The 144,179-nt window shown below is 38.1% G+C and overlaps 1 protein-coding gene and 2 long non-coding RNA genes across 3 annotated transcripts; 2 read left to right on the forward strand and 1 right to left on the reverse strand.

Moving 5' to 3' along the window:
* Positions 1–3,159: 3,159 nt before the first annotated feature.
* LOC136694501 (A disintegrin and metalloproteinase with thrombospondin motifs 20) lies at positions 3,160–82,269 on the forward strand. The gene is made up of 38 exons (XM_066668119.1): positions 3,160–3,256; positions 4,435–4,787; positions 12,089–12,251; positions 23,005–23,249; positions 23,864–23,947; positions 24,153–24,277; positions 24,951–24,991; positions 26,333–26,438; positions 28,774–28,920; positions 32,341–32,482; positions 33,901–34,005; positions 44,354–44,499; positions 45,165–45,346; positions 46,020–46,156; positions 46,387–46,504; positions 48,770–48,865; positions 50,076–50,242; positions 50,393–50,522; positions 50,663–50,789; positions 51,244–51,454; positions 51,770–51,934; positions 52,663–52,827; positions 54,055–54,174; positions 54,285–54,392; positions 56,398–56,562; positions 56,650–56,913; positions 57,656–57,817; positions 58,515–58,691; positions 71,267–71,434; positions 73,828–74,001; positions 75,529–75,696; positions 75,883–76,092; positions 76,324–76,453; positions 77,521–77,710; positions 77,892–78,025; positions 78,990–79,081; positions 79,230–79,334; positions 79,447–82,269. The coding sequence occupies exons 1-38, from the start codon at positions 3,166–3,168 to the stop codon at positions 79,534–79,536; spliced, it is 5,703 nt and encodes a 1,900-aa protein (XP_066524216.1). The 5' UTR covers positions 3,160–3,165; the 3' UTR covers positions 79,537–82,269.
* Positions 67,199–69,677, reverse strand: LOC136694502 (uncharacterized). The gene is made up of 3 exons (XR_010802212.1): positions 69,620–69,677; positions 67,630–67,680; positions 67,199–67,320 (listed from the first exon to the last, which is right to left on the reverse strand). It is a non-coding gene; the product is annotated as an uncharacterized lncRNA (long non-coding RNA).
* An 18,226-nt stretch (positions 82,270–100,495) lies between the features above and the next one.
* Positions 100,496–140,250, forward strand: LOC136693684 (uncharacterized). Its single transcript, XR_010802084.1, has 3 exons — positions 100,496–100,697; positions 119,810–119,911; positions 139,908–140,250. It is a non-coding gene; the product is annotated as an uncharacterized lncRNA (long non-coding RNA).
* The last annotated feature ends 3,929 nt before the right edge of the window (positions 140,251–144,179 follow it).

A 144,179-nucleotide genomic window follows, 5' to 3' on the forward strand; every position in this document is an offset into this window, starting at 1 on the left:
TTTAAAACTGGCATATGTTTTGTAGCACTCTGTGTCAGTCATGAATTTCACATGTGCTACAACATGACTATTATTTGCTAACATTCTCTTTTAAAGGCATGCAGAGCAACACATCAAGGGGTACATACGTGTGATTCAGATTCATTCCGAGCTGAAAAATTCAGGTCCAGAATGTAAAACTCCTTCCTGGACATTTGTTTCAGCAGCCTGCCATTTCTGATATTAGTCTGATGAGATGATTAAAGAAGTCAGAGACTTGGAATTATATCCTGGATTTTTAAAAATTATATCACCTCTGGATTTAATTCACTGTCATGACTACTGTCTCCAAGATGAAGAAAGCACAAGGGTGTAAGATATCTTCTCTCTGGGAAAAAAATGATGATGAAATGAGAACATTTAGTCTAGATGAATCTGTGAAATAGTTGCATGTGTGTAATGATGAGTAGATGAAGGTAGAGAGGAGCAGGAGCTTGTGTAAACAACTCACACATAGACCTGTCCAATGCTCTGTTTATCCGTTCACATAGAAGTCTCATCAAAGTCAATGTAAACTTAACAGCAGCACTCCATGCAAAAGTAGCATGATTAGAAACAGCAAATAAATGTTAATTCCACCATTTGGTCACGTGTATTTTTATATGCTGGAATGACATAGGACTTTCTTCCCATAATCACCCCCCCTCTCTCTCTCTGCTGGGACAAGTGCATCCTTCAGTTCACTCATGTGTTCAAACCCTCTCTCTTCATTAAGAGCGTCCTCCACATCTGCAGGTCTAACTTCAGATGGATGGACACTCCATAACAGAGTGTTAGTGGGGAGGGACTGCTGTGGGAAAGGCCACATACGCAGGTTCCCCAGAGAGAATGTTTGAATCATCCAAAAAAAAAAAAAAAAAAAACCATACCCACTAGTCATGTGTGCATAGTGGAGTGCTTGTCAGGTTCTACACGGAAACAGTGGCAGGCACTGACACTGCTTCATGTACCAGGATGAGGTAGATATGTATCTGAAAGAAAAATGGAAATGTTACACACTTAAATCAAATATATATTATATATATATATATACTAAAGAATATTAAATAACTATACCGTTGCCTTTATCTTTTTTGGACACTGATTCTAATATGGTGCTGTGAATTGATTAAATCAGTTATGATCATTTTACTATAATCACATTTGCTTCATGATGAACTTGATGGATATAATGGGAAAGGAATGATATTTCCATTTGGGGCTTGGTTCCTAGCTCTAATATATTCATTGAAAAACCTAGTTATACATATATGGAGTGAGTATCTTAGCTGTAACACTAACCACAATCCTTTCTCTTTGTTTCCTAGAGTCCTGTTGAGGTTCAACTCATAGCGGTCAAGAGTGGAGAAACTGTAGCGTGTTCCATCAGATAACAACAAGCAGCTTCACATGCGAAACTCCTCACACTCAAGTCTGAACAGCCACATGACGGTGACATGTAAAGCTGTAAAGACTGCAAAACTGACACTTTCCACAAAGAGTTTCTGACAGTTTGCTGTATAATGAAAATTAAGTATGACATTTGGTCTTTCAGTGACACAATGCAACAACACAGACTAAGAGTAACTGAAGTTTAGATAGAATAGTTTAGACTCTGCAGCCATTAAGCACCAGAACACAAGTTGTAGGTGTGTGGTTTTCTGGTTTGCCTCCAGTCCCATGTACGTACTCTCCAAGGTTTTTTTTTTTTTCATCACAAGGCCCAGCCATTGTATGTTGTCATAAACATTTCCAGACATATATACCAACTTTTAAAAGAAAACCACAACATTGTTCTTCTCATAAAAAAGCAACATCTGGCTGAAATAATGCCCCCAAGGGTATCTCTAAATATTTCCTTAATGAAGCCCCCCACATGGGTGGAATTAAATTGCATTTACAGCTTCTATAGGCACCTTGCTCATGTAAAAAGTTGAAAGAGGTCACTGAATGTGTTTTAGGTGCTGAATACCTCAATAGTGCCTTGAAGAATTTGATTGGTTGTACCCGGTTAACTTTGTTAATTAATTACATACATCGATCAGCCAAAGCATTAAAATGGTATTGTTTGTACACTCCCATTGCCCATTTTACCAGCTCCACTTACTATATATGTGAACTTTGTATTTCTACAATTACATTTTTAGTCCCCTTTAACATGTATTTCAATGTTCAGGACCCCCACGAGGGCTGCAGTGACACTGACGATGTGGTGCTGTGTTAGTATGTGTTGTAATGGTACAAGTGGGTCAGACACAGCAATACTTAAATGCTGTGTTCACTCACTTTCCATTCTGTTTGCCACACCTTTGCTGTTGGTCCACCCTGTAGCTGCAAAGTCAGGGACAGTAGTTTATTTTTCCAAAGTGAAAAATAAAAATAATAAGAGCAAAGTCATACCACATATAGTGTGCATCTCTGGAATTAGCATTAGCACATATGTTGAAACACTAAAGTGAGTATTAGGATGGCACTGAATGATGGATTACAAATCCACTTCAGTTCATCACATTAAATGCTGTATCATTGCAGTGATCTTGCCGACACTGGCACTGAGCAGGGTGACCTTTGACTAGCTTTGGTACAGCTGCTCCGGGGAGTATCATTCCTTATTTTCTATGAAGGTTATACAAACTGTGTGCACATTTGACCCTCTGCTGGTCGCCTGGTAGTGTGTGTGTGTGTTGGATTGTGTGGCTAAAGCAGCGCAGGTCTGAGTTGCACTGAGCAGCAGTGCTGCAATCTCGCTATTGGCTGTGGAGTTTTGAGGGGCGTTCTCTCAGCTCCACTCGGTGAGTGCTGTGAGTTTAAGGGGAAGGGGGCGGTTGGAGGGGGGGTCCTATGGATATCGAGAGGAAAAAAAGTTGAGCTGGCAGCACCGACCCCTCTGCCTAGACGCCGCTCTTGCGCAGGAACCGAGCAGCAATGTTTCGGCGGTGGTAGTAGACTAGCACGCGTTGTCGGGACTACGCCGGTGTGTGTGAGAGAGAGAGTAAGTGAGTGAATGCGATGACGGGAGCGCGCTTGGAGACTTCAGCCGATAACAGAGACTCCGCAAGCTGCTGCTGGAGCTCCTGAGCGGCCGGGCGACGGAGGAGGAGGAGGAGGGGGAGGAGAAGGAGGAGGTGGAGGTGGAGGGAGGACATCATGCGCTTCGCAGTGTGGCTGCTGGGCTTCGTGTGTCAGCTCCCCGCGCTCAGCCGAGGCGCCCTGCCCCACACACTGCACCCACAGCAAGGTACGGGGCGAGGGGTCTCTGAGGGAAACTGGACGAGCGTTAGGGAGCTTCTGGCTCCAGAACCCAACAACGTGTTAGGCTACTTGTGGTTGGGGTGTAGTAACAGTTTCCCAGGAGAGGAGAGAGCGTGCACACTCTGCATAAAAATAACGCTCTGAAAATATAGGCAGCAGAGTGGGCAGCAGCAAATGTAGTAGCTTTAATAGCCTTAAGTAGCCTGCACGGTTATTACGGTTAGTCTCTTACAGTGAAGCACAGTAAGTGACCGGCACGTCCATTTAACCTTTGCCCTCTGAGACTTAACTGTCAAAACAAAACATTCATCTTCACAAACCAACAGAAGAAAAATATACATTAGTAACTTTGAATGGACGTTAAATCAACACTATTTCATTCCTACACTTTGGACCGTTTGTGACGCATGCCCTTCTGATACTCATGGAACGTTATTTCCGAATGACGTCAACAAACAAACACCCATTGAAAAAACACAAATGGAGTAGTAAATGTTTGTTCTAACAGAGATGATATAAAATGCTGTGCTGTGTGCTCTTGATTTAAGAGCGAATACACTACTGCATCTACTGAGCTCCATCCACATAGCTCTTGTCCAAAGATGTGCACTGAAAGACAGCAACTGCGTTTCCAAGTGTTTGCGGGAGTAAGCAGACTACACTCAGACAAACTGTCGGTGTTGTGGTGCACTCAAGGGTACAGTCAGTACTTTTACGTAGGGAAGTTTTTTTTCTTTGTACAATATTTTAGATTAATTGTAGATTTTATATATGTGTTGTTTTCATACATCCCAATCCATCTCCAGGACTTTTATTATTATTATGTATATAATTAAAATATTTACTTTTTCAGACAGTGTACAGTATGGATTATAACCTTAAAAAGGCCCTGACGATGCTGAGTGAGGCAGCCAGACTGACTGTGGCGAGCAGTGAAGTGAACGGTGCTGTAAATACACTTGACTTGTGGCTAATTCTAGACGCACCTGAGTTCCTAACGTTATCTAAATTAAACCTAGACGTTTCTATATCCAATAGCCACAAAGCACAGTCATCTCAATACAGGTGTAAATCCTGGAGAGTGCTGGCTGAGCCCCTCTTACAGTCTGCTGTAGCCTCTCTATGTGCCCACAGCGCTCTGACTGCAGTGTGTCTTTCCCACAGAGCGCCTTGTCCAGCAGCTCTCCGCCTATGAGATCGTGACCCCGGTGCGGGTCAATGAATTCGGCGAGAGTTTCCCGCGGCGGCAGCACTTCAGGCGGCGGCGGAGCGCGGAGGGGGGCGTGGCTGCGACGCGCGCTCATTACCGCCTCGAGGCGTTCGGTCAGCGCTTCATGTTGAACCTGAGCGCGGACGCCAGTTTCATCGCGCCCTCCTACACCGTGACGCACCTGGGAGCGCGCGAGCGGCGGGGGGCGGTTGGCGGGCATGAGCACGAATTGCGTCACTGCTACTTCACGGGCCACGTGAATGGCAAGCGCGAGCACCGAGCCGTCTTCAGCCTCTGTACGGGATTGGTGAGTAGAGCAAGTGTGTGAGTGTGAGAGAGAGAGACAATCTCGTGTTGTGTAGTTGTTCTCAGAAGAACAACACTGCTCTCAAACTGCACATTTCTCAGAGTATGATTAACAGAAAGGGTGCCCAAATTTTTGGTCTTGGGGTGGGGGGCGTCTGAAGGGAGACATCCAATAGACCCAATTGAGTGGAAGACTGAACCATACACACATAAATAATGTAAGTTGCTGGAGCAGTTGAATTCACAGTTTGGGCAACCATGCCATGCTACAACAATGACCCTTTGGGCAAGAATCCTAGCACTGTGTGACCTTACATCTGTAACGGGACTGAAACTATAAGTTACTCTGCTTAAAAGTGTCTGCCTAGAGTTATAAAACTAAACAGAAAACCCCCATTAAAGTGGATGTTTACGATTTTAGGAAACACTTGGTTTGTTTATGTTCAGAAGCCCTGCATTGAATGGTAGGTTTGAGGGAAAAATACAACTCATGTTTTTATGTGGCTGAAAGTTTTTATTGACTTTACCACAGAAATCCATTTGGAACTCAAGTTGTTTAGTTTTGTAACACTTTTGATAATGCAGTTAGCTTGAATTTGGAGACATTTCCAACTTAAATGTTTAATCTGAAACAGCAAAAATAAGTCTATATTACCCACCTATGGAGCAGGAGTAGAGCAATATCCTCACCTCAGTTTGTGCCTTTCAATGTTTGAAGGTCTCTCTGTTGTCTATAACACTCCAGATGTAATTTCTCTGCCATGAGCAGAGAGAGAAAGCCTAGCATACTGGACTGAGACAAACTGGACTCACACATTCACCAACATTCAGTACCCTTGACTCTGTGATTATGCAATTACCACCTCTATCTCCACTTATCCACTTAGCTTTGTGATGTAACAAACTGTGGCTGCCTGAATCTGCACACTTTGCATGTTCAAATCAAAACTGCTTATGCATACAGTCATGTTAACAAGTTTAAAAACATACTTGTCACTGGATGGGAATTTAAGAAACTGATTTAATACGTTGTATAGGTAACCAATGCATATATTCTCACTGGATTAGTGGGACAAGTTAATGTATCTATTTTGTTGGGCAAATCAAATGTCCTCGGGGCCTAGAATTACGGATAGATTGAAGAGTGCTTTACAGTGCTGTGTGAGCGCTCTGAATAGCAGCAGTAGAAGTGGAGACGTCTGTTCCTCAGGGTCCTGCACAGTTTGGTGATGTTCCTGCACAAACACACCTGATTCAACTAACCACTTAATTGTCAAGTTTAGTGGGTGTTTTACAGCCGGAATATCAGCAACGTCTGCTGGACCCTGATCCTCAATCTTCTAGCCTTGAATGAACATGTTTAGAGTTTGGATGAGCGTCTACTGAATATTTATAATGCTGTATAAACATCTATAGTGAATAATGGATGTCAAGTGTGCAGAATGATGTTGTATTAACATTTGTAAAATGAGCATCAAGTTGAATGAAAATGACAGTGTTCATGTAAATCCAGCTGGACCTGAATGAACACAATAGAGGGTGAATTCAACATTAGGGATTTTACTGCTTAGGTTTTACACAGATGGTGTATATGTCAGCTGAGCTGAGCCACACTGAATTCGTCAAGCTGGTGTTGATGATTATTTGCCTGAAGTCTGAGGGTCTTTGCAAAAGCAAAAGATATAAGTGTTTATGATTAAATAGAGTAGAGAGAATCATGTAATTCCAAGTGTGCCTGTTGAAGATAACGTGAGCTCACATGAAGAATTAACTAATCTAACACCAAACTAACAGCTGCAAAAAATATATGCATGCTTACACTCTTGTTGTAGCAGTAAGGAGAGAACAGACTCTGGAAAGAGCATTCACTTTACTTCTTCTCAACCTTATACATACAAATCAGTTTTTAACTTTAAGAAGTATCATTCAGGGACAGCATCTAAATTAAATGGGTTTAGAGGACTAGCTGCATGGTCAGAGTAATTGTAGATAGTTGTACTGGGCCGTTCTATGTTTGTGCTGTTTCATAATGACTCATGACTCATTTGTATTGGCTCATTTTCTAATTAGTTATCTTAGCAAGGTGATCAGGCATGCTGAAATTACTGGTGAATGAGAGTCTGTGAAGTCCCATTGCTGCGGGCCATAAAGCTATAAATGTGTAGTTTCTCAGTTCTGTGGTAGAGCCCAACTGACCACAGACACTTAGCTATGATGAGCTCATAGGCAATCAGCAGGTCATACATCACTCTGCTTCCTTAGAGAGAACTGACTTGAGTATTACAAATTGTCTCTCAGTTAAGTGGTTGTGTTTGAGCATTGAGCATGTTAAATTGCTTCCTGAAGAAGTGTTGTATAATGAAATGTTTACCTTAATTTGTAACCAAGGTTTGTGTTGACATAATCTTATTTAACCTTAAGGTTTAAAGGTGACACTTACAATTGTCTTCAAAAATTCTTTTTTAAATCATTTGGAATGTATTCTCACCATTTGCTAGCACTCCAGTCTTCTTGTTTGCTGGAAATCTGTCTGATGTGTTTAATGTCTCTAAATCTGTAAAAAAAAAAAACAACAACAGTGTCTCTGTCCTCTCTGTCTGTTTCTGCTAATGGCCGAAAATGCTACAAAACTAAACAACTCAAGTTTACAAACAAGTTTCTGTAGTAATTCAAACAGTGAATAAACCTTACAGACAGGTTAAACTTCAGTGACTACAAACAACAGTCGCTTTTCTCCTCAAACCTACTGTTCTACCTTAAGTCACTGAGCTTTTGAACATAAACAAACAACAGAAAACTGTAGTTCCCCATAATTGTATCTTGCCCTTTTAATAGTTGTGTTATTGATCTTTTTGAAATGTATTACTCAAGTACTGTATTATTTTAAAGTCCCGCTCCGGGTGACTGTCTATGAGGAGTTTGATGTGTTCTCCCCGTGTCCACGTGGGTTTCCTCCCGGTGCTCCGGTTTCCTCCCACAGTCCAAAAACACACGTTGGTAGGGGGATTGGAGACTCAAAAAGTGTCTGTAGGTGTGAGTGAATGTGTGTGTGTGTGTGTGTGTGTGTGTTGCACTGTGAAGGACTGGCGCCCCCTCCAGGGTGTGTTTCTGCCTTGTGCCCTGTGATTCCGGGTGGGCTTCGGACCCACCACGACCCTGAACTGGACAAGCGCTGACAGACATATAAGAATAAATTAATGTATTATTTTTATTCAGCACCTTGAAGGGGACATATTATGAAAAGCTCAACTTTTCAGTGCATTTGTACATTAACTGGATCTGGAGCTTGTACCAACCCACAAAAAGGGCCGTGGCCCAATGGTTGGAGAAGTTGGTTTGGAACTGGAAAGTTGCTGGTTTAATTCCCAAAACCAACAGGGAAATTGGAGATGGAGGGAGTGATAGACCTTTCAGCTAGGCACCTAACCCCAACTGCTCCCCAGGCATGTGGGTTAGCTGCCCACCGCTCCAGGTGTGCGTTCACTGCCCCAAATGCATTAATGAGGGACACTTTAGAATTGTCCCAACTTTTTTTTTTTAAAGTCTCTCCAGTCACATAACATTTATGTGAGTACAGCGACAAGGTTAACTTGATAAATACAAATACAATGAGCATGAAGAAAGAGGAGTATTGAGCAAAATGGAGAAATGAGAATGGAGAAGAAAGAAAGCCATGCACAAATGGTTAAAAATGAGTGCATCTGTTTACACACTCATTGCTGTGTGCTCAGGTTTAAGTGAACAGTGTTTCATTCTCACATAAAGGAACAGGTGCTGAAACTTTGATGCTTGAGATATCTTGAACAAAGCATGTTACAGACATTTTATTAAGACCCTAAGAAACGGCTTGTTAACATATTGAAAAGGGGTAGGATAGGTTTTCTTTTAAGAGCAGTGCTGTAGATATTTTATTTTAATCCTATCCTTTCTTCAGGAAATGATACACCAACACAGAATTGTCATACAGTTCACTTACTTTTTGTAGTAGTTTTGTTGATTTATTTTTTCTTATTTGGATATTTTCTACAAATTTAAGTCAAGCAAATTAAATTGAGTTTACTTGTTTTTGGATGGGAATCAAATAAAACAGAGGCCATCACCTTGATTATAAAAAGTATTTTCAAGTAAGCCTTCTCGGGTCACATCAGAGATTACATGCCACTCCGCAGCCACATCTGTAGAGGCTAAAGGACAGCACTAGTGACTCTTTCTTAACTGAAATCTGAGAACAGCACTTACTCTAAAGAGCCTTAATCAGTAAATGTGTTTCCTCTGTTGTCTGTTTAGCATCCACCTCTGTTATATTAGTTTAGAGCGAAGTATGGAGTACTGGAGAGGCTGAATTGAAGCTTCAGCACTCATTCCTGAACAGCAGCTGGTTGTGTACTTGTGAATTTTGCTACTTTTATAAATATAAGGATTGTGGCTGCAAAACCAGCAGTTAATCTTTTAAATGTTTAGCTCAATTTTGGGTGTACTTGGTTTATTTGTTCAGGTTTGTTCAGGATGAGTTGGATGAGACAGTGTTGCACAAACAAACTTTTACTAAATTCTCCTTTTTTTTTTTTTTACACATTTTATTCACCTCCTTAGGTGCACTGAGTCTGCATGTCAGTTGAGAAATCATCCTCCCTTCTCTGGTAATGAAATCAGGTGATAGCAGCCATGTCTCTGCCTCATTCAAGCCCCAGCTGACAGTCCCTGTCTGCACCTTGACTTAATAACCCCAGAGTACAAGATGTTTTCTGATGGCCTTGAGTACAGATGCTCATAGTCTTTCAGCCAGAGGATACAATGTAACTAGAGCTTATCATTAACCCCAGCAACAATGCACTGCCAACTCTTCTTCTCCATTTACTCCTCCTGTCTTAACACCTTAACATCTGATGTCCACATTCTCCTGTTCTCCAACCAAAGACAAAAAATGCAAAATGCATTAACTTCCTTTAAGGATGCAGGGCACCTACACTATATGGCTAAATGCTTGTGTAAACCCCCATTGCAATTACTGTGAATGTAGACACATTTTTGTGTACACAGCTTGTAGAGTCTCAGATGAAAAGCATGAAATGAAATGCTCTGGAATAGTTAATCAGTTAATCATTCATCTTCAGTACCTGAATGCAATCAAACCCTCACAGAAACAACTAATATAAAACGTCCGTAGAATAGAAGCTGTTACTGCAGCAAAGGTGAGCACACTATGCCTTCATTATAGAAGAAAGGTTAGATAAACAGGTGTCCACAAAATGTTGGCAATATAGTGAGCTGACATGGTAGTGTGTTAGTGCAAGTTTTTAAACACTGTGTACACTTAGTGTCCACCCTATTAGATGCCCCTATCTTGTTTTCCCACCTTGTAGATGTAGAGTCAGAGACAATAGCTCATCTGTCACTGCACAGTTTGTATTGTTTGTACAATGGTCCTTCATAAGTGGACACAGCATGCTGTTGGTTGAATATTTTAGGTTGGTGGACTATTCCCAGTCTAGAGGTGACACAGATGTTTGTAAACAGCAGCACTGCTGTGTCTTATGCATTCATACCATCACAATAACAAAACAAAAAAGCCTGTGACTGAAAATTTTAAGAAGACACAGCATATAACATTTTGCTGTGTGCCAGTGCTGACCCCTTCACCCCTTCACACATCAATCAGCCTTGGGTGACTGTGAACCTTTACACACAATTTAAATTCTGTATTAACAGGTACAAGAACTTCTGCTTTGTTTCTCTATTAGACACTGACAGAAATATATCCAGGATGAATAAGGATCAATGTGCTTTCATTGCACTTTTGGGACAGAAATTATGTCATGTTTTGCTCGTTTACAGGTTTTGTGTTAATCTCACATTTTTCTTACATTTACCAGGCCAGAATTTGATTAAACTTGCCTGTTTACGTGCATGTCAGTCATTTTGGTGATGGTCAGAGTGTACGTGTCTTTACAGCATGTACATGCATTGAGTTATGTCATCTTTCCATCCCCAAGGCTGCATCAGAAAAGGTTCTCCTGTCAAAATTCCCCCACAGAATTCCACTGTGAGTGGAAATATCCTCAGAGTGATTGTGTTAAAGTGAGCATGTGAAATTGCCATGTAAACACCATTGCGCGAGGACTGAGTGAGATCATGTTGAACTGAAACATTCCATGGTTTCACATCTCATGCTTTCCAGGATTTCATTTTTCCAATACAAAAGACAAATGTCTATCAATCAAACCACTCAGAACCAGAACCAGAAGCAGGTCTGACCATTTGCAGATGTAAATTCAATTGATAGTTATGCTACATCATATGTTCTTTGTTCCAAAATGCTTGTAAGCAAAAGGCGAGTTATATATATGCGTCTGGCCATGTTTTTGGCAAGAAAAATAGTAAACATCTGTAAAGACAGAAAATTGCAAGAAATGCAATACATTGTTTAACTTTTTCTTCATGGAGAATAGTACCAGCATTTTAATGCGAGCCAGGTCTGCAAAGAGACTAATTTTTGGACAGCTTTAAAGTTTAATTTAATACAGACTGTTTATTTGCCAAGTTACAGATGTCAAATAGAAAGAAAACCAGTAATAACAGAATGTGTTGCGGAACTTAAGCAAATGTGAATGCAATGTAGGTATGTGTTCTACAATAAGTTAATGTACCTACATTTATATGTTTCAAGTGCTGTAACCAAAATATTGGTTAACCTAAAAGAGATTTTCACATAATAAATATATATAGGTCCACTTATCATAAAATGTTCAGCCAGTGTAAAAGGTAGCTGGTGTTTTCAGATGAAATAATCGAATATTCTCTTTATACTGTTAAACTGTACGACTAATACACTAACATAGATATATGTCCGCTAATTGACAATAATTTGCAGGTTGCACTGATTATACTGAAGGTGATAAGCACTGTTTAGAGTTACATTTGTATGATTTTTAATTATGTTTTCAATAATATTCCACTTAATCCCCCAAATAATTTGGAATATACTTACAGCATTGTGCATTGTGTTATTTAAAATTATGTAATATTAATGTAATATCATCAAATGTTTTAATTGTAGGCAATTATATGTCATGTTAGTTCTGTATTTCATGCCCTCGCTGTCATGTATGTACTGTATGTGTTTCCACTGCTTAGCAAATATGTAAAAATGCAAGAATGAAGCCCTTATATAAATTCTGTTAGATGTGTATATTGTATGCATACTATCTATATACTATCTATCATTTGTTATATATATATATTTGCACAGTTTGCTCATTTTAAATTCCTTTTTTGCTCTGTTTCATTTCTTTGACCTGGCAGACTGGTACATTTACAACTCACAGTGGAGAATATTTCTTAGAACCTCTTATGGGAGCTCATGGTCATGAGGATGAAGAGGAACACAACAAACCCCATTTAGTCTACAAACATGAGCGCAAGAACAGAACGGTCACAGACGAGTCTGAGCCATGTGCATCTACAGGTAACAAGCAGTTCTCTCTCAGTTTTCTTTTGGAGCTTAAATAGATTTAATGTATAATATAAGACAGTACAGCATGTGAAATTGTGAGCATTATTCATTGCGTTGTCATGGTTAGTTGTACAAACTGAATTGACTAGTCTTACTTCTGTGTGCTTGAAGTATTATTTTCATCTAAAATATTTTCAGCTTTGCCTGTTCAGAGATAGCATTTGAAAAATCTGCACTTTGCTTATTAGCACTCGTTTTGGCTCCAATGATAGTGAGAGGATTAATGGCTTCGTTGTGGTTTAAGTCATTGAAATTCTTTTTTTAATGAAAGAAAATCACATCCATAAAGCTGTGGACCATGCAAATTGTTTCTTAAGCATCAGCCTCCTGGGATGTAAATTAACAACATGCAACAGCCATGAAGAATTAGAGGCACTGCTATAATAACTAACCCACCCAAAGCCTCCCATTTAATTAGAATTTTTATGGCTTGGGTCTTTTGGTGGTAGAGAGGCCCCCTCCAGAAAAGTGACCCTGCAAAGTTCACTGCAAAAGAGTCTTAAAGGATCACTGCTGATGCTCCTCGTGGGCGGCCTTTATGTCCTCCGTTATAAATCTTGTATGTGGAGACTGCTTGATTTGCTTGTTGTCTGAAGTCACTCTTTATGCCCAGGCTGTGGTCATTGTCTCTGTTAGAGCGGAGAGTGGTTTGAATGACCCATCGGACCAGACAGATACCTTCTTAATATGCTTCCTATTCTTTGTAGCACTCTGTGTGTGGTGCAGACAATCTGGATCGTCTCCCCCGAAGTTTTCAAACATGCTGCCTGAAAAGGTTCATAGGGGTGGACTTGCTTTAAGTGTTTATACAGGTTTGTCTTTGATGACATGTGATGACATGTGAAGTCCAACAGGCGATGGGTGATTTTGGTATCAATCCAGATCAGTAATACTATATTTTCAAGGGTACATTTTTCTAACATTTCAATGTAGTGAAAGCTTAGAAGAAAGTCTACACTTTTGCACATTTGGATGAATGGAGGAAATGGCTGAGCAAAGTAATGAGAAGCTAAAGGACCTGCTGCCAACATCAAAAGCAGTAGATACACAATGCAGGAGGATTAAAAGAGATGAGCGCTAGCATTTGAAGATGTCCCATATGCTGCATCCAGACATTATCAGATAACAGTAGTCAATGGGCAGATGTTGAGATAAATCAATGCTTTGAAGAATATTTCATGTTTCTGCTGCTTGAGTGACAATGTCAGCAGCTTTTTGGTTTTCTGAAGAGTGTGGTTTTCTTAGAAAACACACGTGAAGGTTATCTTTCTTAGGCATTATTAATATGAAGAAGCTTGATTTGAATCACATTTTCTCTTAAAATAATGTAAGTGAGATGCCTCCTGCATCAGTCTCTGCAAGCAGTTTCACCATTCTTGTGCTGGCAGCAAGTCTGTGCCAGTGACCCGTGCCAGGCACTTAAAGTACTGACTCAGAGCATTTGCCACACACTCAGCCCAAGTGGTGTTGTATAAATATGGGACTACTTAGTGCTTTGATTTTAATTGTACTACAGGAGAATTTTTTTTGCAATACTTGGATACCAAAGAGTGTATCTGGCACAAAAAGAGAATATTTTTAGAGGAGGTTTGATTGGACTGTCGTTAATAAGTCCCAGAAGCCTAGATAAAAAGTGAGAAAGCAGTGAAACATCTTTCTTGCCCTGAGTAGAATAGGCAATCTATGGCTTTTCCTTTGAACAAGTCATTAAAAAAAGTAAAAAAACAAATATAACCCCAACACCTCCCCAAAAGCAAACAAAAAAACAAAAAAATAAACGCTACCTACAGTACTGTGCAGAAATCTTAGGCACCTAATATAATTATATATATTTAAACTAATGCTTTCTCAGCAAGCATGGTGCTGGTAAAAAAGGTATATATAATCACAGTAAATACAAAAGAATAATAATCTAAAATAATAATAAGAATATAAATAATTTTTGGTTTTTCAATAAAGTAGCACGTGAAGTGAGTTTGAAGAACAATGTTTTATTCAGATTCTCCTTGAATTTGTTAAATCAATAGCACACATTATTTAAAATCATTATTTATTAACTGGTAAAATTAGGTACTGGATGATCACCTCAAATAATACGGACTGCCACGAGGAGAGATTTGGAGAAAGTTAAACCAACACATTCACACACAGAATATCACACTCACTGGAATAATGCTATTTGGTTTTATTCTATTTGGTTGGGCATTATTTGTTGTTTGTTTTTTAGCAAATAAACACTTATTGCTCAGATAAATATCTTTTTAAATCTCATAATCTCTGGTGCCTGAAACTTTTGCACAGTACTGTACGTTGCTGCAAAACTCAACTTTTAAGCATTTAAAAAATTGGGAATAAATAGATATCACTACAGATTTAAACTATTCCAGTTCACATAAACTCTGACCCATATAACACTTCCATTAAAATGTTCTTCCACAGAATACCTTACCATAAGCAAGTTATACTCAGCTGTAGTCCTCTACATATATGTAGTTCATTATCTTCAGGGGTGTGTAGCCTAAGTGATGTGTGAATGTTACCGGCACCTGAGCTATAATCTGTATTTTTTTTCTAAGAACTCTCAGCAGGTTGCAGAGTGAAATAAAAGCGTTCTTTGTGAGGGTCAGTGATCTCATGGCCCATGCCCTCCATTCTTTATGTCCTTCCTGAAAGAAGAGTCTTGTCTTAAATCAGAGTTGTTCAATGTGTCTGAGAAAATGTGAGACAGAAGAGAAGAGAGCATGGGGAGATAGAGAAGGAAAGTGTAAGAGGTGAAAGGGGCAGTGCTGTAAGTGCCAAATGTCCTGATTTGTCAGAACTATAGTGAAAGCCACGCAAATTGCCTTTTATTTGCATTTATACTGTATGCTGGTATGAGACCAGTATTTGCTTTCTTCCATCAAGATTATGTTCAAGTGTTTGCAAGAAAGTACAAAGCCCATTTGCAAATAATTTGGTACAATGTAACTAAAAACAGAGAGCAAAGATGTTCAAATCTCATATTTAACTGAAAACATTACATTTCAACTGGTGAAACTGAGTTTGTTTTGTTTTGAAAAATGAACGCACATTTTGAATTTGATGCCAGCCATAGGTTTAAAGAAGTTTGAGATAGGGAACAAAAGACTTGTAAAGTTGTGTAATGATACTAAAATGCAAATAAAATTAACTAGCAACTGGTCAGTGACATAACTGTCACTGTATTTCAGAAGCATTGTTGGGGATGCTATTTTCATTCTGAAAAACTGCATGGGCAAATAATGCAACAAATCACATATTTTGCTAAACATAATCTATGAAAGAACCTGGGGACTTCTTCATCTACAGTACATAATATCATTAAAGGAACACTATGTAAGATTTGTTTTTTTTTGCTGTTGGGGCTCTCCATTGTGTAATTTATTTTTACAGCACTGGACTAAAATCAATGGAGATGGAGAGGGGAGTGGTTCCCTACCCTTCTTGAGAAGTTACATAATGCACTTTCTGCAGTGCTGTGCCCAAAGTAACAGTGACAGAGGCTCTATTCTCCCTATTACAAGTCAGAGAAGCTCAGCAGTGATTTTGAAGCTGTAATTTTAAGGTAAAATATTACACAGTGTTCCTTTTAAGAGTAATTGCACTCAGCTGGTTTCAGCTAACTACAACCCAAGTTCAGCTTTGAAATATGCTAAAAATGAGAGAGGCACTTTGGGTGTGGCACTACAGTGATGTAGAGGTTTAGAGGTAGGGCAGGCCAAAGAGTTAATGTTAGTGTAAGGAGGGGTCCTGTGTTGGTGCATTTATTTGTTTCTTTATTTGATTCTTAGCCATGTGCTTTTATACATGTTTCTGTCTTCCTTTGGCCATGCCTCATGCTTCCTGTGCTTCCCTCTGATTACAGACACAGGTGTTGCTCATGTCATGAGTGCTCTCAACTGTGCTCTCTGTTGTGTTCCCCCGCTGATCATTCAGTGTGTCAGATTTTGTCCCCAATTTCTACTCATTTTGGAGGAATCTAGCTTTGTTTTGTTTCTCTGTGTTAATAAATCCTAATAAATCCACTTCTGCATGTGTGTCCAGCCTTCGTGTTCCTTCACCAAAACCCAAACCATGACAGAATGACCGGCCTACAAAAAGATACATTGAGGTGGAGTGAGTGGTTTAGGGAGCTTCAGGAAAGTCTAGCCACAGTGATCAGTGAGTTGCAGTTATGGTGAACAGCAACAAACAAGGCCCTGTTCATGGGATTCAGCACAGTGAGTCATTGATTCCTCGTTCGACTTGCGAGTCACTTCCTTGTTCCACTCTTAAGAGCTCTAGGAGAAGATCCAAAGCAAAGAGACGTGTTGCTTCGTGTCCCATCTCTGTCTCATCTTCATTTGAAGTCCAGAGTTTCCATGCACCACCCAGGGCTCCAGAGAACACAGGAGACCCGCCTGTTTTTGCAGATGTCAGTGCAACTCCTCGTGTTCCTGCCCCCCGCACTTCTGTCCAGCCTGCACCCAGTGCCTCTGTCTGTCACGTGCCTGAACACTGCTTTCCAGTTTCATTCTCTGTTGCTCAAACGCCTTTGGCTTCTGCTCCAGTAGCACAGAGACAGTCCAATTTGACCAATACAACAAAGAGATTTGCCCAGAATAGGGCAGCCAGCACCCCTAATTCACCTGGCAGTATCCCTCTGGTGTCTGCCTGCCAGGTTTTGTCATAGTTCTTAGGAATGTATCTTATCATGTTTTTTGGACATTTGCTGAAGTGTTTTTTGAATATATTGTGTGCTCAGTTTTCTGTGTTGCGTATGTTGTAGATTCATTAAGTGTAGAATTTCTTGTGTTTTTTCTTAGTTCTTGTACACAGTATTTTTAATTAAGTGTTTTGTCTTTTGTGGAAGGTGACTTTTAGGTATTTTCCCTTCTTTTTTTGTGATCTGTTCATGTTATTTTGGGTCCTAGTGTTTTCTATTTGTTTAGATTTATTATTATTATTATTATTATTATTATTATTATTATTTATAGGGATAATGTAATAGGGGGGATATTTAAAGAGGGTTCCTGGTCCTGTGTTCATGCTTTTATTTATTGGTTTGTTTCTTTGTCTTTCTTTGGCCACACTTCCCTCTTGTGGTTCCTTCTGATTACAGACACAGGTGTCCTCTGCCCCCTTTTTTTAATAATGTCATCTTCATATAATATGCTTTTATTTGGGACTTAATGTCCATATAAATATGTACATGCTTATGTATTGTGCGTTAAATGCAAATTGACAACATACAGCACATGATACAGTAATACATGGAAAACTTCTGCAAGAAAGATACCCCAGTGAGCACACCTGCAAGGAAAATGTTATTTCAGCATATCATCCTCTTATGATTCCTTAATCATCAGTCTGTCAACAGAATCTCTAGCATTGCATTATGGCTATTGTCATCATTAGAGTGGTGTTGAGGGACTTGTACCAATAAGGGCTTTTAAAGTGTATGCTCCAGTTTGTCTCAGCCTCTTAAGATGGGAATTCCTATGACATATGAAAAACATCTTGTAACACTGTAAAAATGTCTTAATGTACTGTGAGTTGGATGTGCTGATAATTGTTTATTGACTGCATTAATAACTGTTTTTGTAACACTTGTAGTAATTGTTTAAAGTCATTCACTTTAAATAGGTTGTTTCCTAGAAATGTGTCCGCTATGAATTTCTGAGCTACTATGACTATAGTGTGCTAATGAAACATGCAGGTTGTTATCTTTCTCTTCTGGCTAGCATGTGACTCTCTTTGTTACAACGAAGGAGATGATTTCATGAGGGCTGCATGGGATAGGGGTGGTTTCTTTACATAGCGTGTCATGCCTGTAGAGGAAGATATATGTGTATATGAAGTTAAGCAAGAATGTATAGCCTCTAACAGACACATTCAAGTCTGTGCAATATGTGTCTAAAATGAAGTTGGAATTGATGTTTGATTTACTAGGACTGCATCTTATAATATAAACATCTTACAACACTGACCACCTGCTTTTGTGGCACAGGGTTTAAGAGATGATACTGAAATATTTGTCATGTCTAGGAACACAGGTAAATTTGTAGTAGTCTGTGCACAGTATGTTTTTTGTTGCTAAGAAATATAATAAGAGTATACGCTAGGGTTAATCAGAATAACATGGAAAAAATGATTAGCATAACAAAGTTTCCATGTCTGAAATGCTTATACTGTGTTACAAGCAGGAATAGCTTCTCAAAGCAAATAAAGTAAAGTAATAAATCAGCAGGCATGTAATTTCTCTGCTCATGTAGAGGTTTCCCACTTTTTCCTCAAGTTCCTATGGTGCTCAAAGTTCAGTCAAATTTGATTTGTTGGTTTAGTAGTTTGTTGTTAACTGTTCAAAATGGGCTGGGAAGGTTAACAAATTTTCATAGTGTGTTGTCTCTTTGTATTTGCTGAGGAGAAGGGCCACTGATTAACTTCTGTGGTAGAGAACTGACTATAAAAGCAGGGTAAATATATATCCCTGTTTTGTGTAGTATTGTGCTCACAAGAGTTGGGAAATGAGTATTCTGGCTGGTATTGTAACTTTGTTGGGAAATACAATCCATTAGACAGATGTCAAGTGCTAAACACTTACATGACAAGACCATTTTAGACCTTCTTAAACGGTAGTCCAGCTTTTAGATGTTGGGCTAATCACAGAAACATCTTAGCTCAGTCAGGAGTGACAGGTTCAGCAGACACTACAAGGCCTTGACCTCAGCTCACACTCCCTGTGGTTAACTTTCAGTCAACTTTCTGTGGGAAGTGCTTGGCTAAAAGTGCTTGGGGGGGTGTTGCTGCATTCAGTGGGTTAGTTTCCATGGAAGAAATGGCCTTTTGCATGTTCTAGCCACTGGACTGAGTCCGCCTGTTGCAAGTGTGTTCCCGAATCCTTTCAAGTGAGAGAAAGCAAGCGCTCATTTGATGGTGACCTCATCCTCTCCTTTTGTTTTGGGGTCACTTGCTGGTTTGCCTGAGAGTACGTGACTATTTGGGCCAAGGCTGTTTTTCTGAGGGGGCAGGGCTGTTAGTTCAATCAGTGGGTGGGTCCTTTGATGCTGTTCCTGCTTTGTCCTTAGCTGGAACCCTATACTTATAGCAGTATAATAGGACGTATATGAAATAAACGTGAAATTCCTTATGTGGTTCTGTGATTTTATTTTTTTAAATATTGAAAGTGTCTCAAATCCAAACCTCACTGCAGAAAACTTGGTGATTGGTAACTTTGAGGTCCATTTGTTTGCAGTGAGGCAGTCATGTCCAGATAGCTTTTCTATGACTAAATTAGCCAGGTCAGTATACAGACAGACCTTGTGATTTCACCCTGTTGTGATCATGGAAGACAGTGTTGCAAATTCCCATGACAAATTCCAGGTCTATTTCCTGCTGTCCACGCAGTGCTGTCCACTGTCTGGGTATTTTGGTCTTACGTAAATAATGTTGTTGTGACAGGCCTGGTTTGCATGATCACATCTTTCAGATGGTAACAGGTGAGCTGCCTATACCTGTAATATTGCTGATAGGGTCACACATGTGGCAGCAAGGCACCTAACCCCTAACTGCACCCTGGGTGCTGGGAGAGTGTGTGTATTTATTTGACCCTTTATCAGTAGTAATGCAGCTCAGAAACCTTGCTATATATCACTATATAATAGGATACACAAGTGGATTTAAAATGTTGTTTTTTAAACTGTATAATCCTAAACATCCATCAGCCTTGCTTGTAGTACCAAATTACTGATTATTGACTCATGTTCAGTAATTAATTTGAAGCACCATTTTAATTTATGTTTTCATGTTTTCAAGTGTGATAGTCATTAGGGCGTTCAGGATGGATAATGCCAAATATTTTTATGTGGGTGTTTGTTTGAGAATGGCTGTCTGTTGCCATAACTTAGCCTTAGTTAATGCCGTTTTATATGCCTTGGTATGCCTTAGGTACACGTGGATGACACACTGCAGCTCTGAAAATGATCCACCACCCAAATCATACCTGCTTTGTTGCTCTGTGGAGGTCCAGAGCATTGAAGAACAGGGAGAAAGGGGCTAACAAAGTGTGCAGAGCAACAGATTAATCATGTAATTGTAGAACTACAAATTGCGTATGTATGGCCTGTGGAGGTGAGAGGATGGACAGTGAATGTAGGAACAAGGAGCGGGTGGTATTGTTATAGCTCATCTGTGTATACACTTTTGATGAAACATTGGGTTTAACCAAAGTAAATGTCAGAGTAACTTAACAGTAGAATAATTCTGGAGTGTGTACTGGAGCTTAGATTTCATTGGACAGTGAAGTGGAAACTCTTATGAACAAAAGAAGAGGACATGACCAAGCTAACACTAGATCAACATGCGCAATGTACTTATCCTTCAGCTTGCCTTCAGGGTAGTTTCCCTTTGCACCCTTGCTGTCATTGCTGAAGAATCCACCATGTTCTGCTGTCCACGTGCTGCTCATTCCTCAGGCAGAGAGAGAAGACAAGAGAATGAGGGAACATGATTTAGCAACAGTATATGAGCTTGCCCAGTTTTCAAGTGGGGCAATCATTCTCACTGTTATGACTACAGAGCTGACATTCATTGTGTTATCCAGGCAGTACTACAACAAAATTTTAAATAAATGTTATTGTGCTAGACCTTTAAAAAGGTGTTTTACAAGTGTAAAATGCTGAAAAATGCATATCAGTCAGTGTGAGCTCACTGAAAATGAACAGTGAACGTTGAATATTTGTTTTAATTAGATCAGTCACTATGTTCATGTTAATGTCAGCATAGTAATACTATACATCCTAGAAACATGAAACAACAGATATATAAAGCAAATACTTCTGTAAACTTGCTGTCTTAAAATATATAACTTAAAAATCAAACAGTGCTGTCAAAATTAACGCATAATCTCACGTTATCACGTGCAGGAGTTTAACACGTGAGGTTGCCATGGGGGGTGAACTGTCATGCTGCGTGAGACTCATATCGGTAACTGTTGGTCACAACGCTGTTAGTTCGGCGCTGTGCAGTTCATCTCAGCACAACCTGACGGCATATACCAGCACATATGTTGACAATGAAAACACATTTCTGAGAGCAAATTTCAGCGACTTGTGCTGGAGAAACAGAAAATAAGTGAAGTAAGGCAGGCTCTACACTGTTTAGAAGCACAGCTGGCCAGCTAACAGGCACTTGTGGTGTAGCTTAACCCAGCAGATGATTTTATCCTAAACTGAAGCTCCAAACACACATATTTACAGATATAGCCCCATAACTGTGAGAACAAAATCGAGTGAAGTGTCTTCTGTTTGGTCTGTATTCAGCTTCATTCCAAACTCTCAACTGCGATGAGTTTACCGAAATGTTGCTGTTTCAATCCCTAGAGCTGGCAGATCATAACTGAAGTGCCCTTGAGCAAGGCACCTAACCCCAACTGCTCCCCAGGTGCCAGGGCTGCCCACCGCTCCGGGCATGTGTGCTCACTGCCTCCTAATTTTCACTAATATGTGTGTGTAAATGTGTGTTTCACTGCATGGATTGAGTTAAATTCAGAGAACAAATTTCTCTGTGTGCAAGCGCAGTGGCCAATGAACTAATTCTAATTCATTTTCAGAGTGTGGCATCAGCAGTCAGTGAGCTCCCACCGCACCCCTCCCCGAGGCTCTCTCATATGCACATGGTTAACTCTTTGACCTTGTGCTTTATTTTTTGTCAGTCTAACAACAGAAATTTGACACACCCCACACACACGTAATAAACACCACACTCATTTTGAGAACACATCCACATTTTTACACGTCAAGGTATACTGAAATACCATTATACGGCCTAATCCTAAATATTATAACTAATTCTCACTTCCTCCTCCTCCTCCTCCACCTCCCCTCTCCCTCACACACACACACACACACACACACACACACACACACACACACACACACACACACACACACATACACGAACAGTTTCTTTTTTAATGTCACTTTGAGCCATGAGCTGTGCTCTAGCCTTAATTATTTCTAAAACATATTTTGTGTCTTACATTAATTATTTTATTTTACATTCAAATATACTTTATTAAAAGCTTCAGTCTTAAGAAGGGACCATGTGTTTATTTGCAATTAATTTAAGAAAATTGTGGAATTAATTATCTTATTTTATTTTTCAAAACTCTTTTTTACAGATTTTACAGATTTTACAGTACATATAAGTTTAATTTTATTCAAATAAAAATGTATTATTTAAAAATACTGCAAATATTTATTCCCACCCAAAAGATTTTTTTTTTTTTTCATACATTAAAAATGTCAGTGTAAATCTTTAATGTCATCTATGAAAACTCAGCTTCACTCAACAGAATTAGCTGTTTTTAACATTAAATATCTTTTATGTGAATGTTATAAACTTCGAGGCGTTTTAGTTGTGTATGTGTTTATAAAGATATTCTGAACGAGAATCCCCACTCCTCTCATTCAAACACAAAAAAGCACCATCATTTTGCACATCAGATGGTCCAGTAGTTAAGTAATGTGAAACAAGTTTATTTTCTTTTTAGAACATGCAGTTCTACAGTTAGGTAGTTACACTGACACAGGGATAAAAAAATAGTATGGAAACAAATATTCTATAATTGAGAGTTCAAAAAGAACCAGTGCTCATATTCTCCTCATTTGCTCAAATATTTATAGCACATTTGTCTTTTTTTTCCCAGATCGTGTTAAACATCACCTTCCAGTCCATAATAATGGAAGCCTTTTAGAGGAGCTGAAGTCAGCATGGGAGACAATGGACAAACATGTTCCAAGAATGCCCAAGTCAAACTACACTCATAGCAGCCGCAAAAAGCGGTTCCTCTCATACCCACGCTTTGTGGAACTGATGGTTACAGCAGATGCTAAGATGGTGCGGCATCATGGACGCAACCTGGAGCACTACATTCTAACAATCATGTCAGTAGTAAGTAAACATATATTTCTTAAAATTTTATATTTATAATTTAATTTTCATATACATTTAGGACAGTTTTATAGAGATACGTCAGTACTAGCACTGTCATTGTCTGCATTATCTGATGTGATGGCAGATTCAGTCACCTATACTCTGAGTATTTGCCAACTCTTTTAGAGTAATGATGTTCACATTTGTAGAGGCACTATTAAAACTGATTAACAGTGACATCTTTCTACCCACTTCTTTCCTTTGGCTGTTCTATTAAATGGTTTGTATATTGATGGCGTCCCCTGTACTTTTGTGGCATTTTCCATAATTATAGTGGACTAATTATAGTGAACCAATTCAAGCATTCAACTAGGAATTGTATTCTAATTTGCCTTTCATTTTGAAAGGGCTTCTGTTTAAGATTAGGCTTAATTCTGAATCTCCTGAAAATTATAGATATTGCATTTTACATCTTTGAATCATTGTATTTACACTGTTGTTTAAAGTGACATGTAAAGAAATTTGCATGCTGTAGATCCAAACTATTTGAAAAATAACTGATGACATTTAACCTCTAGTTAAACATGGTTCAACATCGATTTGTCTTTATCTTTGTGTTTGTCTCATTTCAGGTGGCTGCAGTTTACAAAGACCCTAGTGTGGGAAACCTCATCAATGTCATGATTGTTAAATTGATCATTATTCACAATGAACAGGTTTGTGCCAACTGTATTACTTTTTAATTTAAATCAACTTCAATCAGCCTGATTTCATCAGATTCTTTGGTCTTCTCAGTGTCCTTTGGATTTCACAGTGATAACTGAATGTTTTAATAACTTTCTTAACATGTGCATTTAGTTTCATGTAACATTTACACTTTAGTGGTATTAAATTAAAAGCTGTTTCTTTATACCATGTTAGGAAGGGCCAAATGTGAATTTCTATGCTGCTACAACGCTTCACAACTTCTGTGTATGGCAACAGAGCCAGAATGTTTTAGATGACAGCCACCCCTCTCATCATGACACAGCACTGCTCATCACAAGGTGCCTATATCTGCTCTTAGTTTTTACATTTTATTTTTCACCTTTTTACTCAGTTACCTAGTGCTTTGCTTTTGTTCATGTGACTGACCATATGTATGCATAAAATAAAAAGTACTTCCTTAGTTTGATCAAGATAACATTTTTAATTATGCTGCATGTTATACAGTACAGTGCAAGTCTTTGGCACTTAAGATTGTTATTATTATTTTAAAAAATATCTCAGTAAGCATGATTCTTGTGCAAAATTATATAGAATTACAATAGATACAAAAACGTCAAAAAGGTCAAACTACCAGGTGTTTTTTAAAGTAGCAGCTAGTGTGAAGAAGAAAAGTTTGTTTCCAGTTATTCCCCTTGATCTTAAGGACTGCCAAGAGGAGAGATTTGGAACAGGTTAAACATATATATATATATATATATATATACATTTTTACTGCTAATATAAATAGCTTTATAATCTTAAATACATTTCTTAGGTGCCTAAAACAGATACGCACAGTATGATACTTTGCTGTAATACAACATGAACAGTATTCAAACAGCTCAGAAACATTACATTGCATTGAAGTCTGTTTGTTTTTATTACAAAAGTATGCATTGCTTCTTCTTTTTTTTTTTTTTTTTTTGAATAGTGTACATGATTGCTTCCATAAATTTCTGTATTTTCATACAGGGAGGATATCTGTCGAGCAAAAGACAAGTGTGACACATTAGGTAAAGGCTCTCTACTGCTGTCTTCTGCTATCGTCAGGGTCCATAGTAATGAAGATCTAAAAACTGATCAGAACTCCTAAAATGAGAGGTATGATAAATATAGGCCCCAGTGTAGGAGTGCTTTTATAGAGTCAGTTCCTCTTCAGTTCACACTTGCTCTGAGGTGCTTAAGACTCTGGTCATCAGTAGCATCTAAGCAGTTATCTCTGTCATCTCCATGGTTATCATGAGTCTAGGTAGAGGTTTGTGAGAAATCAAATTGCTGCAGAAATCAAACCCTCTTATGCTAAATCAAACCACTTGGAAAGATTTCTTTTGAAAAAAGAAAGACGTTTCAAGGATGCTGCCTTGGAAGATGATTAAATCAAGGCAAATTTGACCTGGTTTCTGAGTCTGGTATTAACATGAACCATGTACCAATACATTAGCAACAACAAGAAACACAATAGCAACTGTTTAGCAGCACCCTGGAACCCAACGGAGAACTGCTTGTCAGTGTGCAGTCAGACTGCATTTTCATCAGGGAATGCACCTTTGAAAATGTAGCATAATTACATTATTACATTACACTCAATTAATGAAGGTTCAAGTATTGTTCAGTGATAGGTTTTCATCAAATTAAAATCAAAAACATATTAATGAAATAAAAAAACTAATTTACAATTTGTCCTTTAGCATAATATTCCTGCTTATTTAGTAAACTAACAAAGGAATAAGGTGTAAACACCATGGGAGAAGGGTTAACAGGTACAGTAAAAGCTTTGCACAGCATGATAATAGATTCATTATACTGTGAGCTGAAATTGTGCAGCTGCCTGCGGTCACCTTTATTTAATAGCCTTGTCACTCATATGCCTGTAAGACTCCTGTGTGTTTGGTGACCTTGTCCAGCACTGCCTTGATCTCCTTCTGCTAGCAGTGTCTACCACTATATGAATGACAGGAAGCATCAGGTGGGCTGAAGGAGCATTACTATCAGAGCTCCCAGTATTTGATCTGCTTTTCTCATTTGATGTCTCACTGGTCTGTGGTCAGCTGTGTGTGTAGTGGGAGCAGCTGTGGGAGCAGGCTCATCTTGGAATAGTACCAGGCAGGAGATCCTGTGAATAAACATAATGGAACAGTGATTTACATAAAAATGCACCGTGGCCCGTAATGTGACCACATTTATATATTATATAATTTATTTATATTTTTTGATCATTTCAAATTCTTGTTGTAACCATATTCCTTGGGTTTTAAAATTGAAATGTAATTGAAATATGACTAAAAATAACATATGTTTATTCAGGTTTGCACCAACCTTAATCCTGCTGTATTGTGTTTGTGTTTCTGGTCTAGGCCTAGCAGAATTGGGCACGATGTGTGATCCATACCGGAGCTGCTCCATTAGTGAAGAGAATGGTCTCAGCTCTGCCTTTACCATTGCCCATGAACTTGGCCATGTGTAAGTTTCGACCCCCAAAGGGGTCCATCTGGATGAAAGTTTCCCTATTGCATTGCACAAAAGCCCTCTTATCCCCCTTGCAGGGGCGCTCACGCAGGTGCAAAGCACAATAAAGCATGTTTAATAACATGCCAGCCTTAATACCCTCTCTGTATTCTGCCTTCCTTTACTTCACTGTACTCAGCATGGCTTAACCCATATGGCTAAGCAAGTTTAAAATACTAAGATATAATTTCAAAAAGTTTTTTTTTACACTTGTTGTTGTATATTATTAATTCATTTTCTGAACATTGTGCTTTGCTTTTAAAGCAAATTAAGCTCCATTTTCATAAAAATATCTAAAAGGAAGCCTTCTGCATTGCTTTTTGGTATCTTTGCAATTTCATTTTTTTTAATAAAAAAATGCAACCAGTAATTTGTTTGCTTGTTAACTGTCAAATTAAGCAGAAGCACATTCTTACTTAGTGCAAGTACATACTAAACATACTTAAAAGTATGATTAGTGTGATATCAGCTTTATTTACATGCATTTTATGACTGCAAACATAGATGTATTTGTGAGATCTTTTTATATTTTCCAACTATGGCTTGTGATTATATACAATAAGCTTACACTTCTGTATAGAGCTGGAGAAATTCACTACAAAGTTTTCATTCTGTTCCACTTAATTACCATGTAAAATACTGTTATGATGACATTAGTTTAAACACACATACAAATGTTTGTGCCTATGAATAAAGCTATTGTAGATAGATGACCAGCTTATAACATATGACTCACCACTCAAAAGCTGCTATGCGTAATTCTCTGCAGTGCCCTCATTCTCATTTAGTGAATGACTCCAGTGTCAGAATGCATGTAAGAATTGCAGAAATTCTGCTCCCCCACAGAGCTGATAGATGGAACACATTCCAATAGTTCAAGTGGGTGCTGAGTTGAATCTATCACCAGTGACCCTTACACTGTCGACTGCTGCAAATATGAACAGATAAAATTTGTATTGTGTTAAAAAATATTTGTAAAGAAATAAGCATTTTATATAATCGCTGCCCAAGAAAAAATGCATTTGCAAAGCAGTAATAGGAGGAGGAAATGTATTCTTAACGTTCAACTGAAGTCAGTTTAAAACATTTCTTCATGAGATTTTCACACAATGTGAAGGACAGCTGCTGTGTTCAAGTGATGTGGTAAACTACATATTAACAATTAAGATACATCTCCAAAGATCAGCAGATTAGGTAAATTTCACACTACTTGAGGTATAAGCAATAGGCCATCTTAGGAAGACCATTGCAGCAGATAACAAGAAAATTGTAACAGATGTTAAGAGAAACCTAAAAATAACATCTGAAGAAATAAAAGGCACATAGGACTGCAATTTATACTTAGCACACCACTTTCTTTGTGAAGAACGGAAGAGGCAAGGGCTGGCTTACACATGAATGGGGAAAGTTTTTCCGTTCATTAAAAAAGCAGTGTGTTTGGTTATAGCTATATTAATGTAGAAAATAAGCTTTCATTTACAAGGTTTTTGTACTTAATAATGTTATTCTTATCACACGAGGGCAGGGATTTCATGAACTGTGTAAATCACATAAAAGAAAGTGGTTTCTAGTTTTTCATCACACTCAGTAAGCAAAGCTGTGGTTTCATGTTCCAGGCAATAATTATAAGTAACAAAATGCAGTTAATATTTCCAGATTACATAGCAGATGTAGCCTTGTCACTTTTGCACTCATTCAAAGTGTTGTTTTCCAAGTTGCTGTTGCTTTTGTTAGTTTGCTGCTCATTGGTTTACCCAAAAGTCTCACATTACCATATATCTTGTTGAATCAGCTGAAGGCATTTAGAAGCTTATTATGTACTTAAAGTCTGCAGGGTTACTGATTTAACATGTTACCAACACATTTATAAATCAGGCTGCATGCCATATCTTTTGTGTGGTTGAATGTGTATGTGATCTCACAGCTGCAGTCTCGTATATCTCAGTAAACCCATCACAGCTGGGTATAATCCATTCTGCTTCACCCTTGTCACGTGTGTGTGTGTGTGTGCGCGCATGTGCACATTTGAATATATTTGTGGGTTTTAATTTGGTAATACAAGTGGGCTATGCCTAAAATAATTTTCATGCAAAGGAAATCTGCTTTATGGATACAGTAGTTTCATCTCACTGTCTAAAAATGTCATGATATTATTATTGATAGGGACTTCTGGCTTGATGGGCTTTCTTTGTGTATTCGTGATGATTAAATATTTGGCCCTTCAAATTGTACTTTTTCACACATGCAAGTTTATTTTCTTCTAATGTCTTTGTGCTTGTGTCTCATTCAGTTTCAACATGCCTCATGATGACAACCCAAAATGCCGGGAAGCAGGAATGAAGCATCAGTATCATGTCATGGCACCAACCTTAAACTACGACACCAGTCCATGGTCCTGGTCAAAATGCAGTCGAAAGTACATCACAGAGTTTTTGGAGTAGGTGCTTGTCTTTCTCTCATTGACAGACAATAAGTTCGATAATGCTGTCACGTCACAGTTACTTCCAATCTTTCCTTTCCTTGCTCTTGTTTTAACATGCAAAGTTGTTTAAAAACCATACTGGTGGATATACATATGTAAATGACAAACATGAACATTCTATACCCTGTGTAGTGAGTTGCCTCACTCTCTTTATGAAATCCAAAACAGTTTGAGTGTTATTTGCTGCCCACATGGTTCGATTGTGGTTTTGCATTTTGTTAAAATATTTCCAGGCTGAAGACGGGGATTGATCATAATCCTCTTGTTTGGTCCACTCTACCCTACCCTGTTAGTGTCTTCCCTTCTCTTCTACTCTCTCTCTCTGTTTCCCTCTCTCTCTCTGTCCCTCACTTCTCTGCTGGACAGAATGACTCTGACATTGGACAAACAGTCATTTAGTCGCTGACGTGCTTTGTCCTCAGCAACGGTATCCCAGGGCAGCAGTTCATTCAAGGCTTCCAAAGTGGAGCAGCAAGCAACAGCCCCAGCTGAAGGGCTTCCCTTTAAGATGGGAAATGTCAGTTAAAATTAGATTCCTGCTGGATGCGACCCTTTGATCTACTCTCTGGCGCTCTCGCCTGTGGGACCTCCACAAAAGACAGCCTTGTTGATGAGGGCTTGTTCACTGTGTAGAAGGCATCGGGCGGGGGATGCAGGGTTAGTCTGACCAGGCAAGGGTGGACTTTGCACCATAGGATTTGGCTGAAAATTTTAAGCAAAGGAAGAGAGATGGTCAGTGGAGGAAAGGAGGTTTTTTTTTCCTCTAGGTTATTAACCGTGTTAGTGCTCACACAGATGCTGTTTTTGAGCTTTTAAACACTTTGAATGCACTATATAAATTGGTAAATGCGTATTTTTGGCATATTTCTAAAGGTTACCATACATTAACATAAATAAAAACAAGTGGACAGGTTTTTTAACTTTAACTGCAGTACTGCTGTTCAGTAATTAATTGTATGATATTGAATAATGTAATGATTCACTTATGGGTTAATTACTAAACACTACATAATATATCATGCATAACATGTTGTTATGAGAGTTAAGAGTGGTAGCCTGAACCCACTGATTGGTGTACAGGAATCTGTGGGAGAGTTGGCTGAAATCTCATTCATGAAACTGAAAGGAAAATGTCAGCAGTGGGGCGACTGACAAAGTTTTTCCATGTTGTATATTTTGCGGGAGGTGGAATGGCTTAACAATGGCAATATTTATAAACAAGGAATACGAAGGAGGCTTTGGAACTGGTATCAGGGTGTTTGTCAGCTGGTGGGAATGATGGAAAACGAAGCTTACTGCTTCGGAACTCACCCAGGGCAACAATGCACAGCATCGATGACCAAGGTACTTCCTAAAAGGCAAGGTGCTTAAGCACATCAGTGTTTTGACTGCCTGTTCATCTTCAAGAGCCCTTCACTTCCTAACACTCTACTGTCAGCAGATTAAGGAGTACACACACACACACACACACACACACACACACATACACACACACACACATACACTCAAGGGAACACAGCTACACTTGAAAAGAATAGTTCTTTCACAGCTTAGTTGTGTGTATGGAATGAATCATGACAGTTACTCTTAAAGAGTATAAATAACATTCAGAAACTTTTGAACATGTATTTTGTAAACTATTTCAGTGTCGGCTCTGTTAACTCTATTTGCTAGATATTTAAGCTCCTGTTTTACAGTCTAATACAGATTGCTGAATCAGTTCTACAAAAAAATTTTGGTGGTATTCAACTGTGAATCCCAGTGATTTATAAAGTTATTTATGTTCCAGTTTGCTTGGACTAGACCTACTTTAACATTGTTTAGGCGGTTTAATTTGAATTCTCTGTACTGCTTTATTTAAAAATCTAAACAATATTTCAAAATGAGAATGTCATTTAAAAACAATAACATGTCTGGTGCATCCAGTTTCCTTTCTGTGTCTAATAAAGTACCTGGCAAAATCCTGTGCATTTATATGCATTTAAGAGAGCCTCAGGGCAGTGGTGCTTTGGGAGCTCACAGACTGTCATGCTCTGAAAACTGGTGGGGGAAAGACACATCATTTCATTCCCAGTAGCCCACCGCAGTTGTTAGTTTATCTTAAAAGAGAGAGGAAATAAGCTGAAAATAAAAGACCCTACACTCTGTTTTGCGCTGTAATATATGTTGCTTTATCCTCCAAATGTCTGATTTGAGCCTCAGTTCTCTGGAACAAGGGCTGTGCTGTAGTCCTTAGTAAGGAGCAAGGAGGTACAGACTGAACCCAGAACACTGAGATCCTGGAGCTATGTGACTGTGACACTACCTGCAGCGCCACGGTGCAGCCCACTTGAAAGAACTTATTCAATGAATAACAGGTGTGCGCTTTTGAGTCTATGACTGAGAGCGTTGCTTTATTTCTCTAATACAGTTACACTGTTTTTAATAACAGACCAGTGGTTCATATACCTGATGTGCTGACAGCATACTGCTGAAAGGGCCTCACTATAGACCATTTTGATGAGTCTACAGCAGAGGCACACCTACAACATAGCTTTTGTGCTCTCCTCTCATTGCTGAATAGATTAATTCCCTAAAGAACACATACTGCAGTTAGTGCTTTTCACTCTGCCTGAAAACAAAGGTGCCTCTGAGCACTTCCAGACCTGAAAGAGTCCCAGTGCAGTGACAGGGGATAAGCTGAGGTAATGAGAAGGCTCGGGGGATCAGCTGGGGCTGGAAGAAACAGGTGTCTAGTCCCCCCTCACAGTGGACAAATTGCACGAGCAGTGTCAACATGTCTCATAATTACACATCAAGCTGCTATTGTGTGGCTCGGTTTCCTTTTTCTCTGTTGGCAAAAGTACACTAGCAGAACAGGAAACAGAGAGAAGGCTCCAGCTGTGGAAGTATACTGTTTTAATAATACATTGTTTTCTGGTAAGCTACTAAAATTTGCTTTTGAAAAGCATATTGGTTTAGAATGTTTTATATAGCTGTTTCTTTTCTAGGTTTTGGTCACCAGTGAGAGGGATCACAGAGACAATGAAACCTTATTTTTAATTATAATTATTAATCCTTCCATTTTCTGCAAGTACACTGAGGTCCATAGAAGGTGTGTCCTTTTTTCACATTCATATGTAACTACTTGTGTGAGAGATGGAAGAGCTTTGACTGAGCCAAATCATTTTAGTGTTCTTGGCAGGCAAAGAAACAGATCACCTGCCGTTAAAGTGTTGCACTGTCATATCTGTTGACCTGTGTGAGTTCACTGGAAGACATGTTAGGGACATGAACGTAAATATTATACTAATGAATAAGCTATTTACTAAAATCATAGTGTTTATTGCTCATGTTATATATGGCAGCTGCTTTCCTTTGTCTTTTACATGACAGTACTGGATATGGGGAGTGTTTGATGGATGAACCAGTTGGAAGGACCTATGACCTACCTGTTAAGCTCCCAGGGCAAATTTACAACGCTAATCGGCAGTGTGAACTGATGTTTGGACCTGGATCTCAAGTCTGTCCATTTATGGTAAGGCTAAGCTTCATGTGTGAACATCTGTAATAGAGAAATCCAACCATTTCAGCATATTAAAACTGCTGTGATGCCTTAGTGACATTTTAACAATTTCTAGAAGGAAGCAGAGGTTAGAGTTCAAAACCAACTTTTGTCTTGTTGGGTCAGAATACACATATGAGGAAAAACTGTTAAATTCTGATGCTGAATTATGGTGAAATTTGCCATAAACAAAGGTATATATTTCTGTAGTCTCTGCTAATATCTCTTAGATAAAGCTACATAGCTGTACCCTATAATTAACTACAGCACAAACACACAAAATGTTGGGACATAAAAAAAAATTATTAAACTAAAAACTGTAATTGGTTCAATTACTTGAACATTTATTTTACTGATTAGATTACAAAGACAATATTTTTAGTGTTTTTACAGACACAACTCATTGTATTTTGTAAATATAAAACAGTATGATGTGACACATGCAACACACTCCAAAAAAGTTTGTGACAAAGGCAAAATCAGATTGAAAAGTATATACAAGCGACACTGTTTTGGAAGGTTCCACAATTAGCAATTTAACACGCCAAAGGGGAGTTAAATAAGATTGAGTGTATACGCTCTCAGAGAAAAAGTTACGGTAGAGATACTGTTCCTAAAATATAAATGCCTTTAAAAGTACAAGAGTAGAATTAATGTCCATCTGTGTTCCCTAAACATACATTACATTCTTTTTTCCAGAAGCAGAGGGGAAGGTTTCATTATAGAAATAAAATAAAATAAAAGAACATAGATGAAATTGGGCATATGAAATCAACACAATTTAAAAATATATAAATATTCTAGAAAATGGTTCAATTATGTTACCTACTTAAAGGTAGTGATATGTACTATTGTATTATATTAGGATTATATTTTAATTTATTTAAATAATAGTTCAAGGAGTTTGACATACTGAATTTGTTTGCTGGATCAAATTTTTGTTTAATGCATCAAACCTTATTTGTAAACACCATGTTTTACTGAATAAGCAAGAAAAATGGTGTTGTCTGGATGGCAACATTTTGCTCCAGATCTTCAATTACTGACGCTACTGTGCACTAATGCACCCCAATACCATCATGGATGCTGGCTTTTGAACTGTGCACTTATAACAAGCCAGATGATCTGTCACCTCTTTAGTCTGGAGGACGTGGCATTTATGATTTATCCGTGATTAAATGAGTTTGGGCCTAGAAAAGGCATTGGTGTTTCTGGATCCACTTTGTACATTGTTTCTTCTTTGCATTTGTGGATACATACATTGTAAAATAATACCATGAATCAAATAACATTACCTGCACAACGGCACCAGGGTGAATCTCTTATGTGAGAGTATGTTTGAGTTGAGTATGTTGAGTGCAACTGCTTTATTCTGTTTTCTCATATTGCAGAAACAGTGCAAGAGACTCTGGTGCACCAGCCCTGAGGGAGATCACAAAGGGTGTCGCACACAGCATATGCCCTTGGCTGACGGAACTGAATGTGGTCATGGAATGGTGAGACTCTTTTCCTAATATTAATTTTCTTTATTTTTGTCTCACAGTTAGTGTTGTGTTGCCTGGAAATGTCCGCTCTGTTGACATGGGTAATGTGAGCATTCTTCTCTTTGCTTGTCCCTGAAACACATTTCATGCTAAGTGCATAAAGACCCATTTGAACAGTTTACTGCATTTGGCCACATGCATCATCTAGTTTGGATAGTGCTTGAAGAGATGTTTCATGGCACAAACATCACAAATCTGGGGTAAAGCCTAAGACCTGCCCACTACCTCAAGGAAACAGACTTTTATTTCAGGTCACAATGGAAAAGCTTGAGTAACACTATTGTATTCTTTGGTCAACTGATGATAAATGTAACAACAAGAGACCTTGACTAGCTGAATAGGCATATCTGTCTTCTACCACTTGTAACATTAGCAGTCTAAACTCACAGCGAGACTTGTTGTCCTCCACCTTTGGGATGCTATGCTAATTAGCAGCATTTAGTGCACTGTGACTGGCACTGTGGGAGTAATTGGAGGGTTTAGAAAGAGGAGGGGGCATTGGGCCTTTGAAATGGGATGCCTTGCAGCGCTCTCAGTCAAGTCACCTTGTTCTGAACCCACGACCCCCGAGTCTCGTTAAGATGCGGGTGAGTGGGTCATTGGTCAGGGAGCTCTGGGCTGAGACTAGTTTCACACAAAAGACCCACATAACTGGCTTCAGAGAGAGCTGTGGAAAGAAGGGGGTCCCTATTCCCTTTTCTTATCCATTTACCCACAGGATGCTTGCAGGGAAACTTCAAAAACACTATGTGGGTTTAGAGTCACAGTCTAGGTTCGCCTGGCATTACTACACTGCTTGAGTTCAGAATTGCTAACTGGGACAGTTAGTGTCGTAATCCAACCAAAACAACCATGACACAGTTGTGGGATTTCAGTGTGCCTGGAAAGCCTTCTCTTGTTCTCATTAAGTGCTGGACTGCTATGCACAAGGGAGTGTGCTGAGGAGAACCATTTGCAGTTTGTGCATAATTTGTTGCTATGAGGGCCAAATTCTGTCTGATTAAAACCATAGGAGCATGAAGGAGTTCAGTTGTGTCATCATTATTTTTTAGTGAAAGGGGACTCTGATTTTGTGCTTTGCTATAACTGAGTCTATTAAAGCTTTAACTTTCTGATTATTTGACAGGCTGTAATGGCACAAAGCAGTCTACAGTCTCTGTATAAATAAAAATAAGTGTGATGGAAGAGCCGTACTTCAAACATAGTTTCTTGATTGTTGGGGGAAAATATCTCTTCACAATTCTAAAACAACACAAGAACACAAAGGGCCTTCTTTTCTTCTTTTTTAAATTGCTCATGCATGGCACCTGCACCTTTGTTTGTGGTGCCGAGGGCTTGGTGTCATCTCCTTGCTGGGCACTTTGAAGTGGAGGGAGTTGAAAGAAAAAGGGCTCTCAGTCTCAGCTCACCTGTCTGTTTAGAGTTCTTTAATGTGGGCGAGTATTCAGAGAGGCTTGTTAACAATCTCTTTCTTTTCTCTTGCTCTAGTGTGGTGCTAATGGCACTTTTCCACTGCATGGAACCTAAATTATTCTACTCAACACTATACTGCTTTTGCTTTTACATTACACAAATATAGTACCAAGAACTGTGTACTTTTTTAGTACCTGCTCACTTACCGTGATGTGTAAACCGTGCAGAATGCTGATTGACCAGAGAAGGTTACCACTCTATCTGACGTAATGCAGACATCCAGCATAAATTACACATTAGTAGAAAGTCTTCAAGCTACAGTAGAGATTAATCACAAAAAGTGAGTAGAGTCATGCAGTGTAGGTACCATGCAATGAAAAAGTGCCAAAGTCATTAAATCTCAGTATAAATTATGTAAAGAATGTACATTTTTAACAATCAAAAAGCTAATAAAGTAAGAAATGCATTTGTAGACGTCTAATGTCTAGCCAGTGCCATTATTACATTTATAGATAATTAAATACATTCAGATTAAATATTTGAAGCTAATTTGGGGTTAATAAGTCCAAAAATGTGACCACAGTGGGGAGTAGCCACATTTTGGTCGTACTCCACCAATGCTAACGATAATTACTTGGCTCTTTTTAGTTCAAATTCACTCCCTCCTTTTTCTTTTTCCTTCACTGCCCTCCCTCTTTCCACTAACTGGGCGCAGGAGTGAGTAATGTAGTCACATGACACTGGTGGTTTGTCTGTCATCTGGTTCAATGAGCCTTACTCTAACGAGGGCATCCCATCACTTGTTGTCTATAAATACTGCCACCATTCTCCTCTTTCCCCCTGCAGCCCTTCAAAAAGCATGGCCCAGGACAGACTTTCAACACAGCCAGTCTGTCTGCTGCTGTCCATAGGTCCAGTAGACCCACCATGAGCAGCACCTCCTTCACAGGTGCTCCAAAATGATGTGTTGCAGAATAGCATACCATCTGGTTATTTGCAGAACACAGAAAATTCTTTAGAAAGCATTTTTATTCTTTTGAAAACCATTCTGTATCCAAAATAAAGTCCAGTATATCATTTTATTTAAAAAGTAGCATACATACATTGCCAAATTGGTATGTCAAATCAGAGAGGCTTGTTTTTACATTCTCCAGGTCATGGTCAACTAAGATATTGATATAATCTGCATAAAGTTCTTAACTGTATTTCCAGGGAGAGCAGAAAGCATGTGGAGTGCTTGATATTAGTAGCCACTTGTTTAATTATTAATGGAGATAATATTGTGTTCTAAGGTAGGTTGATAAATAGAAGGTTCTAGGCCTTAGTTTACATGTTAATTATGATGTATGCATCTTCCTTATCTTCCCAAGACATTTTACTAGTCATTGTATATCACTAGACCACAAAACAGGGCATTGTGCCTCACTCACAATTAAACTCGGGGGATCTTTCCTGCTCCATGCGACCTGCCCTCGTCTCACACAATTAGAGCGAGATAGTGCAGTCTTGCAAAAGTCTGGTGGAATAGAATTTGCTGGCGGCGGCTGTGCACCTTGGCTGCCGTTGCTGGCAGCTCATTCAGAGCATTGTGTCGGCTCTCTGCTCTTTACCTCAATGCTCCATTGCCTGGATCAATGTCACCTTACTTGCTAATCTGCCTGCCTTTCCACCGAGACGCCCAAAAACAGGTCCAAGGAGTTGATTTAACAAATGAATTGTTGTTTTGGTTGCCATGCCCCTGCGCATGCCAGAGTTATCAAGAAGGAGGACTTAAGCACTTTAGGACCTAGATTATGGGTTCATAGGCATTTGCTGCTAGTCTCAAGAAGGAAACATAAAAGAAGGAAGCATTGTGATAAATTGGAATTTAACAAGGCATAGTCAGGTTACAATAAACCAGAGCAGTTTTTATTGATCATAAGAGGAGTCAGCAGGTTTGTGAAACTGTGGATCAGTTAATCTGTCCTGGGGCTTATTTTGAGATAAATGGTCTTTTGTCAACATTATTAAATATTTCAAGGCTTTAAAAAACAACACAGGGCCTTGTTTCTAAGCATGAGTCTAGCTGACATCTGTGTTTATGTATATGCATGTGAGCCTTAGTTCTCCCAGGATGATGTAGCACCTCTGTACAGGTCCCTGTGTTGTGCTTGTTGTTGAGGGCTATAGACTGTCATTATGAGCTGAAATGACTGCTTTGGACAAATCAGATGTTGCATTCACCTACACACACACGTGCGTGTGTAGAGTATCTTTTGCTAGTGTTTTGCACGGTTACAGAATGCAACCATGTGTTTTTTGTTTTCTTTGAATAATTTTTCATTTATGTTTAGATGTATTTATGTCCTTAATTTACCAGCTTGGATTCATTTTGTAACTTTTTTTTCATTTTGAGATCAGCAACTTACAATATGACACATAGAAAGTCAACTTTCCCAAGAAACCATGGTCTCCATAATCTAGACTGTCTAAATTTTATTGTGTGTTATATATTAGATGCTCTTCCTGTCTCTGAATAGGTTTCCTCTGGGTGTTTGTTTGTGATTATCTACCCCTTATGACATACAGTGCCTTGAAAAAAGTTTATGAAAATTTCCCTGACTTCTATTTCTTCTTCTATTTTTGTTTTTATTTTCCTTCTTCATACTTGTTGGATATGTTTAAACAAAACATAATAAAAGACCAGAGTAAAACCCAAGAGCAACATAAATGTTCTTCTCATATTATTTTCCACAGTTAGAACATGCCAGTAGCCAAATGTGGTGGTGGTATTGGAATAGCAAATTCAGGCTGAGTTTGGTTTGAAATAAGAGAAAATTATTGCTAATCTTAGTTATTAATTATTATTGCCGGACCCTCTGCGGGGCCAGCCTAGAAAAGGCATTTGCGCTTATTGACTAACTGACTGACACCTAATGTTGAAAAGCGCATGAGCGAGTTTAAACTGTTTATTCAGCCGTATTTCACAGAGAGAACTTAACATGGTGTCAATACACCACTACACCGTCTGTTGTTAGTTCTAGTTTGTGAACTAAATTTGGACCTGTTTGGCGGTGACCAGAGGTCCTCTTTTCCCTAGACTAGTACTCTTTTAGGGACCTAAAAAATGCGTGTTCAAGGGGTCAGAGAGTTCAGAGCTGAACTGGGACACACTTGTGCTGCTTCACCGTTGTAGCTCCTCCATCCACCGCGGTGCAGCTCAGTGTTTTACTGGAGCCTCGAACAGAAATGTGTTGAACGTTTGGAGGTAATATTTGTCATAGTGTCTTCTTTATGTTTGGAGAATGTTTCTGTGACACAGCCTTTTATTTTCTACTATATTTTTAACAAAGAGAAAGTCATCTTGTCTGTCCCTATAACGACACAAATACACGGACACATTTCACCGTTACTGACTTTCTGATAAGTAAATTACATCTGCTCAGCTTTCTCCGGATAATTAAAGCTAAAACACCAGAGCGAGGTGTTACTCAAAATAAACGAGGCTGTGAATTAGTTACAGCACTGTTTTATCAGTCGGACCCTTATAGAAATGTACATCAGTAATATATATCTAGTTCCAGCGATGCCCTGTTCCTTTATCAAGTGTAGATTACTTGATTGATAAAATGTTACGGTGCTTGGTTTTAGAAATGTTCAAAAACTTGCATGTTAAAATGCTTAACGAGCTTTTACTTAAACAGTATATTTCATCACTAAATGCCTCCTTCAGTTCCTCCGTTCTCAAGAAAACCCAGGAAAATCTCCATTATCCCCTGGATATGACACAGTATTACTCTACATTTCAATTCATACAGGATTAATATAACTTGGGTTCATATTTTCTGCTCGTTTTACAGTAGGTAAAAGGCTCAGGAATCTTTCCTGAAATAGGAACGATTAAATTACTGATATACTTGGGTAATTACTTTACCTCCACGTCCACAGGTAAAACTAATCCCATCCTAATAGGTCTTTACTCTTTCTCTTTTTTTTAATTTCACATAATTTCAAATGGTCACTTATGTATGCAGGTTCTACGTTGGTCACAAATTGTTACATATTGTAATGTCCAGTCCTTCTGATGTCCAGTATTGTGTTTGTATGTGTGTGTGCGTGTGCGTGTGCGTGTGTGTGTGTGTGTGTGTGTGTGTGTGTGTGTATGTGTTCTCCTGACATTGTTCTGATTAATGAAGGGAGGAGGAGTGTGGTGATTGTGGAAGTTGGATGTTCTTACGATGGATATATGGAGTTGTGTTACACCACTAAAGTTTTAAAATATCAGCCACTGATGAAGATTCTTAATGCGAGTGGCTATTCCTATAAAGTAGTTGCCTTGGTGTTTGGAAGTTTAGGGCACGTTCACAGGCTGTGTGCGCGTGGCCTACGGATTGTAGGACTGGGAAAGAAGAAGGCCAAGCACATAGTGAAGTATTGTTCTGTTTCTGCAGTTATAGGGAGTCTGTTTATCTGGTGAAGATGCTGTCATCTGTCTCCATGAGAAATGCATACAGTGAATTTAATTATGAACTGTGCAATGACTCTGAACCATTATCTGGGCTTTATATGATATTGTATTTTATATGTTAAATCCAAATAAAGTATTATAAGTGTGTGTGTGTGTGTGTGTGTGTGTGTGTGTGTGTGTGTGTGTGTAAGTTTGTGTGTGTGTGTGTGTGTGTGTCTGAGAGTAGAGGACTGTGCAAATTGAACCCTGCTGTGGCTATGGTGAACTCCAACCCTGAGCTGTGAGAAAGCCAACATGAAAGCTGATGTCTTATGGAAATGGCCGTGTTAAAATGAAAGAGCGCAAGGTTTTTAAATCAGCTGGCGTGTCCTCTCATTCCAGCACTGATGTATGGCATTTTTGAGCAAAATAACGTGCTGGAAAGAAGCTTCATTGCAATTACAGGGCAGCGCTAACCATAGAGCACCCCGCTGGAGCAGGTGCTTGGAAATAGCTGTTTTTATAAATAACTTTTATTTGTAAAAATGTTTTTATTTGTTTTCATTCATTATGAGCAGAAAACACGTGCACACAAACCACAGTAAAATATCATGTGAACTGTCTTAAGCACATATTCATTGTTGATTTTAAATAGTTATAGGAAAGTAAGCATACAGAACGTTTGTAAAATTCTAATTTGGAACGTGGTTGTAACAGCTGAGCTACTTCAAATGTCTTTTGTTTTGTCATATATGTGAAAAATCTGAAACATTTAAAGTCTAAAGCTACAGAGAGAGGTGATGTATTGTCACTGTGTCACTATTTTAACACTTTTAGGAGGACATTTGTAAATTTGTAAATTTAGTGACAAATTAGTGATTCAGTCCAAGATGGCTGTATTGCCAACCCACCCATACACCTGGCCCCATTTTTTCTTTTTTTCTCTGGACTCATTTCAAAACCCCCTTCCTTTTCAGGCTAAATAAAAGCGTTGTAAACATGAAATACCAGCAGGGAAGAGAATGCCTTAAAGGCTTAGGCTAGCTTCAGACTGTGGGGCTATTTGACAGGCTGCTCTCCCCTTCAATCTGACAGCTCTCAGGGTCCTCACAAGGAGCTCTCTGGTGGTCCCCGGCTATCCACATATGCGCACGCACACACACACACACACACCATATACTGGGTTTAAAGTGCTAGCAATTAAGGTTTTTGGAAATAAAGGAAGGGGTGTTTACATGTGAAAAGAGCTTGGTGTAAATAAAAGCGTGTTTTTTTATCTTTTACTTCATATAAAATATATTTATAAAGGTTGAGGCCATATTTTTAATAAGGTAAAATCACTAAATGAAAAATGTAACCGATGTCTTGCTAGGGCCGCAAATCAGACATAAATATCTTACACCATGTACTTATAGATGTATCAGAGGCATTCCAGTAAGGAGTGGTTTGTCAGTTTGGACCTGTGTAGGATGTTTGTATAAAAGCCTGTATGGATATGTTTTCGTGGGTGAAGGTTCTGAAAGCTTGAAACTGCTTTACAGGATAATTTCATTCAAGGTGATAAAACAGACCTTTCATATTCCAAAAAATACATACTTATATTAGTCTATAATATTATATAATAGATCAGGAAGGAATCATTTTAGACATTGAACTAATTATGAAGGGCAGCAAAAAATGCAGCCTTGCTCACTCCTTTAATTGCATTACAAAAACATTAGCATTTGTTTCATGCCTCGAGCGAATAACACCTGCCTGTCGTTTAATATAAGACTTTTACTCTATCATTATTTCATCTGCCTGGTCTTACCTAAACCCTGTTTCACACATGGCATACTTTTGTTGAGCCTAAGGCTACAACCACATTGCATTAACAAACACCAGCCTGTTCCAATTTCTAATTGACCAGGTAGGCTAGTTTATATGGAAGAACAAACAACAGCTAGAAACATGTACAGGATTGTAGATCAGCATTTATATTTGTAAATGTGTGTATTGGGGATTTTTTTCATTGGATTTCTTGTCAAGTTTTAAATTAGCTGATTATAAGTGGAAGAAAGCTTCCAACTGTTATAAATATTATCAGACGCGCATTTATATTTGTGTGTTGTAGTATAACTTTGAATTTACTAAAATTAAAAATACTGTTTTAGATTCAGAGTGGCAAATTATTGAGTAATACAGTTAAATTTTTCTTTGTTAATATAGATAGATGAGACGTTTTCTTTGATGTATTATGGATGTCATTTATTGAAGGTTTGACTTTGCAGGTGTTACCACCAGAACGTGATCATGTAGCTCATTTATGCAGAGTCATGTACTAGACAGGCCCTCATCTCCTCGGGGAAAAGTGACTTTTATTGAGCTCTCCTGACCTGCTCAGGTCATTATGCACAGGAAGAAACTAAAATATGCTAGTATCAGGCAAATCGGGCTCATACCACTACTTTTCAAAGCATTTAAAATATATTTTTTGTGACAGTGTGAGGAGGTAACTGAGACTGTGCAAAACAATGGCTTGAGTTTTTTTGTCTGTCTTCTCCCTTAGCCTTTCTTCTTGTTTTTCCTTTTTCACTGCAAGGTGTGTTGCGTTCCACAGATTTCCACTTTAGGACAATCCTCCTCTTCAGTCAAATGCACAAAGGGGAAATATGCACTCTTGGCTCATCATTAGTAAATCACATTAACAATAAATGGAGCCTGTAGTGTAGAATGAGAATTTGTCTTATTCTTGTCAATACTGGGTCTTATGTTGTTTTCCAGTGTAATTATGTCATTCCAGAGGAGGAAAAGAGAGACAAAATGACTGAGGTATAGAGAAAATAACAAGACAGAGGGATATAGTAATGCAGGGAGACAGACAGAGAGGGACCTAAGCTGGATGTCAGGGAGGGTAATGAGCTCTGTCACTGTGTTATCTATGCTCTTGGGTTTCCTTATCGGTGTGTGTGTGCGTGTGTGTGTGTGCGTGCGCGCCACTACCATGCCTGCTTTTGCGCTGGAGTGTGTGCCAGCGGTGAGCCTGTGCCGGGGAGATGCAGCGAGACAGACGCCGGACTGTCCTGCATTCCTGCTCTGAAAGGAGCCCACCACCATTGCTGCTGCACCACGGGTGGATTTGGTTACAGACTCTGAAAAGGCAGCCATGCTCCCTGAGACAAGGCCTGCTAGTGCTGCCAGTAAGTCGCTCTCACTGTTTGCTGGGCATTCAACCCAGAACAGGTCAGTTTGGCTCTCAACTGGACTCGTGCAGTGATTAGAGTTCATGAGTTCATTGCATGAGGTCTGAAGCAAATATGCTGCATTAGCTCAGTAGCAAATGTGTATAAGTAAGATAAGCGGTTACAGATAATGGATGGATGGATGGATATATATATATATATATATATATATATATATATATATATATATATATATATATATATATATATATATATACTGTGCAAAAGTTTCAGGCACCAGAGATTATGAGATTTTAAAAGCTATTTATCTGAGCAGTAAGTATTTATATGCTGAAAACTAACAAACAAACAAACAACAAATAACGCCCAACATTAGAATAAAACCAAAGAACATTATTCCAGTAAGTGTGGTATTCTGTGTGTGAATATGTTGGTTTAACTTTCTCCAAATCTATCCTCGTGGCAGTTCGTATTATATTATTTGAGGTGATCATCCAATACCTAGTGTGTGTGTGTGTGTGTGTGTGTAAATGTTCAGTTCAGGGTTGCGGTGTGTCCAAGGCCTACCCTGAATCGCTGGGTGTTTACGGGAACACACCCTGGAGGTGGCAGCAGTCCTTCGCAGGGCAAACACAACAAGTAGACTTCATTATTGTAATGTTATTATATTATGTGATCATATGAGTGGCATTGCAGATATATTTAATTTTTAATGCCTTTTGAAGTACCCTAAGACCCAGCCAGAGAGAGAAAGTATAAACAGAATATGTACAGGTCGTGTGACACTATTCATATAGGAATGTAACGAGGATCCTGCTTAAGATTAGCACTACAAATGCTCATCTGACAGGCTGGTTGTAAGTGATGCCTTAAGGACCATCTGTTACAATAAAGACTGTCACTGAAGATGGAAGTGTGGATAGGTTAGTGGAGAATGCTGGTCTCTGGATCATCTCATCCATTGAGGAACTGAGTATAGTATGGCCAACTCTTTCCCAGCACAGGCTCAGTTTTATTCCTGCAGCTGGGCCTATACTTGAGGCCTTACACCTGCGTAAATAATAACAGGATTAGCAAATACTGAGTTTTCTTCCCAGATATAGTTTTACGTATAAACAGTGGATTAAGACTGAAGGATTAAGCAGAAGATTCTCCTCTACATGCTTTAAATCTGTCAGTGGTATTGATGGTTTTATTTTGACACACTACATGCATGGCTAGGAATCAAGAAACTGTGATGGATGTATTTTTTTTCAGCTTGTCTTTTGTCTGTGCACAGCACTGCAGGCATGGTATGTGTGTAAATAAAGAGATGGAAGCAAGGCCTGTGCATGGTGAATGGGGACCATGGGGGCCCTACAGTGTTTGTTCCAGGACATGCGGTGGTGGAACACGTAGCACGTCCAGAGACTGCAACAGACCAGAGTAAGTACACAGTGAAAATAATCCACTCTTATCTGAGATTAACTGCAACTGATATATATATATATATATATATATATATATATATTAGTTGACTTGTAGGAATGTCGCATAATTTATATGCGTGATATATGAACTTCAGCACATGATATAATTTCTCTTATTTTCAGCTAGTATTTAGACCTTTAAGCATTCTCAAGCATTCAGCTGGGTTTTTCTCTTTGTTTGATTTTTTCCTACTCTTTTCTTTAATAAACCAGGAAAGATCTATATTTGCATAGACAGAGCATCTGGTCCATTACTTTATTGTGGAGGAACAGTATAAATAAATGGTTTTAAACTGCTAAATGGTTTTAATAGAGTTAATTGCTAAAAATGTTTATAAACAATAATTTATGCATCCATTCAGACAGAAAATAATGTCATGAACCCTATTTTTTATGGTTACTCACCGAGGGGTCATGCCCCCAGTTTAAGAACTGCTGCCATAAGAAACAAAATGAAAACATTTCCTGGCAACAAACTGCATTTTTTTGGCAATGAACAGAAAAACATTAACCAAAAATATTTAATCTTTATTCCAGATATTTTGTGTTTTTAATGTGGGAGCAATGGAAGAAGTTTTTATGTCCTCTTCTGTCTGTTTATGGTTGTGTGTGTGAATATAGACCAAGGAATGGAGGGCGGTTTTGTGTTGGACGGCGCATGAAGTTCCGTTCCTGTAACACAGAGCCCTGTCCGAGAGGCTGGAAAGACTTCAGAGAAGAACAGTGCTCCCAGTTTGATGGCAAACACTTTAACATCAACGGACTACCTCCCACTGTACGCTGGGTACCAAAATACAGTGGCAGTAAGTGTTTCATTTACAGCACACACCTTCAGCTTTCCCAGTTAGAACTTTTAAACTAGCTAAAGAACTCTTCATGACTTCAGATCCTGCCAGGATGAGACAAACGCAAAATGTCTAAATCTCATTGTTAACAGTGGAGGCATTAAAAAGAGGCTCACTCAGAGATATTATGAATGTGGTCCTTGAAATTGAGTTCACTGTCAAAATTACTGATGGTTGGGACTCCAGAGTGGTACAGACCAAACTGACAGACCTTGAGCAATCATAATTATCATATTATACAAGCAAAAGTCCTCTAAGCCAGCCTGCTGTCAAAATTGATACAGGGCTTTACAAGGGCCACATTTGACCTAGAAAATGTGTTTTTAAGAAATTCAGTACATTGTGCATTTTATTCAAACCAGAGTAAATCCTTTTTAATCCCATTTTTTAAAATCAGTTTATCTAAACATTTTATCTAAACATTTGAATCTATGTAGGCTGCATATAGCTAGATTTGGTGCAAATTATTTTCCCAATTTTTTCCCAAAATTTCCGGTATGATGTATATTTATCTATTTATTATTTATTAGGACACGATTGAAATGGAACCAAAATGCAAGAATAATCTTTAAATTATGTGTGTTTTGGACATTGCTTGTAATGATACTACATAGCTTGCCTTTTTTTACAGTCTTAATGAAGGATCGATGTAAGCTGTTCTGTCGTGTAGCTGGGACAATGGCGTACTACCAGCTCCGAGATCGTGTGGTTGATGGAACACCATGTGGACCAGACACTTACGACATCTGTGTGCAAGGCCTCTGCAGGGTAAACATAATATGACAAATAATATACTGCTAAGAGATGCACATTTGGCAACTCTATTGGTGTTATTGGAAATTGGAGAAAAAAAAAAAAAAAAAAAATATATATATATATATATATATATATATATATATATATATATATATATATATATATATATATATATATATATATATATATATATATATGTATAATTTTTTTTAACTATTTTTTTTTACTATTTTTTTCCCCAGCAAGCAGGCTGTGATCACGTTTTAAACTCCAAGGCACGAAATGATAAATGTGGAGTGTGTGGAGGGGACAATTCCTCATGCAAAACTGTCGCTGGCACATTCAACAATGCACAATATGGTACGCTTACAATTCATATATTAGCAATCTGTTGCCTTACCCATCACAAACAAAGGTGGATAGCATCAATGCTGTCCAATGAATGAATAAATATTTGTACACATAAATCCCTTTCAAGATATGATTGGTCTAAAAACCCTTTGAAAGTTAATCTCCAGCAGGTGTGTTTTGTTTTAAGACAAGGGAGATTGCAAGCAGTGCTCCTATAGCTAGACTAAGTCAAAACCCAAAACATCAGAACTGCCTGGGATGAGAATACAGTAAATCACAGCAGGGTGCCCCCCCATTTAAAATCTTTTTTACATTGCTACAAAATCAGAAAGATTTTCATCATTCAGACAAGGTTCTAAAACACTGGCTAACCTGTCAGGCGAGGCTGCCCCCCAAAAATCCATAAATGTTTTTGTTCCAAACCGAAGTTAGGTTCTTTAAGTTGCAATGTTTTATTTCCTCCTTTTTCATAAACAGTCTACATTCTCCATTGGGTCCCACTTAATGACAAATCTTGTGTATTGTACCTAGATCACGCATATAAAAAAATAAAATCAGTTATTCAGTAACATTTATATTAAATTTACATGTCATGTAATGTAGTGCAATTAGACCATTGAAATATTCAGCAAAAGGCAGACCAGACAGACCAGGGATTTTTAAAACCTATTTAAAAGTGTGACCCCTGCACACCTGCGTCGTGCCAGACAGTTGAGCATATATTTGCATATTGGTCTGCATGTTAGAAAAATGCAAAAAAATGCACCCAATACAGAGTGATACACACAAACTGGTCTGTGTTAATCGAATACAGAGCATGTGTGCCAGCAATGTGCACACACATTTAAATTTCACTTTGATTTCTGTTTTTTGCAGCTATGGAAATAGTGTCCATAGTGAATTAATCAAGGAATGATAATGGGTTGCTGGCCTGCTCAGGATAATTAATTATGTGCGTCATGTGCACCTTTATCTGCTGTCTCTCTAGGAGGATGTACATCTGTTTGCATCTGAATATTTGTTGGAGAATCACTCTCACGACAATGATTTATACACAAGCCTGAGAAACCCAAAGACCTCAGTTACTCTCTAGGGATTCTGGTGCTTAATTTCATTTGCCAGTGCCAATCCTTGTGGTCAAGCCCTCCCATACACTCTGATTTTTCTGTTGTGATTTGAGGCCTATTGGTTTCAATCTGAGGTAGACCACAAGCATCTTGAAGCTTCAAGTCAGAGCGTATTCCCTTTCTGTTTCAATACCATGTTTGCATTCTGGGGTCAGGCTTTGGTCTGTTTCCATTGTGTGGACAGCCTGAGGTTTTGGCCCACTGTCTGTGATCTTAGATTGGAGCGTTTGTATGGAGGGCGATTGTGTGGATAGTTTGTGGTTTGCCCTGCTGCCTCTAACCAGTCTCAGATTCGTGCCTGTGTATGTGAGTTTGTGGGGATGTGGTATTGTGCTGATAGTTTGGGATAGTCTCTGATCTCACATCAGTGCCTGTAGATTTTCTCCATGGGGGAGACAACTGCAGTGGTATGCTTGTGTCAGACTCAACATACACTTAAAGGCTCACACTGTCCACCCCATTTACACAGTGACATAAATCAGTACTCTGGTTGCTATCTGTAAATGTGTTATTGTGAAATAAGATTCTAAGTAGATTTGGGTAGAATGGGTGATATTTACTGAGCTCTACTAACCTAACTCTTTTCAAAGTTCTTTGGTCACATTGTATATACAGATCTACATGCATGAATTGTACCATGAACTCATAATAGGGAAATCTTGCTTTGGATCTGTTATAAGCAAGATGGTCAAAGAAATTGCCATAACCTTTACTAGTGCTGCCCTCTATGGACTTAACTGTCCAGTAACTGACTAAACCTTGAGTATTTTGGTATATATATATACCTCTGTGTGTGTGTGTGTGTGTGTGTGTGTGTGTGTGTGTGTGTGTGTTTCTTCTCAATTTTTATTTTGTGGGTGGACCTCCATGGGGGTAATGAGGTTATTTGTGAGAGCAAGGTTTTCTTTTTTCCTTGTTTTCATTCTTTTTCTTTCTTTCTTGGGTGTGATTCTCCATGTGTGACATTTGAAGCCTAAAGGGCACCCTCCATTTCCCCTGGATCAGACTGTGGAACATAGTGAAGCTATTAACTCAAGATGTGATTGAGAAAAAAACCTCACTTTTTTCTGTGAGCAAACCAAAGGAAAAAAAAGGGTTTTTTAATTTATTTTTTTTAATTAATTTTCTCTCAACTTCTGTTCCATAGGTTATAATGTTGTGGTACGAATTCCAGCTGGTGCAACCAACATTGATATAAAGCAGGTCAGCTACTCTGGAACACCAGAAGATGATAACTACCTTGGTAGGTCTTTCTTGAAGAGGCACCTTTTTTCTTTTCTCTCAAGTCATCCTGTTACAACTGGCCATAGAGGGCAGAAAAGTAAATGTATTGCAGCAATTTGGGAGAAAGACTACTTATTCATTCTCATGTTTATATATTCTCACATGTCACTTGTTTAACAATGTGGATAAACTCTGTAAAAATGATTGCCATTGAAATTAATACTGTGGCTATGGTTTCCAGTGAGTGCTAGCTCTTTTCCTCTGAGAATGGAACGAGGAAACAAGAATCCAGACAGTCTCAGAAATGTGGGGAAAGAAGGGTGAAGGGAAAGCAAACGAAGTGTCAGAAAGAAAGAAAGATGAATGAGGGAGAAAGAAGTGGTAATTAGAGACAGATGTAGGAAAAGAGTTGATGAAAGAGAGTAATAAGGAGTGAAAGTGCACAAGTGTGTTAAGGAGAGTACTGCATTTGCTTGAACTGTTCACACCATTACAAGAGCAAAGTGGCCCCTTTAAAGGGTGACCAGGTAAACAAACACTGACATGTGGGCTTACACACACACACACACACACACACACACACACACACACACACAACCCATAGGAAAACTAAAACACATATTTAAGGAACATATTTATAAAACAATTTACAGACTTAAAGTTTTATATGAATAGATAAGGTTTGCAGTTGCCATTTGTTCATTGTAGAGTAAAAAGAAATGTGCATCTGTGGTTTGGATATGTAGATAATGCTTTCATAACATTTAAAATATGATTCAATTGATTATTATGTGCTGTAATTAATATGCAAACTACTTGCCTTGATTTCATGAAATGGCAAAAGATGCATGAGTAGATCTAAACTGTTTGAAGAAAGAACCAATAACCAATATTGTGATTGCAGTATGGATAACCTATAAAAATTGACACCCACGCTTACTTATTGACACAAATTCCAACATATGTGTTTTTATGGCTTGGTCAAATGCTGGATAGTTGTATTTTATTTTTTCACAGCACAACCCACCTAGTGGTAATTGTTAAGCTCTGTGTTGTTAGAGTAAAGTTACCCACTTAAAACTTCTTTAAGTGACATTGTTGATAATATAAGTTATAACTGAAATTTGAATTCCAACTTTGAAAATGTTATTCTTTGAAATTATATTTTTAAAATAGGTATTCTTTAGCAGTGTTGGAGTTGCATGTCTTTTAATACCCTGTCATCACAGCTCTTTCTGACAGTCAGTCCAACTTCCTTCTGAACGGAAACTTGGTGGTATCCATGTTTAAAAGGGAAATATCCTTTAAGGGAACTGAGGTTGAGTACAGTGGCTCCAACACTACAGTGGAGAGGATCAACTGCACAGAGCGTATTGAGGAGGAACTCATTTTACAGGCAAGTTTAACAGGGTAACTCTACTGGTACTTACAATTTTACATTTTTTATTTGTGGTTAGAAGCCAACTGGGTGTATCATCTGTGCATTTGTTCTATGAGTTAATTCTTTCACTAATGCTCAAATCTTTCTAATGCTTCACTTCTTCAGGTGCTGTGTGTGGGAAACCTCTATAATCCTGATGTACGTTATTCTTTTAACATTCCGATAGAGGAGCAGCAAGAACAATTTGTGTGGGACTCGTCTGGCCCCTGGCAGGAGTGCAGTCGCATCTGCCAAGGTGTCCTTCCTTGCTCTGTATCTTAGTAGCCATTTTGGATGAGTCCTTTAATAACAGCCTGAGCTAAGCAATCTCCAATGCAAACTACATCTACATATTTTGCACTTTACATCTTGACAAATGTGTTTGTATTACATTAGGAGAGAGGCGACGAAAAGCAGTGTGTGTACGTAATAGTGATCACTTGGTGGTTTCTGACCAGAGGTGTGAGCATCTGCCTCGACCCAGGGGAGCTGTGGAGACCTGCAATACAGACTGTGAACTCAGGTATGATCATTTAAACAGACTGACAACAGGATAAAGTCCTGTGTCTGAGCCTCACTGAAAGATGATAAGCCTGTAAATTCTACTAAGACATTGCAAATACATTTTAAATTATGTCAAAATTCCTACCAATGTCAGAAACCAATATCCCTAAGTAGAGGTATAAAAGTACACTCAGTGCAAGATTCAGAGTTTGATATTCTCACCATACGTCAAACAAAATTTGAATGAAGAATAATGAATGGTCATATAATATATCCATTATATATCCATTACATTGGACAGTCGAATAATACGTCATAAAGAATGGAGGCCTGAGTTTAATCTGGAGCCAGAGTGTGATGTATAAAACTGAAAATGCTGGTGTGGGTTAAACTACCTGGAAACTTTGCTGTTCAGTGTGATTGTTCTGTATCACAGCATAGTTCTGAATTAAGTGTCTATCCTTCTTTTTCAGGTGGCATGAGGCAGGTAAGAGTGAGTGCTCCACAAAGTGTGGGCCTGGGTATCGTACTGTGGACATAATATGTATGCGCTATGCTCAGACAAAAAGTGTGAGTGAGAAAGTGGAATCTAGAGCCTGTGCGGAGTTGGCCAAACCTCAGAGCCGTGAGCCTTGCCATGGAGACTGTTTGTTGAAGAGCTGGCAGTACAGTGCCTGGTCTCAGGTTAGACAATTTAGAAAATTTGTCTCTCTCTTGTCTCACAGTGTCGATTTTTCTTCAGATTGCTGCTTAAACATATTTATAGTAACTTTTCATCAAGAAATCATATATACAATGTACTAGTCTTCAGCCTTGATTTGTTTGATGTCTGAATTTTAAACTCCTCATAACTGTCACAGTAATATGACAATCAGTTGCTAGTCTGACTGCAGAAAAAATTGTGACTTCGAAGTTATCTTTCAATGTGTTTTGAACGCTAAAGATGTGTTTTAATGGAAGATGTTTACAGACGCTGATTTTACTTTTTGATTTATATAGTGCTCTAAGACTTGTGGACAAGGCACTCGCACACGCAGTTCTTACTGTATGAATAACCTGGGTCGTAGACTGGTGGAGAGAGAGTGTAGTGAGTATCCGAGAGTCATCACTGAGCACTGCAATGACATACACTGTCCTGATTGGTCAGCCAGTGAGTGGACTGAGGTAAGTTTACATATGCGCTGCATCCTCAGTCAAAGGTTTAGGACAAACTTGCTCACTTTTAAAATTATTTAGATTAATTTAGAATAAAAATGTACAAAGCCTTTGTTAAAGTATATGTTTATTAATACATTTAGTTATATGTTGTTTTTCTTGGTTTCAAAAATTAATAAGTTCATTAATTGTTTCAACACACTTCTGAGCGCAGGTGTGTGCTGTTATTAAAACAATTATTATGTGTGATGTGTTTAGTTTGACATTATTTCTGAAGAAGTAGTGCCAAAAATATTTTCACATATGGTATTGTTCTCCTCAAAATAAATCTGCTTTGTCTTTAAAGGAACACATGGTAAGATTTTCTGTTTTTGTTGCAGAGTCTAATTAATTTATACAGCACTGTCCTGAAATTAATGGGGTTTCATACCCTTCTCCAAAATCTACATAGTGCAGTTTCGGCAGTGCTGAACCCAAAGTAGCAAAGCCAGAGACTGTTCTTTCTATTATATGTCATTTGATGATCACAATGATTTTGAAGCTGTACTTTTAAGGTAAAAATACTACCTAGTGTTCCTTTAATGTTAAATGTAGTTTATGACTAACAAATGACAAAGCTCATTGAAAAAATACCCCAATTGTTTGACAGACAGTATACACAAAACCATATTTATTTTCACTCATACACAAATCCTATGGCCATGAGTACATGTCTCTGTTTCCTCCCTACTTTGTAGTGTATGGTGACATGTGGGAAAGGAGTGAGACACAGACAGGTGTTCTGTGTTTTGGCAGAAAAGCAACTCAGTGATGAGCACTGTGATCCCAACAGCAAACCCTCCACCATAGGCAGCTGTGAACTTCCAGAATGTGCTTCTTGGCAAGTTGGTGTCTGGAGTGCGGTAAGTTTGTGTGTGTGTGGTAGTGGGTCATAGATTGCTCTTTTAAGGATATGAGGTTGAAGTGGAGCTAGTTCAGAGGAAATGGATTTGAAGTGTAAGCAGAGCTCCTCATAATTCATCACAATGTCCTATTCCCTCCACAGTGTTCTTTCATAAACAATAGCACACACCCCACCTCATGTAGCTCTGTTTGCTTTCTGTCTATCATGAATATGTACTACCACACTTTTGGAAAAAAACATAAAGCTATATAATGCTCAATCTATCTTTATAATACATGTTATATATATAGTCAAAAACCATTTTGGGTGATGAGTCGGGTCTTTGGTGAACAGAAGATGGTCGGTATATGTATGCTGCTTAATGCATGTGTAATCATAATTTGCAACCCAAATAAACACGTCCTGGAGCACTTCCTTTGAGCTTTTTAAACATCGAACATGACGTGAGTTAAGACAGATGGTGGTCAAACCCCAGTGAGAGTAATGTGTGTGTGTGTGTGTGTGTGTGTGTGTGTGTGTGTGTGTGTGTGTGTGTGTGTGTGTGTGTGTGTGTGCTGGAGAGTGTAGAAAGGAGGATTGGTTTGGGTAAAGTAGGCTAGTATTCATTAGACTAAAATATGCGTGAAGTACCCTTTAAAGTAAATGTGATCCATTGACTGGATTAATTGGTCTGATTAAATGGTCTAACACTGACAAATTTATTCAGTCCCTGTCACTCTGGGCATGCACAGCTGTTTTGATATGGTATGTATACACTGACTTTTATCTTTGAGGGAGCAGTATACTAGTGCTAACTTCTAATGTTTCTCTCTCAACTGAAGACTAACACTAATGATAAAAATGAACACAACTAGCAGAAAACAGAGTTAACAGAAAAGCATACACTCTTTAAGTTTCTGTGCTTGTTCCTATCAGGAAAGATAATCAAATTATCTTTTGTTATAAAGCGCTGTGTGCGTTTGGGGTTTATTGTTTTTGTTTACTTTTTTATTTATCTTCCCCAAATGGGCGCAGATCTTGTCTCACAAACGAACGCTATGGGGAGCCTATTGCCAAAGATTTGATTCTTTCATTCTGCGTTCTGCGACGCCCTGCACCTCAACACCATCTGTGTGCCACTTCTCTGCCAGAAGCAATATAGTACAATATATATAATACTGTGTACATAGTATTTTTAGATCAGTCATGCAAGTGTTGAGCTGTGTGTTTGTGTATGTTTTTGCAGTGTCCGGTGACTTGTGGTCATGGATACCAAATGAGAGCAGTCAGGTGTGTTTCCGGTGCTTATAGCAAGACTGTCGATGATAGGGAGTGTAATGCTGCTTCAAGGCCACGGGACAATCAGGTGCACGAGCACACACAACCACAAATATACATAGGCACAAGGAAACAGATGGCTACTCAATTATGTATCCTTATTGTAACCTACATGTACATGTATGCATGTTTATGCAGGAGTGTGACTTAATAGCCTGTCCTCGGGTATCATCAGTACTCAACACACCACGACCTGCAGCACCTGGGCAGTTACTCACCCAGTGGAGATATGGATCCTGGACAACAGTGAGTGAGACACAGCAACATACATACACATACACACAAGTACACAAACACATGTATGTATGTTTCTAGATACAGAGATGAACTTTTAAGGTGTCTGTTTAAATGTGGCAACTCAGCCAATTCCTCAAAGCATGTAATGTTACATATGGTGGTTGTAAGTAATATGAAAATAAAATCAGTGTTAATAATGATTTGATTGCATTAGCTATTCTGGTGGTATCTGTAATGTAAGCAGTTCTTTTTGATGTAACCAAAATCAAGTTTCTTTCTTTCTGTTCCAAACACCTAACCCACTCAGGTGAAGACAAACTGGTGCTGAAATACTGTGTGAACTCAATAAAAACAAATAGAAAATATATATATTTTTTTTCTTTAGTAAGTGAATCACCATCAGTTTCCTTTTCAATTCTTTGTGTTGTTTTATAATTTAACCAATGTGGTTCTGAGGTGAGTACTACAGTGTTCAAAATATAAACTCATTTCCGGAAAACTTTATTTAAAAGTAGGACAAACACTAATTGTAATTGAAATTGGAAATTGTATTGGTTTTTGAAGTGTAATTGCCCATTTTGAATTTGTTGCCATCAACTAATTCCGGATAAAGTAAAAACGTTGTGGGGAAAAAAAATAGGTTAATAGGCGACAGGTCAGTGACATGATTGGGTTTAAAAAGAGTCTTTCAGAAATAAAATGGGTAAGGTTTCACCACTCTGTGAATGACTGCATGGGGAAAAAGTGAAAAAAATCAAGGACATGGTTTCTCCACTTAAAATAATACAAACTTGGAGATTTGGGCTCATAATATCATGAAAGGGAATCCCGAGTATTCAAGGAACCCAAAAACCTGTATTAGCTGGCTGTGATTTTTGGGTCCTCACACAGCACTGAATTGATAACAGGCACATTTCTTTAGTGGAAATCACTGCATGGGCTCAGAAATATTTCCCAAAGCCATTGTCTGTAAATCACTGTCATGGATTGTCACTGCATTCACAACCTCTCAAATGCAAAGGAGAAACTACCGCCACCTTGTCTGAGCCCCAGCTAATTTAAGATGGACTGTGGTATGAAATGGGAAAATCTTTTGGTAATCATTGATGCTGGGTCCTCCGGGCTAAAGAGGAGAGGGACCATCCAGTTTGTAATAAGCACACAGTTCAAAAACCAGTGCCTGTGGTGATATGAATGGGCATTTGTTCATATGGCATGGGTGACATGCACATCTGTGAAGGCACTGTTAATGCTTATTGATATATACTTGTTTTGGAGAAACATTCTGCCATCAAGACCTTGTCTTTTTCCGAGAAGGCCTTGTTATTTTCTGTAAGAAAAGGCCAATTCACATTCTGCATGGACTAAAACTGCATGGCTCTGGGAGCTTTACTAATCCAGGCGTCACCCCTGAAAACAACTGCTGCATTATTTATCGAAAAACACTTTAACCCTGAACTGTTGAGCAGCTGGATTCCTATAACAAGCAAGAATGTGAAAACTTTGAAGTTCACTTTGAGAACTACAAAACACCTCAGTTGCTAAATGTTAAAAGTGTTGTTAAAAGAAATGGTGATGCAGCACAGTGGTGCATAGTGCAAACACTATCCCATCACATTCTTTTTGGAATGTGTTGCTAGCATCAAATTCAAAATGGGCAAGTTTATCAAAAATGAATTAACTAACTTAAAATGTTGTCTTTTATACTATTTTAAATTATAAATTGGGGTTAAATGTTTTGCACATTATTGGATTTTATTTTATTTTCATTTTGCACAATGTCCCCACATTTTTGAAAATGGCGATATACATACCTTAAGTAATGGTTTTGTAGTATTAGCTAAGTAGTTCATATTTGTTACTAGGTTTTAGATCTTCACATGTATCACTGTATAATAAGCATGTAAAGAGGAAAAAAGTGAGGTTATGAGGCATTTTATTCAAAGCTATGTGTGTAATTTTAGAAAATGTGTAGGTTTGTACCAAGCTCTGTTTTTGTGTTTGTCTGTTTCAGTGCTCGGTCTCTTGTGGTAAGGGTGAGAGAGCACGGTATGTCAGCTGCAGAGACGCTCAGGGAGGAGTGGCTGATGAATCTTATTGTGCCCACCTACCTCGCCCCCCGGAATCCTCATTGTGCTTCAGCCCTTGTGGCCATTGGAGAGAGGGAGAGTGGTCATCTGTGTGTATCATTACTGAAATTATGCCTTAATGAAATTAAGTCAATAAATGAAGTTGTTAGTCAATTCTTAATCTTTCTCCTCTATAGTGCTCTGTGTCGTGTGGAGTGGGTCGCTCTACGCGACAAGTGGTGTGTATGAGCTACAACCAGCAGGTGGATGAGTCTTTCTGCCATCCAGATGAGAAGCCTAGCAATGAGCAAGAATGTGCTGCAGTCCCTTGCTATTCAGTCTATCACCTCTGGCCCAACAACCAACCCTATTTGCCCTATGATCCCGGCAGCCATCCTGCACACAGCAGCTGGAACGTCCCCTCTGCTGACAACCAGTGGAGGACTGGGCCATGGGGATCAGTATGTCCTCTCATTAATCTTCATAAACTCACACAAACACAAACAGGCACATTAATCATGGGAACACAGTATTCCCAAATAACCTCACAAGTTCATAGATCCCAGTGAAATTCATAACTCATAGAAATTCAATTTTAAACTTGTTCTAATTGACAAGGAATATATGATGAACTTCATAGTAAACAACTAGGAATAGTCTGGTACCTTTCACCTTTCATAACGTGGCCAAGAGCCACCTACTACTGCAGGAAAAGATATTTGACTGATATGCAAAAGGACCACTCACAAGTCTGCTATTCCTTTATGACATGTAGAAGGAGGCAGTCTTTATGATTCATGTTGGACCTCTACCAGAGCCAGTGCAAATAATACTCAGAAGTGTGTAGACGTGGATGTACAAATAACCAATCAGAATTCAAATGGCAAAATCCTGACAGTGAGGCCAGCTTAACACACAGAAGGTATCAGACCCTTCATCAACTTGTGGGCAGTGTGTCTGTGGCTGAGACTAGTAAACAAAAGACTATTTTGTCCAGTTAATATTCGTTAGCAAGTATTCTTAAAGTGCCATTGATCTCAGAAGAAATTTGATCATGAGTTCAGAGAAAATAATATTTTGTCTTCATTTAATGCTTCCTTACTATCCTTTCTCAATGTTCTAGGTTTAAATGCTAATTATTTGTGCTGAATATGTGGCACTTGTGTTTGTTGAATTTGTGCCATGTGTCTGCTCCTGCCATAGTGCTCGAGTACATGTGAAGGTGGTTTCCAGAGGAGAGTAGTAGTGTGTCAGGACTCAGAGGGTCGCAGCTCAAACTACTGTGATGAGAGAGTCAAACCCAGCGAGTCAAAGAGCTGTGATTCAGGACCTTGTCCACTTTGGAACTACGGCATTTGGGGAGAGGTAAATATTTAGAATTACTTTACAAAATTTGCACTTACACTGTCGGTTGTTTTGTTAGGGTTTGTTCTGTGGCGCCATCCATGCTTAATAATTAAGTAAACCTATTTATGTATTAAATGATGTTTAAATCTTACACACATATATATCTGTCTTAAATATGAGAGGTCTATTCCAGCTTTGTATGAACTGAATGCAAAATCTGCATCTGAGTAAACGGAACATATTTTGAACTCAGTCTCATCCTAATTCAAGGAGTGCCTTTTAAATGTCCTGAGTAACTGTGAAATGGTTTTTCCACTACCACTGCCAGCATCTCTCTGTATTACTCATCAGTGTGCATTTCTGATGAGGAAACTTATTCTGACTGCCATAAAGCCCTGACAGGGCCATAAGAGCAATGGCTTTCTAATGGAAAGCTAATTGAAAGAGCATGGGTTATTGTGTAGGTTTTCTCTTTTCCAAGAAAAAAGGTTGAGGAACTGAGATCATTACAGATTGAAATTCCATACCAGTGTTCTTATATTGTGTCTTAACTCTATTATCACATTATAAATATCCATCTCTCTTTTCATTCCCAGTGCTTCCTGGCATTATTGAGAGTTTCAATGTTTTTTTCCTTTATCCTATTGGTACTTTCTCTTCTATTTGAACTTCTGTCTTTCTCCTTTTAAAACCTTTGTCTTTCTTCGTCCCTCAGTGTACTCTGTCATGTGGTGGTGGGCAGCGCACACGGCTGGTAGTGTGCCAGAGACCAAATGGTCAGAGACTAAATGAACACAACTGTGAGATGCTGGACAAACCTCCTGATGTAGAGCAGTGCAACATGCAGCCTTGTCCCGGCAGTGCTTCCTGGCACAGACGTCCATGGAAGCCGGTACGATAGTTGTTTCTCATCTCTTGCTCTCCATTACTCCCTGTGTATCCAGCCATATTCTCTCTTTCACTGTGGAATGTCCACTGTTTACTGATGTATTACCACACTGTGGGAAGGAGAACTTCTCATATGTTTGGCTTTCATGAATGTTGAAGCTTAAAATGATCAAGTAGTGCATGTAAAAATGGGTTTCTACCTGTGTGGAGCCTTTAATAAGTACAACTGTGATTAATATTAAGTAGATGTAAGGACAGCTATAGCTCTACAGGTAGTGAAACTCAGGTGCTCAAGTATTACTTGATAGTATTCAGATGCTTCAGAAACACCTTCAAGAATTCCATTAACAAATCAGAATTTGGTTTGGTAAAAAACATCAGAGACAATTAATTGTACGTTTACTAGGTGAATTTAACTGTCTTATTTCTGCACCCAAGACCATAGAACTCCAACACAAGCTTTTAGCACTAGCTGCAACTCCTGCCCACCCAAGCAGCTCTTACACTGACATGGTGTTGATTAGTGAGAAACTAAAATGCCGGTCCCCACTGGGAATCATTATAAACATATGCAACCAATCTACAGCAAAGGTTCTAAATGTAAGCTGTAAATTACAAGAACTGTGTTGTCTGACAACACTGAATATTGTCTTGGGAGGGCAAATTATCCAAATGCTATTTATTGTTTTATATGATAAAGCGTGAAGTCGAACTGGTTGAAAGTCATGGTGCATTTTGTAGTCAAAAACACAAGTGTATATTTGTGTATAAGAGTATAATATTATGTTTATCAAACAGCAACAAATGACTGTTTCTGTATATTGTATATGTAACTTTGTACAGTATGATTTAATAATTAAGTTAGTATTTTTAACAGTAATATTTAATATTTTCTCATTGGTGCTCTTGGTCTGACCTCTTGCCTGTCATCAGAAATGACTACATGAATAATGCAGTAATGCTGTTTGGGAGCATATTTCTTTGTGATGTGAAATTAGTGTTCAAAAAGTTAATCAAACACAAACTACATTTTCACAAAGATTTTTTGTTTACGTTCACTAATTATATGTAGCACAATAAAGTACCTCACTGCCAGGAACTGAAGTTTTAATACAGTTGTTCGCAAAAGTCTGGGTTATGGAAAAAGAACACTAAAAATATATATTTTGTTTCATTTTCCTGATATGTTACATTCAGCAAAATTGTAAAATATATGGACAAAACATGTCATTTGACCAGGGGCATCCTAAATCTTGTATGCAAAATGAAAGCACTTGTGGTTACTGTAGTGTAGTAACATCACTGCTATATGTGCAGCAGAATTTTACACTATACCCATAAGGGTACTCAGGCAAGACTCTTATTGCATACACTCGCCTACCTCTATAACATGATTTCTTTGAAAGTTGCTCTGAATAACAGTGTCTACAAAATCCTGTAAATATATTTCAAAATGAAATGCCAAATTCAAATACTCTTGAAAGATTACCAAAATCATTAACATATACTAGGGGTGGGCGATATTACTCTAAAATAATATCATGATAATTCAGGGTATTTTGGCGATAACAATATTCTTGACAATATGAAAATACACTGAAAAATACTTTTATTAATTTCCAGAACACACTATTGCAACAAGATAAAAGATATATTAATATTAATTAAATTCAATAACTATATATTTGATTTTTTATTTAAATTATTATATATATAACCTTATTTTAATGTCATACAAATATAACAATTTCAAACATTCAGAAGGAACAACAAATACATGTGTAAATATCTGCTTATTTAAAAGAAAAAACTTACCATGGTTCTGACATTGTATAAAATATATATAGAATATTGATACTTTATATCCAAACCACCTCCAAACAACTGAAATCACTTGTCTTTTGGAGAAAATTCTTTGAACGCAGAGCTAATTGCTGTGCCTAATCACTGTGCCTAAATTACTCACATAATGAATGTATGCCATATTACGTGTAACTGCATGACATCATTTCATAAACAAGTCAGAATATTACGATAATCACAATATTGATTTTGTTTTATAGTTTGAAAAAATTTTGTGAAATTATTGAGCACGATACGATATGGCACAGCTCTATCATAGACCACAAAATTTTAGCTAACTGTGTGTTTATTCATACATCTTACAAAACATCTAAGATATGTGAGAAAAATATTATATATATAAATAGTATAGAATAAATAAGAGAAATGGTGTGAATGTTGCATTTAAACAATCACAAGCACTTTGCTAAGTTTGATATTAATGATATGAACTATGGACAATGAGTTGCTGTTTATTGTTTTACAGTCAGGAGACAAGGAAATATTTATTATAATTTTATAAGGCAATTAGTAAATAATCACTGTCAGAGATGCTTATAACACCTATTTCTCACCAGTATAGTATGTTTTTAAGTGAACAATATTGTTACTCACAAGTGAACAAATGTTAATATAACAAAACCTTTCAATTTGAAGCTTTCATTTTCACTGTGATTATCATCTTACTGTGGATGCAAGAGAGTCAACCTTTTGTGTTTGTAGTGAGAACACATCTCATTAATACAGCCTATTCCTGCTTAATATCCTTTGCTTCTACCAAATTGTGCTCCTGGATTTCGCTGTCTGTTAAAATGCAAATACCTCTAACTGATCACATTTGGTCATTTGTTGCTGTTTAACATTTTTAGGCCAGGTTTGACCTTTTTTGAAGATTTTATTTTAAAGGGTTATTTATTTTGCTTAAGAATATTAATGTGGTGTTTTGTTGTCATGCATTGTTAATCATGAAAAACATGATTTCTTAGTTAATTTTTTGTCTGCATTTTTATGTGAAGCACTCCTTAGCTGCCATGGTTCTTGTTCAGTTGTTTCAGGGTCAGATTTCAGAATGTCTAAATATATTTGCATCACTGAGGATCTCACATTTGGCCATCCGTATCTTGGTATCTTGTGGCCTACCTGTTGTTAAATCCCTTTAACAGCAGACTCACAACAGGCTTGGTTTATTTCCCATGCAGTTGCATGAACATCCACAATATGTTTACGCTTAGTTTCTCATTTATGAAAATATTAAAACTTCATTAAGTTATTTTATTTGTGTTGTTTTTCAGTATATAGCTGTTCCCTGATGACATTCACCATACAATACCATGCTAACATGTCCAGCCCATTCAGTTACATATAGCAACTTTCCTAATCTTATACAGGGTGTTGAATAATATCCAGTGCAACATTTCAGTTGTATTCATGTGTAAAATATATCCCTTAATAAAATAAATAAAAGGTTTTAATATAATTTGGGGCAAGGGGGTGCAGGTATGTAATGAAAATAATATTACTACATCATGTGTACATGTGCACATAAATTTCTGTACCTGGAGAACCTACCAACCCACAAATTTTGAAATGAAAGACAGCCCAGTCAGTTTTCTTGGACTGCCCAAATCAGAAAATTTGGCATTTGGCCATTTTATTTTTTTTTTCTCTTTCTGACAAGAGGATGAGAGAATCTAGCATACCGCAACTACAACTGATTATCACCAAACACAGGACCAGATTCGCATTTATTTGAGAGTGCACAGATGACGTTAAGCTGCATAAAATAAACACAACCAGTGTGGAGAAGGAGGAGAAAGCAACAAAACCAGCAAAAAATGCAAGCCTGTCTTCACTTGCTTTTTTTGTTTATTATTATTGATATGCACCCATGGGGTGAGCCATGGTTATGATGATTTAAAGCAACAGGTGCTTAAACCTGTCTTTATGGAATTCTGAACAGAGATATTTAGACAGGATGAAAGAGGGACTGTTGTGCTTGATCCTTGTGGTATTTTGACCAAACTAATTAAAAACAAATAAAAATATTTTAATTAGGACCTCAGGGAACAGTTAGCACTTTTCCACCAAAAGAACTCTGGTTCCTAATTTTTTCTGTTTGGTATCTTGGTGCTCCCCAGCGAATGTTTTATTTGTATTTAAATGACTCCATTTGGCTCCACTGCATAATAACACTTTATTTGAGGCTCTCTGCTCTTTCTGGAGTTTCGTAAGTTTGACACACCCATGAATGCTGTAAAGTTTTCTGGAACTTTCCAAATTTACCAAAATAAACTTACCAATTTATTTCTTCTGGTTCCTCATTGATGGAAAACACTATGTGTGAACTTAAAAAAAAGGGGTTATAATATGTCTGAGGTGACTTTGCTTAATTGATTAAAAATGAAAGTTTGGGGGGGGTGGCTTTCTGGAATAAAATAACAGAAGGTTTTTCTTTGACCATATCCCAAATGTGTCAGTTTAGATGGAATAATCTGAACAGCATGTAATGGAGTCCATAATCACATAATAGGCACTATCAACAAATTAAAAACAAGTGCTGATACACAAAAAAGTTTAAAGTTTGTAATGATTTTAATTCATTTCTTAGTATTCTCCCAAAAAAATAAAACATATCTTAGATATCAAATCAAGCTTTGATATCACTTAGTGCTTCTGGTCATCATTTGAGTAATTAATCTCTCTCTAATGTATTTAGCCAGAGACTTATAATAGATTCCTTTTACTACAATAACATTGCTGGCAATATCCATGTAAACATGTAATTAAAACAATTACAAATAAATTATATACATTTAATGTGACCCCAATTGCTATTCAGGGATATACTGCCTATTAATTCTCAATACTAGAAGAATGGATCACTCCTTGATGCCAAAATGCTAATCATACAGATACATAATATTTTCCTACAAGTACATTCACTAATTGGAAAACAATCTTCTTCATATGATGTAGAAGAAACTGTATTTAATATTAATTACTAAATAACTTAAATGGAACATAAACAAAATACAGTAATATGCAACATAGTATATCCTTATAAATTTTTTTTTAACTAATAATATATTTATATATTTTTAAATCTCAGTAATAAGTAACAGCAAATGTTGTGAACAGTCAATAAAAACAACAACTTTAATGCATTTTTAATGAATTTATATAAACAGCAATCTTGCATAATTGAAAGGACAGAAACATAAAATCATATGTAGCTCTATATAATAGGCTTATGATATCTGTGTGAAGTATTACAACAGCATTTAGTCATTTACTTAAATTTATACAAAGCATTGTATTCAAGATTTTCAAAGATTTATCTGACATGAGGGAGAAGTCTTTGTGAAGACTGTTGTTTAACAGGGTTCAACAACATTCCTGGAGTAATGGGGTAATAGCTGTACTTAAGCAATTCAGCATCATATTGATGTAGTCTGGTTACACTGTGGTAGCTTTTCATCAAAATCAAATCTTAATGAAATATTTTCATGAGAAATGAACAATGAGACAGAGTAGTGTTATTCAAGGAGAATATTTTGAGAATGTTCTGAGAGACTGCCTTTTTATCCCTTAATTTTATGACTTACCTTGGAACCGGTTGAAGCCATCATTGCATCTGTGATTATGGCAATGTTTTTAACAACATAGTCTGCATTACTAAAGCTTCAGTATTTTGGCAGTGTAAATAAAAGGGAAAAATAATACTGGATTTTATTTTTCTTCACTAATTACAGAGAACCTCAAAGATGCCATATGTACAACATTATTAAGGGCAATGCCAGATCTAATTTTTAAAATGCCACCCCCACCCCCACCCCACCCCCCACAAAGCAGTACATGAAGCATTCTCTTTTGTAGTTTCAGTCTTAAAATTATACATGTGTTTTACACTCAGTGATATTTCATTAAATCAAAGAATCAATGGTTAAAATTAGGGGGGCAAACAGAACCTGACCTGGTTCCCCGTTGGTTGAAATAGTCACTGCACCCCACAGCTATCCTATGAACACGGGTGTAATTTCTAGGTTGTATGCATTTTGCAGTGTTATACCAGAAGAACATTTTGCAGAGTTATTCTAGAGTGCATTTATTGTGCAATATTGCCACTCTGGAACGTCTCTGAGCCAATCGCACTGCAGGGTTGAAACTAACTGGTTTAACTGGTGGTATAATATGTGATATTCACAAAAGCCATAGAAAGCAGGAAGTAAAATAGATAAGGAATAATAATAATAATAATAATAATAATAATAATAAACAGTTGAATGGGAATTAGTGTCATCCATTTGCCCCCTAGTAAGACAGTCATTTAAAAATGATTAGCAAACCATATGGTAGTTTACAATAACAAATTAAAACAGCAGAAATGCAACATACACTATAGAACATAAAATTCTTCACAACTTTAATTTCAGATATTAAATTAAATTAATTAAAGACATGAAGTCCACCAATAAATATAAAATTATAAAATATTATTTATGAATATAAATATATAAATATAAAATTTTCCTCTAGTAAAAATTATTATGCTAGCTTGTCTAATATAGTCTAGCCTTTACCATTATGTAATGGATCTTGTAAAGAAAAATATATATTCTTTATATATTACACATATACAATTCTTAAGAAGTGGAACTCTGTTCTATGTCACAATGTCCTGTGATCAGAAGCAGATCATAAAATGAACTCAAAATCAGTCTTGGCCATCTGATGTGTGTTTAAACTTCAGTGTAAATTCAGGCTTTAACAACTTGATGTGCTATTCCCATTGTACTATGAGCATTGTATTATCCTCTGTTACCCGTCTTATCCAGTTGAGTCAAAAAACATATCAGCCCTTTCCATTTTTTAGTGGCCTAGCTTCCTTGTCCAGGCCTAGCAGAGGAGGTAAACAGTTTTTCAGGCTAAGCGTACATTTCATTTTAATTGGGAAAATATATCCTAATTAACAGAGTAATTGCATTAGTGAAAGCTTTATGTTAAATAAAGGGCTTTAGTGTTTAGTGTTTTTTTTTTTCTTTTTACAAAAAATGTCACACACTTTGTTATTCATTGGAAACGATCCAGTACCAAATAATGCCATCAGTGTTGACTGGACAAATCCCTGCTGTTGTTAATTACTAATCTCACTTATCATTCATGTACTGTAGTTTACCTTCAGTAAAATGACTCATAAATATTACTTTTTTGAGATTGCTTAAGTTGGTTGTGGGTACGTGTAGTTGCTGTGCCATCCCTGTTTTTCTAGGTTTTATCTTTGAAGTATATTGTGAAATATTTACAGATTTTAAACATCTGCAATTAAGTTCACAGCCCTTTTAAACCTAACATTTAATCTACATACAGCCCACAACCTTCAGAAATATATAGCCTTATCAATTTACCACCAGTGTTTAAAATGTCAAAATTCATAGACCTCATATTTTTACATTAATGAAACTGATTCGAATAATGCAGGTATTTATCTGTACTTATTTCCTAAATTCTCAATTCCCATATGCTCCACTGTTACCTGCAAGTCTGATCTGTTTTTACTTAAGTTGGATGTAGTGACTGGTGCACAGATGGAGAGGAAATTCCAGCATATGTGTCTGAGAATGCTTGTCAATATTACTTATCAAAACCTGTTTTGTTCATAATTAGAAAATATGAGTTACTCCATTGTAGGTGAACTTAATATAAGTTTATATATAGTTACCTAACCCTAACTGATAACATACTATTCAAGTACTTGGTTCTTTTAACAAATAGAAATGTAAGGTAAATATAAACTAAGCATTCTTGCAAAAGATTTCTTTAACTTCTAGAGATCATGCCATGTTATTGTTAAATACTTGTAACTTTTAAAATTCTAGCATAGATTTTGCATCACTTCTGAGTCATCAAACACACTCAAAGGCTTAGCTGGCTCAGTAAATATAGCATCCTAAATCAGTGGCAATGAAAAGGTATGTGTCATGTCATGTGTCCACAAAGCAACACAAAGTAAAACAGAGTATGGTCAGCATAGAGGAATGTGGTAATGAGCCACATATGGAGCAGGTGCTATGCTTCAGAAAGATGTAATACCAGAGCACAGATCTTCATGCTCTGATCTTTGATAGAAACGTTTAGGCAAGAAGGTTGTTCTTTAGTTTGAAAACTCTTGAAGATGAAACTGTTCAAAGAGAAAACATGAACTGAGCCATATTTATTAGTTGTTTACACTTTAAACATTGTAAAATCTGTTGGGAATAAAGATGTTGGGTTATGTTAGCTTATTAGTGTCCCAGAATTGCAAACTAAATATACATAAAAACATACACTTTCTTTTAAATTTGCCTATCCATGTTTGTCTATCACATGTCTGTAGTTCCAAACAGTGGCAGTGAATTATGTTTCACCATAATGGACCCCTCTGACTGTAAGATCCAAAACTCTGAGTGTATGAGGATAGGGGAAATATTAATAAGCATATATTCTGGTTGAGTGTGTGGAGATATTGGGATGAGAAAATGTACCTGATGTCGTCAAGCTCGTCATCTATGCCTGTAATTGATGAGTACTGAACATGTGGATTTTCATAGTTGATCATTATAAACAAATCTGGTGCTTCCTTTTAAACATTGCTTATTTAGCACAGTAGATATTTTCAGTGGAGATCCTGACTGCATACATATCGTTTGGCATTTTTACTTTCCTCTTCAGACTGCTCTTTAAGTTTCTTCCTGAAAGTGCTTACCTCTTTAGCCGTTTGTTTATTCCACTTTTTTCATTATCACCTGAAGAGTCTAGATAATGAGAGAAAAATGCAAAAAAGATCATAACTGATTCACACACATTTTTAGTGTCCTTTTATATATTTAAGTATTTTCTCTATTTTATCACAGTACCTGCAACACAGTATAAAGATTCCGCACAAATTCTTAGTACTAGATGAATGAGTAGTCTTAAAGAATGAAGAACAGTAAAAATCTCTGACATATAAATGCTAAAAATGAACACACAAAGATGTGACCTCTTTTCCCAGGACTGTTTATGAGGAGTGTGATCTGTGAGGCTGTCCTTGACACACTGCTCTACAAACGCAGCATTCTTACCAGCTGCCACCATGCTGACTGCTCCATATTTAGCATGAGGTTTTGTTCCTCCTGCAAAAGAAAACATATTACTTTACAAATATAGCAGTGCAGCATGTGTTTCTTTAACACTGCAGCGCTTGCTTTCAGATTAATGTACACAGAATGATTGGCTTTTTAATTTCAATTTATGGCTTGTATCTTGTTTGTTCATAAAAGTTTAGTCGCTGTGTAGATGTTGGTAATTGATACCAGGGCCTTTCTGCCATAGTGTAGAATATGGTTTATGTAAATGATTTGCTGGGCTCTTTAAGAGCTTCTGTCTTCCAGATGCCTGTTATCACTATCTTTCCTATGTAATGTGAATGGTATTTAACCTCAGCCCTGACTCACACTGTGATATTATCTTGCTTAGGGCTCATATCTTCCTGAAGGTCAACAGAAGCAATTAATTATCACCATAGTGAAGCCAGGTTTACCTACACAAAACTGACAGGAAAAATGCCCTGCTCATCAAACTAGAAGTGCGTCAGATCCTGATAGTGGTCCAGCACAAAGGTTCTGTGTATGGATTTGTTGTGGCCTTAGTTAGACTTTGAGTTAGTTTGTGTAAAATCATTTGGAGTAAATCAACCAACTTGGCACTTAAAATAAACTTGCAGAATAACCACAGTGATCAGATGAAAAACAGCTGAAACCTGAACACACTTGCTTAAGTCTGTTTTTTCTGTGAAACCAGATTGGACTATGCTTGCTTCAGTGAATGTGTGTCTGGGCAAGATCAAATTTACAGCGCTAACCTACAGCAGTTTGTCATTAAATTAAACCCACCTCATTGTCTTTACGCTTATCTTCCATTATATGAAATCCTAAAAGTCATCTGTTGCTCTAAATATATTGTTAACCCTCTTTTATTCTGTTCTGCAATGGTCAAGACACACAAGGACAGCAAAAGTGTGAAAGGGTCTAACACATTATGCAAAACAACAGATGGACTACAGTAAATGCAGACCTTCAAAGTGCACCAGTGTCATAATTAGAGTTGATAGAATGGACAATGAGTGACATTTTAATGTTTTGGCTGACTGATGTATATCAATTTCTCATATAATTTAACATATTAAGAAGGACATTATGCACATTTCAGTGCATAATTCAGCATATTAAATAATATTTATAGCCATTTAGAGTAATGTGAAAGTGCTCATGATGGTGGAACTAGACTTCCACTGTCCTTCATAGGTGTAAGAGCTGTTTCTTTGAAAATAACAACATTGATTTATGAGAGATAAACCAGCAAGGTTTTGGCTTAAAACATATTTTTGAAATACCTAAAGAAATATTTATAGAATTTACCATTATTTTAACATTATCAACATTAACATTATATTTTATGCCTCAAACAATTCAGAAGACACATGCAGATTCACTGGTGATACTGAAATCTCAACTGGATCATGCAGAAAGTTTGAAGAATTTGTGGAATTGTTATGATATCAGACAGGTCTGCTCAGGCTTACCTTAGACTTAAGATGTTTGGTCAATTGGATTGGGGTGGGTTTAGTACTTTAGTACTTCTTTGGCATCTGGAACTAATAAGGAGTCGATACAACCAGGCCGGTTCATTTAGGAGGTCAACCTCAAGATTTTATTTTGTGTGTGTGCGTGTATATATATATATATATATATATATATATATATATATATATATATATATATATATATATATATATATATATATATATATCCAATACTGTAAATAGCATTATAGACAATTAAGTAATTACACATAGCTATACATAATATAACATGTAAAATGGAGCACTGAAAAAATGTTAGCATGATTGAATATAGAGTTGCACGTAGTTTAAAATATTAAGAATTCTTAGAATTCTTATCTGTATTTCTATCCTATCTCTCCATATTTTCATCATGTTGTCTATCCCTTGCTTTTCTGGAGTACATTATGCATTAAAAGTCATTTCATTTTCTACATTTGAATCTTACATACCTTAAGAAGAGATAGTAGACTTCCCAGTCTTCTCTCTTCTGCCTGTGGAGACTAAGTCATCTTCTGATCCCACAGTGCTTGCCAGCTCCTTTCTCCCAGCTCTGATTACCTGATGTGTAATGGGTGAGTCTGATGAGTGAATGAGGGGAGTTCACTGCTTGCACCCGTCCTCTCCCCGTCACACAATGTGTACTGGTTCCTCACTCCATATGGCTATGATCTCTGCCTTTCTTCTCTCCCTCTCTTTCTCTCTTTTTCCTCTTCTCCTCTTTCACTCTGTTATAGGAGTGAGGAGGGGCTTAGACCCTCTCTAACCAATGGACATGTTTATCTCAGTCTTGGTCTGTGCCTCCTGTTTAGGAGTAGAGGAGTACCATCATGTTTGCCTTTTGCAGGAGCCTCCAGCTTTTTCTACCTGCATGTTCTGGATCAAGCGCTTAGCACAACACCCTTTGATGTTCTGTCAGCAAACTCAAGCCCTGTGTTTAACATGCTTCCATAATTACCATGTTTGTGATGGATATGTGTAGTGTTTGTGCCTGTGAGAGACTGATTGTCTTCCCAGCGTGCACTGTTTGAAAATGGTTTAATGAGTACTGTTGTGGCTCAAGGCCGTTTATTGTAGCTTCGTGAAAGACCAACAATGAAGATTTAAGAGCCTCGGTTTGATTGTAGTGTTTTTGGTTTTCCAGTTGTAAGCTAAATACTGAACATATTCTTGAAAATGAAAAAACTTGTAATCATTATGTATGACATGAACATGAAATCTCAGTAACAAAACTCAATAACAAAATATGGTCAGTGAATGTATTGCTCTTAATAGAGCAATTAATCCAGGCTTTTTTTTTCCAGTTTCAGGAAAGAGGCCTGAAGCTTCCCTTGAGTTTCCTGCATTGATTCTGAATATTTTTTTCTGAGAAACGTTCCTCATATGTTGTAGTTATGTTTATTGAAACCAGATGATTGTCTGCACTGACTTTTAAGGCCTCTCTCTTGCCTTGTCTCTTATATGCACACAAATGTAATTGATTTTTAACTCTTTGTCCATGGCACATAGTAGATAGAAGCTTATTTAAACAGAGGACAAGCAAAGCGAATGTCACTGAGGGGAAATGAACGACGAATGAATATAGACAAATTGCTAAAAGTCTAAAAGTTGCAGGCACCATAAAAAGTCTGGTTAGCCAGATTTTATAGCCTCAAAAATGGAACAGCCAGAAGACTGGGGGGGAAACAGATTTCAATTACAGGGATAATGGTGTCAAATACATCTGTTCTCACCCATGTTATTTAATGCCTAGTATTTAGAGTTTGTGTTTTATTTTTGATCCTAAATAGCAGGCATGTGGTTGGGATAATTAGGAGAGATTAGGGTGCAAACACTGCAGCAGGGTGTGACTTCCTTTTCCTTTTCTTGCTGTCCCATGTTAGATACTAGGTTGTGTGCCAGAGCATGCTTTCCCTTTAAATTAAGTCACTATTTGTGTGTAATCTTCAGATCTCTGTGTACTATTCTAAATCTGGTTTCAAATTCCAGGTTACAGGTGGTGGGTCAGAAGTGTCTGACTTTATAAAGTGTTTGTAATTATTTATACTTGTAATAATTATGAACATAGTCCATCTGACACTCTGGTCTGTCATTCACAGTGCTCAGTGACCTGTGGCAAGGGGACCAAGCAGAGAGACCTTTTGTGTGTTTACCATAACCAGACCCAGACGAAGGAGGAGCACTGTGCTCATCTTCCCCGGCCCAGGACACACAAACTCTGCAGGGCAGGACCATGCCCCAGCTGGAAGACCAACAATTGGAGAGCGGTGTGTATTGCCAGTCACAACAACTATTTGAAAGAACTACTGGAACACAATTATACAGCTTGACCTTTCAACAGATGTTTGATTAGGTAACACATAGGGTTACTGCAGAAAGGCCTGATATATTGCGCTTAAAATTATATAGGATCACATCCTTACCCATGTAGTCTTATTAACCCTTGCATAAACTGTTCATTCTACCAATTAATCTACTTTATTAGTAACATAAATATCAAAACACTGCAAAAATGAATGAAAAAGGCTTGGTTTAAAAAACATGAGCCAGAGTTTGTTCTGTAATTAATCACATGGAATATTATTTTAGAGTTAAAATTATTATGTTTTGGGAGAGGGTGCCATGGGGGCGGCACTCCCACAGTCCAAAAACACACGTTGGTAGGTGGATTGGCGACTCAAAAGTGTCTGTAGGTGTGAGTGTGTGTGTTGCCCTGTGAAGGACTGGCGCCCCCTCCAGGGTGTATTCCCACCTTGCGCCTAATGATTCCAGATAGGCTCTGGACCCACCGCGACCCTGAACTGGATAAGCAGTTACAGATAATGGATGGATGGATGTTTTGGGAGATGCAGCCAGTTACTTACTTGTACTCTCATGTTTTTCTGTTGCATTTAATAGCAATTTTTGATAGGTTAAAATCTTTTTCAGTGGCACTGAATAAGTTCTAATCATATTAAATAGAAGCAGTCTTACTTTTAGACTATATTCTATGCAATGCTCCAAGATCTAAGCAGGGAATCTGAACTTGCACTTGCACCTGCACAGAAGAGGTTGTGTGTGTGTGTGAGTGGAAAAGGGAAAGGAGAAGGTCACACACTTAAGATGTGTTTTAGTCTTTAAAGGGTGACACACTTTTGCACTATACTGTCACGTCCAGGCAGGAAACGCATATGCATACACACAGCTGGTCGGCCACAAACAAAAGACTATCCCAGATTTATCACCAGCCACCAGGAATAAACTTCTCGAACCCCTCTCACGCAATCCATCATGCGATGCTCTGTAGTGTATGCGTACGTGAGTAAAGCAAGTGGCGTCCCAGGGGTTCATTTCTCTTGTTCTGTGAGTTCAACATGAGGCCAAATATAAACAGAGAGCACTTCGTCTGGAACCAGTTAGAGAAACAGGTTTGAAAGTAGTGTAGTTACTTGGGTCCTATTTAAGCTCAAAGAAATACCCACCCTTGGAGAATAACCATGAAATCTTATTGGCTGTGCTAAGGCAGGTTCAGAGTGGCTCTCCCAGGTCCAGTGATGCCACCCCCCTACTCCCCAGTGAGGACCCCCATTCCTCCTTAACTCCCCTTGGGGTCTGGAAGCAATCATCCTCCTCCACATACCACCATAAACCATGAAATCCGCAACTAGAGCATAAAGACATGTTTTATATCTTAACATCCATGCCTGTGACAACTTTAGAAACCTCAGAGCCCACCGTTCAGGCCTTTCAGCAGCCTTTCAAATCTCCACAGCTCATAGGTTGGAGGGGTGATAGAGAGTAGTTAAAATGATACGAAGGGTGAAGTGCCCTTTGTATTGTCTCTCCTTTGTGTTTATGTGTACTTAAGGGGTGTATGAATGGGGCACTGAAGTAGAAGTCAGTAATATTCCATGACTTTGAAAGATTGGTATAATCATCTAATCACCATCTCCTGATTACAGACAAATCAAGCTAAAGTCTTTTTTCAGAGACGGCATAGGATACAGACAACTAAAAAATGTAAAGACAGCCAAACATTCAACGAGAATGATTACAAACCCAGAAATATTCTAAGTATATTCATAATATTACAAAACCTGCTTTAATTCCATCACAAAACACGTATTACATCGTACTGAATTGCTTCCAACTCCTCAATCCTCATGCTTTTGATTAAACACAGAGCAGGGGTCAGATTTTAGCCCATATCCTTTGTGTTGCTTCCAAACCAAAGTCTGCTTTAACTACAAAGTAAATTGCGTCTAAGTGTGCATATGCATATTTGTTGGACATATGCATGTAAAGAAAAAATGTCAAATGCAGTTGCCAGATGTACAGGTAGCGATACACACAGATATAGAAACTTGAATGATAAGGTTTCAGTCGAATGTATGGTTGTCACAGACAATAGAACTTAGCAGAAACATTTGTGTCCACTTAGGGTTTAGATTTCCTAAGCGAGAATGACTGTGTGACATTTTAATACAATTTTGGATTGAGCAGTTAGTGGCCACATAACTTAAAAGGACAGAGCACATGATATGCAACTTTGAAAGGCTCATCTGTTCTCTAGTAGAGCGCTGGATTCACTAAAAATGGCTCCCTCTCCTTTCTAGCTGACAGAGACGGAATAATTATTGAGTGTCACCCTCTTGAACTGCTGTGTGATGTGTGTTAACAGTGCTCTGTCAGTTGTGGGGTTGGTGTGCAAACACGCGAGGTTTACTGCAGGTTGAAAGGCAAAGGTCATGTGGAGGAAAAGATGTGTGATGTCCATATTCGACCCAGCAGCATGCAGCCCTGTCTGTTCCCAGACTGCCATCGCTATACCTGGTCAGTCAGTGAGTGGAAAGAGGTGAGTACTTTCTCGCTTGTTTTCAGTTTATGTGTGTGCTCACGTGTCCATGTGTGTGAAGACAATCTTTCTTGTAAAACTGTTGGTTTTAGACAAATTTCGAATGTTTATACATGTTATTTTTCTACTGGAAACTTTATTTTCTTATGTGACATACAATCACATCTGACTACTGTTCCTAAAACACCATTGTTTGCCATCTTTTTGCGACCAGGCTTCACTGTTATGTATGTGGCATTTGCATGGGTTGGGCACTTCAGCTGGCTCAGTGCTTCTTTTATCTTTTCCCTCATGGAACTTCAAAGATATTTAAACAAAACCCACACACTAACAAGTGCTCACAGTTCTCTCAGTCTTCAGTGCTTATAGCCCTGGCCTTTGAAACAAAACTTAAGGAGAGCTGTTTACTTTTATTGTTAAACGTGTGTTGACATTTGTTCATGATTTGGTCAACTGGATTTACTACTAGACTCATTAATTTAACAGGAACATACCATTTCTGGAAGGCAGGAGATTTTTATGTAACCACTACCATGGCATTGTTGGGCATTCTCTCTAAAGCTCTTTCTGAAAGCAGCTCATAGTAAAGTGTTTGGGAGAAAATGGCAGAACTGAGGGCCTGAATGATAACATCGCTGCAGAATGATACACCACAGAAAAGACTCAGAACCTAGATCTTAATCAGTCCCCCTTATACACAGAAAAGTCATAACACCTGCAAAATATTCCTTTTTCTTCTCATCATCTTCCTTTTATCTGCTCTTCAAAGCTCAAAGCAGAGTCCCGATGGCCATTTAAGGACTAAAGAAAAACAAGACCTTCTAGTAAGACATTGTTATCTTGACTTGCAATGGAACTTATGTTTCCAAGTTCCAAAAGTCCCAGCCAGTATCCCACTATTGTTTCACTTTGCAGTGCCAAAAAACTAAATTGTCCAAGGTTATAGCGGCTAAATCAATGCTACTGTGCAGTTTAACATTCTGTAGGAAAGTTCCAACTGCCCAGGTCTGTCATTTCACCTCACAGTCTAGCTAGCACAGAGAGCAAGGGTAGATGATAAGGCCAACCTTCAGACCACTGTGCCACTCACGAATACTTAAAACATTTTGAAGAAATATATACCATATAACTAAAGTAGGTAGAATCCTGACATCACACCTGTAAGAGCTTTTTGGACATCCCGCTGCAGTTGCTGCCACCCTGTATTCTTACAGCCTTTTAGGAGTGCTTTCCACAACAGTTTGCCGCTTCTGTTTGCATCAGTGCCCATTCAGAGCATTTGTGAAGTCAGGCACTGAGGTTAGACAAAGAGGCCTGCCTTCAGTCAGTGTTTTCCCCAATGATGTTCAATGAGGATGGATTACAGTAGTAAAGCTTATGTAATTACATATATGTATCAACATCAGTTTTACATTTTGTAATTACACAAGTGGATCTTCATAGTTGTGACAGCATATACACATTATATATGTTGTTGCATATGTTGTTCGTGTATACTCACATGTATATTTTTGTATTTGTATCCAGTGTAATGCTACATGTGGAAAAGGAATGAGGCATAGAACAGTTCTCTGTGTGGATGAGAGGATGACCCCTGTCTTGGACAGCCTGTGCCCCGCACCCATACCTGCCTTGTATCAGCCTTGCCTTAGCGTCCCCTGTCAGTATGTCTGGGTAACTGCAGCGTGGACACAGGTTAGATGCATATACATTTTACTTGAATTATAATCCATTACAAAAAATATTGATACAAATACATGTTTCAGACCTACGATATTAATCAGTGTTTTATACAAAGTAAATTAGCTATAACCTTCTTTAGCGATTTTAGTTTGAATTTAGCGTTGTACATGTATTTGTGAGACATTCTTTGTGTTTCAGTGCTCTGTGAGCTGTGGGGAAGGTTATCAGCAGAGGATGGTTTCATGCTCTGCAGTGCCTTCTACATCTGACCTGCAGATGTTTACTGCCCGGTCTTACATGCAGGCCTTACCCTCAGAGTGCCCAGAGCCTCCTCCTCCCCAAACTAAGCCATGTCAACTCCCAGAGTGCCCTCCGCCTGGGTACTGGAAAGTTGGGCCATGGAGCAAAGTGAGTGTGTATATACATCTCGTGCCTGTTTTATCTGTGTCATTGCTGTTGGACAGTAATTTCATGTCTCTACAATAGTACGTTGGATCATAACTCTTCATTTGAAATGTAAATGAAAACTAAAAAACTAAAGATCATCCCTAGATATATTGGTAAACATATATATATATATATATATATATATATATATATATATATATATATATATATATATTTAAATTCTTTCATCAGTGTTCACAGACATGTGGTGCTGGGGTGATGGAGAGAATGGTAGAGTGTCTCACTGCTAAACATCTCCCTTCAAAAAATTGCCATCTTTCCAGCAAGCCTGAATCACAGACAGCCTGCAGACAGAACCAATGTGAGTATTCTTGCTTGCTGGTTCTGTGTAGTGTGTACAGGTCACCAGAGTTGTTTCCAAGAAAGTATATTGCTTTCTCTTGTGCGCAGTATTAGAATCACATAGTTTATAGCAAAACATTACACTAGCAATAAAAACATCTATGCATTACTAGGAGTTCTCTGTAATGTTCTGAAATTGCAGCATTTTCCTTAGCATCAGGATAGAATGTAAGATTTTAGCATTTTTGCTTTGAAATCTTTGATTATTTCTTAAACTTTTGCCCTGTTACACACACATGTCTGAACATAAAGTGGAGTCTGCCTCAATTTTCCAGAGCACATGGTTCTGCTCTGTTTGCCTTGCCTGTGGCTGTTGCCCATGCACATACAAATATGCTATGTAATGACATTAAATTGGCTTTACTGGGCAGCCAACTCATGCCTTGATTTTGTTTTGAGCATGTCAGCTTTTTTTGCTTTTTTTTTCCTCCCTTCTTCCAATATAAAGTATAGTAGAGACCTTGACTTTCAGCCTTGCTCTAAGCTGTTTGTCTTTGAAGCATTAAATACCCTGGCCCCTGCTGTCAAGAGGGCCTTTTAAAACCTGTTGGTGTGAAGTTTTTGATTGGTGAGGCTTAGACTTCACGAATGGGGCCTCACGTTTGACCCTAGCACAGGGAGGGCTGCCTGCCAAAGTTTGCAGGTTCATTCTCTGGGTTTCAGACGCCTAGACTTGGCTTTGGCATGCCGCTAGAGAATTCTGCTCTTAATTTTTCCTGCCAAGTCAGGCCTGGGTGAAATTACAATGATGTGCTTCAGTGATGGGAGAGTTCAATGTCCACATATTAATGTCAATCACAGAATTAGACAACACTTGCCCTATTCCATATTAAGTCCATATTAAAAATAAAAGCAAAAACAAAATTGAAAAAGATTGTCATTTGTATACTTCTGTGTGAACACAAGCATGTTCAATTTGTTAAAGATATTTTCACAGACACATAATGGGATTGAGTATATTTGACCTCTATGTTCTTTATTTGTGTTATCTTCAGTTTGCATTAAGTTAATTTGCTTATTTTTCAGGTGAACTGTTCTCCACCTGCAAGGAGTTGCAGATGAGAGAAGGCATTAAAAAAGATGGAGAACATTTCCTCAAGGTTAAATCAAGAATTATCCAAATTTACTGTGCAGAAATGCAGACCAGCTATCCAAAGGAATATGTGACTCTTCGCAGTGGCCAAACCGACAACTACTCAGAAGTGTATGGATACAGGTATCGCTTCCTTTATGAGCATCATATCTTAGTGGCTCAAGAAGCTGTTTCTCGAAACTGAAATATCATGCATTTGAAATGTTAAGCCTCTGAATTTCCCCACTTTTATAAACTACATAAAAAGAAGAAACAGATGACACGTAACTGATATTGTCTTTTCTAATGTAATGAAAAATTCCAGGTTGAACAACCCTTTTGAGTGTCCATATAATGGCAGCAGGCGCCAGGACTGTGCTTGCAGGAATGACTACCCTGCAGTGGGCTACACTGTTTTTCACAGAGTGAGACTGGACCTTAGCACCATGCGAATAATTAGTGAGTAAGAGGAAAATTACTGCTTGATGAATAGTCTCTTGTGGTACTATACAAAGACTCTTCAACTGACCATATTGTGTTCATTTGACTACAGACATATTCTGGAGTTTTTGGTTCTTTGAATGTGTGTGTGTGTGTGTGTGTGTGTTTGGGATCGTGAGTGAGAAAATATTTTGGACTGATTTCCTGGTTAGAGATTAAGCAAATTCAAATTGCAAAGCAAGTGGTGAATCACTATAGAAAAAAATATTTATAAATAAAATATGTTTATAGATATTTATCATTTATTCTAGCATTAGAATCTGTTTGTAAGAATCTGACACTGAATATAAACTTGCACACTAATGCCTCTTTCACACATGAACTCCAGAGAATTTCTAGAGAAACTAGAAATTCTGTTGCATTCCTGCTGCATTCTCACATGCGCTGACTCAGATTTTAGAGTTTTTGGAGTACTTACTAAGGTGTGATGGTGTTGCCTTGTGAAGGACTGGCGCCCCCTCCAGGGTGTGTTCCTGCATTGTGCCAGTATGATTCCGGGTAGGCTCCGGACCCACTGCAACCCTGAACTGGATGAGCGGTTACAGACTATCAGTGAATGAATGAATGTTGTGGATGGCTGTGTTCACACATACAGGTCCTCTGGGTAAATTCTGGAAAATTTCTTGATTACCGTGAATGTGTGAAAGGGGCATTAGACACACACACATACTCAAATGAGTTTGGTTAACACATTGAAGATGATTTGATGTAAAATACCTGTGATATAAAATAAAAAGGACACCGCACAAAAGGCCAGGGTCCTGCTAAGAACTGTGTTTGCCCTCCATTGTTAACTGAGCTTTTCATCTGAACGTTATTTTTCAAAAATGGCCAGTGTTTTGTGTTGTGCTTTGCAATGTGCTTGCGCCAATAAAATTCACCCTTTGTAAAGTGTTGTACTGGTTCTAATTGTTTGCTGCAGCCACAGATGTGCAGTTTTCTCAGACTCTCCTAGGCCATCCTGTTCCCTTCGCCACTGCCGGAGACTGCTACAGTGCTGCCAGATGCCCTCAGGTAAGAACTGGAGCTCTCACAGTCAACCACTGGAGGTGAAATTACTCTTGACAGCTCATCTGGGAACATCTGTTCTGGCCTAAATCACATTCAGTGTAACAGCTGTAGCCAAACCGCTTCTTTTTAAACCATTTCTTTTATTTGTCAGGGTCAGTTCAGCATTAATCTCACTGGAACAGGGCTGAAAGTTGCTGAGTCAACTAAATGGGTTTCCCATGGCAACTATGTCGCTCTCAAAGTCCATCGATCAGAGGTAAAGAGGACATTTATGCATTTTCCCCATTATATTGTTAAATTGATAGAGATTGGTATTCTTAACAAGTTTTAAGGTTTGTCATTGCTTTGTTTTAACCTTGGTCTTGCAGGATGGAACAAGAATCTATGGGCGCTGCGGAGGATTCTGTGGAAAGTGTCTGCCTCATCCTCATTCCGGACTCCTCGTTCATGTCCAGTAGAAAAGGCTTAATTTGAATCAAACGTAGTCTATGGGAGTCCACCGTCATGCCCCTGTGTACAGTGGTCTCACTTTCAGTGAATCACTGAAATAAAGAAAAATATATACCATTGCCACTAGTGAGGTCCTGTGCACAGGAGCCCTGAGGCATTGGTTCACTGTGGATTTTGTCTGTGAAAGTCCAGCACACTGTGTATCCCCCTCCGTCCCTCTTTGGCAGCTCCGGTTAATGATCAGGATTCAAGCATTGCACAGGTCAAGTTTCCCTCCAGTAAACACCAGCTCAGTGGATTCAGGCAAACCCTCACCTCATCCTACCAGCACTAATGACTACCAAATGTGTCTGTGTTGAGTTCCAACTGGAGTTCCAGACTCTCAATTCCATGGTGAGAGTTTTGTAAAAGTATTTAATAATGTCAGAGCCTTTTGTCTGTTATGTCCTGTGTACAGGAGAGGTGCATTCAATACCACATAAGTATTCAGATTTTCATAAATGTAGTCAGTCCAATATCAATGAACTGATCAAAGTATCTTATTTAAAACAAGGGAAAGCTGCAAGGTGCTTTTGTGAAACGACGTGTTGTCTGTCGTACTGAGTCTGTATGTTGTATTCTTTTGCTGATCACGTTAGTGTTATATAAAGGAAACATGTTTTTTCTTTTTAATTATGAATGTTCTCACTGAAGTAAGCAATCACTGGGACAGTAACCATTTATCCTTCAAAAGGGATTATTTAATGACCACAGAAATGTTCTGTTCTTTGCTTCGCCGAAAGTTAAAAGTTAAAAAAATAAATAAAAAATTAGTAACCATGGAAAGACTTTCCCCTCTCTGGATGAACAAGGGGTGTTAATTTAAATCAAATCTAGTGAGATTATTGTTTCATGAAATATGTTTTCTTTGAGGGAGGAAAAAGAACCTGACGACAGCGTATAGCTTGATGTACTGGTGTACATAGCAGAAAGTGATTGCATTGCTTGTGAATGGCAGTGGCTTGCACATCATTCTCTCACTCATTTGGCCCATTTTCCTAAAACTCAAACTCAAAGCACTGAGATCATCCGTACTATTTGTATGCACATTAAAAATAATACCCGTCACCCTATATCTCACAGCTTTGTTTTAGGTCACAGCACAGAGCGCTACAAGTCACTGTGAAGTAAAGCCTACTGAGGAGTGAAAGTTACTGTAAATCAAATCTCATTACTGTATATAGCCTGAAAAGTGAATGATTTTTTTTCTGCAAAAAAGTGAAGACATAACCATGATTGTGATTATAATGCTCATATAACTATTTTTGTCTGATGAATTCCTGACACCCCAGTGATGCATTGGTGTGATCTGGAGTGCCAGATGGTCATAAGACAATCAGAAACTTATGTAAGTTAGACAGGTCACGTGTATTCCAGACCCAAATTGGTTGCTTAACTTGTAACAAAATAACAGTCTGACCCTACCTCTTACCCGCATGGCTATTCATAATATGTATTTTATTATAATATAAGCTATTTATGTTTGACATTATTTATTCTGTAATTATATATGTAGATATGTGCATTGTTGTTTAATTATGACTACTACCACCTGCAAACCATTGTGTTTCTCTTTGTGTCAGAAATTACATTAAGTATTAGTAGTAACTTATAGAATACTCAGACTTAACGGTGCTCTTTACTACTGAAATTACCTCTAAATTGATAAGGAAGATATTGGAATTGGATTTGAAATAAGCTTTTCGAAGGCCTCGACACATTACAAATCTGGAGGGTCCTGTAACCACCTACACAATAGGTACTTGTGGTACATGTATGTTTATGTTCAAGTGTGGGAGTGCATTACTTTTTTATGTGTAATGCAGTAATGGCCACCTTGCCTTTGGTTCCAGTTAATTAGTGGTGCAACTACATTGTAAAACGGGGAATTCCTCCAATTTTCCAAACTTTGTGCATGATTCACTGCAACATTAACAATCTTTAAGGGTGGTTTGAAGTCAAATGCTTCATGGTTTAGAAGTTTTGTGTTTGTTTAAAATGAGAACTAGGGATCATAATGTCTTGGTAGCATCACCACCACTCAGAATGATTCAGACTTTTATTATACATTTATCTGGACCCAACATTTCACATTAAACTGCTTTCAACTGTTTTTCACATCTCAGCTTATGACATTTTGCAGAAGCTTTGAAAAATTGGTTGACTTTCCCCTGCGCTGGACAAAAGCTTTGACCAAAGTCTTGTCTTGTTGGTGCATGCATTAGAATCCAAGGACTCTGATATGTCATCTCAGGTCGTATTGGATTCAGAGGACACTAGAACCAGTATAATGGAAATCTGAGAGCAGCTAACAAATCTTTGGTTATTGTTGTTTTGATAGGCAACTGAACTGTGAGGTCTGTATCAGAAATAAAAGGATTACTTGATGCACTATGTGCCATGGAATGTGTACAAATGTAAACGTGTCATATATATATAGGTTTTTAACATGTTAAATGTAACTATTTTTAATATGTATACTTGAAAAATTGTGTGGATAATGAGTATAGCTACTGTGGTGAAATGAATCATGGGGTTCATGGCCTAATTTTTATTATCCAAAGATGTTTTACAAAGGCCTATTTACCTGTGTGTTTTCAGTATGTAGTGTTAAACACTGAAATCATGATTTCTGGAGGAAGGGGGTAAAAGACATTTGATCAAGTGTGTAGATCATGCCACTGTACTAACTCTGATTTTAAATGAACAATAAAAATGAATGAATGACACTTTCATAGACTGTGTTGTGCTGTCACTGAAGTTCATGTTTCTGTTGCAGCCACAGTATTAACATTTATGATATGTCCAATGGTCAGTACCCATGACTGAATTTATCTCCATGGAAAAGTATGAAATGAACTAGGAGGTGGACAGTGGAACTCTGTTCTCCAGAGTGATGGGTCACCATCCAATGCTGTTGGATTGAATTTTGTGATTCAAAAGTAATCACCCAGCATCAGTACCTGGCTTCAATAATGCTCTTGTAGCTCAGTGCCATCAAATGCTCACAAAACTCCAGCATTAGTGTCAAGTAAAAGCATTCTGGGGTTGTGGGTTTAAGTGCTCTGGTTTCATCTTATAATCCAGAAACACAAGAAGGTGGAGTCGTTGCACAATGTTGTCCATAGGTGTGAGTGAGTGGATGAATGTCCAGAGAGTATTCCAGCCATGCAGAAAATGAGTGAATGAATCAGTGTAAAGAAGAAAAGGGGGACAAAATCCCTATTAATACACTTTATTTCAGAAGAAATATTAGAAAATCAGGACAAAATAAGGCTTAGTTTATAGACAATAAAGTATCAATGCTTTAAGCCAACTCTTTATAATCTGCCTCTAAATATTTGTTTGTTTGTGGCAAATCTCATCCTGGGGCATTTCAGTCCAAGACACAGTTTGTTGCTCACATTACACAGGAATGTGATTGCATAGTCTCAATTACAGCTGCACACACACACACACACAGCACTCTAAATAATGTAATGACAGCAAAAAAGGAGGAGAGAATTCTTTTATTATAAGTAATGGAATAGTCAAGGTCTGTGAACAAAGCCATCACAACACTGCTGCTCGATATAAGAATGTAATAACAAAAGAAATACAGTCAAGCCATGAGTAATTTTGATGTAGTGTCAAAAAATATTACTGTGAGCGTGCGATTATGATTAAAGCAGTGTGTTCCAATTAAAGCCAGGCAATTTGACTTATAGAGGCCGGCAACAGCCAGCTTACTTTATTGTTGCTGTTAACGTTGCAACATTAATATCATCATCTGGCTCTTGCCTGAAAGTCTCCACCCTTCATTTGTGGCTGTTTTAAATGACTCAGTAATAGTTTGGGTTTCTCTAATAACGAGGCCCACTAGCACAGTCAGGGTTTCTCAGCATGGGCCTTATAAAAATGTATTGTCCCATGGGTATTGCTGGCTGCCCAATGGCTGATTTTAGAGTCTCAAACGAGACGTGTTTTAGATTAGTCTGGAACAGCATCATTGTACTATGGTAATCTGTAGGGATCGGTTTTACTGTGCTGTTGTTTTTTCACATTTAGGATGAAACTTACAATTTACTGTTAACGTATTGTCAACAGCAAACGCATGCAGCTTTATTAAACGTTTAATTCAATCAATTAAGTGTCAAATAAGTCTTTTAATTCAATAAGTGATGACGAAGTTTCTTCCATGTTACATTTCTGGAAAAATGTGCTTCGTCAGAGTTAGAGTCTAATTTCAGCAGCATTTCTGTGACTAAACTGAATGAGTGAAAGTGAAAGAAAAGCCACAGTGCTGTATGTCCAAGAAGCCCTGTATAACTTCTAATTACTGACTTGGAGTCACTAAAAGACAGTAACCTAAAAATATCAGTGACCCGAGGTAGACACACCATGTCCAAACATTTAGTGAGTTCAGTTGCTTTAAGGTGTGCTAATTGCTGACATGTATATTTGGTTGCACACAATAGCTTGAAAAACATCCACTTTAACGTGGGACATTAACTCTGGGCTGTGGAACAGTGGAACTCTGATGTGATGGCGATCCATCCAGTATTTTTGGGATGAGCTGGAATTACGTCTGTCGTCCAGAACTAATCATCCACCATCGCTACCTGACCTCACTGATGTCTGAAAAGCCTAAAGAGTTGAAGTTGAAGTTAATGTAGCAAAGAGGCACACATGCTTCGCTAATACACTTTAATTCTGGAATTCAGGATGATGTTCACACTCTTGAATAACGTACCGCAGTCTCTCTGTCTTTGTGCCTCCTCTTTCCTCTTTTCTCTCAACATTTTCATTCTTTGTTACCTTGATTAATCTGCTGTCTTACATTTGTCTTTATTGATATCTTGTGTGTTTTTTTGTTTGTGTGTTTGTTTGTTTTAGGTTTTTTTCCCTCTCTATGGAAAGTGTCCTTGAGTTTGAGAAAGGTGCTCTATAAATAAAATGTATAATAATAATAATAATAATAATAATAATAATAATAATAATAATAATAAACTAACTGGAAGTTTTAAACTTTTGCTGTAAACATTTTCGCAAATAACTAATATTTACCACTCAATGGTTGGTGTAAACTTGGAGTAAAGAACAGTTCATAAGCTTTCTATTCACACCAAATACTATATAAGAGATATCTTGTTTGGCCAATGCTGCTCTCTACTGTAATTTATAAGTACAGATCATCCAGGTTTAGTGCTTGTAATTGAGCGCGCTGACCAGCAGAGGGAGACAGTGCATTATGTAGCGCTAAGGTGTTGTACGTCTGCGCTATTTGGCCGAGTTACCCATAGGCGTGTAGACCTACTCCTACTCCCTGAATGAGGAACATGACTTTATAAACTAGTTGTTTAGCAAATGTTCACAAATTTGGTTTGTGCCTGAGAAAACCTTTTTGAAAAACGTTCTTCTAGGACGGGCGGGCTGTATTCGTTGTTGTGGTTCGCCTGATTGGTCAAGCCTTGATCAAGGCACTAGTTCGTCGGTTAGAAGGCACCGTCTGTGACAGCTGGGTAGCTAAATTATAAAATTATAATAACAAAAACAAAAAAGAGATATTTTGGTGCCATTGCCTCGTTAAACGTTATGGTACACAGCTGGGTTTGAAGAAGGTTATATATGGCACCAAAAACGGTTCTATTATTGTTATTATTGTTCAAGCTTGTTTCAATAGAGGAGCCGTTGTTGGTGACATATAAAACCCTTTTGTAAAAGGAGCTATAGTCTAAAGCACATCCCTCATCAAGCCGAAGAACCCCTTAATCATGCAAAATGTATATATAGAACCTTTTCCTTTAATAAAAAACCTCTGTAGAGACATAATTTTTAAGTGTTCATTTTAAAGTGTACATTCTCTATCTATTAGATGTTTAAACTACTTTTTTTAATAAAATGAATTAAAATTATACATTACACAAAATAATGTTTTCAAAATGTTGGACACCTAAAGACATTCCATGTCAAACCCAACTCTAACCCCCTCATTGAGTGGACCAAGGACTTTTAAAACCAGTCATTAGCTGGATCAGGTGTAGTGGATTAGCCTTAGAGGTTAACTCTGTCGGGCAGTAGACAGCACCACGAAGGTATGTGTTAACAGCCACCACACACTGTGCGGAGGGCTTGTGGTGTGCTGTGTTACATGTGTGAAACTCCATCTCAGACAGCTGCAGGTGACGCATGACAACTTCAGCACAGTGCCAGAGGTATGTGCGCACAGCACATGCCACAGTGGTGTGATGTCAAATCTGAGCAGAAGAACAGTGCATATGTGAGTTGTGCTAAAGATGAAAGATGATCTTGAGACATTTTCAGTGTTTCTCTGGGTGTCCAGATTTGAAGTTCTGTTAAAAAGGCCACTCCCAGGCTGAGGACTTGAGTGTGAGTAGGGGTCTGTGTGTGTGTGTGTGTGTGTGTGTGTCATGTGACCATCTCTGCTGTAACACATGTGATTTATCGCTCATGAGGGACACAGAGCATGATGTGGATTTTTAAAACATGTGCCCAGCTATCCATCTTCCAACTTTCCGACGCTGAGTGCAGCACAGTGCTGTGGAGCACGCAGTACAGGTCAGCCCCTTTCACAACATATGCAGTTTGAATTATTCTGTGTATATGATTAGGACCATCTGTAGGCCTTCACTACTACATGACTTCCAATGTGGACAGCTAGTTACCATTGCAGAGAGTGTGCAACAACAAAAAAAAACTGTATGACCATTATTCCATAACTTTACAGAAACATCATTTACTGTGAAGATTTTGGTGCATTTCTATTTGCCTTTCACTGTGGGAGTTTAAGGTAAGCACAGTGTAAATGTGGCTCAAAAAAGGATCCCAATAGCCACTCCAAATGTATGTATCACAAAAGAGAACACAGTTCCACAGCCCAATGTTGGGGGCTTAATGCATGTCTAGCTGAGACTTGCCACTGAGCATAGAGACCTTAAGCTTATGTGCAGCTGCTTCAGAATACCCCATTTTATGCTCTTTGATAGAGATTTCACAAGCTGTGTTTGTGTGTGCGTGTGTGTGTGCATGTGAACACCTGTGGGATCAACAACTGGGGCACCTTAAAATAACTGTATTCATGAATGAATATGCGTCTACAGATATTTGGACACATATAGTGTACATTAATGAATTATTTATATATATATATATTATTATTATTATTTTTTTTTTTTTTTTTTTTTTAATGCATTTTTAAAAATTATCCAGGTAAAATACATGCCATCAATGATCATCTTAAATTTCTCTGCAGGGAAACTGGAAATTGTCTGAGGACACTTTCTCAGTGGAGTTCAGCATTAAGTAAAAATGTAGCTGAAAATCATAAAGTAAAGAAAATGAGTCCACTGTGTCCATAAGTGCATTGTGCTTGCCGCCAGAAGTGATGCAGAGAGCCTCAAGGGCTCAGAGGGGCTGAGAGAGTCAAGAGGGTGTTTCCAGACGCAAATAAAGACTCATTATTTTTAATGGCTTAACACTCCAGTGGAAAGGGCCTATCTGAAGCCTTCAGCTGGGGGTTCTGGTGGACGTGACTGCAGCATGCCGAAGCCTGCGTAAAGCAGAATGATGTCTTTGTGTTAGCAGGTTTAACAAGCAGCCTGGACACATTGTGTGTGTCAGACACAACCACAAACCTGCACTGAGAGATGACATGTTTCCTGTGGAACTCTGTCTGCAAACTCACATTTGAGATTCTTCTCCTGTCCGGGACATGTCTGTTCACTTACACTTAATGTAAATTGAAAGTGTACTTCAATTTTTAATCATTATTTTATATTATGTGGTGTTATAAGTAATACAGTCTATTTCTAAAGCTTCTTAACATGTTATTTAATGCAATGTATTTAAATAGTCGATAATAAATGTATAGTGTACCTTCTTTTACTTTTCACTTCAAACCCAGGTCTAACCAACCCACATAAACAAGAACTTGTGCAGGCAGTTTTAGCTGGATCTGCTGTGGTGGGTTAGGCGTTACATAACGCTGTTATGTTCCATATTCAGTGTTTGTGTTTTAAAGGAACACTAGGTAAGATTTGGTATTTTTGCATCTGTCTTCCCTCTAGAGTTGCAGAGTGTAACTCTGCTGAAATCATGGGGGAGGGGGAGGGAAGATTATTGGTTTGCTATCCTCCTCCAAAGGTTACATAGTGCAGGTTCTGCCGTGCTGAACACAGAGCAGTAACAACAGAAACACTATTCTCTTTTTTACACGTCATATTTGAGGCTATAATCTTATGGTAAAAATACTACCCAGTGTTCTTTTAAGGTTCCTGTGTGAAAGCCTTAAAATAAAACACTGCTGTTATGCGTAGACTACTGTATACTTATTCAACTAAAAGCAAATCTTTAATTTACTTGTCGCTATATGTACTGCCCTTCAAGTATGTTTATGTATTATATGATAAACTACGTATTAGTGTGCTTATCTCTGTGTTTATCTTGGTATACTGATAGGAAGCCTGGAAGATGTATAATATCCTGAAATGTATACAGTGGATATGTTTTACTCTAATAGCTTTCTCTGCTGTGTATATTTACTGCAAGGGTTAAGCTGATCCAGGTTTCCTCAACAAGTAAAGGGGCCGTGGTGACTGAGGGGAGAATATGTCAGTGTGACTTACGGTGTGAAAAGAGTACAGAGACACAGAGGCCTTGGTCTCCACTCCTACCAGAGCTGATAAAAGCATTCATGGTCTTTCAAGTCAGACGACTAACACATCTGTCATCTGACAGACCTCTGCAGACCGTCTGGACAGAGCTCTCAGGTTCGGCTCCGCTCAGAGATTATCCACAAGGCTTGAAGAGTCGCATAATTGGTCACCTCCCAGCTGTTAAACCATTAGCAAAATTAAAGATTTCCACACACAACATAATTTGTCCTCAGTATGACTCAGTGAGGAAAAAAAACTGTGGTAAAAACACAACACATTCACATACTTTAAAGCTCCACCCATTGTGAGTACATATGTTAAAGTGAGGCGCTCTGCAGCATAAGGTTGCAAAGCTTAATGACATGTAAGTATGGTTATAAAACCTCAGAGCATTGGACTGTGGAGCAGTGGAATAGTGTCCTCCAGAGAAGTTCTCCTGAACACAATCAAATGCCCACAGAAGTGTTCCAGAATAGAGTGCAAAGCCTAACCACATGAGAAGAGGCTTTTGCTGTATATTAAAGTGAGACAAACTCTCTATCAGTGCCCTTCATTACAGAAGTTTGGATGAGCAGTCTCCACTGTCCTTTTGCCATATGAAGAGCGCTTTATGGGCCTCCAAAGTTTGTGCTATGGAGCGAAGCTCAGTTTTAAAGGCTATGCTCACAATTAATAGTCAAAAAACGTTTTATAAAATTCTGATGTTTCCTCACCATTCGCTTAGCTCTCAAATCTGTTTGTGTGCTGGAAAACTGTCTAATGTGTTTTTATGAAGCACCAGTGTATGTAAATGGGTTTAAAAAAAGTGTCTAGGTTTGATATACTAGGCTTTCTTTCCCTTTGCTCATGGCAGAGAAACGGCCTCTGGAGGTATTTCGATGGCAGAGAGACCACAAAATAAAAAACATGAACTGAGATGAGTATATAGCTCTATTTCTGCTCCATGGGTGTGTAATATTGACTTATTTTTGATACTTCAGATTACTTAAGGTGGAACTGACACCAAACTGGGGAGAGCGCTACCAGCATGAAAGTAAACACAGACAAGAAGTGCTACCAAAAAAAAAAAACCCAAACAACTTGAGTACAAACGAGTTGTGGTAGTTAAAGGAGTGAATCAAACTTTGGTGACAAGTTAAACTTCAGCCACATACTAACAACAATTGTTTATTTTCCCCTTAAACATGCCCTTCCACCTTAAAAAATGCAAGGCTTTTGAAATTAAATGGACCATAGAGAACAGAGTTCCCCTACAATTGTAGACATCCCCTTTAAATGGGTTAGTGCTATGACCCACAATGTGTAGCAACAGGTTGTGTTGCTGTCCCACAGCTCCAGAGTCCCAAGGTTGTTGGTTCAATCCTTGCTTCATGTCACTGTTTTCTGTGGGTTTCCTCTGGGTGCTTTGGTTTCCTCCTAGAGTCCAAACACACTTGCTAGTTGGTGGGCTGGGTATTCCGAAACTTGTCCTGGAGTGTGAGTAACTATGAGACCCACCGTGACATTTAATAGGATGAAGAGGTTACAGAAAATGAATCAATGGATAAAATCATTCCTATTGGTGTTTTACAGGGTATTGTAAACCAGAATAGCTCCCAATAGCATTTAGCACATTACTTTTTCCATGGAAATATTGCAGCTACTTTGGGTACAATATTAATTTGATATATTTTATTGTAGTTGTTGCAGTTCTTCGGCAGCATTCATGGTGGATGACTTAATTTACGTCTCAATACATTTTAAGAAAGCAGTGGAAAAATCATTTAACTGCATCTGCAGCTGACCCTACGGCTCTTCCACCTTGTCTTTTCATTGCAAACTGCTCTAAAGCGTCTGATTACAACACAACCAGTAGGGGGCACTATTGCTACAATGACATGAATGGGATGCTTGGTTAAAGGCTGTGCTTTTATAACAGTAACCAATGTCAAATATGCTAATACAGGAAAGATATGACAACATGGATAATATTCATGTCATTTTCTGTGTCACAAATGTCGCAAATAATTAGTGTGGTCATGTGTAGGGGCTTCTAGTTCAGTTTTTGACAGAGGGCCATCAACAGTCACATCTTCTCTTTCCCAACCGTCTACTCACACTAAATGAACATGAAATTGTCATGGAGATAATAAAATATTGAACTGCGCTTCCTTGCTTTAAAACTTTGAGACAACCACAAAAACATTCATAATTACGTGATATGATACTTTGGATTTAAAGTTGAGAAAGCTCAATGCAGTGCCTTGGATTCCAAAAAGATACAATCAGTAAGCTAGTGCTGCGGTGTTTATCACCTTAAGAAACCATCTTACATGCTTCCTTAACTGTGGTTTCTGGGAGTTTTGCTGGATCAGCTGATCGCATTCAGCTTTAAGACAGCATTTGATGTGTTAAATGAGCCATAATCAGCACCACTCACATGACACATAAATTAGGGTCATTAGATGAGAATGATGTCTTCCTGGGGTGTACATGTGTTTAAAAAAAACAAGAGAGAGAGAGAGAGAGAGAGAGAGCAATGGACACCTATAACAAGCCTTGAGTACTTACTTGAGTACTGCTGTGACCCAGTTTTTTGGGAAAATGATCCTTCCACGTTCTCTTTTTCTCATGTTTGTTTTTAATGGTGCTCATGCATTGTGTAGGCTATAAAAAGCATCAAACTAATTTGAGGATATCATAAACTGGCCCAAATTGGATCTGTAAATAAAGTCTTCCTTTTCCTTTTATAAAGCCCTTGAAAACATTATGGTGCTCTCATTGCTCCTCTCTGTATTTTTTCCATGCCTCATGATATTTCATCTTAATCTGTTATAAATGGAAATGGCAGTGGGGCTGCTAAGCACCTGGCCAACACTGTTTCTTAGTGCCAGAGTTTATTTATTCTCTCAAATTCGCTTTATTCCATTTTACTGGCATCCTCTCAAAAAGAAATCAAACTTTAAAAGTCCAAAGTCTCATTTCCTTGGCCTCATATGGCATCCTTCAAGATCATTGAGTTTTTCCCTCAGTTCCAGTGCCATGCCATAAGGCTCAGGAATCTGAAGCACTGGACAATTCCAGCTGTATTTTGACAGCATAATTGGCACAGTGCTTTGTTCTTGCCATTGGCTGTGTTGACTGAGGTGCCAGGCACAGTTCCTGAGAGGAAAGAGTGCTCAGATGAAAGAGATTGACGGAGGCTCAGTCATTAAGCCACTGCTCGAACAGAATGAGTCATCAGATGGCCCATGAGCTTTAATTCTGACTTATACAAGCATCAAAGTCAAAGTGAAAGGTAACGAAGACATGCGTGGTCAGCAGTGTGAGAAAATAAAATTTTTGCATCTTTATTTCTGTCCCTGGGACTTATGTGCTCAGAGGTGAACAGAGTGTCCACACTCACTACATCAAAAATCAAGGCAAAACTATCCCTAGCTTTTAAGACTTAGTCATGCTTGCAGGGATGTGGGTTTGTACTTTTTTTTTGACAAAGACCATAAGAGACACACGCATCCTGTTCTCTGTGGAGTCCACACTGATCCAAGGAAATAAGAGTTGCTTAAAGATGAATGCTTCTTCTTCTCCTTCAGCACATGAGCAGTGTAATGACCCTTTATAAAATCTGATAAAGCAGAGGAATCACTTTGTGAATTCACTGGGGACTTGCAGCAGAGAAATATGTGCTTGGAAGTATGGGATGTAGCAAAAAGATGACATTATCTGATGAAGGATTAAAAAGCTTTTCATCTAAAATATGGAGAAATGGGCTCCGGCTCTTTGCTAAAGCACACACCCAGGCCAAACAAGATTATTTGTATCTTCCTGTGTCCAATTGTAAATCTTCTATGGGTGTGAACGGGAGATTTTAAGAAGGAATATATTTCATTCCTGTCAAGAATAGAGTCCAAAAGAGGCTTTCAATTTTTCATTAAACCTGGGAATATATAATGGAATGATTTGAATACACAAAATAGAAACACAAAAAAGAAAAAAATATTAAAGGTTCTGCATTATTTCCATTTCCGTCTTTTTCACTCGTATCTCTTCCCTTGAAGCGAGTGTTCAGATGAAAAAGTGGATTTGATTGACTTAAACGTTTGGAGCTGCTGCAGCTTCACTGATATTAAGGCAACAGAAGAACACCTGTCCTCATTTTACCTGTCTGTCCAGGGCGTAGAATCAGCAACTTTCCTGCTAAGCCTGCTAAGGCCACTGCTGCCCCAGTGAGTGTTTTAGATTTCAGTAGTTCAGTAGTTGTTTTACTGAAAGTTAATAATGATTTATCATTTAGATCAATAGTATTTTGGACCTCAACTTTTGGGAAAATTAGCAACATACTTGTCCATTAGTGTCACAGAGTATACGCGTATACATTGTGCAGCAGTGGTGGACAGTAACGAAGTAAATGTAATTTGTTACTGAATTTCGTGTATCTGTACTTTACTGAAGTATTACCATTTTGGGCGACTTTTTACTTATACTCCACTACAATTCAGAGCAAATATCTTACTTTTTACTCCACTACATTATGAAAATCCGTTGTTCCTTTTGGTTTATGTGTGAACAAATCCATAACGTGTCGGAACACATCTCCCTGCTCTACACAGATTTCCCCGCGACACAGAGAGGCACCATTGCTAGGAGATGAATGAACACAGTCGCCACGCGACTGTAAAATGTTGCTTGGTTTAAAACCATTACTACCAAAGGCCGACTTTTTTAATCAACTGTTGTGTAAGTAATCACTTTCAGTTCTTAGACTCATAATGGATTAACAAATTGATTTGTACCACTTCATATTTGGCTGTATTTGTGTCGTCATTAATTATTCATCCATATACACGGTTTACAGATATGTAGATGTCCCAAATCAGAGTCAGTCGAAGATTTATTAAACACAGTACGTGAAGCGAGGTCAAAACAAGAAGAAATATTCCAAAACCCAAAAATAAGTACATAGAGATAAACAAGTCCAAAAGACCAAAACAAGTATCAGGCCAAAAGTCAGAAAAACAAAACTGTAGCCTGTTTAAGATACAGGTGTCTCACAATTGAAGAAATCGCTCAAACTATACTCTGCAACTAAGTCGAGAAAACAGAGCCCTTAAAGTAACACTGTAATATTTTTACCTTAAAATTACAGCTTCATAATCATTGTGCTGCTTCACTGACCTATAATAGGGCCTCTGTTGTTGTTACTCTGGGCTTAGCACTGCAGAAACTGCACTATGTAACTCTTGGAGGAGGGTAAGAAACCACCCCTTTCCTCCCCCTCCCTACCAATTTTAGTAGAGCGCTGTAAAAGGTAATTGCACTAGGGGAGCCCCATGAGCAGAAATAAACCCAAATCTTACCTAGTGTTTCTAAATTAGTTAAAAACTGTACTGGTGGAGAGAACACACTACAGGCCAAGTGTCCTATGCCAGTGTGAACGTTTGTAGCATTGGCATCTGCGTCACTCTGCAATTACACCGCCATACCACTAGGGCTGAATTTCAAACATCTTCTTCAACCCTATGTAGTAAACAATGTGGTGATATTAGTTTTATGAATCTTTAAAGTGCACTATTTAGGGAGTGTAGTGTAGATGAGTTAATATTTCTGGACTTATTGAATTGAGCAACTCTAAACATGTTGGTCCAACTGCAGACCAATCCCAGTTATTATGGTCTGTGTAGACAGGATGAGTTACATTTCTAGAGAGGTGCACATCAGGCCGCGCTGCTTATGGCATAGGTTCAACACAGAATACTTAATAATCAGGAGACAGCGACCTCTGTTGTGGTTTGGAGGTCAGCACCTTGGGTGTATGTAATAGTTGATAGAACATCATTTATTGTATTTAATCTTTAGCCATTTCTGCTGTGTTCAGTGTCATACTAATAAATGACATTCTATTAAAAGACTGGGGAACCACGAGTGACTCTAGAGTATTTTCACCTACAATGTGTTAAGTATGAGTCTTCTTACAAAAATGATAAAAAGGACATTAGAGCCAAAATACATCATGGTACTTTTATTTTGATACATAACTACATTTGAAGGTAAATACTTTGGTACTTTTACTCAAGTGAAAATCTACAATGAGGATGTCTACTTTTACTCGATTAATATTTTTACCTTGAGTTACCTTGAGTATCTGTACTCAAGTGCATGGCTTGTAGTGCAGCATGGTGTCGATGTCACACAGCTCCAGGGCCCTGGGGTTGTGAGTTTGAGTCCTGCTCTAGATGACTCTATGTGTCTGCATGGGTTTCCTCACTAAAAACCACATGTTGGTAGGTGGATTGGCGACTCAAAAAAGTGAATGTGTGAGTGTGTGTTCCTGCCTGGTGGGTATGATTCCTGGTAGGCTCCGGCCCCACAGTGACCATCAAATGGATAAGAGGTTACAGCCAATGAATTAATGAACATGGTTTGTGAGAGACAGTAACCCAAGGATTGAACACGGAGATTCTGGAACTGTGTTGCATCAATTATTCCTGTTGTCGCAATGCCAGAAAAGCTTTTTTTATATCTGTTAAAACTTGCATATTTAGTGTTAATGTTGTCGATCTTTAAAATCAACCCTTAGTCATTTCTGTTGTGTAGAGATTGCAGGGCTTTCAGAACATAGTTAAATTTTATAGGAACATATTTTAAATTATACAGTGAAGAGATAAGAGCAAGCATACGTTTTCTGGACTTCACAGCATTACACAAAACATCCTATAATTTAAGAATTCAGCATTTTACAAAAACTGTCATTTTACAGTAGTTCACTGAAATTACAGCAGTTGTTCATCATTTAGGCAAACCCCTTCAGGTCTATGTGTTTCCCCTCTATGTTCTCTTGATTCCATGGTGATCTCCCAAACACACTTGATGAAGGTTATCGGCAGGTACCAGAGAGACTGTGGAGAGACTATGGCCACACATGGAGAGATTCCATCAGTGTGTTGATGTTTTTGTCGGATAACTGTCTCATAGCCATAGCAAATCTATGTCCCATCCTCTCAACGACAAGCCCCTTACACCTCTCTCATCTTCCCCTATTGTCACCAGAGCACTGCTGATACGCTGCAGTGGCTTTCTGAACGTTTCGCACAATGAACTCCTGACTGCTTTCTTTTTCAAAAGACATGAGCGTTCAGTTGCCAACAAAAGCCCCCAAACTATCAAATCATCTCCCATGGGGGTTCTTCAAAAGCTATTAGACCTATTAAGAGAAGAATCTTAAATGGCCAAAACCAAAGCTAAGGACTGCTTGCAAAAAAAAGGAGCTTAGGGATAAAATATAGGGCACCGACCTGGGCTGTGCAGATGCTAATTTTGCGCTGGCACGTATGCTTCTATCACTGAGGAATGCAGGATAAATGTTTGATCTCCGTGTACAGAACACTTATTACAGCACAAGCTGGAATTTATCTTGAATGATTTACATCAGGTGCAAGGTTACAAATACAGCATTTTAATAGCAGTGCTTTTATTAAAGAGAGGAACGTCTGTATAAAACCATAGCTCTACATTTGTTTACTGAGCCTTTGTGATTAGCTCTGTCGGAGGTGTGTTTATTCAGTGTGGGGTTTTTTTTCTTTCTTATACCAGGAATTTTACTTTGGAATCTTGGGTCGACATCACAAATTATAGCACCTACAGTCGTGCACCTGGAAAGCAAGGGATCGTGGGATCTGAAAGAAGAACTCATCATGTCTAACAGTGTTCAAGCAGATCCTTGATAGCTGACAGCTCAAAGATTGTGCAAATGTGTGTGTGTCTCAGAAAGAAAGGTACTGAACCATTACAGGTTTGCCATCTCAAGGGTAGTGTAGTCTTCAGTATGTTTAGTTAGGTAACCTAATTGTACTATATTCTTTTGCATTTATAGATTTTAAGTTGCATTAATTCTACACACCTTAACTGAACTTTATTCTCATTGAACTTACTGAGCTCATTTTTCCATTTAAACAAAGACATAACAGCTATGTCCCAAATGGTGGGCTGACAGTCCAGCTACCCAAGCATGTGCATGCACAATAGAACAAGACTCAGTACCACCTTAGTGTGGCCTTCCATAAGGTCTGCAATAATGCTTTACTTAGCAAAGTGCTTTTACCCTAAATTTGAGATACAGTTGAAGACCAATGAGAACAGTTTTTGTGCAGCCATCTGGCCAACATAAGAGAGTGAAAGGTATTAAAATTTCTGATTACGAAGTTTACTTGTCACTGTGATATATATGTTATCTGAATTGAGTCATTGTTGTTTGCTAATTTACATCAAGTACATCAAGTGCAACCAAGCACCTACAGAGCCTGCAATTCCCACAAGTCTTAAAAAAATTTATTAATTTAAACCACGCACACGTGAGGTGTTTTGTTTTATAGGTCTGCATGTTGATGTCACTGGAATGTAGACTTTGAGGAAGACTAGGCTTAGGGCACCATTTCGTACCACGTTAAAGTGTCAAGCATTAACTATAGTTGAATATATGAGTGAACAATGAGCCGGTTCCATGAGGTGCTTGGCATTAAATTAACTGTACTTTAATTGAAAGGTACTTGTTGTATCCTACGATTACTGCTGTACCTTTTACAATGTACATTTTTATGTCTCTGTGCACCCACATATATAGTAACATATATAATATTAGCTAATGTTCCACAAATTAAGCACGCTCATTGTTGTTAAATGTATTGATAAATATGAGCGCTTGTTCTAAATCTGTTGTGTGGCTCTGAACGAGGCATCACTGGCAGAGCTGGTCCCCCCTTGAGAGAGAAGCAAAGCCAGATTTCCCTTGGCATGCATGACGAGGGAAAGAAAGAGAAGAGCACAAGCAACAGGAAAGTTCATTTCTGTCTGCTCCACTCACTGAGAAAACAGCCCTGGGGGAACTGAACGTTTTTCCTGGCTGCAGGAGGGATATTGTTGGGGTGAGGCAAATTGTCCAGTAAGTGTTCTTTAAGCCACGCTTTAGGGCCAATATACACCTTTTCATGCAGAACTCATTTGGAGAAGATCACCTTACTGAAATGAAGACAGTGGATGTCAGGAGGTCAATACAGGGGGTCCTGGAATATTCTACACTGTGAAGAAAAAAAAATACTGTACAGTTGCATTTTTCCTCTCAGGTAAACAATGGAAATACACTCACACACCACTTTGCAATGTTATTGGCAGTGTTTTGAGACTTGTAGTTTGTTGTTATATTCTTCTTTAAATTATATTAAATTTGCTCTACAAAGTAGTGCCTATTTAATCCGTTAGCTAAGACTCCCCCAATCACATTATGTTGACAAGCTGTGTGAGTGGTGGGGGGGGCATTTGTACCCTAAGAGGATTTTTTTTCTGAGAGTGTACAAACAGTGGCATATTACAAGTCATGGTCAAAAACGTGAATTTCTACAGTGATTTGCCCAATAATTGTTCTTTACTAAGGCCTTCTTCAGGAGTCAGCCACTTGAGTCTACTGCAATCACGTATATATTGTTCTCCCACATACAGCAGCACTCTATACTTAATCTTGCCTTGACAAAGCACTCCTTTGTTTTCTCGACCTCTGCTTTTTCATGGGGGCCAAACTTGCTCTCTGAGCAGCTGTGGAGGGATTAAAATTAAATTATGGGAATATTTGTTTTCTGTGCTGTCAATAGGGGTCAGCACATTGATTCTGTCCATCCTTTCTTCCTCTCCAACCTCTGATTTTAATTTCCTGGACACAGGATACGGCATCAAAGTGCTTTATGCATGCATTCCTCCTCCCGAGGCCTTGCCAGATTGTAAGTCGTATCACCACTGGACTGATGGCGCTCTCTGGTTGAGGGGAGGGAGAATGGCACAGTCACAGAGATCAGATGCTTTAGGAATTTAGCCAACAGTTTCTCACATTCAGCTATATGTTCACTCCCATCCCAAACCAGTTAGTGTAAAACTGTTACAGATGTAGGAGGTGCTTGTGAGAAAAGCTCTGAATAATATTATCATATACAGGCATTATAAGCTGACTTGTTTATCCCCTTAGGCTAAGGTTTCTTAGCTTCATGCATGTTATTCCAAAATGAAAGCACAAAATATAAGAGGTTGTACCATTACTGCTGGACAAACACATTGTATCTCCAAAATATATATGTTTTAGGTTAAACTTCCTGGATCCTGTATTTATAATGTTGTATAAGTGCATTTTCAAGATGATGTAAGGTACATATACTACATTATTGTTTGTCTAAGCCTGTATAATTTCATATTAGTATAGTTACATGCCTAACATTTGTGTGAATGCTAAGTGTCATAACTTTAAATATATGTGGATTAGAAAATTGTAAGCATACTATACAAAATATACTCACTATAAAAAGGTTCTTATGTATTTAATTTTTAATTCAGACCCAATGAGGCCTTATACAAGCATTTATAAAGTGTAATAAATGCAGGATTCATATGAAGTGTTACAGGACAGCAGTGATTTTCTTCCCTGAAAAATTGCTCTTGAGAAGATATAAGGCTTTCTTCTAACAGCAACTATAGTCAAATGTATATAAATCATACTGTTCCACAATCAAGAAGAGCAACTTTTTTCAGTCCTGAAATGAGTTTCTTTGATCGTTCTGTTCTCCAGCTGTATCTGAGTTGGAAGGTTGTGCCTAGTTTTCAAACAGTACTTAAAGACAGGAAGCAGGGTGAGGCCATCACGCTCGAGCCCGGCCTGGAATGTAAGTTTCCATGAATCAATTTCTCTCAGGGCTCTCCCACTTTCATGTGCAGGGCTGGCTCTGGGCCTCCCCCAAAAAACAGGAATTATCTGTTAAATGTGAAAGAAAAAAATTGTATCCATATCATACAAGACAAGGGGCAATGCTTGTCATGGATTTGACAAGGTTAAGGACATAGTGGGTGTCTGTTTTGCAGAGATTCAAATGCAGGTTTCCATGCCTGCTCCTTCACAATTAATGATACAGTGCTGGGAGCTGAATAATTCACAATCATAAATCAGAAGAACAGAGTAAAAATAAAATATATAACATATAAACAGCTAAATGTCTTACAAAACACAATCATGTTCAGCAAGAACTAGACTATCATTAGAAAATCATCACTGATTTGTCACAACTGAGGCAACATTTCTTAGGATTAGTATGGTTGCTATATTGTTCATGAACGAACTGACATGCTTACTTTAAATGGCAACTAGTTTCATATTAAGCCAAGAAATGTAAAAATCAACAAAGGGGCACCCGACACATTCATTTATTAATTTGAAGTTGGGAACCCTTTAGGTCTTCTAAACTTTATTGAACGAAAAATGATTCCTGGGAAATAAAGCCTATTACTTTCATTTTCAAGGAAGCTCTGCATCTTTTTAAGGTGGAACAGTATGTTTGAGGGGGGAAAAACAACTGTTATTTTTTTGTATGTGAATGAAATGTAAAGGAGAATTCTGTAATGCATTGTATTTAGTCAAAAAATGTCCAGGGTGTGTGGTCATACATGAAGGAAACAAACTAGGTGGAAGCACTAGCAGAGTTTATTCTCTTTGAGAAGTGCCCAGTCCAGAGTGGTGGTGTAATTAAGTTTCAGACCAAATTCACAGGGCGGCCAGGTACACAAACATAGCACCATGCAGCCATAAAGTTACCAAGCGAAGAGAGTTACAGTTTGTTTATACTGGACCCAAAAATCCCCCATACACTGACATCTTCTCTGACATCTGTCTCTGCTCATGACATCTTCATGAGAAGAGAGAGTGTAAAAAGAGAGGAAATAGGGCCCATGTCAAAGATGGAGGCAGCTCAGAAACAACTACAAATACAGAGTTGGCTGATTTTCTCCTGAAACGGTAAACAAGTCATTTCCGTGAAAAAAAAAGCAGTACAAGTGCCTTTAAATTAGCAGTTTGTGTGTAGTATTTAAAAAAAAAAAAGTGTGGCATAGCGATGATTGAAAGGTGTGTTTTGTTTAATTATAAAAAGGTGAATAACACGAATAAGTGTAAATTCTTTTTTTTTTTTTTTTTTTTTTTTTTTGCTTTAAAGAAACTGTGGCGGAGTGTTTCTCTGTGTTGTGTGTGTTTAAATGTATATTAGGAGGAATAATTTTGAAAAGTTTCGCAGGTGGAACAGACAATTCAAGCTCGGTAATATATTGCAAATCTAGTAGGTAGGAAGATGTTTTAGTGACATGTTGTACACTTGGTTGTGTTTAAACACATTAAATGGGAAATACGTGTTTCAAATGGAGTTTTATAAAACTAGAGCCATAGCTTTTCATGGCCGTCTATTTAAGGTGGAACGGAGTATTCAAGGCTACAACAGGCGAATAACGGCAACAAGGTGGAACTAAATGTTTGAGTACAAAACTTGTGAATATGAGGCAAGATTCGCCTTTCACTGTAGGTAGATGTTTTAGTGACACGATTTGTGAGTTTTACTTGCTTTAATACAGAGTTCCGAAAGCTAGCCCTATCTTCAGCTGGAAGATGGAACGGATCGAAGAAGAAAATCGTATACGAAGCAAAGGTCTGTCTCCTAAAATGACATTTATGGTGAAAGGGAAAGTCAATAATAAACACCTGCTTTGCCTAATCTATATATTTAAGATGGATCCAGCTTGTAAATGCAGTAAAATGACGACCGTTCATTCACGTTTGTGCCTTTCTCTAGTGTAGGTATGCTTTAGTGAAATTATGTATATATTTTTACTAACAATATTCAAAATGGGGGTTGTGTAGGAGCTACAGATCCCAGAAGTAATCTAATTAGTAAGCTAATTCACAGAACAAGGTTTTTTTCTTCCCCCATAATATGTTTTATATTGTATGTTGAATCCCCTGTATGTTTAACTGCTTCTGCTATACTGGCTGTTATAATTCTGATACACTGTATATAACACTAGCCTAAATAATCACAAACCAGCTAGTTTACATGTTGCAGACAAGAGAAAGACACAAGGCACAGCTGAGACTTTCATATTATATATACAAGCCAATGGCTGAACTACGAAAACAAACAGAACTAGTGATTGCATGAGGTGATGCATTTATGTTGCTTAAAAAAGTTTTGGAGGCTTGCTTGTATATCAAGAATGCTAGAGTGTCTGATTTTTGGTCATTTGTTACTTTTGCACAGTTCAGATTGATAGTGCTATTAGTAAAATAACTGCCATTAACATTAGAGATCAGAATGAGGTGATTAGAATGCACAAAATGTGGCCAGTTTTTTTTTTTTTTTTTGTTTTTTTACAGTAACTCTTGTAGGGCTTTTTCACCTCACAGATTCAAGGAGGCCAGAAGAAAAGAGAAAAGAGGACAAAATGCTAGTGCAATACCTTAGATAATGGAGAGCTAAGGATTTACATAATAATAATAATAAACTTGTAACTGGAAAGCAATAAATAAATATTTTGATTGTGTAATTTGTAAATTTGATCTTTCTTTAAAATTCAGCACAAATTGCCCATAGGTGAGATTAAAATATATATACACCTTATGTTCACACAAAAACACACACACATTCTGCCAATGGATAAATTTAGTAGCTAACATGAATCATTCAACATGGCAGAGGCATTCTAGAAAAATTATAAAATTTGGATGGTGTACCAACAGCACAAGCCATTCATACCATAAGGACTCCTAGCTCTTTATGTTTATCTATAAATTAATCCATAAAAATAAACTGTAAATCCAGCTAAATAGCCCTATTTTGACCACCAAAATGGTCATTCTGAGGACTCTATACTTAATAAAGACAACCACAAAATCTACTCTCATTTTCAGAACACATTCCCTCCAGATTCTGCCTGATGGGTTAATGAGTGGAGGCTCGCTAAGTGACATGGCATGTTACCAAGAAAATCTTTGGCTCTGCAAGACAAACTTATGGCTTTGTTCCAGAAAGCAGAGAGAGGAGCTTTACTTATAAATCCCTCTGTCCCGGCCTGAAAACTCAGCCCTGCATAGAGAAGCAGAGCAGAGCAGGAACCCCACAAAAGACGACATTAGCTTTGTGCATTTTAGAGCGATGACGCTCAGGGGTGCTCTATTATTCGCCTGTCACAGAGAGTTAGACGAGACACCAGGCACTTTCATCTCTGGCTTAACGCTTACCCGACGCTGATAATAGATTGTTGCCCACACTAATCCTTTCTCCCTATTGATTTTTGCCTTTAATAACTTCTTGCAAGTAAGCAATATTTGATAAGAGCAAGAATGCTGACAGCCAAGGAATCGAGACAAAACACTCTGCTCAACCAAGATAATCTGCTCAAAGTATTTCACACGTTGATGTAATCATCTAATGTAACCTTAGAAGTGTAGGATCTTTACAAACCTAATTTCTGGAAAAGGTGGTTTCTGACAATACAAATATTTATTTAGGATTGTGGCAAGTAGAGATGTCCCGATCAATATTTTTGGAGCTTGACCCTGTTCCGAGTATTTAATATTGAGTATCTGCTGATATTGAGTTCTGATTAAAAGTTACACACACTTCAAGTAATCGCGTGCATCCAGGCTACTGCTTAATTAAAATTTTGTTATAACAATGAAAACAAATCACAAACAGCTCGTATAAATTCCACCTGGTGCAGCATTGCAGTAGTCAAAACAGAACATTTCAAAACAAGTAATATAATCCCAATACCACTTTGAAGTGCTAAAATAGCTTAATATTCACATTTACAAAGTGTGCTACATTTTAGAAACACCTGCTGGAGGGAATATTCACATTGGTCACAATTGGCTTGAGGGGGAGGAGGGAGTATCCTCCTTGCCACCTAGAGGAAACAGGATTGGACTTAGGATCGATCTCAATAAAGCCAATACAAAACAGTAAAATAATGCTGTGCTCAGCCCTGATACTGATCTTTGGATCGGGACATCAATGGCAAGTGTTAAATGACTACAATTTTCCAAAATACTCCTGAGCCTATGTGGCTATAGGTATCACAGTAGAATGAAAGTTTTTTTATGCAATGCCATTTGAGGGCTCATTGATCATACACATTCCATTCCTGCTTTCTCTGTTTCCTTCACATGATACCCCACTCGTTACCATTTTAGCTGTTTATTGTGTAATTTGTCATAAATTGTAACATAAGTATATTCTATAACATGTTCAGGCTCATTTTTTTTTTTTAATCTTTAGGCATCAGATTCAAAGTTTGCTCCTTTAGGACAACAGTAACTGTCTATTATTTTCACAGATGTCTGAGTACATAAAGATTGTGTTTGGATTTGCCTTAGCTGGTGGATGTGATAAAGATTCCATGAGAATTAGAATTCCATGAATCCAGTCTGATATATACTTAGGTTATAGTCTTTTACAACTACAACTATTATAATTAATAGTATTGCTGTTAAGTCTGTAGCAGGTATACACACACATTATTATAACAGTTTTCACCTAGTCCAGTAGGTATTGACATTGAATTCTCCCAGAATACTGTCCTCCAGGTTGACATTTTTGGGCAGTGGAGTGCTATCAAACAACCGTCAGTTACATTAACATTTCTCACAGCCCCAGATCTGATGCAGATAGACACCAACAGCAGTGTCAGTGTCATGTCTGGAGAATAGCCCACCACACACACAGTATCTGATATAACACTATTATGTAAATAGAAACTGCCTGTAGAAGGACTGTGGCAGAGGGTGGCTGACAAATTGTGTATGACAACAGATGGACTACAGCCTTTAATTGTATGTCTTTAGAGTGGACTTCATAAAGAATGTAGAGAGTGTGGTTACAAAATAATCGTTTCCTAATAAAACAGATAATAAGTGTAGACGAATGGATTACAAGTAACTCAGTGGCAAGAGTGAGAACTGAAGTGGATCTGGGTGGCTAAATTGGGACCCCCTCGAAGTGTCACTACTTAATGACTCTACCTTGGGGGCTTGGACTGTACAATTTTCCCTGTAAGGGCTAGGCTTAACTACAAGTAAAGGATCCAGGAAGTTGATGACAAGATTCCACATGCTCTAGTCTCTTCTGGACTGCGAAATTCCCACCTGCAGCTACCTGCAGATGGTGTTGAGTAGATGCCCTGGTGGTTAGGGCCTAGAGTTTCACAGGAACAGTGGGGACTGAAATCCAGGGATAGACTTTAGAGGGATTGCCAACACCATTTATTCCGGATGTATCATTTCTTACATAGTTTAGTTCCAAACATGTTACCTCTTTTTATTAACTCTGATATACCTGATCCAGTCAATCAGGGATTTGTTAAGAAGAACATTGGCTGAACAGGTGTGCCATATTTGAACTAAAATACCGGGTTGTTGACCTGCTGTAAAAGAGTGAAATCAAGGAATTCCAGGTGTAGGTAGTCCTAAGAAGACAATACTCCTGTTCTTCAGAGTCCAAGTCAGAGGTTCAGGCCTCATTTTGGGTTAGCTTGAGGATGGTGACCTGAGGCAAGATGTTAACCTTCAACCTTCCTATTAAAGCCCACCATTTCTGAGAGAACACCTGGGTTCAAGGTCAGTCAAGAGAGGCAAAAGGCATTCTAGAACAGTAGTAGTATGTACAGAGTTCAAATAATGGGCAATGGAAAAAAAATGTCTAAGAATCATTTTAGATAGGACTGACCTCACTTCATCAGACCAGACTCTGAAGCTGGAGAGTTCATTTTATCAGTCAGGGATAAGGTTTACTCTTCTGTGTTTTTTAAAGCCAAGGTGATAAGTAATGACAAGGAATGTTTTTGCTTGATGAGAAGTGTGACACACTTCGAAGTTAACTGAATGTTTGGTGTAATTGTTAACAATACAGATTATTAAAAGAGGAAATGTCCATATTTTGATTTTGAGCATATAAATATTAGTTTCTCCACACCTGGCCAGCATAATCAGTGAATAAGCATTTAACAATGTTATTTATATTCAATATATATTTATATTTAGGGATGCACCAAATATTCATTTATTCTGGATGTATCATTTATAAATTTATAAAGAATAATGATGTTTTTAATGACACTGTTACTTTCTTCTAGTTCCCGGCCATAGACGGCAACCAGAGTGGAACTTTAATACTTAGTTTCACTTCAGTTTTTTAGTATTCTACTTTTACTAGGGTGGGGGAATTACTACAAAACACTGTTTTTGGATGCGAGTTTCTGATGTTTTATATGTCTATATTGCCACCCCATAACTGCCAGTCTAAAGAAAAGAGAAAAAAAATATACTAGATTGGATGTATTTACAGTACTGTGCAAAAGTTTTAGGCACCCTATTTTTCTTAGTACACATTCTGTTATAGATATTCATTTTATGAATTCAGTACAAAAACATATTAGATATACTTTACCAATAATAATAATAATAATAATGTTACAACAAATAATAATTGTATGTCTGTAAAGAAAGCAACTTATTAAAAAAAAAAAAAAAAACATAATTCAGGCTCCTGAGGTTTTGCATGAAAAAAGAAGTGTGACAATCCAACTTCTTAAAGGAACTGTGGCAGATTCTCCAAGACACTCAGTAAAACTACCATCTCATTTCTTAATAAAACTCTATAAACTGTACCTAGGACTAATATTTAAGAAAAAAAATGGTTGTCACATGTAATACTGACTTTCTTTTGTTTAATGTTTACTGCAAATAAATAAATAAATAAACTGTACAGGTAGACAAATGTATTACTGCATCAAATTAAGCAGAAAGAAATTTCATTTTAACATGATTGTATGCTTTCCATTCTTAGGTTGAAAATCAACACTTAAAGTAATCACTGACTAAACTGCATGGTTAGTGTGATCCATGTACATATTTATGGACACATCCAAGGTTATTTCCCTTATTTTAAAATGCTAAACTGCATTTTTTCATAGAACACAAGAAACAGTATCCCAATGCACAATATTGTATGAAGCTAAATTCTTGCAGTTCCAAGTAATTATCCTTCACTATCTGAGTCAGAAGAATTAACTCTTTGTGAACATGCTTCTGCTTAGCCATACAGACAAAGAGAAAGAGTAATCCACATCTCTATATCAGGGCAAGGGAAATTTGTTCCCTGCTCCGGGTGCTCCGGTTTCCTCCCACAGTTCAAAAACATACGTTGGTAGGTGGATTGGCAACTCAAAGTGTCTGTAGGTGTGAGTGTGTGTGTGAATGTGAATGTGTGACTGTGTGTGTCACCCTGTGAAGGACTGGTGCCCTTCCAGGCTGTGTTCCTACCTTGTGCCCTGTGATTCCGGATAGGCTCCAGACCTACTGTGACCCTGAATTGGATAAGCAGTTACAGACAATGAATGAATGAAAAATATGGTTTGATGTTTTATACAGTGATTACTTACATTCACATCTGCTGCCTTTCCCCTTCCAAGTAGAGCTAAAAAAAATCAATTGCGTCTGGAGATCGTTTCCTGTAATATCTGAAGTTAACATACACAATACTCTGTAAATGTCAAGAACATTCATTTACTTAATTCCTTCCAGTTCAGTCTTAGAACTTTTTTGATTTGAATAAATCACCTTATAAAAACCAATTCATAATCTTGTGTACAATTTCAGATTTCTAGTACAAAAAGCCTTTTTTTTAATCTCATTCCTTTATACAGCTACACGCCTTTCTAGATTCATGCAATCTTCCAAAGCTTAGGCTGTGGCCGTGCTCAGCTACACTTCTTGCGCTACATCATAGAAGGCTGTTCCAATGTGAAGGATACTTTGTATACAGCCGAGAAATACACAGGGTCAATACACATGGCCGGGCTGCTATAGCCAAACCATTGATCACTCATGCCAGTGCCAAATGTTAGTTTCAATGGTGCAAGGAGCGCAAATCTTGGGCTGTGGACAATGTGAAACATGTATTGTTCTCTGATGAGTCCACCTTTACTGTTTTCCCCACGTCCAGGAGAGTTACGGTGTGGAGAAGCCCCAAAGAAGCGTACCACCCAGACTGTTGGATGCCCAGAGTGAAGCATGGGGGTGGATCAGTGATGGTTTTGGCTGCTATATCATGGCATTCCCTTGGCCCAATACTTGTGCTAGATGGGCACGTCACTGCCAAGGACTACCGAACCATTCTGGAGGACCATGTGCATCCAATGGTTCAAACATTGCATCCTGAAGGCAGTGCCGTGTATCAGGATGACAATGCACCAATACACACAGCAAGACTGGTGAAAGATTGGTTTGATGAACATGAAAGTGAAATTGAACATCTCCCATGGCCTGCACAGTCAACAGATCTAAATATTATTGAGCCACTTTGGGGTGTTTTGGAGGAGTGAGTCAGGAAACGTTTTCCTCCACCAGCATCACGTAGCGACCTGGCCACTATCCTGCAAGAAGAATGGCTTAAAATCCCTCCGACCACTGTGCAGGACTTGTATATGTCGTTCCCAAAATGAATGTATGCTGTATTTGCCGCAAAAGGAGGCCCTACACCATATTAATAAATTATTGTGGTCTAAAACCAGGTGTTTCAGTTTCATTGTCCAACCCCTGTATTTAATCAAAAAGCATATATTTAGTAGTATGTTATGTTTAATCCCAGTTGAAATGTAAAAGTAAGTGGAAGTTTCAGTGTTTAAGGTTGAGGTTTAATGAAAAAATTTAAATAGCATTGTCTTGCAGAATAATATTAATAAGCAAATACAGCTTATTTTAACTTTCAGTCATGGTAGTGCTTCAAGGCAGATAAGACCTTTCCGGTGATGTCACAACACATCTTCCTGATAAAGCTCCACTTGTGTGATTGCGTTACTAAGAAGGAGTCCTCATAGGACAGTCTTACTGAGGACACGTCCTACCTCGGTTGCAGCCTAGGCTTTGGAACTCAGCTACAGTGTTGAGTGGTCTTCTCTCAGTGGAAGGTGAACAAAAAAACACCTGTGGATTTTTTTTCAGATCAGAAGCAAGAGTGGAGTTATCAGGTCTTTAATGAGAATGTCCCTTTTAATCATTCAATTTATTTTTGATTAATTTGTCTTAATTCTTCCTTATTTACGTGGATTATCTTGTATCCAATTTCCTCATACATTACCAAGTGAAATATGAATTATCTGCACATAATGAGATACTTTTTTTTTGTAGAAATGAATGATGCTTTGTGCAGTGCGGTAGTGGATTTAATGTACACATCTCTTTTATCAGCATCAATGTATAATTTTCTATAGCTCTACTTTGAGCATCCACCTTTCAAATTACAAACTTTATAGTCTTATAGTGAACACCTGTTTCTGCACACACACTGGATTCGTCTGTGTGAGCCCTGAGGGGTTCTGTGAATTTAGAATGCGAGCAATTTAAATGGCAGTATAAGACAGCTGTGAACAATGAACTCCCATAAAAAAAAAGCACAGTAAAATTATATGTTGAGCAGTGACCTCAGAGAGGAAGGTCTGAGTTCATGTGTGTGGAAGACTGATTATGTGTGAACGTGTGGGTGTTTGTATGTTCAGAAGGGGCAGAACCGTCTACAGAACTGTGTAGGTTTATTTATGTCAGACAGTCAGCTCCAGTTCCTGTTACTTACACATCACTTTCCTGCAACTGCTACAAAATAATATTCTAGCTGTATAATGGAGCACACATTGTGGAAACAGGCATTATATTGTACACGTAGCTTGTATAATTACAGTACAAAAACATATTTCAAAACCCAAGCACTGGACTGAGGGGCAGTAGGACTTTTGTTGGGTCATAATGGTTATGGTCACACAGACTGTTGGTGACAAAAGTAGAAGTAATTATTAACTTTTTTACATTCTTTTTCAGTTTTTAGGTCAGCTTGGTTGAACAAACACAAATATCTAAATATAGCCTATGTAAGGTAAACATGACCATGGCTTAGACTTCTTGTTTAATGTTTTGCAGGCATTTAATCCCAGTAAATGCTGGGTATCAATAGCCTGTTCTGTAGCTGATCCCACTGGACAGACGTTCTGCTGTTACACACAATGGAAACTGTTGAGCTGTTGAAAAAAATGGTCACATTTACCATTTCATTCATTCAACATTGTGTCTGCCCTCAGAGTGAATGGAAACTTTATTCAGAACGGTCTCTACTTCTATTACAGCTACCTGCTATTATTCAAATCTATAATCATGCCAGTCACAACAAGGATTTGATGTGGAAAATTATCTGTTGGATCATCACGAAAGATTAACACAATGTAAAGAGCTATTGGTGTTTTCAAATTTTAGCAAAAAAAAAAAAAAAGTTCAGGACTTCAGCCCGCTATTAATGGCCATTGTGCTGTTGTACATAAAAAGCGTTTGCTCCCCCAGATGGGGACGTTCTGACTTGGCTCTGGGACAGATTAATCCGTGATATACTCTGTGCCAATGAGCTACAGAGTGGGCCATAATTTCTCACCTCCCTGTTGCTGAGGGAATCCTGATTTGCCCCATGGTGATGTCATTGTTCCAGTTTGTCTGTGTCTATGTATGGGAGTAGTGGGTGAGGGATGGAAGCTCGTTAAGCCACTAACACAGCAGAGCATATTTTCACCTCCGCTGTCTGTGTACACAACATACAGTAGTCGTACAACTGCTTCGTGCTTCCTGCTAACTGAACTGATAATTATATGCCACATAACTGACACTACCATTGAATAAACAGATTTCTGAAAAATATCAATTTGTCGGAAATAGTCAAAGGATATTTCTGACAACAGTGTTATGAAGTAACCAAATGGTTTTATCTCTGCTTTTGCTCCTGTCATTCTGTTAGCTCTGTGTTTACAATGATTCAAATGAAGGCTTTTCAGATTTTAATGATTGTAATAAACATTTTTATGATATTATTTATGATATACAGTTTTGCCAAAAAAAAAAACATATTTAAACCAGTGACCACAGAGCAATGAAGAAAGCTTATCATCATCAGTTGTTTTGCTTAGCAGAATGGAATAGGTTAGACATAGGGATGTGGTTATTGTTTACAAAAAAAAGAATGGAGAGGCAACCCTAGAAATATCATGTCCACGGTCAAGACCATACCAAGACCATTTTTTTCCAGACCAAAAACCAGGAATAATGTCAAGAAAACCTTCCAAACTCAAAGAGCTTGACAGCCTTACAAAGAAGCTTGGTACTAAACACTAGTGGAGAAATGCAAAAAGCTTGTTTGCAAATATAAGACCTGTTGATATGATTTGTCATTACTAACAACGGACATAAACAAATACACAAATTAGGCAAAAGTATGTTTCTAACATTTATTGGTGAACCACTCACATTCACAATCTGTGATATTTCTTGGACCTACAGAATGGGAGAGTGCTGTTCTCTAGAATAAAATGTATTCATAACCACATGTAATCAAATGGTGATTGTTGATGTTAGTTGCTCATTTGTTATGTTAAATGCATAAATAAACAGATTAGATCCAGTTTAGATCCAAATATTCAGATTGTCCTAATTGGGCAATTTTCATTTGCACTGCTGGCCAAAGGTTGCAAGGTAATGAGTAAGTAGTCAAAGACATTGAGGAGCTGAGGTGAAATATTCCCTTATTTAGGAGAATATATCAGACTATCTGATGTCTGGAATGTTGTAGCTAGATGGCTTAATTTTCTGTTCTCTAGTGGGAGAAGAGGGTGTGTTTATGAGATTCATTGGGTGAGATGGAGCTCTAGTTTCAGTGCTGCATTGCTTTGCTACTTGCTCAAGTCCATTAGACTGTGTGGGTGTGTGTGTGTTGGTAGGTGGGGATTAGCCTGGTATCTCCCAGCACACTTTTTGTGACTCTGTAGGGGCTCAGTGGCTCGGACTCATCTTCCAACAGCCCCCAGTGGCTTGGCTCCAAAATGCACAGCAACCACAGGAAATAACAGTCCACTTTTCCAGTTGTTTTCCACTCTGCTCTGCTCACACCACTTTCCTGAATACAGATGATAGCTGACTCTTCTGTCTGTGAAAATGTGTATTAACCTTCCTTTATAGACAGACATGGAAAAGAGAAACCTCCTTCTAAATGAACTGGTAATCATCTGTTTACACTGTACAATGACAATGCTTAACTGCAAGGCAACTTCATGTCTCACATTTTCATAATTATGTAACACTTATCTAAATGGTAATTTCCCTAAATGTAAGATTTACATTTTCACATTTCTGTTACAGCAAGCAGGCTTTGTTTTTCTCTGTTGTTGTGTTGGGTTTATGAGTTGAACAAATACAGTGTTAAATAATGTCAAGGTTTACTTACCTGCACATGTTTCATATCATTCTGATATGATTTGTACTCAACCTTCTCTGTGGCTCTTTTGACGTTTCCTCTTTCTCAGCTATAGCTGTTATCATTCTTTTATTTCTTTGGAGATTTTCTGGTTTTCCAGCTGTTTTGCTTCTGGAGGCGTGTCCACTATCTGCTGTGTGTGCTGGCTTTGAAGTCAGCTCGCCTTTAGGGGCATCCCTCTACAGTTAGACACTCACAAAACCTTATCTTCCATCAGGCATTTCAGAATTAGGTCTCCAAGAAATGGGAAGGATCCTTCCTCTGTGCTTCGATGCCAGGAGGCCAGTAGATTTGTGTTCTCTTTAGTGACTAATAAAAGAAGAGAGGCATGTTTGGACTTTTCACTGAAAAGTCTGACGAGTTCAAGTGTGAGAACACTGATATGAGACCAGTTTTCCACATTCAAAGTGATCTTAATCACTCTGATCCAGAAACATCCTTCTTTTATGTAAATTCTCAGATGTATTTGTTGGTGAACACAATAATCAAATCATGCTTCAACTTAAAGAAGTAATCAACATTTATGACAGTAATATGCTCTGCCAGACGGTTTGTCCTGCCTCTGAGTATCACAGTCCCATCAATGTAAGGTTTTTCACAGTCCTACTTATGAGTATTACAGTCCAATCATAACCGATAGGTATTGTTTTTGTACTGCCTTTTATTTAGGCAATTTCAAGATGGCAGAATATCTCAAGTTAAAGCTCTTTTTTTTGCTAAACTAGCGTGTGCAACCTGAGAGAGAACTGCAAAGCACTATACGGCAAATATCTCATGGGTGTTTAGCTACAAGGAGAATCTAGCTCTATATTCCTGGTCTGGACATTATGGCAAAGGCTTGAGCAAGGAGAACAAAGAGAGAGAATTTGAGCAGATGTACAAGAGTTAATACTGGACTAACTACTCAGTGGAGTGTACTAAGAGAGACATGAGGACACAAGACAGATACCTTCTTGTTGGACAAGGAAGTAATAACATGTTGCACTTTCTTGATGTGTTACTCTGTTAGTTGTAAATTTTGTTGACGAAAGCATTATAATCAGGTTTTTGACCATTAAGTGAGCCTAGGTTTGTGACTGTTAACTTTAGCTGGATCGTTGAATGTTTTAGCATTATACATAGATTCTTGAAATAAGTGTATCTTTGCAGTTGCTTTGTGGACAAAAGCCAGACAAAAAGCCAGAATTAAATTTAAGTTGAAGGAACCAAAGCTTTACTGTCAACAAAGTGTTATAATCAGGTTTTTCAGAGATACTGATGAACAAGTGTCAGCGATAACGCCTGCTAAGTTTAGCCTGATTAGTACAGTTTTTAATGTTGGACATTGAGTCTGATAACAAATTTCTGTTGGTGTGGTATAATGGCTATGTTATACTTTATAGTGGTAAAAGCATGGTCCAGTGCATATTATGAGTGATATATAACCTTTATCATGTAGTCAATGTTATTTTATTTTATTTATTTGAAACGTTAGCAGTATTTAAGCATATATAAAACGGTATCATTGTGTTATGTTCATTCATTTAGTTAAGTTATTGTGTGTGTGTCTGTATGTGTGTGTGTGTGTGTGTGTGTGTGTGTGTATGTATGTGTGAGAGAGAGAGAGAAATGTTTGTGTTTAACACTAGAAGCCCAGAGAAACCGTCATGATCGATGTGAATATTTCTAGGCTCACTGGTTTTAAGTGTGTGTGAGAGGGAGAGGGAGAGAAGAGAAGAGAAGTGTAGGGTGTGTGGTTGTGTATCTTGATTTCAGGACAGTAATGTAAATTACCCAACAGGTAGGGGGAGCCCAGGAGATTAAAAATTACAGGAGATTACTTACAAAGTATTGCTTAAAAATGCCATGAATACAAATTAATAATTTTTTAGTTAGCAAAGTTACAATAATCTACAGTGTTCTAAATGGTTTAACCTGCTCAGGGACTCACAGCCTTCAAACAACAAAAGAATGGCTCTGTGAAGCAAAGCAAAGTGTGAAGTGTCTGTCACAGAAAAGGTCTTCACTTTAACCATCACGATGAATAAGCAAACACTTGTTTCTGAAGGTTCTGGAGCTGTTATGTCATCGGCCACTTGCCTGAGGGTCAAACTGTGGTCCCTCCTCTCCTCTTCTGAGTAATGTCTACATAATGTCTTCCAGATGATCTCTGAAACCCATCCCACTGAGCATTTCTTTTCTATTTTTGTGGAAAATACAGCACTGCTTGTTTTCTGTAGTAAGCACTGAATTGAAACTCTTGTTGCAGCCTCTTGTTTCTAGTTAACAATAAATGAGGTACATATAACACCATGATAGTATTCTTATATATCATATTCAAACATGTTATTACCTCAGTGTTCTGTAGATTCTGCCTGGCAACTGACTAATGTATGTCTTTTAAAATAGTGTACTAACATGTTTAAAGCTAATCCGCAGTTCCAACGCTTTGATTTATCTTGAAATGAATAAATCCTTTTACTTGTTTATTCTAAGTGGGGTTGACTATGCCTTGAATCTAACTCAGACTTGATGAAACATTTCTCACCAAAAATAACTTCTATTTAACATACATCACAAATGTTAAATGTTTCCATTGACTGTTTAATTATAGACATTTGACACAGTAATGCCTTTTATGGCAGAAATACTTAAAGTTGGATGAAAGCAAATGCAATGGGAAACTGTGATATGTTTGCACTGTGCCTCTTTTTGAAGCCACTTAAAACTAGTTGACATTGATTTCTATGTTTAAATATTTTTTTCTTGGAAATCATTCCTTGTGAATGATTTGCTAACCCTGCCCTTCTGTCCCCATTAAGAGACAGTATATGAAGGCTTCACATTCCACTTTTTAAAGTGGAAGAAAAATAAACTGTGCCCCCCAAAAAGTTACTCTAGCTTAGTTCTTGCACTAGGAACTGGGTCTATGATTCTGAGAGAAGCACTATTAAGTCTTAGGGCCCCAACATTTTCCTGAGTGTATTTTGCTACCTTCACTCATTGTGGACTAAATTCTGATTGCAGTATGCAGTTGTTGAATGCCTGTGGAATCTGAAGAATCTAACCTATATGTGGGGATTATTTACATATCCCTGGAATGGAGTATATTTTTGTGTCTGTAATGCCTGAACAAAAATAAAATAAAAGTCTATGTATATATTTTTTTCCAGTGTACATCTATCTAGTCCTCCTAGGCACATTTTATAGGAGCCTATACAGGGCACAGAACCTATGCTCCTCTCACTATTGTAGGGTATTAAGGATATACCGCTGTGTCATTTCCTAAGGCCACTAGTTTCAAAAACAATAACATGAATGTGATGAAGTGAAACACATCAGTCCGTTTGCTAACACATGGAAGTGTTGAATAAGCTGAAAAACCAGTGTACGTGATTTTTATGAGTCACTGTTGTCTGGTTTTGCTTTGATTATTGAATGATAGCCATGAGTTTTGTAGAAAACTTTCAGTGCCTGCCTGTCCACATAATTCAGCCCTCTTTTTCTATTTACAAATTAAGAATCAACATTGTCTTTTCCTTATAGCTTGCCCAACTGTTATTTTGTTTTTGGTTTTGTTTTTTATGTTTCTTTAATAACTAGTGAAATCACTTAACCATTAAAATCCTTATGAAGTTTTTGTGGACTTTTGAAACCATGTTATAGTTTAAACATAATGGTAAAAAATGTTATATCTTGCCACACAATCTTGCCCACAACTGCATGTGTACATCACTGAGACATGGCTGAGTTTTACTTAGAACATAAAACATGTGTGCAACAGCCTCATTCCTTAAATAGCTGTGGCTTTTATAGTTGTTCAGAAAGAATCTCATTGTGAAAGCTGCACCTTTCGTGACCCTTTATAGGATATATCAAACCTTACACCAGGTTTCATTTATTTATTTATTTATTTATTTATTCATTCATTCATTCATTCATTCATTTAAATTCCATGCTGCATACCAATGGCCATTTTTTTCCAACAGCCAAAGATCTAAGTAAAGACTTTATGAATCTTGAATTCTATGAATCAGTGTTCACTCTGGTTTGCCCTCTGGCTTCATCCAGCCTCTTTTCTGTGTGCCACTGCGCATGCATGTGGTGTTTGTGCATGGTGCAGGGTGATCAGAGTGGCTCTGAGTGTGATGTAGTAGACAGGCAGGTAAGTCATTCATTCAGCCATTTTGTTCTGTCTGAATGTTGTGTCCTGTGACTTACACAGAAAAATAATTTTGTTGTTCATATAGTCAGACCATTTCATTTACTGATTGCTATCTGGCTGTAAAGATTATTTCCAGAAATATGATAAAATATTATTAGGGTAAATCACCTTTAAATAAACATGAGCAAAATTTACATTTGGCAACAACAGTAAAATATTTCTTATGTTCCAACCCTTAAACAACAACAACAACAAAATCTGTTAACATCATCTTTAAAACACAAAACTAAAATGTATTTATTAAACATATATAACCAATAGTGCCTAGGACAAGTTGACTTTCAGTGTAACAATGTCTACAGCACTTTAGAGTGAAAAAGCAGAGCTATTGAAATTCTGGCAGTAATTAACTGTGTTGGCATTTAATCAAACTTTTGCTGGTCTTTTGTTGGGCTATAGTTGTTAACACAGGAGAGACTTAGCATCTGTCTTTTACACTTCCATTATGTAACCCAAAGAAAACCCCCATGCACTTTGATCCTGTGTGATTTGGGTTAGGTTTAAGGTTTTGGGATGCTTTATTAAAGGCAGGGAACTGTAAATATTAAGAGGGGTGTATAAAGAGTCTTTAATGTATAAGACAATCTATCTTCTGTACCGTCACCAAGGACCTATGAACTATTTCAATGGAATATAAAAAGTTTATTCCTTGCTCTTAAAGTGGAAAACAATTTCAGTTGATCCTTGGTCAGTAACAATAATTTACTTGGAAACAAAACTGCAGCTGTGTAAAAATGATGAATTGTTCTAATTATAGGTTTATTGCAGCATTTAACGATCACAAACACAGGACCTCGTTATACTTCACTTTTACACTATGAACGTTTCCCAACATACTGTCAACGCTTTGCTGTTTCTGTGTGGTTACTGTATATGTATTCCTCAAATCTCTTGAATTTATTGCAGAATTCATTTTGAATCATTGTTGAGGTAATAATGATTATGGGGTGTATAGGAAAGCCCATAAAACACAGACTTTTACAACTACCTGGATTCAATCTCTGCAGCATGGAAACTCATGATTACAATGTAAACAGATCCAAAATGTGTAATTAGAAAAAGGCTTATTGTCAGACACTATCTAATAACCAGTCCAGGCAGATGGACTTTAGCTGAGTCCAGAACTGCTGTTACAAATAAAGGCCCTGAGATATAGCAGAAAAGAGAAAGGATTAAGTAATAAGCCTGTCTGCATTCTTTTGTTGTGCTATTACTCAGCAGGTGACGAGAACTCACAGACTCACCGTCTGACTTATCTCAACTAACCAGAGTGCAGGCACACACTGAAGTCAAACAATATCAGTGTTCTTTGGGTATGAGACTGTTTTCTCTTTCTCACAAATGTAAAAAAACGAGGATGCCCTGTGTATGATAATTATGTTGTTTGTGTGATGCCACAATTCAATTTTGCTTCAGGATTTAGGTACTACAATATAGTATACTAGTATTAAGTACCAGTATAGAGAAACTGTTTACTTAATAATATATTGTGTTCACTTAAAAATACTGTTTGATTAATACAATCTGGTTCTTACCTGATAGCAAGTAATGTTTGCTTAATAAAATCTGATGTTCATTTGATATTATGTGGCGATAACCTGGTAAAATTATTTGTAATTTTATACATTAAGGTGGTAAAACACTCTTCTGTGAACTGTAGAAGTTACCATTAGAACCAATAAAGATTAGAAGATAACATGGGAATATGCTGACATACAGATGTTGATGCCCTATATCTTTGCATTGTGTAGCCAGTATGTTTAGTTCAGTAAGAGAATGAGCTTCAGCAGAGAGTTGAACAATCCTTCAGACTTGGCCTTAAAGTGAGCTTTCCATTATTGTTACACTGCTACAGCACCCTGAACAAAAACAGACACACACAATCTGCAGAATAAACAAACTATGCACATTTTGCTGAAACCACAGAGGAAATCTCTGCTACGCTTTCTCACTCTCAGAGAGTGGCTGAGCATCTTAAAGTAATCACCAGCAGTAAAAAAAAAAAAAAAAAGTGACGCAGGATGTGGAGAGAGGAAATCAGTTACATGCAAATTAAACCATAGCCCAGCTTCCCAAAGATTCCTGCAAAAACACTACAGTGTTGTATTTTTACCTTCTCAGGCCTCTCATTTTAATGCCTTCAAATGTGTTTCCAGTGGCTATTTAATGGTCTAAAAGACACATTTATAAAGAGTCATTCTAGGCCTTGCTGTCTTTTCATATTTCATTACTTTTGTTCTGAGGCAAAACAATGATGAGCTGGTGTTCCTGTATTTAAGAGTCTCGTATCACAACTAACTAACTATATGTCTAAAGGTTCAAGGTCAAAAACTCTTTCTTTTAACCCTGTGTGTTTTAAGAGCATTTTCTTCTCTGCATTATTCATCTTCTTACATGGACCTAAATATGCTAATTTCACATCAAAATGTTTAGATTCACCTCAGGTAGCAATCAAACTGCTTTCTGTGGACGGATGGAGCCTTGTGAAATTAGATTTTGATACATTAGTCAGTGGGCAGTGCTCATCTGTGCCAAACTGAGAAGCAGTTTCAGTGCTATATGAAGTGGAACATTATCCCCTTATTACTTTTCCCTGTGCTCTAATGTAATCCAGCTTTCACATTAACACAATTAAATCATACATTAGATATTTAATTAGACTTTTGCCCCCATTCCTCTGTAAATCCATGTTTGGGTCAAAGAAGGGTCAGAAACCTGTGATTAGCCTCTTTTGATGACATCTACACCAGGTAACCCAGGGTCAGGGATTAGTAGCGGATATTAGGTCACCTAATTCTAAAATCTCACTTCTGTGAGCTGTGTTTATGAAACCTTATACATAACTCCTTGCAAAATGTCATCCCCGATGTTACATACAAAATCCTTTTGATTGTTCAGTAGAAAGTTATATATATATTTTTAAAGTAATTGTATATTCTTATTCTGTGCTTCTAATACACTGGAAATATGAACTCCTCTAGAGTACTGTGTGATAGTCAGTGTCCCCTGTGTTCATTCATGTCATTTCCTGTTATCGTGGAAGTATTTACAATCAGGCAAGAAATGGTAGACCACCAAAACTAACTGAGATAAAACCAAGCCCTAATTTTGCTTTAGATTCCACAGGGATTTGGTCCATCCTTCCACTCCAAGAAGGCAACACTATGGGTCTGAAGGGTGTGTAACTCTCAAGAAAACATTACTGTGAAAAGGAAATCAAACAAACAAGTGCAGGGTGATTTTATAAAATTGTCTTGGCCCAAATTTCGTACTCAACAGCATTGAATGTGTTTGGGATTACTCAGATCACAAGAAGCAGAAAATGCAACAGAACTACTAAGAACTAACAAAGAAGTGTAGAAAAAATTTGCAGATTTCTTTAGTAAAATGAAAGCAGTGAGAAAAGAGTGTGCAAAAAAATCCTTGTTGTATTTGTGTCTTTTTTATTTTTTGTTATTTATATATTTCTACCTGCTTCCCTACTACTAATAAACAACCTCCTGCACATGCTGCACAAATGCTGTGCTCCATGCCTTAAACATGCGCTTGAGGCTGAAAATCTCCTGTTGTGAGCTGCACGTGTGAATTTCCAGACCCGATACACCAGAGTTTCTCTAGAAATTCTCCAGAGTTCTTGTGCAAGAGGGGCATTTGCTAATGAGGGCTGAGAGCGTGGGAATTAGATATAGCTGACTGGGTGGGCCTTGGTCCAGTTTAGGTGGACCCAAGCCCACACATATCTATCCACTTGTTATATACATGAATGTTTTTTTTTATTGTGTATTGTTAAAACGTGTTAAAGTGTCTATAAAATTCTTCATCTATTAATCATTTTTAATAGCTCTTTGTTCATTTTAGCTTTTAGCAAATATGTTTCAACAAAACACCTTAAAGCCTTAATTCACCTTCAAAACTTTTACCATGAAATGTCAGGATTTGAGGCTAGTGGAAGCTTTTAGACTAAAACAGTCATCACTGAACGGTGCTGAGTACAGACACTGGGTGGAATTTTGACCTACGTTTGATCACATTGGGTTAAAACAGATTCTATTTCTATTTCAAACTTGTCCATACCAAGCATCTAGGAGTCAAATTATGAGTGTCTGTTCATGAGACATACGTAATGGTGACCTCACCTGACCCTTACCTCTGTCAGCTGTAAACATTACCTCACTATCTACAGCCTTCTTATCTACGGTCATCCTGACATTCCTATTTTCAGGTACCATGACCCTGCACTAACCCTGGAGGCTGTGTCTGCAACTCAATCCAGCGCTGACTAAATGGACCGCTCTCTCCTTCAAAGACTGCTACAAGGGCAGAGGTGAAGCTCCCGATTTCACACACTAATTTTGAGTGTTGTTAGCTGATTAGACAGCGATGCACTGAGACAGAGAACATTAGCTTGTAGCTAAGGAGACCTGAGTTATTTCACTGAAACTGTAGAGGTTCATTCCCAGGCGTGTACAGAATGTAAATGGAAAGTGTTGCTTTAGAAGGTATGGGCTTACTTGATGGTATGTTGAAATTTGTAGTGTTGATTATATATTGGCTCGATTTTACCTAGAACCAAATGAAGTGTGCCCTAGATTGATTGATATCAGTTAAAGAGAACGTACCACTGCTCTACTGAAAAGCTTAATGACATGCTATTTCTGTAGCACAGTCACTGACTCATCAGACTACGAGTTGGAATCCAACCCTGACGGCCTCCTGGTGGAGAGGAATGTGCCTCGGGAGAAGTCAGAAAATAACCTTACAAGAATATGCAAGGTCCTGCTATGAGATAAAATCTGGATCAAGGAGCCAATCTAGACCTCTTTATAGTGTGCGCCTAACAGTTAAAGTCCACTCACCCAGACACACCCTCTCCACATCCTGTAGGCCAGTTCCTCACTCTGGAGAGCCTTGCCATTCCCAACTGCTCACATTGGCTCAATTACTGCAAAGAGGAGCCACTAGGCAGCTTCTGGCCTAATGAGCCTTCAAAATCAGGTTAACCTTGCCATACAATAATCCTCTCTGCAATAACCGCCATCTTTAGACATAAAAGACAAGGGGCTGGAGATTCCTTCAGGTTAAAGGAGTTCCTCAGTGCCTCAGATATGTGATAGACCTCCAACCAGCTGAGGATGCAACTCTGTACAGATGTGTCACAGTCTCTTCCTCGAAGGCACTTTAACCCTTTAGGTACCTGGTATAGTACAGCACAGCACGCAGAGTAGGTGTCCCATAAAACAATTGCATTCCTTTTTAAAAGGGGGTCTAGATACATTTTGGCAAACACTATTATCCATGAATTCGGTTAATCTACCATACCCCCACTGTAGTCAAATAGGCACATTGGCGCTTAAACAGAAATTAATTAAATGAAATTGTATTTTCTGGAGCAGCTGCACATAACCTTAATATCTTCATGCCCAGAGCCATGCATGGGCTAGAGGGTTAAAGTCCTTAGCACTGGATGGGGAGCAGTGAACCTGTGATCCCTGAAGTGATAGAACACCATTAAATACCTTGGATAAGAAGTCATCATCAATATCAGATCCCCTAAAGTTCTGATTTAATGCCATTAAATTCTCACAGAAACTTTCCAACATCTGGTGTAAACCATTCCCAAAAGAGTACACAATCTAGCAATACATTACTAATGTAGTTATCAGGGCTATGTTTATTGGCTTGTGCATGATGAGTATGAAGAACACAGAAAGTCATGGAAAACAGAAATTAATCTTTTTATATTTACATTCATGAGAGGGAAGTATGGAGGTTTGATTCTTAGACAGTCACACTGTGAGGATTATGGTGTGTTCTCCCATTGTCTGTGGTTTGTTCCTGCCTTGTGCCCAGTGATTTTGGATAGGCTTGGGAATCACTGCAACCCTGATTATGATGAAATAGCTACAAACAATGACTGAATGAATGCATTTGGAAGATGTTTTATCCAGAGTGACGTATAATTCTAATAATTACAGTTGAGGGTGAATGTAATGTTACAAAGATGCTTGTTCAAGGTTTCTCATAAGTGTTCCTGTCCAGGATGGTAACAGATCCCTAATCTACTGCACTGAATGCACTGATATTACACACTACAACAAACACCATGTTGGCTGTGTTTCTTACATTGCTGAAAGTGGCTTAAACTATAAAGTTTATTTACTGGATTAAGCCACTCCCCCTTAGTTTCTGTTTTACTTTAAATATGTTTTGAGTCAGTGGGTCCATTTCTTGTGAAAGAACAGGGAAAATATTGAGTGTGATTATTGAGTGTACAATATAAATATGTCAGATAGACATTAGGTAAGAAAACGCTAGACTATTACTTTATTAATTGAATAATAAACCTAGGGTTCATTGGATTATATCTGACAGAGTGTGTTTTAGATGCATGTGGGTAGCAGGCACATGTAAGATCGGTGGAGATAGGTGTTAGAGGATTTGAGGCCAAATCGGCCACATCCCTGTTGTGTAGTTCAGCATCAGGGGCCGGAAACTAAGGGCAGCAGCGAAGGAGTTATTAGAAACAGCTGAAAGGTCTAGTCAGTGGTTGTGAATAAGGAGAGCACATATTACGTGGGGAAATGCACTGTAGAGGTGCTATTGTGGTTGTTAGTGACATAGCATCTAAAGTTCACATGGAACTGGTGGCACTGAGCATGCATTAACAGTGCCAGAGGGGCTCGGTACAGCCTTGGTGACCAGAGAGGTCAGTGTGGATTTATGGTTGTTGATGGTAAAAGGTAAGGTAAGACTGTAATGCTGGGTTGGAGGGGGGTGGGTCTGGGATGCCAGACTTTTGGTGAAACACCAATGACAGGAGGTGCCTGCCTGATGACCTTGTGAAGAGCTAGTGATGCAGTGGGTGGTTTGGGTACTCATGGGCTGGGCTCAATGAGTTAACGTAGTTGTTAGCATGTGTATGATTATAATTAATATATTTGCAATTCAGAGAGATAACACTTCAACTTACAGTTTGACAAAGATATTAAACATTAGGTAGATGAAGCATGTACTGGTGAACTGTGGAGCTGGATTGTTTCACATACTTGCATGTATCTGATATATTTCTGCTGTGAAAACAAACACGTGTATAAGCATATATTTTGGTACAATACTGTCAACCATAAATATACAATCTGCTTTTAGTGCTTCAGGAATTAGAGGACATGAAACCAGCAATAAATATATGAAATTCACAAAATCAAACACAGTGTATAAGCATGAAATATAACCATGTGATGTGATATGATTCCCATGAGCAAACAGTCCTGTGTAAGCTCAGCAGACACATGTACAGCATGACTCTCTCTCTCTCTCTCTCACTCTCTCTTTCTCAAAAATGTTCAGAACAGAAACACCTGCTTCCACTTACAGGACATACCAGAATCTACTTACCTTAAACCTACAAACTCACAAATCCTGTAGAAATACAGCAAAAGTGCAATCAATCAGCATACTTTACTATCACAGAGAGAGATCATGTTAATAGTTTTCCTGTTTCCTCTGAAAGTATGCAGAGTATGAAATTAAAACCAGGAGAAAGTGTGCTATAGTGGCAACTTTGTAAAAAATGGCAAAAATTAAATATAATCTCTGCTGTTCATTACCAAAACCTTTTTAAAAATTGGCTTGAACACAAATATCAATACTGAACAGCCATTTTTGAACATTGCCTATACTACCGATAAATGAGGTGTTCAGGCAGTACCTCAAGAGTCAGAGACAACCCCATATTTATTTATTTTCTAGGTCAAAATGATCAAAAAGGTGTAAAGTACTCAGCTGTTGGTCTCAGAACAGTGGACTGACCACCAAAGACCACAGATCTTAACATTACTGATTACATGTGTATTTACTTGGATCGTGAGAAGAACAAAGTGCAATCAAACTTCTAGGTCTGAGCTTTGGAGCGGTGAAGAAATGATCATTGTAAATTTCTTTACAAAATGTGAGTCTTGTTTAAAGTTTGTAAGCTGTTAAACTTTTAAAAAATTAGCTGCTAATTTGATAAAATATTAAATATAAAAATATGATTTCAGACACATATGAATTATGAATACATATCTAAATAACTTCCAAACTCGAAATTAAACTAATTGTATATGTTCTTAGGAAATGTGTGTCATTACATGAAATAATGTGGTTAATGTATTGCAGATGTCTGAATGTGTAAGTCTATCTGGAGTATATGATAACTGATAACTGGCCATCCATCACCTCCACTCACAGGATATACAGTATCACACTGACAGTGGGGCCGACTAAAACAAGATACAGTCATATGAGACATTCTCAAGAATACTCTCTCTAGTCTCTGCGCAAGTCTGGCTTTGATTTGCTATTAGGAGGCACTGAGTTTCCACTGCACCCTCTTTCTTGAGCAAAATAGTCTGTTTAGTTGTTTCAGTAAGTGTTTATGTACATAAAGTATATAAAGACTTCTTTATCCATGAAAGTTTGTCTTCCTGTTTCTTCAATGGCTTCTACTCTTCTGGGAAACACTTTAGACTAGATGTCTGAAACATTTGCTTTAAGAATTTGATTGCATTCAGCCACGGGGCATTAATGCAGTCAGGCACTGTTGTTGAATGATTAGTTTTACTCCAGCTCACTACCAAGGGTGGAGGACACCCCATCATTCCAGAGAACACACTTCCACTGCTTTATATACCCCTCTAGCAGAGGCTTGGCTTTAGGTGTACTGTGTTTATGCTCACTTTAAACACTCCAGCAGCACTGCTGTGTCTGATCCACAAAGCACTAACATGACACCTACAGCTAGAATCATGTAAATCTGACCTGCTCTTTGGTGGTCCTGGGGGGTCAAAGGTATGCAGATCAACAGGTGAACTACAGTCTGTAATTGTGGAACTATGGAATTGTGCAGAGTGAGGTGACATGAAAAGTGTAGCTGATAACATACACAATGAGTGTAGGTAATTTTAATGTTATGGCTGATTGGCGTATATAACCATGCCATTATATAACTGATGTGGGCTGAGTGCAGAGCTATATATGTCGCATTGTGATTTAAAACCAAATGTATAAATACACTCCTAGCCGACAGGGTTGTGAAGGGAGGGTTTAGCACCAAGGATGACTTACAAGCAATTAAATATTTATACAATCGTCCATAGGGGCAAATAAAGCTGCTCTTTGGGGTCAGAAAGGGCTGCCGTCAACGTGTTTGGAGAAGATGAATACACATAGATCTGAGTGCTCACCCTCAGGCCAGAATAGCACCTCTTTTAAGGATCACACTCTTGTGGCTGAAAGGGGCCCTTATGGCGTATAAACAGAGGCCAGGACCCTTGGTGCAGCAGAGAAAAGAAGCCCCACTCTTCTCTGGGGGGCTGGTGAGGGTGATCCTTTTGCTTTTGGGGGGGATTTTGGGGGATTAAGAGTTTAACTAGGACTGGTCCAGGAGGAGGGCACCCTGAGCAGAGGAAAGACCCTCAGGGAGAGAAAACAGAGTGGTTAGCCTCGCCCCTCTCGGCTGGGGCCTGCCCCAGTGCTTTGTGTGCTGTGTTGAGGGCCAGCTGTCACTGTACCCTCTCTTAAAGAGGCAGCGGTCAGACGTCTGCTCAGTCTGTTTACACAGAGCCCACGCCACAGGAGCTCAGGGCCTGCAGACCTACAAAGCCTGTGGCCCATGTGTTTCAGCAAGTGTTGGAAATACAAAGATCGCTGATGAGTTCACATAGACTATACAAGATTTTTTGTCTCTGTATTGTCTTATACTCTATTACACATTTAACTCTATTTCTGTTACTCAATTCATGCTCCTTTATATATCTAGGTTTTATGGATTATTATTATTTATCAGCTACAAGGAAAACAATTCAAATGGATTTATATAATATGAATTAAGGAAAAAAATAAAATGTAGATCTGCCCATGGTTAACTGCAGTTGAAAAATGTACTGCTTATTGTAAATTCTATTAATTAAACAATAACTGTTACTAATTATTCAGTAGCTCCTATGAAACATTACGTAACTACTGTGAATTATTCAGTAGCTACTGTAACAGCACATAAACTTATACACAGGGCTTCAGTGTTTGGGGCTAACCCTGAACCAAGTATTCTAAATATTTTCATTGTGTTTATAAAGCTGATTTTAATGAGCCCACTTCTTTTACTACACTTGCAAAAAGAGTAACGAAAAATTTTTGAATATTTAATATGTATATTGAGACATATATATGTTCCTCTATAGTTCATTTAAGTGTATCTCTCCCATAAATAAGCTGCCTGAATGCTATTGTTCATGAGTTTAGATCTGTAGTCATCTATGAGGCAGAGAAAAGCCTGTAATTGTGTCTGACTGAAGCATTCACACAAGGCCGATAAACTGATCTGAGCTGCTTAATCTGACACAGTAAGCACTTGAGAGGGCAAATCGGCCTCAAATGACTTGATCAGAGCGCATAATCCTCCTATGAGTTACAGCTATGAAACAGACTTTCATTAATCACTTATTTTCTGGCAGCCCACCAAGCAATGGAAAGCTCTGGATCAGATCCAGCTCACTCATGAGTGAAGCCGTACACCTGCACGGGTGTGGGAGGAAGGACCTAGGCCTGGTTGGTCCGGAGGGCCTCATGGCTGCTGGGTGGTCTTCACACCTGACTCTGCTTGCAGGGGAAAATCTCAGCAGCTGCTGTTCAAAAACAAGATCCATATTCACAAGATAATGACATATTTTCACACCAGTCAAGAGGACCGTGGAAGGCTTTGGTGTGAGTTCCTTTTATTTATTTTTTGGCTGTGTCATCCTCTGTATTTCAGGCCTAAATTTAAAGGAGGAGGAGGAAAGATATGGCCTCTGAGACTGTATTAACAAACAACTATGCTATGTTTGACCTTCAGCTTGATCAATGAACCAAAGAATAGCCTCTCGTTTTTATCACGTCAGTGTCACAGACGCAGTGGAATTCTTTCGTACTACAGATGTGCCAAGAGATTGTGATGATTTGGCACAGCTGTTGTTCATTTACTGGTGGATTAATGGTACTCGATGTCTGGGAGGTCCACCATTTTGCTGCAGTTTGCAGAACGTGCCTAAACAAGGACATAAATTTTAATTCATCGCCCTTAGCCCGTGAAGTCATAGATGAACAAAAAAGTACTCTACCACAGATAGTTTGAGACCATGAGCAATTCTTCATAGAGCAGACTAAGAATAACTTTTTCTATTTTTGATTTCTTCCACTACAAATCATGTTAGTATCCAACTATTTTTCAACCTACAAACATTCTTTAAATCCAGCTAAATAACAATCAACAATCTTTTTTCTTATGATGTTTATGTACATATTCAGACTGTAAACAAATCTCATTGGCTCAGCACAGATTGAATTATGTTTTATCCAGCCAATTTATTTCCTATTTTTATGTGCCTCCTGTTGTTTTCGTCAGTGGGTTTAAACTGTGATCTTATTTACTTAATAAATATAAGATACATGTATTCTCTAGAAATTTGAAATCTGACATTGACCATATTTCCAAAGTTGGTGGCTAAATCTATTTGATTAGCCAGCTATTGGCTAGCGAGCTAGCAAAGAAAAGACTTGTGGAGCCTGGGTCACCAATCTTATCCACAATTAAGCAGGGTCACACATAACTCTACTTGTCTTTTAACAGTTATACCAGGTGTGCTCCTGTTTGATCAGAATGAAAACCTGCATCTATACTGGCCCTTTGTGGATAAGACTGGTGACCCCTGATGTAAACAAATCATGGCATGCAGAAGCTAGAAGTAAACCAGAAACCATGGTCAGAAAACCCAAATAATACTGTACCAGAACAACCCATACTAGCATACACACAACAAAACAAATGGAGCAGGTTGGTTATCAGTTGTAAGAGGAGATGGTGCTCAGATTTAAAATAAAATCTGGTTTGGGTGCTGCCCCTATTTCACAAGTGCAGATTACATTAAAGAATGTTGGCTGACATGTATGCGAATGTCTGTATGTCAGCTATGCAGAGACATTGACATGGATCTTCATAGAAACATAAATCAGCCTTAACTTGTAGTGTAATGACTAGCTAGCTCACTAGCAAAACGTAGAACCAGGTGCCATCTAACTAACAAGTTCACAGCTGTGAATTTCCCTTGTTTGGCTGTTTTTGGGAAATGTTCACTGCTAACTTTTGTTAGTTAGAAGCTCATGAATTTGAGGAAGATGACATATTTCTTTTCTTTTTTTTTTGCTTAGGGACCTCCCCATATCCAATCAGCCACTCATATCCATCTGTATTCCACTACTTCAACACTTACAACTAACCATTTAGAACCCTCTGACTTGCACTTTGCTCTAACCATGATTTGTGACATAGTCTGAATGATAGAAATAATGTACGCTGATATTTGGGCACCCCTCTACACTCTTTACTCAGCTGGTGGAGTGTGGACGCTGATGGGGCGCTGAGTGCCCACCTGTCGCTCTGATCTCATCTCAGGGCTCCAGCCTTCACTGAAGTCCACACCAAGCTCTGAACTGGGAGTGAGATGTGCTGTCAACGGCTGCTGAGAAGGAGGGATTCCATCCTTTCATCCTGTACAAAAGAGTGGTTTGAGATTCCTGTCAGTCCTCCCTCCCTCCATTTTTCCTCTGATGTGCTCCAAAAGGCCCACAGTCTTCAGTGAGTGATCTTACCGTGTGCTTTGGTATCTGCAAGGGCTGTCTATTCATCATTTAAAGTATGCTTATATAGAGTTTTATTAGAGAGGTAGTTTTGTATTATTTAACTCTTTCAGTGACAACGATGTGTATTTTTCAAGTGAACTTTTAACAGTAGAGTAATTATCACTTTAAGGAAAACTCTCTGGTGAACGAAATGATATGGAGTGACAAGATAGTGCTATCAAGCATTTGTAAGGACAGTTGTGGATCAGACAGACTGCTTGCTTTCTTTTCCATAGTGAACTCTTATTAGATACTTGCACTTGCCTAAAGATTTCTCTTTGTGATATTTTAAAAAGCAGTAAGACATTAGTGAGCTTGGCGTGGATGTTAAATGCCAAATGTGACAAAAATAGGTCACGTGCTCAAGTGATGTATTATATTTTAAAAGCAAAAATGAACAATCATAGGAAGTTACATACAGTTACACTTTAAGTAACTAGCTTTAATTGTTTAATTCCTCCTATGGGTCATTCCATAATTACTTTGCAACTGTCATGAATTATTCAGTACCAACTATGATGTATCAATTACTACTGTGAATTATTAGTTTCTATTATAATTGGTCAAATAACTACTTCAGAAATTAGTTCAGATTATTCATTATATACAATGACAAACTTAACTAACTCATGGCCTCAAGTGACATAATAAATACATTGTTATAGTAGTAGTAGTAGTAGTAGTAATTTCATTATGCAATTTTTCCACCAAATAAATTTGTTTGTTAACAGTAGGCTAGGGGTGCCAAACAAGTAACAGCCAGTGCTTTTAGCTTGAAGGATTTTAATTAATACAGAATGTAGTACATGAGAGTCATAATTATATTTGTATCAGGTATTATTATATATTTGCCTCAAATGTGGCTTTGCCAATCAAATTTGAGGACTGGAAATGTCTGTTGCAATCAATAAAACCTAATTGTTTGAGCCTCCATCGTTTGTACATTGTAGCAGAAAGCGAGACCTCAAGGCCTTCACTTACATTTTACATTCTCAACCTCTTTTTGGTCCTTAAAGTCAGAACTGTCAAAACACACGAGCACTCGCATCTGTAAAATAGACGCCTCAGGACCACCCCAATGGTCTCGTTTTCCTCCTGCTAGAAACAGTGTGAGTGTTTTCCATTTGTTTCTCTGGATCAGATATCCTCAGCCCTGCTCTCAGAAACACATAGTGTCCTTATAAGGCCAGAGCCTGGAGAGTGGAGCCCAGCATTCATCGTGTCTTATCCAGTGGCTTTATTTACATATAGACTGTGTGTGTCTGTGTGCCTCTGTGTGTCGCCAGCAGCATGGAAAAACTCCCCCATCCGACTTTGATATTCTTAAAAGACTGTTTTTCTGCCATAGCTGCATTGTCACAATCTCTGCCGTGCATATAATATCTCATCTCTCAGTCCAACTGGAAAGGAATGTCATTAGCAAGAAAAGCACTACATTTAAAGACCTACTTAGCCATTTAAGGGTACTCACAGAATACACCAGAAATGACTGCAAAACTTTGAGCTCTATGGCCAAAATACACACTTTGTGAATTTCTAGTTGGAAATAGGTGAAAAAAACGCCCTCTACAGGGGCATGAATATTAATTTGGTACAGTTTCTGTACATTTAATAAGTTCATCATATTAGAGAATATATAAATATATAATAAATATATATTTTATAACAAATAAATATAATATTTATAAAAGCAGACTCAAGCCTTTTTAATGGATGCTATACAGTTGTATGTTCTCTCGTGATCTACTCCTGACTTTGGACCCACACTAAAATTTGCACTGATATCTCTATAAAATATCAACATATATATATGACATATTATTACAATTTATTACATCAGCAATAGAGTCTTGTGTTTGTTTTAATGTCACCCTCTCCCCTTAGTGAAATTGTGAAATGGGTATGTGAATGTCATAAGGTTGTTAACCTGGAATTTTAAGGTTGATCAGAGGTAATGGGCTTTTTTTCCGTACAGCCATGTGACCACTGTGTAAACATTTATTCAGAACGTAGTCTGAGGGAACAGTGGCCTTATTCAGGCCAGGACTAACTGAACAGACTTTGCAAACTGTTCTTTAACATTATTCATTAATAATTTTAATATATTTATATGGAAATAACAGAGCTTACAGGGTTATTAGGAAGGAAATAGAATAGGAAATAAGTAGAGGAAATAACTTACCAGAGATAGAGGCTTTTTAAACCTTTATATCTTCCGGAATTCTGGAAGATATAATGGTTTTAAAAGCCTGTATCTCTGGTTCTCTGATGTGCAACATAATTTAAACACAGCAGATATCCTTTATAGTGTGTAAAACTGATTATGAATCCTGTTGTGTGGACTAATGCATGATTCACAATTCCTTGCTTTAGAAGGTATTCAATTTTTGTGTTTTTTTTTTTTTTTTTTTTGAGGGGTGGGGATTCTGGATAACATCAATATATTATTTTTAGTTTCATTGTGATGTTTTCCCTCTCCTACTTACTATCTACAGGTTATTGAGCAATGTCCAGCTGTAGTCCTAAAATAAGTCATTAATAAAACAAGACTTGCTAAGTGTCCTTACCAAGAAGCAACTCACTTTTAAGTTAGTTTTACACTTCTTTAACATACATTATAACTAAGATGAGACACATATCTGTGTGTGTACAAAACGTCAGAGCGGTTACAAACTGTTACAAGCGATTCAAAAAGCCCTTAGTGTGACTGAGTACTGAGTCTGATTATTTCATTAGTGCCAGCCTAAAGTGTCTGTCTCCCCAGTAGCTGCCCATTTGCTCAGCTATAATTGTCACAAGTCACAGTCTGGCCCCGGTCAATTAGGATGATGTATAGTTTCATGTCTGAATCAGGGGGGTGTTTTTTTAGGAAACACACATCCATCAGCCTAACAGCCTGGCCATTAGACCCTGACAGAATGCTCACCAACTGACATGTCTCACAGGTCAGGCCTAAAGGAGAACTTAAAAAGAACACCTTGTTTGGTTTTAGGCTCTAAAACTGCAGGCTTATTAAGCAATTATGCATCTCAAGACTTCTCCCTCACTATGACTTTAAATTCTTTAGTAACTACTATGAAATTCATTGGCAAGGTTTGAACTTATGAGGAAATGGAGTGTGAAATCACTTTAACCGTAGAGTTTCAGGGGTTGTATATTTACCATGAAATATACTCTAAGTACTGTAAATAACCATCTAAAATTTATTTAATTTTGGAGCCCCCATAAATATTTTCGTTATATAAAACACATATTGGGTGGCATGGTGGTCCTGCAGGTAGTGTCACTTCCTCTCAACTCCAGGGACCTGAAGGTTGTGGGTTTGAGTCCTGCTCCGGGTGACTGTCTGTGAGGAGTTTGGTGTGTTCTCCCTGTGTTTGTATTGGTTTCCTCCGAGTGCTCCATTTTCCTCCCACGGTCCAACAACACATATTGGTAGGTGGATTGGTGACTCAGAAGTGTACATAGGTGTGAGTGTGTGTTGCCCTGTGAAGGACTGGCACCCCCTCCAGGGTATGTTTCCGCCTTGTGCCCAGTGAATCTGGATAGGCTCTGCAACCCTGAAGTCGATATAAGCAGTTGCAGACGATAAATGAATGATTTAATGAATGAATAAACACATATTAGTTTATGAGAGCCAAGTTTGGATATGATGAAAATAAGGCATGGTACTGCATCTCCAGGACTTTTGCAAATTTTCCAAAACGTCTGGGAATCATGAGCTAAAGATGTTGGTTTTGGAGTCTGACTCAGGTCTCAAGTCACTGAGGATTGAGTCCAAACTGAGCATTAAATTTCTAGAGTTTGAGTCTGAGTTGAGTGTGCAAGTCTCTGGTGTGAATCTTGAGTCTCATTATTAGCTGCAGACATTGCAGTATATGAGGTCATTCATGACTGCCATTATTTTGTGTTCAATATATTGTCCAAGAAATAACTGTAACACACTATTATTGTAATTTTAAAAACATTTTATGCCACTGATATAATGTTAATAAAATGGCATAGCAACACCATTACACCCCTTTACAGAGCAATTAATGTAGTTATTAAGAATATCAAGACATAAGATTTGGAATATAAACATTTGTTAATATCATAAATAAATAAAACTAGATCACTAGATAATGAGCCCCAGAACAGAGAGACCAGTGAAATCCAGAGAACAGAATAGAGCAAGGGGCTAAAATAAGTAAACACAATAGGCAATAGTTTGTATGTGTAAGTGTGTGAGTGAATGTGTGAGTGTGTGTTGCCCTGTGAAGGACTGGCGCCCCCTCCAGGGTGTATTCCCGCCTTGCACCCAATGATTCCATGTAGGCTCTGGACCCACCGTGACCCTGAGCTGGATAAGCGCTTACAGATAATGGATGGATGGATGGATGAATAGGCAATAATGAGGTCAACAAAAATTACTGATGGAATGTTCATACATTGTGTTATAAGTCGATAATGTAATTTTTGTGACCTACAGCATACACAAATAAACTTCTACTAATCACCTGGCTTATCATGGCTTCAGATTAAGGGTATAGATTTTCTCTTGACATTGGTGGGGACTTTTAAACTATTCTGAATAACAATTCATAATTTAATTCATGAAATGTATAATGCTAAATGAATGATAAAGAGAACTGACAGTTTGTTGTGCAGTTAATTTCCAAACCATGTTATTCATAGCTACAGCCGATTGTAGCCTGCTGTATGCTGTGCACCAAAGCCTAGTATTGCCATTAACATTATTATGGAACTTGTGAACTTGACTTTAAGTGACTTACAGTACATGTTTCTTTGAAAAATAGCTCATTATATCCACTGTCTTCTGTTTTGGTGCCATCCTCACTCGCTTTTGACACCCATGTGTCACCCACATTGCACCTGAGTCTTGCACAGTAATGCTTGCATGGGCCTGGAAAGTTTTCCTTCCAGTTTTTGCACTGCTAACAACCAAACGTAGCTGTCTCATGTGACAGCAGGGAAAGACACAGCCAATCACACTAGCCATATGTGTTACAGGACTCGAGTAGAGAATGTGATTTAACCTTTTGTGCAACTCTAAATTAAAGAGACATTGTTAGATCTTTTATTATTATTATTATTATTTTATTTATTTATATATATTTTTTATTATAAAAAAAAAATTGGAGGGGATCAAATTTTTGGTGTGACAGTTCAATAATTGCTGGATATTGTTGGGGATACATCACTTCCATCCATGCTAATTTTACACCCCTGTCTCAGATGGTTGGAGAGGAACATTGCAGTAATGATAGTTGGAGTCAAGTCAAAAGACATCTTAAGTCTGTCTAAAGTGTGTATCACTTACTCAAATCCCCAGTTCTGCTCTAGACTTACATTTTTTACTCCTTTAACTGTAAGTAACATATAACTGTAATCACTAAATAATAGTCCAGTCTCTGAGTTAAAGAGGTAAATGTTAGATCTCTGGTATTAAAATTGTTCACATCTTTTGGCTTGTTTCCTCTGTTTTTGCCTTTATTTTCATTAAAGGTGACCTCACTTCCTTCTTAAGAAGAATTGCCAATCTCTCACAAAGTCACAGGACCAAGCTAGTGCTTTCCAATGTCAACAACACTGAGTTGGACGTTTGGTGGTAATGTCCCTGGAGAACAGAAAGTGACTGTGTGTGTGTGTGTGTGTGTGTGTGTGTAGTCTGCTGGCCTGTTTTAGATAACTGTACTGTAGCCTAAATTAAACAAAATCAGCCTCTGGATCAAATCAAGCAGACTATATTTAAAAGGATGTAGACAAGAATTTTGAATGATTTTATACAACACTTCATAAATATTATTCTAATCTTTTCCTCTCAGTATCACAGACCACATTTTAATTTTCAACTTACAGCTATTAAATGTAGATCAACATGTGGTAGGTGTTCTCAGAAGAACAATGGGTCCTAAAAGGTTCTTGGCCTGGACAATTTCTTCTGGGAAAAAAAAAAAATTATATGGCATAGAAACTTCACAAGGTTCTTTACATTTTAAAAAGCTCTTCACACTCTGAGAAATATTTCTTTAAAGGGAACATATTCTACATTTTATTGTACTTAATTTCTCCCCTGAGCACCACTTACAGGATAGTGTGGTTTTATGTAGCAGAAACAGTCATAATTCATTTTTATATGGCCATTTTCCAGCCTCTCTTTATCCCATAATTAAACTGGCTGCTTTCGTCACTGTGCCTTAAAGACTGATAAAAGGTAATGAATCCTGCTTCATTCAGAAATCAGTCCGGGCTGAAACACACTTTCAGTCTTCAGGTTGAAAGGCAGGGCTGAAATGTTATCTGCTAAAGAAGTGATATAGGTAAAAAGCACTGTTTTTTGTGACATTGCAATATAGTGAATTTACAACATGTTACATTAGTGTCTCCATATGTGGGTGTTATGGGCTGGGGAGTAAATGGAACATTGTTATGTTATAACAGTGGTTATACACTAAAACAATCTCCTTTATATATTTTTTTTTTCTAGTTATGTAAAGAAGAACATTTAAGTTTCTAAAATATCCAAGAATGATTGAAAGTACTTTATTTGTAAAAGTGTAGGTCATAGCTAAATCCAGATGATGTGCAGTGTGTCACCTTAGCTTTGTCTGAGAGAGCAGTGCAGATGTTTCTAAGTCATTAATTCAGAGCTGTGTGGATAATGGTGAAAGACACTGTAGATGAGCAGTGAAGAGCTGAATCCTCTTACACCACAACACACTCTAAACCTGCACCAGACAAAAGTCAGAGCCAGCTGCACACAGACAGATACTGAGAGAGTGGAGGCAAATCAGCTAAATTAGATTAATAGGAATTCTGAAAATAATACCCACCTGAACACAGACACACACACACACAAATGCACATAGACACACCCATGCCAATAGACACACATACACATCAGAAATGAAAACATATGAGCAGCACAAATTTCTAAAATATAAAAATATAAACAAGATTCTTGGATGGTTCTTGGCATGGTTTTTGGTGAAGAAGCCCCATTTTTCCAGAAAACACAGTCACAATGTCCCACAGTATCATTCCTGGAGCCTTTAAACTCCACTAGCTGATTCTTGGCACTGGAAGATCATGGGCTGCTGCTCCTGAGCGTCTAGCTCCAAATCAGGCTTTTTTCTTGGGATTATAATAGCTCTGTGTGTACTGCTGAACCTCGGTGTCCCCTACATGTGCTTCAGGATGGATATGTAGTATATGGTACATATTGTCGCTGTCCAGTGAAAAACATGTATTTCCAAAATAGCAACTTTATAATGAGGGAAAAAACCTTCTTAATTTTAAGTGGAAGCCAATGTAAAAAGATTTTGTTTTGGAGCATTTCTATTGGTCCGTTCTTCATGAAATTGTTGCAATTATTCACGAAAATGATATTTGCTGTGTTCAAATGATGAAGTAAACAAAAAATCCACAAAAATGGAGATACATGTTTTTACTGGACAGTGACAATATATTCCCTGAAGGAGCATTGAAAGGTTCATAAATGTTTCATTGAGGAACCATAAGTTTTGTCGAATCTGTAATACACAAGAAAATACAGACAAAACAAACTATAACAGAATTAAGCCTGATACCTGAGGCCTTCAGCTTCTTAAAGATGTTTTTATTGCCATTTTTCTGAAATCTTTATGACTCTGGTCATGTTATAAAGCCTGTATTGCTGGCGTTGAGCTGATCAGTAGTGGACTAGTTGGGGGCTGAATGTAAGCGCCTGTTTCTTAGAGCAATCTGAGCTGGTAAAAGCAAGCAGGCTTGCCCCAGGGGTGACTGGGTAATTACTTGAGAGTCATGAAGGGCAAATGGAATGTTTACTCTACCCCAGGGTCACCACGGTGATGGGCACACTCTCTCAAGCCCAACAGGATTTGCATTGGGCCACACTTTGTTTTGGTTGTCGCCTTTTAAAAGCCAATTACCCTCTTACTGAGGCACGTTTGCACACAACATTTGCTGCAGATTTACAATGTATTTAAAGCATATTTCTATTATTAGGTCCAGCAAAACCAAAAGCACTTCATAACGGTCTACACCCACACACCTTCTGTTAAACACACATTAAGAAATGTTTTGTAAGCCTAAAATTAGTTATTTGAAGCTGATTATTATTATGGTGTATGAAAAATATCCACATAATCTAAACAGATTAGTGTTCTCAGTAGTGATGAAGTATAACCTGTGGCAATAGACAGTGACAAGTGTAGACTAGAGGAGTAGCTCCTCAGCATTCTCTGTAGTGGCATACAATCCCTCTGGGATGAGTTGGAGTGATGTTTGTTATTCAGAACTCCTCATCTTGAATTAGTACTTGTGTTCACTAATGCATTTATGGCTACATGCAATCATATCTGCACAGCGATGATCCATCATCAACTTCAAGTAAAATATAAGGTTTTACTGCAGCAAAATGGGGACACACTCCTGACAGATACTCTTGACTTCAGAAGTCTGTGTGTTAGCAAACGTTTGGCAAAGTAGTTTTTAAAATGACTTAGACTAATTTTAGCACATTGCTGTATGACTACAAGTACATGCTGTTATTAGGTTTGTGGGTCATTTGCTCTTCAAACATAAAGGGTATATGGGAATTGTTAGTTATTCTACTATGTACAACTCTCTTATGTGTATGTTTTTTTTACCCAGCTGAACAAAGGAATGGTGAACAATGACATGAATCTTTTTTCCTGAGGGTTAAAATGATCCAGTTCCTAGAGCTGCGCTGCTTTACTTGGCAATCAGTGAGATACCACTTCCAAAACAAAGTCTATAAGCTTGTAATCTCTCTTTCTACCTCTGCCTTTTAAAACTGTTTTCTCACAGTATGAACGTTTAACTAGAACAAACGCAGTGGGATCACATAGCATAGTGTAACTCTCAGTCATATCTGATACATGTTCTAACAACTCAAAATGATTTTTACTCTATTACATGATACTGCAAGATTTATAGCATGTTCTATATTGCTTCTATATTGTTCATCTCCATTTATTATTGTAGTAGTTCTGTCTCATTTATTCATAGCACTTATTAATGCTGCATTTCACATTGAGTCAGAAACTGTCACTGCAACAGTGCATAACATTTTCAGTTGGCCGCCGCTTGATTTTCTGTGTTCATGGATGTGTTAAAAAAACAAGCAGACAGAGCTGTTATCACCGATAAGGTCCAAACAACTGGTGTTAGAACAGCTCATCCGCAATATCTTATACCAGCTGTAGTAATATAAACCTATTAGCCAATACATTAAAACGAACTCACTGTCCCTACAATCATTTTAAAATGTTATCAGCACCGCTTTCCGTACGTGTGCACTGATGAAGGACTAGAGGACAACAAACACAAACTGTGCAGCAACACACTACAAGGTGGACCACTGGAGGAGGTGTATCTAACAGAGTGGACAGTGGGCATTGTGTTTATAAACTCCAGCAGCACTGCTGTGTCTAATCCACTCGTACAAACAAACACTAACATGCTGTCACCATGTTGGTGTCAATGAAGTGCCGACACTGATCCGTCCTCTTTTTTTGTACCTTTTCAGTTGTGGTCCTCGAGAGGTGCTGACCACTGTAGAACATGGTGAAAGGGGGCAAACTAAATAAACAGAGCAACAGATTGAGTCTGTAATTCTAGAACTAAAATGAGGGTAAAAATACGAATATGGCTTTAATATTATTGCTGATCCTTGTACAGAAGTCATAATACCCTGTAGCATAGTTTGTATTGTTTTAGGTTCTACAATGTTACAGTAGCAGCATTTTTTTCCATCTGAATAATTTGTACCATTGATCTTTTTGAGAAGGTTTATTCTGTAAACACTGCAATGAGCAATGGGCACTTTTATAAACAAGATCACTCATATGAGTTTCTCCTTTTGATATCAGTTAAACTTTAGAGGGTATGAACTTTCTTCATAAGTGCATGGACTATGGCAAAAACATGACATTATAGTATTTAAGATAAACCAGAGAAGCCTAACCCGTAATTTGTCTGATCTCTATAATACACACATCACTTGTGCTCCGAGACACCATGTCAAACTTTCATATCTTCTCCAAACAAATGTCCTCAACAAAATCTTATGGTTCATCCCTGCTGGTTCAGGGTGATGTCATAGCTTTCCATAAGACCTGCTCTGTGAAGAATCATCTGACTAAATTAGAAAAATATGGGTGGATGAGGGAAGCCACGATTCTGCCTCGGAGATCCAATCTGATTCCTGGCTGAAAGAGCTGGAGGTACAGGATGATACTGTGAAACTTTAAGATCCAGTGGGGGTTAGCAGCTGAAAGCTGCTCTTGTTGAGAGAGGCTGAGATAAGTGCTGTGGAGGGAGAGATTGGAGGTGGATAGCACAGCTTCCCCCCACAACAAAGTGCCCATGTGCCTCCATTTCCATAACGGCTCTCTGACAGAACTTGGACACACATCCGCTGGATATCAAGCTGTGAATGATATCTCCATCTGCCCACAGAAGCTAATACATTTCAGACTTTCCTCTCGCCACTGCTGAGTGTGACGATAAACCTATGTGAGCTGAAAGGAGAAGAAAGCAAATGTTTTTTAAAATATCATGAGGAAAGGATACGCTTCCTGAACACACTGTAAGGATTTAAAGAACATTTCTGTAAAGATTTGATGGATTTAGCCACAAGAGCATTAGTGTCAGATGCTCATGCTGATTAACCCATTCTGGATCTTAAATGCCACTCTAACTGAACAATTACTAGATGTAGCTCTTTTAATTCTCCAAAATTTGTAGACTAATTTACGTATTAAATCCAGCTAAACTACTTAACATCCTGTCGAGTAGGAAGAACCCACAACCTTTTCCCTTTCATGGCTCTCCTCTACCGAAACAGAGGAAAATCTAGTACAACTTTCCAGTCTTTTCACATTCTCAGTGCTATGCAAGGGAAAGATGCTCACTCACTACAAAGCCAATGACTGAAACAAAATGGACGACTACTACTGTTTGACCACTACTTAATACTACGATACACTCTCACAAAGCTGTCACTATGATAGCATTAATTTGTAGTCACTGTGATGGTACTCTCAAGAGTACATTTTCTGTGTCTTCAGTTAGGGAACATAACTGTATCACATTCGGTAATGATTGTAGATTTTTATTTACATTTCAAGGACTTTTTTTTAAACGATTATTATTTTTTACACAGTTCTATAATAAATATTTACAAATATTCACCTCTCCTTCTGGTGAAGGGAGTGTAATGTACCTTTAGGGAACACAACTGGATTGTAACACCACTGTTTGTATCTTAGGTACTGTAGTGTACCGTACATTTTTTCTTAACAGTTTTGGTAAAGACAACTGCAATCCTTACAGACATTTGAGCAGAGAAGCCATCATTACTTTCACAGACAGGGAAATATACACATAGGACTACAGACAAACCGGAATGTGCATTCTGTAAATAGTTGAGAAATGGACACCAACCGGACTGAAATCAGAGGTTCTCTGGTAATAATTACATTACCACTACATTATGAGTGTTGACACTGTGAGCTGGGCTTGACTGGATGACTCATGGAGCTGAGGCTCATCCCTGTGGGATGATGTATGTTTCTGGATTTTTTTCTCCATAGGGGCTGTGTATGTGGGGCAGAGAAAGGGCCACACATGACCATGCAGGTGTAGAGATCAGGATCAGGAGGCCAGCAGTCACGCTCGCAGCACAACCTTCAGACGTCTTCCGCACGCTAGACATGTTTACAAGACCACTGGCACAATTACAGGAACGTCCCAATGGATCTATACCGAATGAAAAGCTTATATGGCACAGTTCACACACAGAAACAGAGGCAGTATACAACACCCATGAACCTAGGGTCACTGTTCTAATGCCAGTCATCAGCTAGAGAATTACACTAACATGCATCACCAACATCGTACAGGAATAAACATCACCTGTACTTTTTCCAGTGAATTACTGACCTACACAGCATTTAGATATCGGGTGTAAGATCAGTATTATATCTTGTTTAAAATTATGTTAACCATAGTATATATCATGCACAGCATGTACTGTATAAATACAAGATTATAATAAATACTGTATTTAATAGTTTCTGTGATTTTATTATTGCACAAAAGTGATGTATAACACACTAAATATGTTTTTTCCTGATAGATAAGCTGCAAGTTACAGTAAATCTAAAAATGTATTTTTACAGTGTGAGCTTGACTATATTTGATGTAGATTTACTGGGACATTTCTGTAAATGTGCAAGTTTTGTGAATTTCTGAATTCAATTAGTCTTTTTTTTCTGACCTATGCCTTGTTTTAATTATTTGAAAACACTCTCATGAAGTATGGCAGATTTAAAATATGGAGACAGTTGAGGCAAACAACATTTGATAAATGCCATATTTTGTTCCAGCATGTGTGCTCTTGGCCTTACTATGTCCAGTGTCCTGTGCCCAGAAACACTGATTTTCCCCCTGTTACATTATTTATTTTCCTTTCATTAAACAAGCTGATGCTTCCTGTGCTCCAGTACAGTAATTTTATAATTTGGCTGCGGAAATAAAAGGGCCTGGCTGTGTTTGGAGTGGTACTACAGCCGGACAGGTCTCAAGCTCAAATATATCTGACCTGTCTCATACACAAATAAACTGAAAGAAGCACAAGGCCAGACTGAGTGTTCATTAAAGAGTATTTGCTTGCCTTTCACTGATCCAGGTATGTCATTAGAGCTGGATTCACATTGCTCCAGAGAGAGGACATATTTTTGGCTATCTAACAGCATGAAAACCCAAAAGCCAGGGTATCAAATGAACAGGCCTCTTCCAGGTGTGTGTGTGTGTGTGTGTGTGTGTGTGTGTGTGTGTGAGTGAGTGAGAGAGAGAGAGAGCGAGAGAGAGAGAGAGAGAGAGAGAGAGAGAGATCTTTTTTTCTGTGGAATGCATCTGCTTGGGAAAACACTTTTTTCCATGCATGTAGTGGAAGAGGGGGGAATGAAAACAACATGGAATGAATGGTGTGCTTCAGAGACTAGGATGAAGTGAGCAGAGCCAGAGGCTAATCCACCGAGCCTCTGTCAGAAAAAAAAGTTGCTTCATAGATACATTTTTGTTCAACAAAAGTACAAACAGGGTGAACATACTTTCAGAATTGTAACAGTGGTCTTAAGATTCAGTTGTGAAAAGATACACACATTAAAGATACAGTGCATTAACTTTTTGTAATGGAAAGCATCACATTTTTACCCTTCATAGCCTTCATACCCCAAACTTTTTATACAGAAACCTAAAACACTGCAGTAAACAGGGTGAAACGTCATTGTTAGATTTAAAACAACAAATTATATAGACGAGTGTTTGTGTACACCTGCTCACCTGCTATTTGCATCTGCAATAACAGTGTCTTCTTTTTTGGCATGGCTTTACATGAAATATAAAACCTTCCTGTGAGTATTTGATAGCATTCAGGTCCATACATTTCAGTTGGATCTCTTCTGTTTATTATGGATATGGTACCCCTGGCAATTTCATCCTCCATATATATGGCTACACAGTTGATACACAGTATGATAGTGTCCCACCTGCTACACTGACTGTTTGGCTGTTTACAGAATTTGATTTCATCTCCAATTACCCTTAGCAAGAACAGTCTATTCTAACCAACAGCATTGTTCATGGCCCAATACACTTGTGTGGCTGCTCCTGTTTTTTTGAGAGATTATCTATCGTGTGCACAGTCCCACTCCCTACATTCAGTCCTTTTTCCAAAGTCACTCCAGAGAGCAGAGAACAACTCTTCACCTTCCAACAACATCCATCCACCTCATGTATCATTTACATGTAAGAAAACACCCAAGAGCTTCACCAATGTTCACTCTGGTTTACCCTCGGCTTCATCCAGCCTCTTTTTGTTAGAAAGCCTTCTCCCTCCATCCTTCTTTTCTCACTCAGTGTGTCTCTTCAGAAGCAAGTCTCAGCACATGTGTGCAGCACACATGCATGAAGCAGGGTGATCAGAGCGTCTCTGAAGGTGATGTAGTAGACAGGCAGGTAATGCCTGGAAGAGGCATTTCACACCTGAGAGTTGGCATCCACCCCACACTAAAGGATTCTGATTCACACATATTGAACATATTTACAATTTACTATCGGGGCAGTCCTGACTGTACCGGGAGAATGTCAGAGGAGTAAAGACTGGGTTTTGGACTCCCTGCAGTACAGGAGAATATGAAGATAGTTGTTTACAATCACACTAAAATCAGGAGACCTTTTGCGATTGTCGGGAGGAGCAAATAATCCTCAAAATCAGCCCAATTATCTTGTGGTGTTTGAAAGGCATAAGTTATCCAATCATTTGGTTCAGTCTGAGTGAAATGACTGGACAGCTTTTTTTTTTTATTCCTGTGGCCTATATAGAAAATAAGTCTTTGTCTTGTCATCAGACCAAGAGTAAGTCAAGAAAACTGTTATTAAGACCATCACTGACTGCAGCTGTATGGGTACCACCTCAGTGACAGTTTACACAATCTGGGAACCCAAGCAAACCTTCCACCAGCAGAACAAACCATTTGCAAAAGCTGTCAGAAGGTAAAATGCCATCAACACTTTGACTAAGCTTTGTTTATTGCATTTATTTCCATAATAGTTTTTAGATGAACTATGTGACGCTCCCTTTAAAACAAGTGAGATAAATGGATGATTGTGATGACAATATTTCCTAACAGATTATCTATTCACACAGATTTCTGCAGTGACTCTATCTGACTGTTAGTGGAACATTGGATTACTCCCCAGAGGGTCTGGCCAGTTCTCATGAGGGTCTGTTCGGAGGAGAGTGTTAATGTAAATGTAAGCTGACATGGCTCATTGCAGCCAGTGAGAGTGCAGTTCATAAAGCTCCTCTCGGACTGAGAGGAATACAGCAGCTCTGCTCTGCTCCTCACTGCTCTGACCTAAATACACGGCTGCACCTACGCCTGATGGAAACAGGAGCTCCTCCGAGCACATTTCTGCACAACACACACTCTGAGTGGAACCATATGAGTCCGCCTCTCTCTTTACCATCAGCACACTACACTGGGTTTCACAGTCACACAACAGTCAGACAACCCAGCAAATCACTGGAACATGCAGAACTGGAATTCACGTTTGAATCTGCAACTGTGTTGCCGTCTGCACTCAAGAGTCCTAGTAAATACAATATCTTTGGTTCCTATTAGCAAATATAAGTAATTTAGGAGTTTTACAGGGTCCTATGTAATGCTACATGCTGATCAGAAAAAGGCATTTAAAGTGTAGTTAAGAACAGTAATATACACAATTTATCATCCAACACTAATCTATTTTATAAGCCACCATATTAATTGTAGACAGACGATGAACAGCATTAAAAGAAAAAGGTTGTCAAAATGTTCCCCAAGCAGTGATTATATCTTTCACCAGAGAATGACCATTTGTAATGCAGTGCTGTCTAAGGGATTGAAGGTCATGGGCATTTACTTGTGGTTTTTGGTCTTTCACTTTATGCAGATTCCTTGAAATGTTTGATGATATGCAACAAACAGGGAGAAATACTTAAAACCTTGCTGACTGAGGAACATTATCTAAATTGTTGAATTTTTTAACACAGAGCATTGGTAGGCTTTTATGAGGCTTATCCTTTGTCCTATTTTATTGTGATAAATCAGTTTATATCTAGAATTATGAAACAGGCAGTATCTTTTGCTGACCTCAGTATCTCCCCTTGTGTTTACTGCTGTGTTGGTTTACATAAGAATCAACATTATCAATATTTAAGGTGTTCATTCTGTTCTGTTCTCTGGTTTTCTCAGGGCCGTTATGCTGATTTGTTTGACAACAGTGTTTTTATTTTATTATGTTTTATTTATTTAGGA

This window comes from Hoplias malabaricus, chromosome 4 (genome assembly GCF_029633855.1).
Source record: "Hoplias malabaricus isolate fHopMal1 chromosome 4, fHopMal1.hap1, whole genome shotgun sequence".
In the NCBI taxonomy this organism is placed as follows: domain Eukaryota; kingdom Metazoa; phylum Chordata; class Actinopteri; order Characiformes; family Erythrinidae; genus Hoplias; species Hoplias malabaricus.

Bases quoted from the DNA above. Each gene is read 5' to 3' on its own strand.
- LOC136694501 (XM_066668119.1), top strand. From the start codon at position 3,166: ATGCGCTTCGCAGTGTGGCTGCTGGGCTTCGTGTGTCAGCTCCCCGCG. The intron at 24,992-26,332 runs GTAAAGGCTCTC...TTTCTGGTCTAG, and splicing joins AGACAAGTGTGACACATTAG to GCCTAGCAGAATTGGGCACG. The intron at 48,866-50,075 runs GTAGGTCTTTCT...CTGTCATCACAG, and splicing joins AGAAGATGATAACTACCTTG to CTCTTTCTGACAGTCAGTCC.